The 144179-nt window shown below is 38.3% G+C and overlaps 4 protein-coding genes, 1 long non-coding RNA gene and 2 pseudogenes across 13 annotated transcripts in view; 3 read left to right on the top strand and 4 right to left on the bottom strand.

Annotated features, from left to right (window-relative positions):
- The window catches only part of LOC308646151, a 50105-nt gene extending 12349 nt beyond the window's left edge, over positions 1-37756 (top strand). Inside the window, exon 3 of one of the 2 annotated variants that reach the window (XR_014021328.1) lies at positions 37117-37756. This is a non-coding gene — a long non-coding RNA (uncharacterized lncRNA). Of the gene's footprint in view, positions 1-1019; positions 1143-37116 lie in introns of those variants that run through there. The other variant, XR_014021329.1, reaches the window with a different exon arrangement.
- SPG11 (SPG11 vesicle trafficking associated, spatacsin) overlaps positions 1-55738 on the bottom strand; it is a 79218-nt gene extending 23480 nt beyond the window's left edge. For 3 of the 6 annotated variants that reach the window (XM_081288797.1, XM_081288792.1, XM_081288794.1), the window contains exons 1-26: positions 55140-55734; positions 51940-52121; positions 50464-50688; positions 49311-49512; positions 43360-43497; positions 42735-43183; positions 41294-41439; positions 31253-31385; positions 28113-28268; positions 27587-27762; positions 26017-26193; positions 22978-23049; positions 22396-22523; positions 21944-22119; positions 20520-20733; positions 19317-19520; positions 17589-17695; positions 16816-16961; positions 15189-15350; positions 11431-11497; positions 6007-6172; positions 2971-3176; positions 2415-2523; positions 1843-2002; positions 1050-1322; positions 309-509 (exon numbers count right to left, since the gene is read on the bottom strand). In XM_081288797.1, coding sequence (XP_081144923.1) covers positions 309-509; positions 1050-1322; positions 1843-2002; positions 2415-2523; positions 2971-3176; positions 6007-6172; positions 11431-11497; positions 15189-15350; positions 16816-16961; positions 17589-17695; positions 19317-19520; positions 20520-20733; positions 21944-22119; positions 22396-22523; positions 22978-23049; positions 26017-26193; positions 27587-27762; positions 28113-28268; positions 31253-31385; positions 41294-41439; positions 42735-43183; positions 43360-43497; positions 49311-49512; positions 50464-50688; positions 51940-52121; positions 55140-55396 — 4632 coding nt within the window. In that variant the 5' untranslated portion in view covers positions 55397-55734. Of the gene's footprint in view, positions 1-308; positions 510-1049; positions 1323-1842; positions 2003-2414; positions 2524-2970; positions 3177-6006; positions 6173-11430; positions 11498-15188; positions 15351-16815; positions 16962-17588; positions 17696-19316; positions 19521-20519; positions 20734-21943; positions 22120-22395; positions 22524-22977; positions 23050-26016; positions 26194-27586; positions 27763-28112; positions 28269-31252; positions 31386-41293; positions 41440-42734; positions 43184-43359; positions 43498-49310; positions 49513-50463; positions 50689-50820; positions 50958-51939; positions 52122-55139 lie in introns of those variants that run through there. The other 3 variants (XM_081288796.1, XM_081288793.1, XM_081288795.1) reach the window with 3 other exon arrangements.
- Positions 55739-57575: 1837 nt separating this feature from the next.
- PATL2 (PAT1 homolog 2) lies at positions 57576-63707 on the bottom strand (the record flags this gene model as incomplete). Its single annotated transcript, XM_081292772.1, has 9 exons — positions 63371-63707; positions 61731-61851; positions 61547-61644; positions 61153-61206; positions 60916-61049; positions 60606-60765; positions 59971-60111; positions 58485-58582; positions 57576-57729 (listed from the first exon to the last, which is right to left on the bottom strand). Exons 1-9 carry the CDS (start codon positions 63458-63460, stop codon positions 57576-57578), a joined length of 1050 nt encoding a protein of 349 aa, XP_081148898.1. The 5' UTR covers positions 63461-63707.
- A 20483-nt stretch (positions 63708-84190) lies between these two features.
- B2M (beta-2-microglobulin) lies at positions 84191-93719 on the top strand. Its single transcript, XM_081293606.1, has 4 exons — positions 84191-84347; positions 90296-90574; positions 91076-91121; positions 92273-93719. Exons 1-3 carry the CDS (start codon positions 84263-84265, stop codon positions 91087-91089), a joined length of 378 nt encoding a protein of 125 aa, XP_081149732.1. The 5' UTR covers positions 84191-84262; the 3' UTR covers positions 91090-91121; positions 92273-93719.
- A 9794-nt stretch (positions 93720-103513) lies between these two features.
- TRIM69 (tripartite motif containing 69) lies at positions 103514-139950 on the top strand (the record flags this gene model as incomplete). Its single annotated transcript, XM_081292870.1, has 7 exons — positions 103514-103824; positions 122629-123105; positions 123875-123970; positions 126394-126627; positions 128050-128072; positions 128157-128281; positions 139406-139950. The coding sequence occupies exons 1-7, from the start codon at positions 103819-103821 to the stop codon at positions 139948-139950; spliced, it is 1506 nt and encodes a 501-aa protein (XP_081148996.1). The 5' UTR covers positions 103514-103818.
- On the bottom strand, positions 107928-108501 carry LOC308648356 (large ribosomal subunit protein eL18-like; annotated as a pseudogene). The gene has a single exon. The product of its transcript is annotated as a large ribosomal subunit protein eL18-like (transcript).
- Positions 115300-115852, bottom strand: LOC308647437 (myelin-associated neurite-outgrowth inhibitor-like; annotated as a pseudogene). Its single transcript has one exon. The product of its transcript is annotated as a myelin-associated neurite-outgrowth inhibitor-like (transcript).
- Positions 139951-144179: the final 4229 nt, after the last annotated feature.

Genomic DNA, 144179 nt, shown 5'->3' with positions numbered 1-144179 from the left:
GTTTGAACTATGATTATGCCACATATTAAGGTATTATAAATTCTTGGATAGGTTACTTAGGTTCTATGAGCATTAGTTTACTAGTCTGTAAAATGAGGACGCTACCACTTCATAATATCCTCACATATTATCTTTGTATTGAAATGTATAGTACTAAGAAAATGTATATAAAGCACTGTGCTAAATCAATGATAGGACTGGGGGTGCAGCTCAGTGGTAAAGTGCTTGCCTAGCATATGCAGGGACCTGGATTCAATCCCTAATACCACACAGAAAAAATAATAAAACAATAAAGTAACTCTTACTACCTTAAAGAAAAGCTGGAAAGCTCTGATGAGAATTTTGCTCTTCTGCCTTGTTAATAATGTTCTCCAGATGAAGGAAAGGTCCTCAAGGTCCCAGGTATGGTCCTCTATTGAGCCCTGAATGTGTCCCACTGCTTCATCTGCAACACTGTCCTCCACAGAAGTAATGATCCAAACACAGAGACAAGGAATAGCACTGGCATCCTGCCATTGGAAAGAAATTTTCAAAATAAAATAACGGGGCCTGCATTACCTAACATGTACAAATGCTACAGATGGATATTTCCTATTTAGCAAAAGTCACCAAATTAGTTTGAAAGATTTACAAATGTAACAAACTCTAATGAACAATTAAATAACTATTAATAAAATATCATGCAAAATGAGGAAGATCAAAAGGCCAAGAAGACAGAAAAAGAGTTAGAATGCTCTTCACTGATATGCCAATTACTATGAATCATGTCCCCCTTCTTTGCTACACAAGGTGCTAAAGAAGCAGTGGTAGTCTGTCTACCAAAGTGTCTGCTAGAAAATCAATGCTGCCAGTTCACTGAATGTCAAGGTACAAGGAAGTGAACAAATGTCCCAAAGCCCGAGCTGCAGAAGCACAAAAAAATTTCAGTGATCTTGGAAACATGCTGGAGACTGTCATCATCACAAAACTCTGATTACCAGTGTTCCTTGTCCCATGTTACTTTTTCTATTGTTCTCTAGGTGTTAATTTAAGCTTCTCATAATCTTCACCTGAATACATGAAGCTAGGACACTGAGGATAGGAGCCTGCTGTTTCAATGCTTCAGCTAAGAGCCAGCGCCAGGAATCTGGCTCCTCTGAGCACTGGAGCAGAGTTTCAAAGAAATTAGTCATCTCTTCTTTATTTCTCTGGAGTTCCTGGGGGCACTCATTGCAGACTTGATCACTGTCCACTATAGAACTGGACACTGATGGAAAATTCTCAAAAGCCAACTTTAAGTGGTCTTGAAGAATTGGGCTGAAGTACTGGAGAAGGGACTTCACCTGGAAAGCATATTAGATGATTAAAACAAGAAAACCAACTTTCAGGGGCTGGGGTTGTGGCTCAGTGGTTGAGCGCTCACCTCACACTTGCAAGACCCGGGTTCGATACTCAGCACCACATAAAAATACATAAGTAAAATAAAGGTATTGTGTCCAACTACAACTAAAAAATTTAAAAAAGGAAAAAAAAAGAAAACCAACTTTCAGTTTCAGGTAAAGCTGAACAACTTATATAAAAGTGTATGCAAAATTATTCTCTCTCACCCTACACTCTATCAGAGGTAATCATATAATTTTACAAAGCTGTCTGTTGCCTTTTGAGTAAAATTTCATATTCGATCTGGAGTAAACACTCTTTAGCATTAATGACTAGTCCATTCTCTGATGCCAACCCACTGAACTCTTAGTAAAAACCAATGTCATATCAAACAAAAGCCAATATCTACACAATAAAAGAATACCATCTTCTAAGAAGCGTTCCAATTTCCTCTTGAGTTAATAGCCAACAATCATGACTTACCTCCTCTGGTTGGAAGTTATGGAGTTGGCTGTGAATAATAAACTGCAGCCAATCATTTGCTTGGGCACATTCTTGAAGGTAAGATGTGCTCAGTCTCATATTATGGAGCCTGCAGAATTGTATCACTAATGCCCACTGGCTGCTAGATTCACTGGATAATCTATAATCAGAATTAGGAATGGGATGGTAGAGGAAAAAAAATCTTATTAAAATCTAGCATTAGTCTGAAACTGGAAAATTAGTAAAAAATAAAATAAATGCAATCACAGTGTACTTTCTAAAAAGTTTTTAGAACTGGAGATGTAGCTCATGTTTAGCATGTGTGCATCCCTGGGTTCAATCCCTAATGCTACAAAAAAAGAAATACCAATATTTATTGGGTATGAAGCACCTCTTCATCTCTAAAGAGGAAATCACCATTGGCAAGTTAAATCCATTCTCCATTTATTTAGTGTACGCTGCGTGCCGAATGAGTAAAAAATCAGGTATAGGGGGATTTTAGTGAAAATACCAAATGATTAGGTCAACAAAGGTTGGCACAGTTTATTAGAAAAGAGGTTGCAAACACAAACCTCTTCATTTCATGCTGCTGAATGTTATTCCATGTACCTTCTTCTAAGAGAACAAGCAATTCTTCTAAGGTGGCCTTTTCATCATCTGCCAGTTTAGGTAGTTTTTCAGCTATAAGAAATATACACACAAAAAAAGTATGAGCTAGGCATGGTGGCACATGCCTGTAATCCCAATTGTTCAGGAGGCTGAAGCAGGAGGATCATTTGGGCCCAGAAGTTTCAAGCCAGCCTGGGCAAAACACACCCACACACATACACACCACACACCCATATATTTATATAAAATAACATTTATTTATATATTTTATTTATATGTGTATGTGTAGATATATATACCTGCATATCTAAATATATATATATGAAATACAGGCAGCTCCTATTGAAGGTATGTGAAAGGACGATATATATACACACACCCTGACTCAAAAAAAAAATAGAAAAACAGCTGAGGATGTGGCTCAGTGCTAAAAATGTCTGTGGGTTGAATCCCTGGTACCAATAAATAAACAAGCCAACAAATAAATAAAATCAGCCCCATAAAGAAAAAGAGCTATACCTAAAGACTCTCTGATAAAGCAGTACTGAGCATCTTCATTTCTATACTTGTAGCTTAAAATTATATTGGCTACTTTCATATCAACTCTGAGCTTGAGGCTGTCAAGGCCAAGCAATTCCAAGAAACACACACAGGCAGCTCCTATTGAAGGTATGTGGAAGGACGAGAGCCCCAAGACATAGGCCTCCTTGCCTACTTGCTGGATCCTGAAAAAGAAAGGAACTGAAATTACTTAAGCACATAAAATCTATCTCACCAGGAAAAGCAAATGGAATTACACTGGTAACACTACAATGCCAGACATGTGATTTTTTGACCCCCACCTTTCCCTTTTTGCACCCCTTGTGCACATTCATTTGGGTTTTAGGTAACTTTTTAGTTGTCTTCTTTCTTCATAACTCCCATACCCTTCGGTATCTTTCCCTACTCAGTTCACACTACTCTTGCTTCCAACTTCACCCAGAAAACAGCAGAACTTCAAAAACCTATCAACTTGTGATCTTATTGATTATGAGTATGTACCCAAACTACCAAAAAAAATTAATAGCACTTGAAGTTTGACATTTTGAAGCACATTTCAGAAGACTCAAATAAATGCACTGTGTGTGTGGAAAATGTTCTGGAAAGATGCACATGACATTATCAACCATGTTTACTATTGGAATGGGAGATTTGAGGGACTTCTTTCATTTTCATTTTTCTGAACTACTTAACTTGCCGTAAAAAATGTATTCCTTGCCAGGTGCTGTGGCGCACACCTGTAATCCTAGTAGCTCCAGAGGCTAAGGCATGAGGATTGCTATTCAAAGCCAGCTTCAGCAAAAGCAAGGTGCTAAGCAACTCAGTGAGACCCTGTCTAAATAAAACGAAAAATACGGCTGGGGATGTGGGTCAGTGGTCGAGTGCCCCCAAGTTCAATTCTAGTACTGAAAAAAAAAAAAAAAGCATTTGTTAAGTATCAAACCAAAAAAAAAAAAAATCTATATTTAGCTGATTATATTGAATACATTGTCCAATTCTTTTTTGGCGGGGTTGGGGTGGTACTGAGGATTGAACTCAGGGGCACTTGACCACTGAGCCACATCCCCAGCCCTATTTTGTATTTTATTTAGAGATGGGGTGTCACTGAGTTGCTTAGCGCCTCACTGTCGCTGAGGCTGGCATTGAACTTTCCATCCTCCTGCCTCAGCCTCTCAAGCCACTGGGATTACAGGTATGCACCACTGCACCCGGCACATCACCCAATTCTGTACTTAATAAAAGTGAATTATATTGGGCTGGGGCTCAGTGACAGAGCACTTGCCTAGTATGTGTGAAGCACTGAGTTCAATCCTTAGCACCACATAAAAATAAAGGAATTCTGTTCATCTACAAGTTCAAAAAATATTTTTAAAAAGTGAATAACATAAGATCTTAATATACAAACTTCATATCTCATATTAGAATTCTTCCAGAGTAACTGCTAACACTCAACAAGCTCCCATATAATTTTAAAATAAATCTACCTTTTAAGATATATTTTTATCTTTTTCCCCATTAACAAAAATCAGACACTAAATGCCAAAAACTTGGTACACCAAGAAAAGCACAGTGAGCCAGGCACAACGATGCAAACCTGTAGGAGGCTGATGCAGGAGGATCACAAGATTAAAAAAATTACCCTTTATTTGGCTTTTAGGGAGCAACATAATGAGACCCTGTACCAAAATTAAAATTTTAAGAAAATAATAAAAAAAAGGGCTGGCAATGTAGCTCAGTGATAAAGCACCATCCCTGGGGTTAAATCCCCAGTAAATGCAAAAACACACACACACAACAAAGCAAATCATTGTCCAAAAACAAACATTGTTGTCAGATGCAGTGGCACATGCCTGTAATCCCAATAATTTGGGAGGCTGAAACAGGAGGACTGCAAGTTTGAGACCATCCTCAGCAATTTAGACCCTGTCTCAAAAAGTGCTGGGGATGTGGCTCAGTGGTTAAACACACCTGGGTATCACTGGTAACAAAACAAAACAAAAAAAGTAATCATTGTTGGTACAGTGGTGCACTCCTGTAATCCCAGGGGCTCAGGAGGCTGAGGCAGGAGGATCTCGAGTTCAAAGCCAAGCCTCAGCAAAAGCAAGGTGCTAAGCAACTCAGAGAGACCCTGTCACTAAATACAATACACAACAGGGCTGGAGATGTGGCTCCATGGCCACATGCCTATCGAGTTTAATCCTCAGTACCTCCCGTCCCCCCCAAAAACACAATGTTAACTGTGGTATGTTTCTAGTATTTTTTAAAAATAATTTGTTATTTGTAGATGGACAGAATACCTTTATTTTATTTATTTTTATGTGGTGCTGAGGATTTATGTGGTGCCTCACACATGCTAGGCGAGCGCTGTACCCGAGCCACAACCCCAACCCAGTTTCTAGTACTTTTAAAAATGTATTTGTAAAATACATAGATGTGCCTCTTTTTGTTTGTTTTTACAGTATTGGGGATAGAAACCAGGTGTGCTCAACCACAAAGCTACATCCCAGACTTTTTTTTTTTTAATTTTTAATTGTAGATGGACAGAGTACCTTTTATTTATTTATGTGGTGCTGAGGCTTGAACTCTGTGCCCCACACATGCAAGACAAGTGCTCTACCACTGAACCACAACCAAAGCCCCCCCCCAGTCCATTTTTTTTTTGGTGGGGGACGGGGTCCTGGGGATTGAACTCAGGGGCACTCAGCCACTGAATGACATCCCCAGCCCTGTTTTCTATTTTATTTAGAGATGGGGGTCTCACCAAATTGCTTAGAACCTTGCAATTGCTGAGGATGGGTTTGAACTCATGATTCTCCACTGGGATTACAAGTGAGCGCCACTACATCTGGCCCTCCAGTCCTTTGGGGACAGGGTCTCACCAGGTTGCTAAAGTTGGCATTGAACGTGGTTATCATCTTGCCTCAGCCTCCTCCTGAATCACTGGGATTATAAGCGTGGGCTGCTGCATATGGCAAATATGTGTTTTAGAGTACAAATTAAGTTTTAAATACTCACAGCTGTTTGGGATTCTTGCTCTTGATTAACTCTTGGACCAGAAAGGTACCAAATGCAAAAGATGGGCGTCCGTGAAGTAAGTAGTAAGTAAAATTCAGATGTTCCACTATAGCATATTTATTCACCAGGTCAGGGCTAGAAAAATGCGGGAGATGACTTGATGCATCTGGGGGAGAAAGTGATGCAATATTAATTCTTTGCACTTCATCATGTTTAATTTCAGATTTGCATATGGAAAGCTTAATTCTCTTTTTGTAGATACTGGGAATTGAACCCAGGGCCTCACACACGCTACATAAGTGTACTACCACTGAGCAACATCCCAGTTCCATTTATTTATTTATTCATTCATTCATATATACATATATACATACATACATCAATTAACCCACTTATTATAAGCTAGAGATGTCTCATGGCAGAGCTTTTACTGGTCTTTCAATTCCTTAAGCCTTCTGATGGCAGACTTGACTATGACCGCAGAAGTAGTATTGTAGATCCAGGTGCCACGATTCACAGTTTTCATGCAGAAATCATAGTGCCAGAACCCACAGTCTGTCTTTTCATTGTGGTTTTGACACAAAAGGAGCAGTGTACTTGTGTGCTATAATATACATTATATCTCTACACATATTCACCCTACAAAACTGCAACTGTGTACCTTTTGACCCACATCTTTCCATTCCCCACTACCAGTAACCATACTGTTTTTATACATTCAGTGTTTTCCTTCTCTTCAGATGCTACACACAAGTGAGATCATGCAATATTTATCTTTCTGTGTCTGGCTTATTTCACTTAGCATAATGTCCTCTAGGTTTACCCATGTTGTCGGAAATTTTAGGATCTCTTTATTCAAGACCAAATAATGTGTGCACGTGGGTCTGTATGCTGCAATTACTTTCATCATTCATCTACGAATAGACATTTCAATTTTGTTTCTAGAAGTTGACCATTACGAATAACACTGCAATGAAAATGGAAGTGTATATATCTTTATGAGGTGGTAATTTAATTTCTTTTGGGTACATACCTAGAAGGGGAATTGCTGGGACATGTCAAGTTTTATTTTAACTTCTTTAAGAAAACCTCAAAACTGGGCACTGTGGCCCATGCAACTCAAGAGGTTGAGGCAGGAGGGTCACAGGTTCATCAGCAATTTAGCCAGAACTTCAGCAACTCAGTGAGACCCTATCTCAAAATATAAAAAGGACTGGGGATATAACTTAGTAGTAAAGCACCCCAGATTCAATCCCCAGTACAAAACAAAACAAACAACAACAACAACAAAAAAAAAAAAACGGGGAAAAACAAATAAACAAAAAAACCTCTCCAAACTGTTTTACACAGTGGATGCCATCAACATATAGCTCCATCAACAGGGGACAAGGGTTCCCTTTTCTTTACTCCATTGTTAATACTTGTAATCTCTCATGTTTTTGATTAAAAAAAAAAATCCTAACAGGTGTGATACTGTATCTCACTGTAGCTTTAAATTGCATTTCCCTGATGATTAGTGATGGTGAGAACCTTTTCATATACATTTGACCCATTATGTTTTCTTCAGAATAATGTCTGTTCTCATCTTTTGTCCATTTTTTCTTTTTGTGGGGGTGGGGGGACCAGGGAATAAACTCGGGGCACTCAGCCACTGAGCCACATCCCCAGTCCTGTTTTTTATTTAGAGAGAGGGTCTCACTGAGTGGCTTAATGCTTCAATTTTGGGGAGGTTGGCTTTGAACTCATGATCTTCCTGTCTGAGCCTCCTGAACCGCTGAGGTTACAGGCATGCACCAGCACACCCAGCCTGCTTATTTTTAATTGATTTATTGTTTTGCTATTGGGTTGTGTGAGCTTCTTATGTATTTTGGGTATTAACCCCTTATTAGATATATTAGGACTGGAAGCAAATATTTTCTTCCAATCTGTAGGATGACATATCATTTTACTGATTGTTTCTTTGGCTGTGCAGAAGATTTTTTTTTTTTTTGGTACCAGTGAATGAACTCAGGGGCACTTAACCACTGAGCCACATCCACTCAGGGGTACTTAACCACTGAGCTATATCCCCAGTCCTTTTTATGATTTATTTTGAGACAGGGTCTTGCTTAGTTGCTGAGGTTGGCTTTGAACTTTGCAATCCTCCTGCCTCAGCCTCCTGAGCCACCAGGATTACAGGCGTGTGCCACTGCACCCAGCTTTGTTTCAGGTCTTAATATGTAGATCTTTAATCCACTTTGAGTTTATTTTGTATATGGTTGAAGACAAGGATCCAGTTTCATTTCTTTGCATGTGCATACCCAGCATTTCCAACACCATTTATTGAAGAGACAATCCTTTCCTCAGGGTGTTTTTCTTAGTGTCCTTGTCAATACTTAGTTATCATATACCCTTATTTATGGGCTTTCTATTCTGTCCCATTTTCCTATGTGTCTTTTTTTTAACACTTATTTTTTAGTTCTAGGTGGACACAATGCCTTTATCTTATTTTATGTGGTGCTGAGTGCCTCGTGCATGCTAGGTGGGCGCTCTACCTCTAAGCCCCAGCCCCAGGCCTTTATGTGTCTGTTTTTAAGGCCAACAGTATACTGTTTTGATTTCTACAGCTTTGTAGATTTTGAGATCAGGTATAGTGATGCTCCAGCTTTGTTCTTTTTGTTTAAGCTTGCTACAGCTCTTCAGAGGTCTTCTGAGGTTCCATATGACTCACAAGATTTTTTTTTTTCCATTTCTGTGAAAAATGTCACTGGAATTTGGGTAAGAATTTCAGTGAATCTACAGATTGCTTTGGGTAGTCTGAACATTTTTTTTAAACTTTATTTATTTATTTATTTTTGAGAGAGAGAGAGAGAGAGAGAATTTTGTAATATTTATTTATTTTTTAGTTTTCGGTGGACACAACATCTTTGTATGTGGTGCTGAGGATAGAACCCAGGCTGCACACATGCCAGGCGAGCGCGCTACCGCTTAAGCCATATCCCCAGCCCTAGTGTGAACATTTTAATAATAATCTTTCAATCCATGAACACAGGATACCTCTACTTACTTGCATCTTCAATTTGTTTCACCAATGTTATAATCTAATATGTGCAGATCTTCCACCTCTTTGGTTGAGCTTAGTCCTAAGCTGTTGCTGTTTTTAATGTTTTGTAAATGGGACCCTTGCATTTCTTTTTCAGATAGTTTGTCATTAGTGTATCAAAATACTACTGTTTTTGTACACTGATTTTGTATTCTGCACCTTTACTGAACTTGTTTATTAGCTCTAACATTTTTGGTGGAATATTTAGGGTTTTCTACATACAAAAGCATGTCCTCTACAAAAACACTGACAATTTATTTCCTTCTTTTTTTTTTTTTTGAGTGGTCCTAGTGCAAGGGCACTCTATAAATGAGCTATACTCCAGCCAATTATTATTGAGACAGTATCTTGCTGAATTGTTGAGGCTGGCCTCAAATTTGTAATCCTCCTATCTCTACTACCCAAGTCATGGGATTATAGGTGTGTGCCACTGCACCTGACCTAACTTCTTCTTTTCTGCTTTGGGTACCTCTCATTCTTTTCTTTGCTCTAGATAAGATTTCTAGTACTATGTTGAACAGAGATGATGAGAGCAAGCATCCTTGTTTTCTTCATGATCTTAGATGAAAAGCTTTCGACTGTGGCTATTGGCTTCTCTTATGTAGCATTTATTACATCATATATGGCCTTACTTCTAGGCTTAATTTGTTGATAATTTTTATCATGAAAAGATGTTGAATATTATCAAATTATTTTTCTGCATTTATTGATAATCATATAATTTTTATTCTTCAGTCTATTCATGTAGTCTATCACATTTATTGATTTGCGTATGTTAAGCCATCTTTGTAGCTGCTTTAATTCTCTATTTGATGATCCTTTAGTTTCACAATGGCAATTCCTTTACCTTCTCTGTTCTGCTCTGGTACTGAGTACAATATCAATATCCCAGAGGAGGTCAAGATACCAGCTATGTAACAGAGTTAACATCATTAAAATAGGACAGGGGATTTCACCTCTCTCTAGAATATTAGGGTACCTTCATTTCATAACACAGCAATTGCTACTTTTATGGGCACCCAACGAATAATTATTGAGCATCTACTATAGGCCTAGAACTTCACTGGGCTTAAGCACAGATAAATTAAATATATCAAAATTTGAATTTATAAAACAAGATACCTTAGAAAATTCATTTTTATGTACGTAAATACCTTGACATATATCTGAGCTATGTCAAATATTTATAAGGTGCTTCCATGTGCAAAACACTAATCTAAGAGTATACAGAGGCATCACATATTAAAAGTTAGCCCTACAGGCTAGAGTCATGGCTCAGTGGTAGAGTGCTTGCCTAGCATGTGTGAGGCGCTGGTTTCGATGCTCAGCAGCACATAAAAATAAATAAAGGTATTGTGTCCACCTACAACTAAAAAAAAAAATTAAAGTTATCCTAAATGCAAAAGTAAAAGAAATAGAAAAAAACTGTGTTTAAGAACAGCACACATGCCTGGAGCAGTGGTGCATACCTATAATCCCAGTGGCTTGGGAGGCTGGGGCAGGAGGATCATGAGTTCAAAGCCAGCCTCCGCAAAAAGTGAGGCACTAAGCAACTCAGAAGACCCTGTCTCTAAATAAAATACAAAATAGGACAGGGGTTGTGACTCAGTAGTTGAGTGCCTGAGTTCAAACCCCAGTACCAAAAAAAAAAACAATACACAGCATACAGGTATGATTATTGTACTGGTGCGACTCTGCACCCTGTACTGCCAAAGGAATGAGAAGTTGTGCTCCATTTCTGTGCATTCTACTGTCATGGATAATTAATTGGAACATATTAATTAATCAGAACAAATTAATAATAATAATTTTAAAAGAACACCACAAAATTCAAATTCTCATGGATTACAGAGGATGGCAGTGTGATACAACTGGTACTTACTATGTGACACCTTTATAAATGCTTTGTCTCCCTTAATTCTGACAGTAACATTAAGTGGGTGTTGTTATTAGCTTTATTTCATGGGGATGAAGAAAGGTTAAATCATTTGCTCAAGGTCATATAGCTATTATAGAGCTAGAATTTACTTACTGCTAGAACCAAGAGTACTTATGTTTATGATACTATATTGCAAACAAAGAGGGATTTTTGGAAATGGAGAAATATATACAGATAGGTGCATATTACATTTCCCAACAAGTACAGCCCTAGTAGCCTAACAAATTAACTTTTAACTCACAATATATTATCAATTAGTCTACTGGAAAGGGTTTTCTAATGAAATGTGCCTTTGTTTTTTAAAACAAAGCAGTACAAAAATGGTTTGGCTTTACATATATTAACTTCTACCATCAATACTGCTAAAATGCTTCTAAAGGAAGAAGTATTCATGATGACTTACCTCCTATGGCTAGTGTGTTAGCAGACTGCCAGCCAAACAATCTGCTAGGATCAAAGGGTGACAATGACTGAAAAAGGAAAAAAAATAATTCAAGTTAGAAGGTCACTGATTATAAAATAAGTAAGACATGATGGTGCACACCTGTAATCCCAGCAACTCGAGAGGTTGAGACAGGAGGATTGCAAGTTCAAGACTGGCCTCAGCAACTTATTGAGAGCCTATCTCAAAATAAAAAGTGCTGGCAATGCAGCTCAGTGGTAAAGCACCCCTGGATTCAATCCCCAGTACCAAAATAAATAAATAAATAAAATAAGTAATCACAATGATATATGCAAGGCTTTCAGAGGCAATCTGCTTCCCTTCTCCAGGGAAATTTAAAAACTTATAACTCAATGGTAAAGCACTTGTCCTGCGTTTGATCCCCAGTACCAAAGGAAAAAGAAAGAAAGAAAAAACTATCTGTACATAAATTGTTTGGAAATAGCTAAAAAGAATGAGACAGCTTTCTATTTTAATAAAAATAATATGTTCCTTTTAAAGATTCCTCTTAGTTCAAGAGACATTTCCAAAGTCTACTCTCTTGGCAGAAGCAGCATCAATTATAATATAACATGGACATTAGAAATGTTTTTGGAATCAAAAGGCAAGAGGCTGGGCTTGGTGGTTTGGGAGGCTAGGACAGGAGGATCTGTGTTCCAGGCCAGCCTCTGCAACTTGGCAAGACCCTGTCTCAAAATAAAAAATGAAAAGGACTGGGAATGTAGCTCAGTAGTAAAGCACTCCTAAGTTAAATCCTCAAAACAAGGCAAGAGGACTTCAGGCTAGAAAATATTACCACATAAACATGATGAGATATATTAAGGGTAGGGAAGGAAAGGAAAAAGTAAGATGACTAGGATGGTTGAAGGAATATGAAGACCAACATCATCAACAAAGAAAAAGTGGTGGACTAAGGTCAAGACGGTTAGAAAGGGGTTGGCAAAAGGGAGTAGTGGGTGGAATCTGTCAGGCCAAAGATTTAGTAGTCTATGAATAGATGGTGGAAAGGATCAGGAAAAAATAAGCTAATGATCAGAATTTGATAACTAAGGAAAGAGCAACTTTAAATGAAGGAAGGAATAAGTTAACACACTGTACCACCTAAGTGACCTAGATGAATTTCTACCCACTATAATCTGGTTATCTTCAAGAACAGGATGCCTGTAGGACAGAAGTTCCTCTTTTTTTTTCTAAAATTTTTTTCAGGTGTAGATAGCCACAATATCTTTATTTATTTTTATGTGGTGTTGAGAATCAAACCCAGTGCCTCACATGTGTGAGGCGGGCGCTCTACCACTGAGCTACAGCCCCAGCCCCAGCCCCAGCCGTTCCTCTTTAACCTAGCCAGATGAAACTAAATGGACCTAAGATGGCTGCCAGAGTAATTGCCAGTCAACCTCTGACTTCATTATAATCCATCTGCATGCTAAATATTTAGCACATTCCCTAAGAAAGTTGACAATTGCCATGATGATGACCAGAAAGGATTATAAAAGGAGTGAAAAGAGGGCTGGGATTGTGGCTCAGCGGTAGAGCACTTGCCTAGCACGTGCGAGGCCCTGGGTTCAATTCTCAGTACCACATATAAATAAATAAAATAAAGGTATTGTGTCTAGCTACAACTAAAAAAAAATAAATATTAAAAAAATAAATAAAAGGAATGAAAAGAGGAAAATTTTCACTCATTTCCCTTTGTTAGCCCATCCCTCCCCTCATTTCATTTACCCCATTATCTTTAACCTTCAGACCCCCAATGAGTTGAGAAGCCAATCAGTGAGACTCTCTGCTTCTCTTATTACAGGCTAAGAATAAGTCTTTCTTTACCACTCAATGGCATTCAGTCTTGTTATTGGTTCCACAATTCCAAGAGGAAAAAAGGACCCAGAGTTTGGGGTCAAAATTGGTAACCATAATTTTTCTAAAATAGCACTAAAGAATTCTCTCAGTCTAGCCAGACATGGTGGTGCATGCCTGTAATCCCAGCAGCTCACAAAGCTGAGGCAGGAGGATCATAAGTTCAAAGTCAGCCTCAGCAATTTAGAGGCCCTAAGGAACTTCGCAAGATGCTGTCTCAATAAATAGATAGATAGATAGATAGATAGATAGATAGATAGATAGATAAATAAATAGGGCTGGGGATGTGACTCAGTGGTTAAGCACTACTGGGTTCAATTCCTAGTATCCCCCTCAAAAAAATCTTCAATTTAACAACAAAGAACCACGTGAAATCATTTATGTTTTAACTGACTCAAACCACTTTATGTAGTGAAACTATGCTTTCATATAATCCATTTGTAGTGCTACTCAAAAGTGCTGGTCTGCAATAAGACCCTTGCACCAGAATGTAAATCCGGCATACTGCTTCTTTCTTCAGGAAAGTCTGGCTACAGCTTACAATTAGACATTAGACAAGTGTTGGTGATAACAGACTTATGTTCTGACACAGGATCCAAATTTTGTCACAATCCAACAACAAGCAGATCTCTTGGACTAGCACCAGTCTAAGAACCACACTTTAAAAAAAAAAATATATTCTTAAGTTTTAGGTGGACACAATATCTTTATTTTACATTTATGTGGTGCTGAGGATCGAACCCAGTGCCTCATGCATGCTGAACTACACACTTTTGATAAACACCAGTCCATCTCCTAAGAATTCTTCATATTAGAGTAAGAGAGATTTTGTACCTTTATAGAATTATAAAGCTTATGTTGGACTGAAGACCAACATATTTGAGAATATGAATATCAGAGGGAAAAAAAAGGAAAAACCTTTTGAACTGAGCTAGAGCAGATGTTCTTAATTGAGATCCCAGTATGTGAATCCTTTTTAAATATAAACAAAACTATAGGCCTTATGTGTAATTTTTCTGGGTATAGGGTTCATAGCTCTCTCACATTCTGAAAAATGTTAAGAAGCTCAAAGAGCTCTGATTCATTGAGAAGAAAATGTTAGATAGTTTTCACTGTTAAAACCTCCGGGGTGGTTTCTGCCCTTCTAGTACTGAGAATTGAACCCAGGGGCGACCTACCACTAAACTGCACTCTCAGCCCTTTTACTTTTTGAGACAGGGTCTCAATTGCTAATGCTGGCCTTGAATTTATGGAACCTCCTATCTCAGGTTTCCACGTAGCTTGGGATTAAAAGCTTGAGCTACCATGCAAGGTTAATGGAGCAGCTTTCTATGAAAGCAGTGGATGGGTATTCTAGTCAATTGTTTGCTCTCTGCCACCTCTCCTGCTCTTCTTTATATTGCAAGAAATATGCATTTCCCAAGCATTATCATTTGGCTACCAAGGTAAGTATAGCCAGAAGAGATACTGTGGGAGACTGAAGGTAAGAAGAGAGATGAAACCAAAATGTTTTTACCCTGCTTTTTTTTTCTATGAGCATCTCCAAGTTTCTAGTTTTATCCTCTATGTTCCCAGCTCCCATTAGGTAGTCTAGTTGTGAGTTTAGATCTGAGAGATAGCTTCAGATTCTTAGTTCTGACAAAACCACTTTCTTGCACTGTTCTATCAGCCTCAGAGATGCTGACTGCTTCCTCACTTGCTGATTTTTGAGTTGCCTTAACTGTCACATTTGGTTTCTCCCTTCTGCTTCATCTTGTGTAAGTTTGTTTTTATGCTGAATGCCATTCACCTGAAAGTAGTGTTTTCTGTTTTCCTGGCTGAACCCTGACTGATACATGTAAACACCGGCTCCCTAAATACCATACCTGAATGAGGTGGTAGAGTGTAATATCGGCTGGCAGGACACTAGGAGAAATGCATTGCGGGAAGAGAGCAGTTTTTAGCTTTGGATAAGGAGTTAAGGCCATCTTTAGTAGCTGGGGATCCACTTTCTTCAAACTGTTTTCATTTTCTTCATTCTGAACAACCTAAATAAAAAGATGGCAGTTACATTCCTTTCTCAAAACTTTAATCTCTTTTTTCACAAGAACCCTATAAAACACAACTAGCTTGAGAAGATTTGTGGTAGTGAAAAATAACTTTGGTAAACAAGTCACATAGATTAACAGTTCTAGTTCTGGTTCCAAGACAAACTAGCTGTATGACATTGGACCAGATATTTAATATAAGGCCTTAGTTTCCTCATCTGCAAAATTATGAAGCTGAGCTAAATTAGTTATTTTCAAACTATATGTTGTTTAAAATATTTAAATTCAGCCAGGTATGGAGGTATACACCTGTAATCCCTGGAACAAAGAAGGTTGGGGGTAGGAGGATTGCAAATTCAATGCCAGCCTGAGCAACTTAGTGAGATCCTGTCTCAAAATGAAAAAGAGCTGGCAGTGTAGCTCAGTGGGGTTCAAGCACCCTTAGGTTTAATCAATCCCAGCACAACACACACAAAAATTAAATATTTAAATTCAATATTCAGTAGTAAACACTAAAAAAAATTGTAGTTGTAGATTGTCAGCATGCCTTTATTTTATTTATTTTTGTATGCAGTGCTAAGGATTGAACCCAGTGCCTCATACATGCTAGGCAAGTGCTCTGCCACTGAGCCCAAGTCCCAGCCCCAGCCCTGAGTAGTAAATATTTTTAAAGTCTTAGACTACTAGAATAGATGATTCCCAGGTCCTTCCTCCTCAGCTCTAAAGTTATTTATGATTAATTTTGACAGGTTATTAAAAACAGGCATAAATAACTTAGCCATATAACCACAATCTAAGAGAGGTTGTATTAAATTAAACCAGTATCAGTAAGAAACTTCTAAAGATAAGATGTTTGACAGCATTCTTAAGTTCTCCCTAATCAGGCACACTTTAATGTTAAAAAGGAAAAGATAAGCAAGTTCTTCTGGGTACCATAAAAGAGTTTATATGGGTACCTAAAGATTATGATTTTTTTACTTTGCTAAAAGGGCAAATAGAGAATAATTTCCAAGCCACAAATCAACATCATACTTATTCCCAGAGAAGCAATCAGACCCTGATTCTATTCTGAAAATAATCTCAGAGTTATACAAAACATATTAAATGGAGGCTAGAGATGTAGCTCAGTGGTAGAGTGCTTGCCTAGCATATTCAAGGCCCGAGGTTCAATCCCTGGTACCACTATACACACACACACACACACACACACACACACACACACACACACAAGCCACTAAAGGAGGAAAAAAAAAATCTCTACAACACATTAATTCCATTAATTCCAAGATATTTTAAGCTATTATACAAAATTTTTAAATTCACCCATTTTATGCTCTTTAATGAAACATCTGAAAGTGTTTATATTTCAATGTCAACTGAGATCAAGACAATCCATAGATATTTCTGAATTTCAAATCAGTACAATTTTGTCATAATAGGCAAACAATAAGCTGTCCATCCATACCTGGCTGACCCCCCCAGGAGCATACATCATAGTAGCAAGGGCCAGGAGAGTATGTCCTTCCAATAGCATACTGCTTACACCTGCCCGATTGGTGGGAATCAAAATTTGAGCATTTGCAAGGCTAGCCTGGAAGATCAGTTTGGGATCTGAAAAATAAAAGGGTTTCTTGTTATATCCTTAGCACTATCATAAAGTTAGGTACTCAACAAATATTTTTCAGATGAATGAAATACAATATAGACTGGGTATGAAAAAAAAGTGCAAAGAAAACACCTGGAATAAAATACATTAAAATACTATCAGTACTTACCTATGTGTGATTACCTTTTTACATACTTAGGCCACCTACCCATGGAGGAGGTGTTAATTGTCTGTATCTCACAATTTATTTATTTTTTTATTTTGGTACTGGGGATTAAACCCTGGGATGCTTAACTACTGAGCCCTTTTTATTTTTTGAGACGGGGTCTTGCTAAATTGCTGAGGCTGACTTTGAACTTGTGATCCTCCTGCCTCCCGAACTGCCTGGATTATAGGTGTGCACCACCATGTCTTTTTTTGTTGTTGTTGTTATATATGACAGCAGAATGCATTACAATTCATAATACACATATAGAGCACAATTTTTCATATCTCTGGTTGTACACTTTTTTTTTAAACAATGAACACATATATTACTTTATAATAAAGCTGCACCCAAACCCAAAACCAAAAATCTACAATAGACCAGTTATTTATCTAAAGAAAATTTTTGTAATACAGTGTACACACACCTGTTAAATTACTGGAAACTTGTCGACACTGAACTAAAAATTCAAACCAAGGGTGAGCTTCATATAATTCTTTCTTTTCCAAATAAGAACAATTTTCAGGACTAAGTCTGCATTAAGGGGGGAAAAACAACTCTGGTTAGCATGCAGCATAAGACAGTTATAACCATGTTTGCTCAAGAGATAACCAATATTAGAAAAAAGAATCCTAGAATTACAAAGTTAGTATACTACAAAATAAATACTTCCACTCTTGCCTTGTATTTTATATACTTTTTATGATCTAAAAGTAGAGAATATTTTAGAGACAATATTCACTACCTTGATCAAATTTTACCAACTCTGCAAAAAACCTGAGATCTTACACTTTAAAATACTTAACATTTTACTGGTTTTTACTAAGAAAACTTTTAAAAACTTTTCCCCTTGCCACCCCCCTCCGCACTCCCCCCCTGGGGATGAAGCAGGGGCACTTTACCTCTAAACCACATCCGCAGTCCATTTTATTTACTTATTTTAAAATTTTGAGACAGGGTCTCAACAAAGTCTATAAGGCTGGCCTCTGAGACTTTGCATCCTGGGCAGAGAGGTGCATACCTATAATTTTCCTGCCTCAACTTCCCAAGGTGCTAGGATTATAGGCATGCACAACTGTGCCCAGCCTTTTTGTCATTTTTAAAACAAAAAGTTTTCAAAAACCTTTACATAAATACAGAGATGCTAAAACTGAGGAGTTAAAGTTCAGAATATGTATTTTGAAAATATGGCTCTTAGCAAAGCACAGGGGCGCATGCCTGTAATCCCAGTGATTCAGAGGTTGATGCCAGCCCCAGCAACTTAATGAGACCCTGTCTCAAAATAAAAAATAAAAAGCACTGGGGATGTGGTGGAGCACCCCTGGGATCAATTCCCAGGCCACACAAAAAAAAAAAGAAAGAAAATATGACTCTCAAATTTGTTCTTTTTTCATAGCAGTTTTGGAGAATCACTTCAGTGTGTGAGTAAGCCTCCATGATACAAACCTGGACTACATTCTCTGTTCAAACTTCTAGTGTTTATTACATAAAGTTTAAGAAAAACAACAAACCAACAAGTCTCTATTAGAGTAGAAGTGTGGACTCTAGAATCAAAGTAAACAGAATTAAATCTGGGTCTGCCCTTACTAGTTATGTGTCTTAGGTAAAAAATACTTAAGTTTCAAAGCCTCCGTATTTCCTTACTTGTAAAATGGAGATGGGGGTAACCACCACAGAGTTTTTGTGAAGATGAAATGAGTTAATGCATGTAAAGCACTTAGCCTAATGCCAAGAACATTGTAAGCACTTGTATTACAAACTACTTTCACTGCTGTTATTCTTACTGACCCAATAACACTGGCCACCGATACAATTTTGCAGGTTGATCTTAGGTAAATATATACTGATATGCAACAATTTATATAAGTTTTAGAGTTTATGTAATATGCCTTGCAGAGGCTATGAAATCAAAGTTGCTTAGCATTCTCCTGGCAATGAAAGTATCAAAGAATTACAGTGAAACTTTAGAATCTTCCTTTCTTTTTTTATGTATCTAGTTGAATGTGGCACTAAACTAAACTATGTACCAAGTGTTGGGATGGGAGAAACTACTTCAAACAGATTAATATCTCTCATGTAAATGCTTACTGTTTTCCTAAAAGTCCAGAAGTAGTATGAGAAGAGGAAATATGAAAAGGCAATTCTCAATACTTACTTGTAATAGTCGAGAAAGACATAAAGAAGATACTGTAGACCATGTTCCAAGCAGTAGAGAATGAAATGAGAATGAAAATCCCAACCTTCTTTGGTCCTATAGTTTTGGACAGGGAGAGTGTCTTGCATCACACCCCCAATACGGCTGAGTCTTAGAAGGAAGAGTTCAAAATCTTCTAGTTCAGACCCAAGAAAAATTCCATTCCTGCCGGTTTAAGGTGTAAGAAAATAAAAAGTTGATATATTCAAAGCAGACCAAATCACCTCCACTGTTTAAGTATCAACTACTTAAAACAATAAGCATTTATAGGGGCTAGGGTTGTGTCTCAATAGAGACAGCTTGCCTAGCATGTATGAGCTACTGGGTTTGATACTCAGCACCACATATAAATGAATGAATAAAGAGAAAGGTCCATCAACAACTAAAAAAAAATTAATATATATATAATTAAAAAAACAATAAGCATTTATAATATAAGGGTAACAGTTCTTACTCCATAAATATATTCTAAGGCACACATTTTGCCAGTTTCCTATGTAGGTTTCTGTAATATTACAGCATTTAAAGGTATACTAATTAAAGTCTCAAGTTATCTTTGATAATTTGAAAACCTAACTAAACTATCTCTCCATTTTTTAAATATTTGGTTGGAACTATACAAACCAATGTGACAACAGTGGCAAGCTCTTGAAGTGGATGCTCTGTGCACTAAGAAAAATATCTCACTAAGAGGCTAAAATAATAAATAGACTACTAAATCAGAGAAACTTGCATTTCTGTATTACTTTTAACAAATTTACTGTTAAACACATTACATCTACCAAAGTAGTACAGAAAAATAGACATGGAGTTTAAAGCAGCACCATGTAACCACCACCCATATTATACAACATTGTATCTTGAGATATTTAGTATATTCCTCCCCAGTGCATGCACTTTGCTATCTCCAGAGCTTAAAAAAAAAAAAACCAAAAAAAAAAAAAAAACCACAAGTACTGAGGAAAGAACCCAGTGATACTTTACCATGAAGCTACATCCCTTTTTACTCTTTGAGACAGGGTCACGCCAAACTGCTGAGGATCTGCCTCAGCCTCCCTAACTGCTGGGATTACAGGTGGGCCACTATGCCTGGCCCTCACCATTTTTTCTTATTGCTCTTCCTTTTATTTTTCCCAAGGGGGATTAATTCAACAGTTATAATACCTGGCCAATTTATCTAAAACTTCATTCCTCATGTAGTTGTTGCAGCAAGTATTCTGATCAATAACATCAACAGTCAGAGGGGGCCATTTGCTCTGCTGAAGTGAAAGGTAACCTTCCTGGGTCTGAAACTCTCCAATCCACAAGACAATGTTTAACCAATCATGGTGAGCTGTGAGGTATCTCCACAGGGCTTCCGGGGAATACAGTTTATATTCTACACAAAGAACAAAACACATTTTAAAGTGCAATGAATTATGATGGTTAACATGTAACTCAATACTGAATTAAATATTCAGTAAATATAATCTGAACATGAATATTCATATAATGTATGAATTATTCAGATTATTTGCTTCTTTTACAGTTTTCCTCTTGTATTGTTCATTTTACAATCAATAACATCTAGAAGAGTTAAATGTTTCTCATCACTAGTGGTTAAAATGAAATAGGTATGTTAAACTGCCCATTTCACAGGCGTTCTATCATTGAACTACACAACCAAAGCCTCTTTTTAATTTTATTTTGAGATCCTGACTCACTAAGTTGCTGAGGCCGGCTCAACTTTACAATCCTCCTGCCTCAGCCTCCAAAGTCCCTGGGATGTACAGATGTGTGCAACAATTCCTGGCCTCTTTCCTTTATTATAAAAAGCTTTGCTGGATGCAGTGGTGCCTGTAATCCCAGCGACTCAGGAGAACGAGGAGGATCACAAGTTCTAAGCCAGCCTCTACAACTTAGCAAGGCCCTAAGCAACTTAGCGAGACCCCATTTCAAAATAAATAAGAAGGGCTGGAGATATGGTTCAGTGGTAGTTCAATCCCTGATACCAAAAACAAACAAACATTGGCTATAATAGTAAAAATAAATTTGATTCTCTGATATACCACTTTTCATCACTGTTATCCTCTAGAGCCCTGAGGTGACATGGATCCTTAACTTACACAAGAAACTCAAAAACTATTTGGAAAAGCAAAGAATGTCACTCTGAAGCTGGAATAAAAACTTGGTCTTGACTCTCAATTCATTAAATCATATGACTTTATTTTCACTATCACATTGTAAATCCATCACAAAAATGTTGGGATAAGAGGTCTTAACCCATTTTGTCCCATTGTTCCAGATGTGGAACATCTATGAAAACTTAAATACAGTATATAATTGGAATGTAATTCTAACAATAAATCATAAGCTCTGGATTGATTTCCAACCTATTTTAATGCACCCATGTCAATTCTGTTGAAATATTCACCGAATGCAAAACTTGAGACTCAATGGATTAATACAATGTCTTGCATTTTAGAGAAACTTAATATCTACCCCCTCTCAAAAGAATTCTAAAATAGAGACACAAAAAAAATTAAAATGCCAGTACCTAATTTAACCCTTGTTTAATTTGCATATATTTAGCACTCTCTCATACTTGCCTTCTGGACTTATCCTGGGGAGAAGGATATATTCTTGCATTGGTTGATCCCACCACTGAGCCCAATTTAATGCAATTGTATGGTCCAGTTTGTTAAATTCATCTTTACAATCATATTGGAGGAATGAGTCCAAAATAGATTTGTGCTTGAAAAAATCTTGTTCCTTTATCCAATACCTAAAAACAGTATCATATATATATATATATATTTTTTTAACTTTGGAAGAAAAAGCATCCTTTTTATCTACAAGAACACCTATTCTTTGGGGGGTATACAATTCTGATTATGCAAATATTAAAATGATGGGAAATCCCTTCTATATGATACAAATTTTTGTTTCTGAGAAGGTTGACTCAGTTCCATGTTAAGAAACTTGTGCTCATAATTATTACAAACTAAATATTATCTATAATATTCTTCCAATGTTATCAAAAGGAGACTGATGAGACTACCTGGGAAAGGAATGTATCTGCATATTTCCTTGGAGACGTCCCGAATAAAATTTTTCAACTTGATGCACACAATCTATAGTTCTTTTTTCTTTTTCAGAAAAATAATTTTTTTCTTTCAAAATTTCAACCTTGAATAAAAGATAATTAAAACAGTGACCTCACAAAACTCAAGCACATATGCAAAACAAAAATCATGAGATTAAATGCCATCTAAAAATTGTGTTTTTAATTCTTGAATTTACATTCACAAAAATTTTCCTTGACCATAAGTGTAATAATTTAAAAAGAAAGAATTGTCATATATTTACTTATTAGATATTAGTTGAATATTAAAATTATTTTTTAAAGTTTTTCTTCCATATTTTTCTAAAAAAAAATGTAAACTACACAGTCTCATCTTTAAATGGGACAGAAAATTTAAAGGCAAGGCTACCATACATCTAAGATAGGCTATACAACAGCCTGCCATGATGATTCCCTTGTATACAAAGGTCAATGTAAACAATTACACTCTAAAGCTGGGGTTTCTTAAAAAAAAAAAAAAAAAAAAAAGGTAAACTACACAGTTTCATCTTTACCTACCAAATAATCCCGTATATTTCTATTTGTTGTATAGAAGCATATCTTGAGCAAGTGGTCCTTTACATCAAAACCCTATAATAGACATAGAAAATCAAAAAACCTTACATTTAGTAATGAAATTATTTGGAACACAAACGTGTTAGATATAGAAGTATTCTATTATAGACATGCATTCTATTAGAATACCACATCTTGGGCTGGGGATGTGGCTCAAGCGGTAGCACGCTCGCCTGGCATGCATGCGGCCCGGGTTCAATCCTCAGCACCACATACAAACAAAAATGTTGTGTCCGCCAAATACTAAAAAATAAATATTAAAATATTCTCTCTCTCTCACTCTCTCTCATTCTCTCTTTAAAAAAAAATTTTAAAAAAAAGAATACCACATCTTTTCTTCTCTTGCAAATATTTATTTTCCGAATACATATTTACTGCATATTCCTAAAGTCCTTAAACACTTTGTCAGAGCAAAGATAACATGTAGAACAATTTAAGTAAGGCCAGGCTACCATACATCTAAGACAAACTATACAACAACCTGATATGATGATTCATTTAAAAGATCAATGTAAACAATTACCCCTTACATAGTTTCACTCCTCTGCACTTCCAGGAAGTTACCATGGACAAGACCCCACCAATGCAGATTAGGGCTAGATCTCAGTTTAGTCTGGGAACACTACTTCTAGGATTTCCCTTCTCAGATGAAGTAAACTCATGAAACATGAAGCCCTAAGCAAAGGCATATTCCACTAGAAAGCACAAAAAAAGATGTAAGGGGTCACATGAACAATCATAAGTCCTATCATCAGGGAGATGATGAAAACTCCATTTATTTTTATCTATCTATATATCTACCTATTTATTATTATTTTTTATGCCAGAATTAAACTGAGAGGCCCTTAACCACTACACTATATCCTCAGTCCTTTCTTTTTTTATTTTTATTTTTTTTTTAAAGAGAGTGAGAGAGAGAATTTTTAATATATATATATATATATATATATATATATATATATTTTTTTTTTTTTTTTTTTTTTTTTTTTTTTTTTAGTTCTCGGCAGGCACAACATCTTTGTTTGTATGTGGTGCTAAGGATCGAACTCGGGCCGCACGCATGGTAGCCCAGTCCTTTCTATTTTTATTTATTTACTTTTGTGGTGCTGGGGATTGAACCCAGGGACTTATGCATGTAAGGCAAGCACTCTACCAACTGAGCTATATCCCCAGCCCAACCCAGGAAGTTACCATGGACAAGGACCCACTAAGTTAGTTAGGGCCTCACTAAATCGCTGAGGCCAGCTTTGAACTTGCTATCCTCCTGCCTCATTCTCCAGAGTGGCTGGGAATACTGGCATGTGCCACCGTGCCCAGCAGGAACTCCATTTAAAAAAACTGGGCACAGTGGTGCACACCTGTAATCCCAGCAACTCAGGAGGCTAAGGCAGGAGGATTGCAAATTCAAAGCCAGCCTCAGCAATTTAGAAAGACCTTGTTTCCAAATAAAATTTTAAAAAGGGGATGAAGCTCAGTGGGTTCACCCCTGGGTTCAATTCCCAGTACCAAAATACATACATACATACACACACACACACACACACACACACACACACACACACAATCTTCAAGAAGCCAGACACAGTGGTGCATGTCTGTAATCCCAGTGGTTTGGGAGGCTAAGGCAAGAGGATCACAAGTTCAAAACCAGCCGCAGCAACTAAGCAAGGCCCTAAGCAACCTAGTAAGAACCTGTCTCTAAATGAAATATTTTAAAAGGGCTAAGACAATCCCAAAGAACCAAAGGTGTTTACTCTGATATCCAGACACTAATTCACAATGGCAGGGAGAAGAAGAGAGGGACTTTGGATTAGACAGAGGGGAGTGAAGGGAGGCGAGAGGGAATAGGGATAGAAATGATAGTAGAATGAATCAGACATTATTGCCCCATGTGCATATATAATTACACAACCTGTATAACTCTACATCATGTACAACCAGAAGAATGAGAAGTTATACTCCATTTTTGTATGATGTGTCAAAATGCATTCTACTGTCATATATAACTAATTAGAACAAATTTTTAAAAATAAATAAATAAAAAGGGCTGGGGATGTTGCTCAGTTGTTAAGCACCCTGCATTCAATCCCCAGTATCAGAGAGAGAGAGAGAGAAAGGAAATGTGTGTGTGTGCGTAAAAGCAAGAGATTGAGAGAGTGTGTGTGTGTATGTGTGTGTGTGTGTGTGAGAGAGAGAGAGAGAGAAAGAGAGAGAGAGAGAGAGAATGATATCAACTTATTGTCCATCAATAGCTGTATGGATAAAGAAAATGTGGAGTGTATATATCTAATGGTACATTATTCAGACTAAGAAAGAAGGGAACCATGCCATTTATAAGCCAGACACAGAAAGACAAATGTTACATGATTCCATCTACATGTGCAATCTTAAAAAGAAAATTTAACTTGTAGTAACAGAATAGACTGGAAGTCACCAGTGGGCAGCAAGTACGGGAAAGGAAGAGATTGGCTAAAGGGTACAAATTTTCAGTTATAAGACAAATAAGTCCTGGACTTATATATAGCATAAGCTAAAAATATATGTTATACATGATATTTGTTAGGAGGATAATAATATCTTATAGACTTGAAATTTGCTAAGAGTTTTCAAGTGTTCTCACCACAGACACACAACTATATAAGGTAACATTAATTAGTTTGTGGTAATCTTTTTCACAATGTATACACACATCAAAGCATCACATTTTACACATTAAATATGTATAATTTTTTTCATTAATCATACCTCAATAAAGATGGGGGGGGGGGAAATCTCTTCAGGAAAGTTCTCAGTCCCAAAAAACATTTCTCAATATAATTAATGTCACTTTTTTTCTAGTAAGGACTATATAAATTTCTTCACTTGTAATAAAACAATGAAAAAACTCAGTTTTTACAGTAACCAGAAATCATATTAAGTGACTGGAGATCTTCTCTTACATCAGGGACTTTAAGATCTGACAAATGCGATTATACCACTCACCATGTTCTTCAGAAGTTCAGAGGCTTCCTTTATATTGTTCTTCCTTAAATTGTCAAAGACCAAACCTAGGCCTATCCTAATCAGTTCCTCAAGTTTTTGAGCAGAATGACTGTTACTCCTAAAGAAGGTTTGTGCTTCTGGTATTTTGTTGTTTAAAATGGCATTGGCAATAACTTCCTAGGAGAAGGAAGAAAAAACATTTACCTTTAGGTTCTTTTTAATTTTCTTATTATGATTATCAACATAGGATTTATACATTCACTAAATACCTACTAAGGGACCTTTATTGAAAATCTACTACTACTATCTGCAGCTAGGCATAGGGAATATGAAGCTGACTAAAATAGACCCTGCTCTCCAAGAGCTCTGTGTCTAGTGATAGTCAGTGTCAGTAACACAAATAGAGTACTGTCTGTGATAAAAAGTATCCCAGGATGTTACAGACCAGGGTTCAGAACAGGTGTTACCAAATAAAAAACACAAAAGGCACAGGGCTTCTTAGTAGAAGTAACTAATGAGTAAAAAAAAATCAAAGATCAATAACTGTTCCACACATATATTAAGAAAAGATGACAGGTGCTCCAAAAAGTGAGACTATCAAGTATAGAGGAAAAAGAAAAAAACTGCATCAAGTCTTCAGGGACTTGACAATACTTCAAATCCCAGCAGCACCAAGAAAAAAAAAAAAAAGTTTGAGAAACTGGCAGCATCTTAACCTTATCGTTTCATTCCCCGTTGATTTTTTTTTTTTTTTTGGTAGTGCTAGGGATTAAACCTTGCATGTGCTAGGCAAGCTCTCTACCACTCAGCTACATCCCTGGCTCTTTTTATTTTTTATTTTGAAATAAGGTGTCCCTAAATTACTCAGGCTGGCCTCGAACTTGGGATCCTCTTGCATCAGTTTCCCAACCAGCTGGGATTATAGGCAGATGCCACTATGCCTGGCCCTACTCATCTAAATCATTCTGGCTTTTGTCTTTCCAATACCAGTACTCTTCATGTGAATAGAGGAATCCTTCCAGTCTCTAAGTAATACAGAGGGCAGCACGTTTTGGCTATATTCACATCTACTGTGTAAAGAAAGGCGAAAGGATGGAATCAAGAAATGTAACTCACAAAAAGTGTTAATTAGAATTACAGACATGACTCAAATTGAGTACATTCCAAATAATGATGCTATAAAGTAAAATTTTCCTAGATCCAATTATCAGTAGATCTAATAACTCAATTTATTCAGAGGTCAGGCAGAACGCACGAGTCTGAAGTGCCAGGCCCAAGACAGTGAAAAGTATTACTTGGGGAAGGGCTGCTTCAAATGGCCCTGGGGTCAGGTGCTGGATACAAGTGGGCAAGATTGGCATTAAGAGGGAGCCTGTGTTCTGAATTAAATAAACAAATCTCTTGTAGACATAAATTTGAAGTCATATCCAGAGATCCCAAAACCTATGAAACCTAAAACCCTTTCCGAAGATTCTGAATCACAGGTGTATAGATTCTAAATTCTATTTATTTTATTGTTTTCAGGTCCTCTGAATCTAGCACATAAAATACAATAATTATTCATATTTACCTCAGAGCTGAGTTTCTCCCATATAGCACTCTCTTTCACAGTGCTGACACTTTCACTGACATTATATTCATCTATAGTATCTGTTGGCTTCCAAGGAAACTTTATCATGAAAGTTCTAAGTTCATTAATATAGTTGGTCAAAATATCCACTGCTTTCTGTAGATGTTCATCTATCTCTGTGGAAAATATCAATGTACCAATTCACATACATGTACATATTATGGCAGCAGAAGGAAGAGGACATGACTAGTTAGAAAGAGTTCTAGAGAATGCCAAAATTGAAAATTGCTATCTTCAAATTTTCAAAATATATTTGAGGACTGTTTTCTATTTACAAGCATCTGTGTTTTAATAATAGTCCTTTTTACATTCTTCACAATGATTAGTCCTAGGTCTTTTTGCCAACTTTCTCAGTATCAAAACTCATTTCATTTAATTACATGTCAACTTTATTCAGCTTTAGCAAATGGAACTTCACTGTCCTGTCACACAGGAATGCGTTCCCTTTCTTTGCTGCTATTCTTACCTTCAGTGTGAATACAAAGTTCCTTCATCTGTTTGTTAAGGAAAGACAATGTAAGACTAAGCAATTGCTCTGAAAAGTGTTTGCTTTGGGTTTCAGAATCACTTTCTCTAATTGCTGAGCAAAGTAAATCCAATGCTGGTATCAGCTCTTCCACATCTGAGAAAGAAGCAAAGAAATTAGTATGAAGGACACTAGACTACTCCCAATAAAATTAACAAATCCAAAAATTCCATGTTGCAATATTTAAAGTACATACAAGGACCAATGTGCTATTTTCACAAAACTTTTATGAAGGCTTCTTACCTGCAATTTTAATGATTTTCATTACTACTAATAATTATTTACTGGTATTACCATTTGCTGAGGGCCATTGCCAAGTAGGAATGACGCATCAAAATTTCCTTGCTAGCGTACCCCATGTTAAATGGATTTCACTGTTGACATTGCATGTAAGGTGACCTTGCTCAAGGACCAAGGCGGATCCGGGTTTAGAGCTGATCAGGTTTGAGGAAGTATCCCGGTCCTTGGGTTTAGGGCGTTCCCGGTTTAAGACAATAGGGGTTTTAGGGAAGTTGGAGGTTGAAGATTATTACTGCCGGGATTAGGGTGTTCCTGCTGCTTGTTCCCGTTGAGTTCTCGTGAGATTAAAATGGGATTTTGGAAAAAAGCCTCGTGGAGTAGGTGAATGGGGCGGCAACAGAACTGGGATTTCCCCAAAACATGTGTAGAGGCCGGTGTGAGTTCGGGAATAAAGAATTGCTGTTTGAATCTACAAGGTGTGTGGTGGCTCGTGATCTTGTGCCCAGCCAAGACATTGGCAACCATTAACTACCATTTTGCTGATTTACTACATCTTAAGTACTAAACTTAGTATTTGTAAATTCTTTCTTATTCCAATAGCTTAAGAGGTAGATGTTCCTTTTTCCATAGATGAGGAAACAAGTACAGAGAGGATAAGTAATTTGTCTAAGCTAAAAATGGCACAGGCAAAATTTGAACCTATGCCTGTGTGATTCCAAAGCTACTCTCTTCAACACACAGAAATGTAAGCCCTTGAATTCTCTACTTGTTGCTGAAGGCCCTAATGAAGTGATTCCTGTTATGACTGCTTATGTGAGAATGATAGGAACCATGGGCAGTCCTCCCAGGAAGTAGGTAAAACATTTCTATGCTTTTCTTCTTCTTCTTCTTCTTATTATTATTATTATTGGTACTGGGAATTGAACCCAGGGTCTCACACATATTGGGCAAGCACTCTACTACTGAGCTACATCCCAGCCCTTGCCATGCTTATTATTCCACGTTCACTGTTGCCCTTTAGAGCAGAGCACTTCAAGTGAGAGTAGAGGAGAAATCATTGACCACCAAACAGGGGAAGTGAACAATGACCACATACTTTCAGATGGAGCATCACTCAGTATCACAAACCAGGAATTTTTCTATAAATTCAAGTGGATTAAAAAGGGGGGGGCATCTTAAAAAGTCAGCAAGTTGGGAGATAGAAGACCAAACTCTGCAATCAAAATGAAAGAGGACTGGGAATATAAGCTCAGTAGTATAGTGCTTGCCCAGCATATCCAAGGCCTCCAGGTTTGACCCCTAGCACCAACCAACCAACCAACCCCCCTCTCAGCACCAAAAAAAAGAAAAGAAAATTTCTAATTCATATTCTCAGTGAGACTAACACTGAGCAGATTGTCATTTTCTCTATATGCAACTAAGGTAGAAATTGGTAGAAGTTCTTTGGAGGAAAATTTATCAAGGCAATTAAGAATGTGCATTATGTACACTCACTGGCCTGAAAATTTCATGTCTAGAATTTATTCCAAGTATATTTATTCCAATTATACATACATAAAATTACACATAGCATTTATGGTATATTGCCAATATTTAAAAACTGGAATCAATCTAAATGTCTAATAGTTGGATGAGTAAATTATGACATAGTCCATACAATGAAATTCATGCCATCATAATATCTATCTATGTACAGAAATATGTCTAAAATATATTATTCAAGCAGGGAAAAAAAGCAGATGATACTATCACATGTATAGGGGTGAGGTAATCAGGGACCACCACAGGGACATTAAAAGTATGGTATGTATTCTTTCCCACCCTCCTCAATCTTCCAATCCACCTTCTCAATCACAAAAACCAGATGCATCATAAAAGCTAGAATGCCTTCAGGGGCTGGGGTTGTGGCTCAGCGGTAGAATGCTCAACTAGTGCATGCGGGGCCCTGGGTTTGGACCTCAGCACCACATATAACTAGGTTAATAGAGGTGTTGTGTCTATCTACAACTAAAAAATTAAAAAAAAAAAAAAAGCCTAGGATGCCTTCAACATAATGTCTCCAAGAATAAACCAGATGAGAGAATGAGACTGTTGGAAATCACCACAAAATTTGTACAGGATGGTGATAATGATTAAAAAATACAGGATTTCAGCACCCCCCTCCCAATAAAAGTAAAAACGTACATCTCCCTTTGTTCGGGGAACAGCCTGATCCACTTCTCCATCAGTGTTTTCTCTCTGCAGGTGCCCAATTAAAACTTTGCCTGTATGTTAATGCTCCCTTGATTCAATTTAATTTCAACTGTCATATCAAGTCAGAGCTTCCACCTCAGGTTTTACCCGTCCCTCTAAACAGAGGATTGACATGATTATCTGTTCTAAGAATAAAAGTTAGGCTTCCTATTTTTTAAGGAAGAATAGCCAAAATCTTAAGAAGAATTGATAAAGTAGCAAAAAACGAGTCAGTGTGAAAATTCTTATAACAAAATCTAATCCGCAACTCCACAACTCAGAAAGCAATCAGTATTGTCCATATACATCTCAGACAGTTGCAAGTATCAGCAATGAATTTTATTCTTTCTTGTATAAAATTTTCATGAATTTGAAAGATCATCTTCTCCTTGCATATTAAAAATATTAAACAGCACAGAATATGAATAATGTCCCACTTAGAATGACAACATCTACAGATTCTGAAAACTCTCAAGTTTCCACAATGTATATAAATCCCATACATTAGTTCTGGTAAGTAGAGAAGTCAACAAGTCATCAGAATACACGATAATTTCAAAGTAATTAAAAATGATCAGTACAAATGGAGAAGTCTTTATTTTACTTACTTCTTAAATATAAATGAGATGGCAAGTGATCAAACTGATCAGGTACAGAAGATTTTGAAGACAGGGTAAAAAGATTTTCCTTGCTCTTCAAGAAGAAATCTACTGTGTCCAGCTGACGATTTTCTATTCCAGCCTAAAATGGGGGGAAGGAGGAATCAGGAAAAAAAAAAAAATCAGGATTCAGATTTTTTTTTTTTTTTAAACTTTAGAACTTAATGTGCAAAGACTGATGGAGATGTTACTGGGTGGCTCTAATAACCCACCCGGGAGGAAAGAGATTAGGCCACGACACTCAATGCTCCAGAAATATTCAGAGCCAAACTGGTAGGAGAATAGGTTTTATCAGCTTTGAAGGTAGATAAAGCTTTTGAAATAAGATAAAGATGCTCACCCTTACTTCTGGATATTATACTGAAGGTCCTAACAGCAAAACAGGACAAAAAGAATAAAAATATAAGTATTTTTTAAAATATTCTTTTAGTTGCAGAGGAACACAATATCTTTATTTATTTTTATGTGGTACTGAGGATCAAACCCAGTGTCTCACACGTTCAATACAAGCACTCTACCACTGAGCTATAGCCCTAGCCCCCAAAAAGTTTAAGTATTCAAAGAGAAGAAACAAAGTTATATTATTCTGATGTTAAACGCAGATTAACTATATAAAGACTTCCATAGAATAGATCCATTATTAGGATGAGTTAACAGATCAGCTAAATACAAAAATCAAGATATAAAAAGTTAACTATTTTTTTAATATTTATTTTTTAGTTATAGATGGACACATATTTTTATTTTATTTTTATGTGGTGCTGAGGGTCGAACTCAGTGCCTCACGCGTGCTAGGCGAGCACTCTACCTCTAAGCCACAATCCCAGCCCCAACTGTATTTCTTTACACTGGAAAGGTATGATGTAATTTATAACGTACCACTTATAACAAATAATAGGTAAAACAAGATGGCAGTAAAGTAAGACCTTCTAGAAATGATTGTCTCTTCACAGAAATATCAATTTGAACAGCTATTAACACATGAAATTACCAAGAAATAAAGAAAAGGTGAAAGATCACAGTATCTGGTTTTGACACACACATACACACACAAAACAAACGATTAAGGAAGGCAGCAAAGAGTTGCCTACGTCACCTCTTGTCCAACTCAAAGCAAATGATGTGGAGAGAGATGCCTTCTACTTGGGGGAAAGAGAGGGAATTAAGTCCTAATAGTTAGAACTCAGTACTAGGACTACCACAATGAAACCCAGTGCTACCAACAGCCTATTTCCACCGCCCCTCCCCAAACCTAAGGCAGCACACTGTGGGGAAAGATTCCATCTACTAGAAGTAGATATGCCCAGTGTCTGCTAAAAGTCTATGATTGGTGTGTTGTCACTATTTCAGCACTAAAGGGCAGAAAAATACTCTGCTGGGCCAGTAAAACCCAACCCTGAGCAGATTCTAATGGCTCCTGTTCTTGTGCTACTGCCACTGGACAAGGCCTCTGGACCTGCCCTACGCCAGATGAAAACCTGAGGCCCTGGTGGACACACTTGTATTTCAGTCAGCATCATGTCTAGCTAGCAATACATGAGTACACAGCAGCAGACAGGTGACAGGAGCATGAACCTTGATCCTGCCCATGCTGTGCTAATTTCAGCAGCCTGTAGGCTCCAGGTGCAACCCAGCATTGAAGCATTAGTAGTCACAAGACTGCCCACTCTACCCCAATCCAAACCCCAAGTAACATAGCTCAAAGAGTCAATATCCACTTGGGAAGAGTGAGGAAAGCGTGAAGTCACTGCTGAGAACCCCAGGGCCACTCCTTCCACGGTAAGACCCTGTGATAGGCAGAAGCCTGAAGTGACTATACACGGTGACTATAGACAAGGTGTTTGGGCCGAATCTGGTCCCAAACAGAGACTTCCAAAGACTGACTACATTTTTTAGACACTTCCCAATCCATCCTAAAGAATTGACCATTGTGGATTTGTGACAAATTTGGGATTGGGGTGCCCTCTCATGCTGAAACAGTGACAACATATCAATCATGGTCTTGAAAATCTGAGCTCAGGATACCATTCAGTCTGAAATATCAGCAGTGACCATAGGTTCTGAGAAAATAAGCAGCCAACTTAGAATTTATGCAAGGACAGGTACAAACAAAGCCAGATTATGAAGAATGGAATAAATACCCAATCCTCAAGGTGCACATGTTGTCATATACCAACAAACATCAAGAACTTCCAGAAAACCTTGACTTCACCTAATAAAGGCAAAATAAGGCACCAGAAACTGACCATAAAGCAACAACGTGTATGAATTCTCACACAATTTTTTTTGGTACCAGGGATTGAACCCAGGGGCACTTAACCACTGAGCCACATCCCTGCCCCCTTTTTAAATTTAGAGACAGGGTCTCACTGAGTTGCTGAGGCTGGCTTTGTACTTGTGATCATTCTGCTTCAGCCTCCTAAATTGCTGGGATTACAGGTTGTGTGAAACCATACCCGGCGCTTGGACAAAGAATTTAACATAGGTATTTAAAGAAAACTAATGTCTCTTCCCCAGTATTGCCTACAGAGATGACAGCCATTTTCTATTTAGTGAATCTTAATCATCGGCCTCTCATACATCTACAGTCTACCTGTCCCTACTGCCCCTGGATTAGGTTTGCTTTCAGACCTCTTGTGAAGCCCAATATCAAAAAGAAGATGAAGGGACTGGTATTGTGGCTCAGTGGCAGAGCACTTGGCTCCCACATGTGAGGCCCTGGGTTCAATCTTCAGCACCACATATAAACAAACAAATAAAATAAAGGTATTGTGTTCCATCTATAAATAAAAAATATTTTTAAAAAAGAAGATAAAGAAATTCATCCAGCAACGGGCAGATTGATACATCAGAATTAAGATAAGCAGCAGCGACCAGATGTTTGGACAAGGTGTGGAGAAAATTCAAGGGCCAATCTTGATTCTCAACATTAGTTATGGAAGTACTAAGAAAACTGAACATGCTGCCCAGTGGCTTTTAGATGTTCCTGGTCCACAATGTTAAGGATCAGGAAATCCTCCTGATATACCTCTTTTTTTTTTTTTTTAATACTGGGGATTGAACCCAGGGAGTACTAAGCCACTTAATGAGACAGGTCTCAATAAGTTGCTTAGGGTCTTGCTAAATTGCTGAAGCTCGCCTTACACTTTCAATCCTCTTGAGTTACTGGGATTAGGGTTGGGGATTGTGCCAACACACTTGGCTCAATAAATCTTATGCAGAGATTGTTCACAATGTTTTCCTAAGAACTGGAAAGCTCAGCTAGCCATCACAATCACCAATTCCAGTGCCAGGCTGTGCAGCAAAGAAAATAGATGGTTTGAGTTCACTTTATTTGTGTTTAAGTAGAACCATAAAAACTGCCAAAAAGGACTGGGGTTGTGGCTCAGAGATGGAGCACTCACCTATGCATGGGGCACTGGGTTCAATCCTCAGCACCACATAAAAATGTAATGTGTCCACCTACAACTAAAAATTAAATATTTAAAAAATACTGCCCAAAATTGAACCACTAAAGCTCAAAAAATAATGCCAAGTTAATAATGGGATGGTATCAAATTAAAAAGAGTCTACACAGCAAAGGAAACAATTAGGAATATGAAGACAGAATCTACATAATGGGAGAAAATCTTTGTTCACTACTCTTCTGACAGAGGACTATTATCTAGAATATATAAAGAACTCAAAAAACTTAACACCAAAAAACCAGATAAACCTGATTAATAAATGGGCAAATGAATTAAGAGACACTTCTCAAAAGAAGAAATACAAATGGTCAACAAATATATGGAAAAATATTCCATATATTAGTATAATTAGAGAAGTTACTAATTAGATCAGTAATTAGATCAGTAATTAGAGAAACGCAAATCAAAACCACATTGAGATTTCCTCTCACACCGTCAAATGGCAGTCATCAAGAATACAAACAATAATAAATTCTGGAATGTGGAGAAAAAGCAACATTTTTACATTGTTGGTGGGATTGTAAATTACCATACCCACTATGGAAGTCAGTATGGAGCTTCCTCAAAAGACTAGGCATGGGCCAGGTGGAGTGGCCCACGTCTGTAATCCCAGTGGCTTGAGAGGCTGAAGCAGGAGGATTGAGAGTTCAAAGCAGCCTCAGCAAAAGCAAGGCTCTAAGCAACTCAGTGAGGCCCTGTCTTTAAGTAAAACATAAAAAAGAGCTGGGGATGTGGCTCAGTGGTTAAGTGCTCTTGGGTTCAAACCCTGGTACCAAAAAAAAAAAAAAGACTAGGCATGGAAACCACTATATAACCCAGCCATACCACTCTTCAGTATTTATCCTAAACAATTAAAGTCATCATACTATAATGATACATGTATACACATGTTTATAGCAACACAATTCACAACAAACTATGGAACCAACCTAGGTGTCCATCAACCAAAGAATGGATAAAGAAAATGTGGTGTATATACAGACAATGGCATTTTATTTAGCCATAAAGAAAAATAAAATTATGTCATTTGATGGAAAATGGATAGAACTTGAGACCATTATGTTAAGGGAAATAAGACAAACTCAGAAGGCCAAGGGTCATATGTTTTCTCTCATATGTGGAAGCTAGAGAGGAAAAAGGAAAAGAGGACTGGGGCTGTAGCTCAGGGGTAGAGCACTTGCCTCGCACGTGTGAGGCACCAGGTTCAATCCTCAGCACCACATAAAAATAAATAAAGATATTGTGTCCATCCACAACTAAAAAAATATTAAAAAGAAAAAGAAGGCAGGGGAGAGGTGGGAGATCTAATGAATATCAAAGGAAGATCAGTGGAGGAAATAGATGGGGGTTGGGGGTGGGAGGAGGAGGAGGAGAGGTGAAGTGTTGGGGAGCTATATTGGCCAAATTATATTGTTATATTGTGTGCATGCATGTATGAATATTTACATCACTATGTACTACTATAAGGCACCAGTAAAAAATGTGGAGAAAAAACTGTCAAAATTTATTTATAAAAAAGGAAACTCAAAAAACTTTAAGGAAACAAGTAATTCAGTAATTTATCAGAGAAAGTTAAAGGACTGAAGTAATTAAAAAAAAAAACCAGAAATCCTTGAGCTGACAAATACACTAAATGAAATGAAAAAAATGTAACAGAAGGGATCAAACAGAAGAATCATTGAACTTAAAGAAAAGGTATTTGAAAATACACAGGGAAGAGAAAGAAAAGAGAAATGAAAAAAAGCTCTCGAGTCAGCTTTTAAAAGAGCAAATATTTAGCGTTTAAGAGGAACTTGAGAATATAGCTTATACAAAGGAATAATAATAGAAAACTTCTTAAACCTAGAGAAGAATACAAATATCCAGGTATAGGAAAGTCTAAGGTCACAAGTCAGATTCAACTCAACCAAATCTACTCCAAGATGTATAATCAAAATCTCAAAGATTAAAGACAAAGAGAAGGGGTTGGGGTTGTGGCTCAGTGATAGAACCCTTGCCTAGGGTACATGAGGCACTGGGTTTGATCCCCAACACCACAAAAAAAAAAGCTAAATAAACAAAATAAAGGTATTGTGTTCATCTACAACATTATACACACACACACATAATGTTTAGTGTGTGTGTGTGTGTATATGTGTGTGTGTGTGTGTATATATATATAGATAGAGAGGGGGGGGGAGATTCTCAAGACAGCAAAAGAAATACATAAGGGTATTATGATTTATCTGACAGCAGACCTCTCAGCAAAACCTTTATAGGCCAGAGGGAAGATAATGAGGTATTCACAGCACTGAAGGAAAATAACTGGCAACCAAGAAAATTGTACCAAACAAAGCTAGCTTTTAGAAATGATGGAGACAGACAATCCCACAAAAGCTGAGAAACTTCATCACCACCAGATGTGTCCTATAAGAATTCTAAAAGGAGTTCTTCAAACTAAAAAAAAGAAATGCTAACAAGTAAGAAGAAAACATTCGAAGGTCTAAAACTCACTGGGAAGGGTGACAATACAAATACAGAATGCTTTAATTCTGTAAACAGTTTTGTAAACCACTTATATCTTTGGTATTGGAACATACAAAAAAATAATGACTACATATATATGTTAAGAGACAGGCAATATAAAAAGGTAGAAGATGGGACATCAAAAATTCAAAATGTGGAGAAGACGATTATCACTAAATAGGGAAGAGAGGTGGGAGGGAAAAAGAGGGAGAAGGGGAGTTGCACGGAAAATGGAAGGAGAACCTCATTGTTATACAGAATACATATATGATGTTGTGATGAGAAAAAGAAAAAAAAGTGTGTCACATTAGATTGGATAGAGAGAAAGGATAGGAGAGGAGGGGAGGAGTAGGGGGGATAGGAAGGGCAGCAGAATAGACAATATGATTGATGTATGTACATTCCATGTATGTATTATATGTCAAAATACATTCTGCTGTCATGTATGACTAAAAAAATAAAAATAAATTGTATGGTTAAAAAAAAAATTCAAAATGTGGACTCTGGACGTGGTTCAAGTGGTAGCGCACTTGCCTGGCATGCGTGGGGCACTGGGTTCGATCCTCAGCACCACATAAAAATAAAGATATTGTGTCCACCTAAAACTAAAAAATAAACATTAAAAAATTCAAAATGTGGGAGGAATGCAGTTTAAGTGCAGATTTTTTTTAAATTAGTATTTTTCCTCTTCCTATATTTATAATCAATGTTGAGTTACTATCATTTCAAAATAAGTGTGTTATAATCAAGTTTTTTGTAAGCCTAAAGGTAGCAACAAAGCAAAAACCTATAGTATGCCCAAAATAATAAGGAATAAAAATATACTATACAAAAACACTACAAGATAAAAATCACTAAACCACCAAGAAAGACCATAAGAGATAAAGAAACTAAAAATAAAAAAAAAACACTAGAAGCTGGATTATAGGAATACAACACCATGTTGTATTCCTATAATCCAGCTATACTAGGAAGGCTAAGGCAGAAGAATCAGAAGTTCAAGAATAATCATGGCAATTTAGTGAGACCCTGTCTCAAAAAAATAAAAATAAAAAGGACTAGGGATGTAGTTCAGAGTGGTAGTGCATCTCTAGGTTCAATCCCCAGTACTGAAAAGGGGGGGAAAAAACAAAAATAATTTTTAAAATGCCAGTGGTAAGACTTTACCTATTAATAATTACCTTAAATGTAAATGAATTAAATCCACCGATTAAAACAGTGAGTGAATGGATAAAAAAGAAGACCTAACTACATGCTGCTTACAACAAAATTCAGCCAAGTGTGGTGGCACATGCCTATAATCTCTGTAACTCAGAGGCTGAGGCAGAAGTATCATAAGCTCAAGGCCATCCTCAAAATAAAAAAACAAAAATAACTGAGAATGAATGCCACTAGGTTCAATACCCAATAGTGGGTGGAAATAACATGCAGGAACGTGTACAGACTAAAAATGAAGGTCTGGAAAAATATTCTATGTAAATGGAATCCAAAAGAAAGGAGAAGCCATACTTTTATCAGATAAAATAGACTTTATATTAAAGGCATTTGGGCTGGGGATGTGGCTCAAGCGGTAGCGCGCTCGCCTGGCATGCGTGCGGCCCGGGTTCGATCCTCAGCACCACATACCAACAAAGATGTTGTGTCCGCCGAGAACTAAAAAATATTAAAAATTAAAAAAAAAATTAAAGGCATTAAAAAGAAAAAAAAGATGATTATAAAGATAAAATGATCAATTCCGCAGAAGGAAATAACCTTTGTAAATACATATACATTGAATATTGGACCACTGAAATTCATAAAGCAAAAAACCCAAGTCCTCATGCATGCTAGGCAAGTGCTATACCACTGAACTACATTCCTAGTTCATTTTTCATTTTGAGAAAGGGTCTCATTAAGTTGCCCAGGCTGGCTTCAAACTTGGGAGCCTATGGCCTCAATCTCCAAAGTAACTGGGATTATAAGCATGCACCACTGTCCATAAAGCAAATATAAATAGACTTAAAAGGAGATACTACATATTAATGTAGTCATTTTTTTTAGTTTTCATATGAAAAGATATGATTTACACATCATGTTTACAATATGAGAATATTCTGAATTTGTCTATAAAATTAATCTTACCAGTGAGTTTTATACCTCCTGATGTTTTCTTCTTTCTTATTAGCCATTTTCTTTATAATAAAACAACAGGGGACTTTCATGCTTTTAGCAACAGATCATCCAGACAGAAAAGTCCACACACACACACACACACACACACACACACACACACCACACACACACAAAATAGAATTAAACTGAACCCTAGGACCAAATGAACCTATCAGATTTCTACAGGACATTCCATTCAACAGCTGCAGGATATACATTCTTCTCAACAGCACATGAAGACATCATATGGTAGGATACAAAACAAATCTCAATGCCCAAAAAACTGTAATTGGATCAAGTATCTTTTCCATCCACAGTGCAATAAAGTAAAAATCAATAATAAAAACACTTCAAAAACTATACAAAACACATGGAAATTAAACAATGTACTCTTGAACAACTGATGGATCAAGGAAGATTAAGAAATTGTAATCAGGCATAGTAGTGCATGCCAGTAATCACAGATACTTCACAGGATGAGGCTGAAGGGTTGTGAGATCAAGACCAGCCTGGACAACACAATGAGACTTGTCTCAAAAAAAGGGCGGAGGGGGGCGGGGGCACAGAAAAATCTCAAACTATCCTTTTGCCTCAAGGAATCAGAAAAATAAAAACAAACCAAACCCCAAATAAGCAGAAGAAATAATAAACACCATAAGTAAATGAAGCTGGGCAGATGTCTGTAATCCCTGCGGCTCATGAGCCAGGAGGATCACAAATTCAAAGCCAGCCTCAGCAACTTACCGAAGCAGTAAGCAACTCAGTGAGACCCTGTCTGTAAATAAAATATAAAAAAGGACTAAGGATGTGGCTCAGTAGTTAAGTGCCCCTGAGTTCAATCCTCGTTGCCAAAAAAAAAAAAAAAAAAAAAGTAGTAAATGAAATAGAAACAATATAAAAGATAACAGAAATGAAAAGGTGGATTTTCAAAATGGTAAACAAAATTGATAAACTATTTTCTAAAGCATTTTTCTATCCATAAAACAGAATAAAAACTACCTAATCCATCCATCTCATCTAACTGTTATAGAACAAAATTAAATAATGTATATAAGAGTAGGTAAACTGTAAAATGTTGTATAAATTCAGGATGTAGCCCCTAAAGCTGGATAGGAAGGGTAGAAAGTATAAGGTAGGAATAAAGATCATTCCTGTTCAAGCTTGACCATAGCTTGCTTCCACTTCATTTAATCTTTCTTCGTTTTCGCTACTGGAGATTGAATCCAGGGGTGCTTTACCACTGAGCTACATCCAAAGCCCTTTTTATACTTTGAGACAGGGCCTTGCTGAGTTGCTGAGGCTGGACTCTGACTTGCAATCTTCCTGCTCAACCTCCTGAGTCTCTGAGATAATAGGCATGTACTACCACCATCCAGTTCATTTAGTCTTACTAGCTTACTGTGGCCTCCATTTCCTATAACACTATCTGTCTGAAACAATATGTATTGTAATCTCACTTAAATCCAAAGGGGGTAAAGTGCTAAATAAATTAGGGCAATGAAAGAGACCTGAGCAAATAAATAGGTAAAGACTATAGTTCTATTGGCTTCTAAGTTCAATGAACTCTCGGAGATCCTCAGTCAAATAAGAGTACATGACAGTGCGCAGCATGGTGGCACACACCTATAATCCCAGTGATTTGGAAGGCTGAGGCAGGAGGATTGCAAGTGCAAGATCAGCCTCAGCAAATCAGTGAGGCCCTAAGGACTTAATGATTCCCTGTCTCAAAACAAAAATAAAAATAAAGGAGTGGGAATGTGGCTCAATGATTAAGTGACCATGGGTTCACTCCTCAGTAACAACAACAACATAAAAAAGGGTATGTAACAGCAAATAAAGTTCTACAGAAGACATTTAATTCTGTTACCTCCAGTGCATGTATGGGAATTGAGCACCTTCCCCAACCATTGAGATGACAAAGAGAGTCCACAGTGCTGGCACTTCCATGGATCATTAGTCTGTTTAAAAATTCCTCTTGAGTTAACCCAAACAAAATCAGAGAAAGTCCATTTTCTACAGGAAAAAATAAAAGTTTTAATAAATTACTAAGACATCTTATGTGAGTCCTACTTATGTTTTAGTAATAACAAATATTATAAATTACTGTAATTACAAATATTTATTAGATGCTATCTATTGCTTCCACTTCATTTCTATTATGATCTTTTTTTTTTTTTAAAGAGAGAGTGAGAGAGGGGAGAGAGAGAGAGATAATTTTTTTAATATTTATTTTTTAGTTCTCGGGGGACACAACATCTTTGTTTGTATGTGGTGCTGAGGATTGAACCCGGGCCGCACGCATGCCAGGCGAGCGCGCTACCGCTTGAGCCACATCCCCAGCCCCTCTATTATGATCTTAATACCTCATGGTTTTTCCAATTTTTTTTTAAAAGAGTTTTATTTTTAAAACATTTCCCACAAAGCAAATTCTGATAAGAACCCACGGCACTGAGACGTAGCCCAGTGGCAAAGGGCTTCCCTCTGAGGTATGCAACCCTAAGTTTAATACCCAGCACCACATACAAAAAAGTACATCCTATGAAATAGCACTAGACTTCGAATTTCTAGTCCCTACTCACTACTATGTTGCACAATCAATATTTGGAAATGGACAGGCATGCTGACTTGTGCCTGTAGTCCTAGCACTTGGAAGGCTAAAGCTGAAGGATCACTGGAGACCAAGAGTTCAAGATTAGCCCAGGCAACATAGCAAGACCCCATCTTAAAAGAAAACAAATACAAGGAGAACAATGGATTTAAAATAAAAAATCCTGAAGCCAGATATAGCAGCTGGAAAGGCCGAGGCAGGAGCATCACAAGTGCAAAGCCAGCTTCAGCAACTTAGCAAGGCCCTAAGAAACATAGAGAAACACTATCTAAAAAATTAAAAAAGGCTGGGGATGTGGTTCAGTGGCCCAGTACAAAAAAAAAAAAAAAAAAAAAAAAAGTCCCTTCTAAGAAAACTGAAACTTGACTCCAACTCTTCAGTTAGTATGCACGAATGCAGGTCTACCACTGCTAGATCAGTAATAACTAGAAATCTAGATGTTGTGTAAAATCCTCTAATATTTCATGTTTATAATAGATATCTTTCTCCTAGTATCTTAGAATTTAGCTAAACAGAAATGATGTTAATTAAAAATAAAATACATAAGACCAATGTTACCAAGAGCAATACCAAATTTCCTCTGTGAATGGTTACCACTACAAGGTGAGAGCAGTCACACCTAGACACAAGGGCAACAGAAGTAAAATACATCAAGAAAGCACACCTCTTGACAATGTATTTCAGTCTAAGACCTTCTTACCTGTTAAAAGAAGGCACAGTTGCTGGTCTCCACTATTGTCTATAGGAATACACTTCTGGCCAAGGGAAAAACACTGCATGCCCTGTGTCTCCAAATCCCAGAGGACAATGGTGCAGCCTGTCATTCCCACTACCCATGTAAACAGTGCAGAGAATCCTGTCACAGACATACATGTGAGCTCCACTGGTTCCTCTTGTTCACTGAGGTGCATTAACTTCCAAGCTTTTCCTCTATCACTGGTCTTCATATGAGCTTTCTGTGGAAAATTAAACTGGCCATGCATTATTGCCCGTGGAAGGAAAGCACAGCTTGGCACATCAGTACTATGGTTACCAGATTCAGGGGATTCCAAATGTAAAATATCCTGGAACCATGAAGTACAACAGGAAACCTCTGGTTTGGAGCTCTTTATTGTTTCCTTCAATGACGACAGCTGGGCATTCCAAGACCTAGAAGATAGGGTAGCATTTATACCAGTTACAGTGAAAGGCACTAAGACTAAACCAGAACAAAGATGCTCTTTAAAAAAATAAGTATCTACCAAGTAAAAACCTTTAGTGAAAAGTTAGTCAGCAAGATGAAAAAAATGGAAATGAACAAAAATCATAAAAGGAAGTTTCTGTACCTATCAACCTGGAAGGAAAACTTGGTCAGTTTCATGTTATGGACAGAGTTAACAGGATCATCTTCATCTATCCCCTTAGGTCCTTGAATAGGAAGGTCTTCTAGTGTTCTTTCGCATAGTAGGTGTCCTGGGTATTGCCTATATTTAAAAATAATGATAGCCAGAGTAAAAAGTAATGACCAAACCCAAATTTCTGTTATAATTGCTCTTGCAAAAATTGGGAGGGGAGGTCACAGAATGAACAATAAATTTCCTAGAAGGAAACTCCTTATCTCCCTGCCTTACAAAACAGTGAGTTAACTTCATCAATTTGACTCTTGGAGCATGCTTGTAATCCCAGCATCTTGGGAGGCTGAGGCGGGAGGATCTTGAGTTAAAAGCCAGTCTCAGCAAAAGCGAGGTGCTAAGCAACTCAGTGAGACCCTGTCTCTAAAAAAAATACAATATAGGACTGGGGATGTGACTCAGTGGTCAAGTGCCCCTGAGTTCAATCCCCAGTACTCCCCACAAAAAAAGAATTTGATTTCCAGCTGGGTGTAGTGGTATATGCCTGAAATCCCAGAAGCTCAAGAGGCCTAGGAGGATGGCAAGTTCAAGGCCAGCCTCAGCAACTTAGTGAGGCCCTAAGCAACTTAGCAAGACCCTGTTCTCAAAAAAAAAAAAAAAAAAAAAAAAAAAAAAAAAAAAAAAGGTGGGGGGCTGAGAATGTGGCTCAGAGGTTAAGCAACCTGGCTTCAATTCCCAGTACCAAAAATCAAAAATAAAAAAAAAAATAAAGCGGTAAGAGCATTTCTTGACTACTATATTGTAGATGTTTTACTCAACACTTTATGTAAGCTCTTATGTCTTTTAACAACCTTATAAAAATAAATAGTCTAACTTTATAGATATATAAATTAAGCTTCTGAGAAACTTTGAACCAGGTTAGTTTAACCATAAAGCCCAGAGTTTTAATTACTCACTATACTGCCAACACAAAGTAAGAGTTAGGCTGAGACCAGGCAAATGCATACAAATTAGAAGGCAAAGTATTATGTTTAAATATAGGCGGAAGAGTGTGTGTGGAAAGAGGGCTATCACACTGAAGAAACAAAAAAGAACCTAGTGGTGGCTAAAGGACAGTAAATGAGAAGGTGGAGAAGGACAGATGGCTCAGGGCCATGTGAGCTATTTAAGAATTTTTAACTTTTATATTGGGGTGGAGAGAAGTAGCTAAAGATTTTCAAGCAGAAATGAGAAATGATCAGATGCAGAAGACAGCTAGCAAAAGAAGGGAAAGCATATAATCCTCAAGAGCACTTGGTTAAGTAAATATTAACCCTTTCAATGACTTAAAGGTAATAAATTGGTACAATATTTGTTAAGGAGATGATGAAAAGTCAGAAAAGACAGGATAAAAATGAAAACAAAGAATATATGAAAAAGTAGTTCCCTAACAAGAAAAGATAGATCTCCTGCCCTCAGACATTAATACCTGGCTATAACTCTGATAAATTCATTTTAACAATGTCACTTTGTCTACTGTACAAAGGACAGATTTGAAGAGTAAGAGCAGACATGACACTAAGTGGTTGTTAAGGTAGTTCAGATAAAACAATGTAGTAACATGGATTAGGAGTTAAGAAGTGGACAGATTCAAGAAACATTCAGGAATAAAATAGCTAAAACTGGTGATTAGGGCTGGGGACGTGGCTCAAGCGGTAGCGCGCTCGCCTGGCATGCGTGCGGCCCGGGTTCGATCCTCAGCACCACATACCAACAAAGATGTTGTGTCCGCCGAGAACTAAAAAATAAATATTAAAAAAAAAATTCTCTCTCTCTCTCTCCCCCCTCCTCTCTCTTAAAAAAAAAAATAAATAAAACTGGTGATTAACTTGATGTGGATCCAGTACTGAAGAGACTGGAGACAGAAAAGAAAAAATGGAAAAGATCCCCAAGAAGAAGGGAAGGGCTGGGCCTTCATAGGAAAAAGGAAACTACTAAGAAACTGAGGAAGTCCCAGGAAATGCATTTTAATTCCTTTATAAAGGAGACAAGGTCAGGGCTGGGATTGTGGCTCAGCAGTAGAGCACCTGCCTAGCACATGCAGGGTTTGATCTTCAGCACCATATAAAAATAAGTAAATAAAATAAAGATGTTGTGTCCAACTACAACTAAAAATTAAATATTGAAAAAAATAAAGAAGACAAGGTCAGCCAAAAAAAAAAAAAAGGTTGATGTAAAGAGATAACTGGGTTTGAAAAAATAGAGGTTTAAAAACAATGTTGTAAAAATGAGTTCATGGGAAAAAATTGTAAAACTTCTAGGCAATACTGTGAAATCAACTATAATGAATGACGATAATGAATGCAAACTTAAGCACCAATTTTCCTTTGTTGATTTCTCACAAGTTCAAATTGCTTGAGTATAGACACTAAAAAGGCAGAATAAAAAGTTTAACTCAGACATTTTTCAGATCAAGTGTTATCATAGGGCAGGAGCAAGAGTTTAGAGAGCAAGCAGGAAATGACTAAAATGAGAAATCACAAAATCTACACTGGAAAGGAAGGGAAGTGAAGACAGAAGAGGGATAAAGACTATAAGGTCAATGAACTAGAAATTCCAGTGAAGTCAGATGACTGGTAAGGTGGGAATACTTGAGAAAGTAAGCCAGAAAATTTGGGAAGTTGTGGTCAGAGTGCAGTTATGTAGAGAAGTGATCTAGGGGAAAAGTAATTTCAAATATTAATAAAACTCAGGATTATGCATATGAGAACAGACAGCTAAGGTGGATTAGAAGAGAAAGACAATGAACTGAAAGAACAAACCCCAGCTACTGAGGAGGCTGAGGCAGGAGGATTGCTTGACCCCCACAAGCTCAAGACCAGCTTGTGCTGAGCTAGGATTGTAACTCAGTGGTAGAGTACTTGCTTAGCACATGTGAGGGACTAGGTTCAACCCTCAGCACCACATAAACAAAGGTATTGTGTCCATCTACACACACACACAAGAGACTGGCTTACCCCATCTTTAAAAAAAAAGAAAATCTCAAGGAACAAACATGAGTTTGGTTTCTCAAGGAGCTTACATGAACTCTATGGAGGGAAACATAGGATTATATAATTAAATGCTATACTCTAGTTCAAAGTAGAAGTGCTACAAAAGTTCAGAAAGGAAAGAAATTTTAATAAGTAAAAGGAGGGAGTTTTAATAAGTAAAAGGCTTCAAGAAAGGTGGATTTTGGGGGCTGGGGATGTGGCTCAAGCGGTAGCGCGCTCGCCTGGCATGCGTGCGGCCCGGGTTCGATCCTCAGCACCACATACCAACAAAGATGTTGTGTCCGCCAAGAACTAAAAAAAATAAATAAATAAATATTAAAAATTCTCTCTCTCCTCTCTCTCTCTCTCTCTCTCTCTCTCTCTCTCCTCTCACTCTCTCTTTAAAAAAAAAAAAAAAAAAAAAAAGAAAGGTGGATTTTAATTGGCTCTCAAAAGATGAACAGGGCTTGATCAAATGAGAAAGAGGCCTAATGTTCTTTATCAAGGAAAGAGGAATTTTTATCAGGAGGAAAAAAAAATAACAAAAACAACTTTAGACTTCAGAGCACACTCAGAAAATAAGGAGTCAACTCCAGGAAAATTACACTAATAGCTAGGTGTGGTGGGACAGGAGGCTGAAGAAGCAGGATCACCTAAGCTTAAGAGTTTAAGGCAAGCCTGGATAACAGAATGAGACCCTTTCCAAAAATAAATAAATACTAAAGGGTATTCATGTAAGTAATAAATACAGATCAGTCATTTAGTTGGATAGGATAGATCCTTAAATTTGGTGCAGGAAACAGAATAGTAATCCTGGTGTGTTGCCAGTGCATCCAAAGGAGAACCCTATACATAATGACTAGAGTAACTGAGTAAGCTTTCCTCCTTTTTTAACAAATTATTTTCCAAATGTATGATCAGATGATAATTCTACAAATATAAGGAAAGTGTGGTTAATCAGCAAAAATAGCCTTCTGATAAATAAAAGAAAACAATCTGAGAATAAACTAATCATCCCTGCTCAAGGATTGTAATAAATAAAAAGCTATTTAAAACAAGCGAGGGTCTGAGGGGTTGAGGATGTAGCTCAGTAACAAATACTGCAAAAAAAAATTCACACTTGTTAAAGACATCTGGTAGATAAGTGAAGATGAATTTATCCTTTCTTGTAATCCAAACAAATAGCAATAAAACTCATCAAAAAGCATTACCAGGGGCTGGGGCTCAGCAGCAGAGCACTTGATTAACACGTATAAGGCACTGGGTTCAATCCTCAGCACCACATTAAAAAAATAAATAAAATAAAGACATTCTGTCCAACATCTACCAAAAAAAAAAAAAAGCATCACCATTCGTCAGGTGCAAAGTGGTGCATACCCATAATCCCAGCAACTCGTGAGGCTGAGGCAGGAGGATCAAGAGTTCAAAGCCAGGGGCTGGGGATGTGGCTCAAGAGGTAGCGCGCTCGCCTGGCATGCGTGTGGCCAGGGTTCGATCCTCAGCACCACATACAAACAAAGATGTTGTGTCTGCCGAAAACTAAAAAATAAATATTAAAAACAAACACACTCTCTCTTAAAAAAAAAAAAAAAAAAAGAGAGTTCAAAGCCAGCCTCAGCAACTTAGTGAGGCACTCAGCAATTCAGTGAGACCCTGTCTCTAAATAAAATACAAAAAAAGGGCTGGGAATGTGGCTCAGTGGTTCAATCCCCAGTACCAAAAAAAAAAAAAAAAAAAAAAAAAAAGGCCTTACCATTCAAGGATTTGTTTATCTCATTCATATTAAGGTAGAACCAAGGTTCTAATGGTTTTAAATGACCCTAAATATTGGAAATGATAAATGTTGACTGGCCTATTTTTAGATAAAAAAGTTACAATAAATAGTCTGTTGTGTGGACACACACATACCCTTAAACATCAAAATTAGAAGCAACTAGAATACCTATATCAAAAAAACAGCACAAACTGGGTTTGTGGCGCATGCCTGTTAATTCCAGCAGCTTGGGAGGCTGAAGGAGGAGGATCACAAGTTCAAAGCCAGCCTCAGCAAAAGCAAGGTGCTAAGCAACTCAGTGAGACCCTGTCTCTAAAAAAAATTCAAAATAGGATTGGGGATGTGGCTCAGTGATTGAGTGCCTCTAAATTCAATCCCTGGTACCCAAAACAAAACAAAAAAACAGCACAAACAAGCACTCAGTTATTATTAATACATTTAGACAGTCACAAGTTTAGATCCTCCAAGATAAACATTTTGGAAATCCTCAGCTAGAAAAAACAAGAGGATTACATCTTGTCGAAGTCCTATAAGAGGAACAAGAACCCCAAGGTAATCAGGACCCCAAAACCACAAATGCAACTCTAACACATTAAGATATTCCATTTCTCTTCTGCTTTAATGTGGGGCAAGAAGTGAGTAGATAATATATAATAAGCAGGTGCTTTTAAAATTGTGCAATCTTGATTGCTTTTTTAAAATTTATGACAACCTATACACAATCAAACCATCTGTCAAAATCAAAACTGATGTGAATGCAAAAATCAAATATAAAAAGGAAGCCAGTAGTTATCTGTATACCTTAAACTATACACTAACAACTTTTCTGTGTTATAGCTAGAACTTATCTGACTGCATAGAAAAAGAAAACTTTTTTAAAAAGCTAATGAGTTTATTTTGTTGTTGTTGTTGATACTGGGGATTGAACCCAGGGGTGCTCTACCTCTGAGCTATATCTCCAGTCCTTTTGAATTATTATTCTGAGTTAGGGTCTAGCTAAATTGCATGGGCTGGCCTTGAATTTGCAATTCTCCCACCTCAGCCTTCTGTACTGCTGGGATTTTAGATCCATGCCACCGTGCTCACCTAATAAATACATTTTTAACCTTTTATTGGTTCTGATAATTTACCTCAAAGTAAAAATTGCAATATCTACATACCTGAAATATAAATTTAAGTCAACAGCAATTGCAGAGTTGGAAGAGCTGACAATCACTACAACATCTAGATCCTGAGATACTTTCAGTGAAGTGAAAGAAGAAATCTTGGCTGGTTCCTGTTGCTGCTTATTGTATACATTTTCTTGGTAAAGTGCTAATTCCACATGAGCTACATTTCTGCCATTCACAGTATCAAAAATATCTGAGTTAGAGTTAAAGAAAACATCGGTTTATAAGTATACCTAACCATTTAAAACACTGGATGGTACAGTGCTACAGATTCCATTGCTGCAATCTTGTAGACAACAGAAGACTGAAAACCAAGGCAGATCCTATGGTAGTATCGAAGGAAATATGAAGTTGGTGGCACAACATACAATCTGATACAGGATTCATTCAATAGTATTCACTAAATAACCACTCTGTGCCAGACCCTGAGACACTGCTAATATTTTCCACTAGAGTTCAACAATAGTGCTATATAAGAGATCAGATGAAGCTAATTTTAACATTTTACTTAAGCCAATTGATTCAAAATATCATTTCAACATGTAACCAATATTAAAAATTGAAATGTTTTGCATTCTTTTTCTTAGTAAAGTGCTTGCCCAGCATGCATGAAGCCCTGGGTTCAATCCCAGCAAGCATGTGTGGACAAAGAATTCAGATCCCAAGTTACTCCACCAATTTTGAATCTCAATAGCCACATATACCCAGTGCCTATGTTAGGTAGCACAGGTTCTATAATCCAATGGCAAAAATTAATTTAAATCTAATATTTTATGACATCTTTGCATGTCATAAAAAGTCATCTAAATCCTTCCTGGAACAAGCATGTACTAGGTACTCAAGAAGTATATTTTGAATAAACAGCTAATGCAGAGTATATACAATTTTAAAAGAACACAAGTATGGATAATTATGACTAAAAATACATCTATACCTTAGCAAATATTTCAATAGAATATATTCTATTGAAGTGATATGGTTTGAGTATTTTAAGTTTATGAGAATCTTTTTCTCTGAAAAGTTTTACTAAAAAACCAACCATTCTCCATATACTCAGTCCCCAAAACTACAAGCTTAAAAGGCTTGTCTTTCTAGACATTCTCCTTCTCTATATATGAATTAACATATTTATTGCCAAGGATACAGATCCAGCCTAAACTACTCAAAACAAAAAGAACTCCTCTGCAGAGCTGCATGTCAATAATCGTGTCCACTGTCTGTGTAGGCAAGGATAATGTGAAGCAGCTGAGTACTCTGATTTCAGAATCTCTTTCAGGAAACATGATATGGAGGATGATACATTTGTTGATGAACAATAATGATGTATTATTGTTAAATGAGAGAATCCTCAAAGACAGTAAGGAAATACCTATGAAATAAAAGGATGTTATTTCAAATTCATTGCTCACAATTGGTAATCTTGATCTTATAAACAAAAACAGGTAAAACAAAAAAAAACTAAACTTACTTCAAACTCAAGGTAGTTATTATTCATACTCACCTAAGCAAGTGGTCACTGGGAGGTGGGTAAAGGAACAAATAGAGATGCCCTACAATGTCCCTGGTTTCTTCTGTTTATGGCCACAGTCTGGCAGCACAACAGGAGGGAGATTTTAAAAAGCCAATTTGCCCACTGGACCCCACAGATCAGAAATCTTTTTTAAGGAAAAAATATGAAAACTTACAATCAAGGACAGGGAGTTTGTTACTGCTTTAAAAATAGAAACCTGCATGCTTTAATTTCTGCTCCTGTAACCATTTGGACAAAACATAGTCAATAGCTCTATAAGCAGTCTAGATTAGCACCATCCAATAAAAATGTGTGAATCACAATAAATGAGACACCGCCACATTGAAAAGAAGTGAAATTCATCTTAGTATGCATTATTTAGTCCATTATAGCCAAAATTATCATTTCAACATGTACTTAAAAAGTAAAATATTAGCTGGGCACATGGCACACACCTGTAATCCCAGCAGCTTGGGAAGCTCAGAAAGGAGGAATATAAATTCAAAGCCAGTCCCAGTGACTAAGCAACAACCTATCTCAAAATAAAAATTAGAAAGGGCTGGGGATGTGGCTCAGTGGTTAAGTGCCCCTGGGTACAATTCCTAGTGTGTGTGTGTGTGTGTGTGTGTGTGTGTATAAAAGTAAAATGTTAACAATTTTTTGTGTTAAGTACTAAATCTTCAGGGCTGGGGATGTGGCTCAGCGGTAGAGCACTCACCTTGCATGTGTGCAGCCCTGGGTTCGATCCTCAGCACCACATAAAAATACATAAATAAAATAAAGATATTGTGCCCAACTACAACTAAAAAATAAATAAATATTTAAAATAAATTAATTAATTAATTAAAGGTGTTGAGTCCAACTACAACTAAAAAATAAATATTAAAAAAGTACTAAATCTTAAAAATCTAGTACATAAATGACATTTAAAGTATATCTTTGTTTTAACCTCATTTCAGTGCTCAATACCCCAAGTAGTTAGTAGCTACTATAGTAGACAATGTAGACCTCCCTCCCTGATTTCACCTGAGACATTTTCATGAAATATCTAAGAATACAAGGTAATGTCACAAATTTAAACATGCTGGAAGACCACATATATGTACTTACTGACACCTTGCTCTTCAATAAGCTTTTGCAGTGTCTTCCCACTGCAGTTGTACAATATGGTTGCATCACATCTTCCATCTTTCAAGTTAAATTCATAAATTAACAGTTCATAATTTTCACAAAAAGCAAGCAGTTTGGGTTTGTCCGTTGAAGTGCCATTATGAGAGTCCTCCCATACAAAACTAAGGAAAAAGATCAGATTTATCATATTCTTTATCCAATCATATTTATCCAAAATAGTCTATATCCAATCATATTTATCCAAAATAGTAGGGATAGTTACTTCACTTGGTAGCATCAATTCTAGATTCAAACTTAGAGAATATAAATTGTTCCAGGATTTGCCACCCTCGCTCCCTCTTTGACTTCTTCCCCCTCTACTCCTTCATACTAACATAAGAATATGGAATTGGGTGATAAAAAATGGCCATGGAGCAAGAAATGCTGCCTCATTTTATTCTTTCATCTTAAATCCTGATGTTTAAAGAAACTGTTATGATCAAGAATAAGTATCAATAATTAAATATGTATATTATTTATGAGGTGGTGCTTAATAGACTTTTGCTGGGCTAAATATTTTTTTGGGTTTTTATCTTTTATTGATACTGAGGATTGAATCCAGGAGCACTTTACCATTGAGCCACACCCAGTCCTTTTTGAGACATGGTCTGCTAAATTGTTGAGGCTTCCCTTAAACTTATGATCCTATTGTCTGTCTCCCAACTCACTGGGATTACAGGTGTATGCCACCACATCCAGCAGGTAAATGTTTTTTAAAGATGTTAAAAACAGGGGCTGGGGATGTGGCTCAAGTGGTAGCGCGCTCGCCTGGCATGCGTGCGGCCCAGGTTCAATCCTCAGCACCACATACCAACAAAGATGTTGTGTCCGCCGAGAACTAAAAAATAAATATTAAAAATTCTCTCTCTCACTCTCTTTAAAAAAAAAAATTAAAAAAAGAAGATGTTAAAAACAAAAGTGATTCTTTGTATCCACAGACTTTAAAGACTCCAAAATGGCATATAACAATTGTTCAATACAATTTTGTGTGAAAACAGAATACAAACTGCTGCCTAAGATAGTAACCAATAACCAGAAATGGCTACAGTTCCCTTGAAATGTGGGGTAGTGCAACTGAGAAAATGAATTTTTAACAGCCACGTGTGGCTTATGGCTACCATACTAGACTGCACAGTTATAGAATTCTTAAAGTACTGTGACACGAAAATATCAGCACTGGTTAACAAGTTTAGAAAACTAATGATGCTATAGTTTCAAATATTAAATTACATTTAAAAAGTAAAAATAAAAGGGCCCAAGCTAGGTGCAGTGGCATGCACCTCTAGTCCTAGCTACTCAGAAGGCTGAGGCAGGAGGATCTCTTGAGCCTAGGAGTTGGAGGCCAATTTGGGCAACAAAGCAAGACCCTATTCTCAAAAAGATAGGAGCACCCAACACAAGGCAATAGAAAAGATAAGGCTACCAAGCTGATAGTTTCCTTTTTAAAAGCTTCCTTTTTCTACAAAAGTTTTATATCAAGTAGGAGTGGTGCTATTATGTCTTTACTAAATAAGATTAACAATGTTTCCATTTGTCTTTACAACCAAACTGATGGGTTTTTCACTAATGCTCAATTTGTTTACACTGAAAATATGAAAAATATCAATGAAAAAAGTTAATCAAATTTGTATTTTAAACAGATGATTCTGTAACATTAAAATTATTAGCACATAGAATGACTATACTGCCACTTGGAGAAAGGAAACTTTTGATGAAAATAAAATATAATTTCAATAATGCAAAAAAACTACATATTTAAAGTAGGAAGTAAACTTCACGACAAACTTGTCCTTGTTTTTACCTTAGAAAGTATCTCAACTGAATTAAAATTCAATTCAAATAAAGTTGAAAATCAGCCTTTTTGATCCTCATTTCTTAAATTCATGAGCCAGCATATGAATACCCAAATTATTCTTATCTCCTCTGATAGGCTCTCATAACACCTGTAGAGTTCTGTTTTTTTCTCCACCCCATTTCTTTACTCTGCTGCATTCACAGGTATTTGATACTGTTGAATAAATTAACTTCCCTTATGGAGAGATTATTCTTCCTAGCAACCAAAGGCAAAATAAGGCAGGCAAACAGAACAGGTTAAAACATTTACTGATTTCACAAACTAATCTCTAATTGTCAGGTGTTGTTACAGGATCTTGAGATTTCAAGGTGAGACATCTCTTTGCTACTCTAAATCTTTAAAAAACTTTTTTTAAACTGGGGATTTAGTCTAGGAGCGATGTTACCACTGGGGTACATCCCTAATCCTTTTTTAGACAGGGTCTAAATTGCTGAGGCTGGCCTTGAATTGCCATCCTCTTGTCTCAGCCTCCCTAGCCACTGGGATTATAGGCGTGTGCCACTGCACTGAGCATTAAAAGAGATCATTTCTAAGATATTTTCTATTATTAAAAAATGTAGTCAAATACTCAGAGGACACTCAAACTTTATGATGTAAACTGTAAATCCTGGACCAAAAATAAGTGGAAAGAATCCTTTTTTTTTTTTTTTTTTTTCCAAGTCGGCCTCCCCAGTCACGGGAGCATCTATCTCACAAGTAAGAATGGTGCCTTATGCAACTTTACATGCACTGCTTCTAAGTAACAGTAGCTATAGAACTCTTTAATAAATCAGTAAGTGAATGGACAAAGTAGGCTGTCTCTGAAAGTTAAGGGGACGGGGGAGAGTTGGTGGTGGTGGTGCAGGCGGGTATCTGTTAAGAAAACTGCTGCTTCAGTAAAAAAAAAAAAAAAAAAAAAAAAGGATGATTCAAATTAGAGATAATCCCTGGCTAGCATCTTGGCATTGTGACAAATAATCAACTTGTGTTGAATCAATGAAAGTAATCAGCGCCTAAACCAGGACCCATTCCGGGTTCCACAACTAGCAGAGGCGCTGGATACCCTCTCCGCCCACCCACAACCGGAAAGCCGCGTGTGGAGATGCAGGAAAGTGAGCTTTTCGCCTTGGGTCCGGGAAAATGTTTCGAGAGGAACAGTGCTCGCCTAAGGCGCTTCCCCCCGACAATCACCTCTCTTCCACCACCCCCATCCTGAGAGAGGGTTCTAGCTCTGACCCCGCGGGGTGCGGCCATCGGAGTTAAAGCTTCGGACTCCCACCCTGCCCAGCTTTGCCGCCGCACTTACTGGCCGAAAGGACCCTTAAGGCAGCAGCCACCCCAACCCGGGCCGCCGGGTGCCAAGGAAAGCACTTGGAGGCTGCCCGCGGCCGTCAAGCTCCCTAGAACCTCCTGCTCTCTGTGCATCTGCGCTCGGGATCCCAGCCGCTCGATCGCCTCGGAGCGGACCGGCACCAATAGCATAGGTAAGACTGGCTCCATGGACTCGGCGCGGCAGCTACCGCCGGCAAAAGCAGCACTTCCGGCCTCTTGCTTCGCGGCCATCTTCGTCAAACCATTCCTTCCGGTCACCTGTGTTCAGGAATTGACTGCGTCTCAGGCATGCGCAGTGTCCCGAGCCGCTCACGTGCTGCCTCGTGATTCTCTCCAGAAGCGCTGGGCTGTTTCTAGCCAGTTGACTTTCCTTGCTTTTTGCAGGCGGTGTCGAGCTCCAGTACGACCACAGCTGCCTTTCGCTCTTACGCTTAACCACAAAAATGCACGAAGGCCTGATTTAGCCGCCTAACGCAGGCTGTTGCAGGTGTTCTCACTGTGGTATTACCCTTAGTTACTTAGTCTAGTCGCCTCCTGTTCCTTCGGTCCTGACTTCTCCTCCTATGCCATTATTTGTTTACAGGCTCTGGGATGGTGCCATTTCCTTGGTAGCAATAACCAAGTCTTACAGTGCAAATCCATCATGAAAGGGTAGACCTGAATGTTGAGGTCAAATAATAACCATTGTAACTGGGAAACGGGTAAGTTTAAACGGTGGAGATGGTGGAGCTCCCATTTTCATTATTTATGCTTTACTGAGGAAGTATGGTACAAGATCCTTAGAAGAATGAGGGTTGAGGACATTTTAAGAAGGCGTCTGGGGATGGTCTCTTACTAGCAGTACTTTAACACATTAATTTTCATATTCAGAACATTTCACTTTTAACTTGTATCGAGAGATCTTTATGGACGGTTCAAACTAAAGGCTCCTTCATTCCACTTACTTTCTAATCATCGATTTTATTTCCCCATGATGCTTATTACTACTTGATATTTTGCATCAGTTCCTATCCAGCTAGTTATGTAAACTTTAAAAAAGCAGGAATGCTGTGTTGCTCACACTGTTACCCTCTGCCTAAAACAGTGCCTGGTTCATAAAAAGCTCTCCAGTGTTTGTTGATGAATGCATAATTTTGTCAAAATGAAACCAAAACAGTTTCTTAACCACTGAGCCAAATCCCAAGCCCTTTTTGAGAGGGTCTTGCTTAGTTGCTTAAGGCCTCACTAAATAGATGAGGCTGGTGGCTTGCTTTGAACTTGCATTCCTCCTGTCTCAGCCACCATGATGGACTCTGAAACCAAACATTTTTTATCCAAAAGGAAAATGCTTATATCCAATCCTTTTAGCTCCGTTTGAGCTATTTTCTTTAGCTAACAAGGGGCAACAATGAAGCAACTTCCCAGGTTATACCTTTGTTAGCTATAACAAGGACTGACTTGTAGTCAGGTCTTGGAACATTCACACATAATATGCCCTTCATCATAGCTCCTAACTTACAAACAATTAACACATCATTTGATTACCTCTTTAATTATATTTTAAGTCATGCCTTATTTTTAGGCACATCATTTAGATTCTAAGAAAGGATATGAAAATGTTTGGGGCAGGATCCTCCAATATATGAATGCATAAGAACTGCCTTAAGACTCTCTGGATCACTGATGATTAATTTCCCACATAAGTAGTCCAGAACAGATCAGTAGATCCAAGTGAGCCTACAAAGAGAACAGATGTTAACCATAAGCGCAATTCCATTTTACAATTATTTGTGTGATTTAATTAATACCTGACTTTCTAGCAGATGGCCATTCTGAGGACAAAGATAACCTCTATGTATCTCATGTTTATATCCTAGAATAGTTGTCCCTCATTTTTTTTTTAATTTTTTTTAAATTGTAGGTGGACACAATACCTTTATTTCTGTGTCGTGCTGAGGATCAAACCCAATGCCTCACACATGCTAGGCAAGCACTTTACCACTGAACCACAACTCCAGCCCCCTCATTTCTTTTTTAATATTTTTAGTTGTAGATGGACACAATACCTTTTTTTATTTACTTATTTTTATGTGATGCTAAAGAGAACCCAGTGCCTCACACATGCTAGGCAAGTGCTTTACCACTGAGCTACAACCCAGTCCCCGCCTCGTTTCTTGAATGAATTCACTTTTCAGATTAATTTCTGCCCTGTAAATAGCACTATAAATGACCCAACACCTAGGAATAATAAAATTTGGCAGAAGAAACAAGCTATAAGGCCCAAACTTGGGCCAGACTAGTTACTCAGTAAATGCCAGAATATCTGAAACTGCTTCTAAAGCACATTATCCTCCATGCTCATAGTTTATAAGAAAGTAGGGAAGGGAAAGAGAATGTGAGCAAGGGGCTATAACCTTGTTTCTGCTATCACTTACTCCATCCTGGCCTCTAGCTGCTGAACCAGTTGTTTGTCCACATGGTGACAGAATAGAGGAAGTAGATTGCTGGGGAAGGCCAGGGGTTCTGCCAGAGAGGCTGTAGGCATTTGGGCTATCTCCCAGGCAATCAGAACCACCATGTCTGTCCTGGAAGACAGAAGAAACACATCAGAGCTTTTATATTTATGCAGGAAACGGACTCTAGGACAAGGTTTCTTGTCTTTCCACCAGTACTTCATTACCCCTGCCCCCAGATAGCAATTTGGTATGTGGTATGCAATGCTTAAGGCTTATAAATCATTTTGGGGAGGAGGGTGTTACTAGGGGGAAAAATTGAACTCAGGGGCACTCAACCACTGAGCCACATCCCCATCCCTATTTTATATTTTATTTAGAGACAGGGTCTCACCGAGTTGCTTAGCACCTTGCCATTGCTGAGGCTAGCTTTGAACTCATGATCCTCCTGTCTCAGCCTTCCAAGCCACTGGGATTAACAGGTATTGGACCCCATACCCAGCTTCTTATTTAAACTTAATAGCTCTAAAGGATTAGAAACATCATCCTTAGTTTATAAATGAGGGAACAGATTAAGAAGTGAATAACTTGCCCCAAAGTTAAATTGCTGACAGGTGACATAATCAGGACTCGAACCTGGGTCTATTTAACTCAAAAGCTTGCCCTCTTAATTTCTACATTACACTGCCTTCCATGGAAAACCAACTCTAGGGCATTATAAGAAGGGGGGTAAAATGCAGAACAGCTACAACCCTGCTATTTTTCCTTTCTCTGCCCAGCCTCCTTTCAGAAATTCTTGAATATGCCACCTAGGAAATCTCTTATCTGGCTCAGCCTACACATCCCTAGGATACTGAACTAACATCCATGTGCCTTTATGATCTTACCAAGCCGTATGATCACTGTTGGGTTCTTCTAGAGAAGAGTCCAGAGATACCAGCTGTTCCCCATGACTCAGCAGGGCATAGAGCAAAGATATTCCAAACTGCAAGTGAATATACACAGTTGAGGGCAAAATGGGTTTGTGGTAGGCATTTAGTGCTTCTCTTGCTGTGCTTTCTTCCCAACTAAAGGGTAGGTTCACATTTACAGATAGAGACCAATACCCACAAGAACTGTCAAGTTTTATTCTGGTTAGCCAAGGATTCATGACTTTCCCAAGGAATCTGAGCTGCTCCGAACATTCCACAAGCCTCTATGAGCTGACTAAATGTACACTCCTAGGCTCCAACTCAGGAATCTTGTCTATTGATCAGGAATGGAGTCAGAAATCTGATACAGGTGGTTTGTGAACTCCACTTTAAGAAGCATTACTTTAAGCAAAGGTCTTTAGAGGGGAGTACACAAGATAATCCACTGGTATGTTGGAAGACAATATCAGAACTTTCACGTCTCAAGTCTCATCCTTTAAAACTTTCTATCTTATATTATTATAAACCTAATATTATAGTTTTACATGTGATTTTTAAACACACTTATAAATGACTTAGAAGGTCTTACTAAAAGGAACACAAGGCCAAATGTGGTGGTCCACACTTGAAATCCCAGCAAGGCAGGAGGATGGCAAGTTCAAAGCCAGCCTCAGCAACTTGGCAAGGCCCTGAGCAACTTAGCTAGATTCTGTCTTTTTTTTTTTTAAGAGAATTTTTTAATATTTATTTTTTAGTTTTCAGTGGACACAACATCTTTATTTTATTTTTATGTGGTGCTAAGGATCGAACCCAGCACCCCGTGCATGCCAGGCAAGCGCGCTACCGCTTGAGCCACATCCCCAGCCCTAAGACTCATCTTTAAATAAAGGAAAAAGGGCCGAGAATGTGGCTCAGTGTTAAGCACTGCTGGGGTTGATCCCTGGTACCAAAACAAAAGGCAAATAAGAGTTTAGAGATTGCTATAGAAGCTCACACCAGCAGTAACAGAGGGAGTCTGGTAGAGAAATAGATGCGTACCCATCCATCCATCCCTGAATTTCAGATGGATAGGACAAAGAAACTGGTGTTTTAGTAAGCTTCCCAGGTTAATCTGTGCTCAATAGAAGCTGAGAAGTGCTACAGAAAACAAGACATGTGGAGAGAGGAAAACATTCCCTCGATTATTCCTTACCAGCAGTACCACTTGGAAGGTATCAAACAGCAAAAAGAAACTTTTTGCTATTTGTATTGGGGTGTTTGTTTTTTGGTACCAGAGGTGCTTAACCACCGAGTCATATCCCCAACCCTTTTTTGAGACGGGGTCTTGCTAAGTTGCTGAGGCTGGCTTTGAACTTGGCAATCCTCCTGCCTTAGCCTCCCTAGCTGCTGGGATTACTGGTGTGCATCACTGCGCCCAATTGGGAAGCTGTTCATGGAAAGAAAAGACTCCCAGATGTGTTACCTGGTTCTGAAGTACTGCAGTGACTGGCCGTTCAGAGGAGCCAGGTGGTAGCAACATTAGCCCCTGAAGTCCTTGGAGGAGCTCAGGGAAGGTCATGTGACTGATACATTTGCCTAGAGGCTTGAATAACATGTGTAGGGCCTGCAAGAAGGTCAATAAGCACTTCTATCAAACTCCAGTACAACTTCACCTGGTCTTATCTTGCCTCCAGCCCCTTTGCCTTGCTGGCCTGCTCTTCGTACCTTCCCGGCTAGGTTACTTTCTAGACCTGTCACCATTTATTCATCTCCATCCCTAACACTGAGTCCTGTGGTACCACCTGTTCCCTGAGGGAAGAAAATATGGAGCTCAACACTTATCAGGGGGCCCCTATCTTCTTTCAAAACACCACAGCACACATCTATGGAACCGTACACACATTTTCTTTTGCACATCATACCTGAAAGATGATCTGCTATTCTTACAGTTTATTCTGTAATTTCCTTATCTGAGAATGGTAGGGACAGTCCCACCCCCACCCCTTTACTGCCCGGAACCCTGTTAGCATCTCTAGGGGCTGGTGCGGGAATGGAGGGGAGGAAGGATCACTAAATCATGCAGGAGACCATCCTATTCTCCACTGAATATCTTAGTACCTGGTCAGCTACATCCCTCCGGACCAGGAGGGGCAGATTGTGGGTGATGGTCAGAAGAAGGCTAACAGCTTGATTATGGGGCAGGAAGGGGAGCAGCCGGGCTACCAAGGTTTTCCCCTTCCTTACAGAGAGAACCTGCAGGAAGCTATCAGCTACTTCCCTGCAGGAAGAGGAGAGCATTTTCAGAGCTCAGCTCAGCACAAAAAAAAAAAAAAAAGGAACTACATGCCAGGAAGGAAGGGCAGCAGCAAGCCCCATGTCTTTGCTGGTCCTTTCCTTCTTGGGCTGCGGTGAGGCCTCCCACACTTACTCCAGATTGTTCTGCTCCTGGCTCTTTAAAGCTTGAAAGAGCTTCTCAACCTGGTTCCTCTCTTGTCTGGAGTAACAGGACAGTGGAAGCCCATCCTTATGACTTTCCTCTATTTTTAGTAACTGAAGGAACATCTGAAAAATTGTGGGTAGGGAAAGGAGAAAGAGGAAGTAACTGAGAAATATCCTGTTCTTGAAGGTAAATCAGGAACTCCTCCCCAAGGAACTGCTGTCTTACCTTCTCAATCCGGGATAATACCCGAAGCCTCTGACTGCTTGTATCTCCTGTATCCTAGAAGGAAGTCCCTGGCCATTAGCCACACACCACAGCTGCAGCCCAGGCCTCAGATTAGCTAGAAACTGAACTGGAAAGGCTGGACACAAAGTCTGAGCACACTGCCTTCTCCTTCTTAGGTCACAATCAGAATTCAAACATGAGGGTATTCTAGACCTTTCAAATGGAGATGAAAAAGGCTCTGGGAAGATAATGCTTTTTATTTAATATTTTTTACTTGTAGATGGACACAATACTTTTATTTATTTATTTTTACATGGTGCTGAGGATTGAACCCAGGGCCTCACATGTGCCAGGCAAGTGCTCTACCACTGAGCTACAACCCCAGCCCTCTTACCTGCTCTTGAGTTCCATGACATACAGCATCAATCGCTCGACGAGGGGTAAAACATGTTGATACAGCTACCTGACCCAGAGAACCTTCAATTCGAACCACTGCAAGAAAAGAGTCATGAGAGGCACATTCCACCCTCTCTCCATTCAGATGTCTAACCTAAGCCAGTCAGTCAGCCTGGTCTTACCTGACTCATAAACCTCTGCTTTCTGAATGTAAGGTGTTATCAGCTTAAGAGAGTCAATCTTTTTCCTTTGTCCAAGTAGCTCTTCATCTGCTTGCTTTTTCTCTAGTTTCTGATAATATTCCTGTGTGTCCAGGGAATAGGAAAAAAAAAACAACAACTCATAAGTGACTATCTTCTCAACTACTCTTCTACAGCAGTCTCTCATATAGGATTTTTTAAAAACCTTTATTTTTTGTTTATTTTTATGTGGTGTTGAGATCAAACCCAGCACCTCGCATGTGCTGAGCAAGCACTCTACTGCTGAGCCACAATCCCAGGTTTTCCCCTTCCTCACAGAGAACCTGCAGCTACCTGACCCAGAGAACCTTCAATTTGAACCACTGCAAGAAAGGAGTCATGAGAGGCACATACAGCATTTTTTCCCCTGCTGAAATGATTCTGGCACTAGCAGTTTTCTATTTTGAGGAAGGGTCTTGCTGAATTTTCAAGGCAAACCTCGAACTTGTGATCCTCCTGGCTTAACCTCTTCAGTAGCTGGGATTAAAGGTATGTGCCACCATGCGCACATTGCCTAGCAGTTATTCTAAAGTGCCTTAAGCCCCATGTCGCCTGTCTTGGAATTCTCATACCAAGCACTTAACAAAGCTAGCTAAAGCTACCAGATCTCACAACAAGGTGGAGAGCAAAGTGGAGCCAGAAAGCAAAATTGTTCCAGCATCTGACCATTCATACATTCTTCAATAAAGTACATGCATCACCTGTCCTTCCCCTCCCCATTTTAATCTTGTGACCCAACTTGTGCTGTCCTAAATCAGTTATCTGATGGTTAAGAAGTCCAGAACTGGCACTAGGAAGGTATTGTCAGCTTGTCTCTGGACCAGTTCTATACATCTGTGGATTTGTGCATCAGCTCTCACATCGTCTTAAAAGTGAGAAATCCTAAACTAAAAGCCACTAACTGTTAATGGGTGGAAAAAGTTTGAGTAAGGCTTTTTCATTTAGGTGCAATGCCAAAAAGGCAAGAAAACAAAACTTTCATGACAGGAAGGGGACGATTTTTGAAGCTCACTAAAAAAGAAAGGAAGAATCTGAAACTAATGTAAATGAAAAGGAAGTGAAGGTGGGAATGTTGGTAGGGAGCTCATGGATATTGAAAAAGTGAAAACAGCCCAGATAGCCCCAAAACCTGTGGACAAAGTGCACAAAAGTCTGCAGCACAAATAGAGGGGAGGTAAGAAGTAGGGGGAAACAAAGTGTCTGCAAGCATTTGTTCAACAAACTGAATTTCACCATTGATAAGATTCCTTCGCTTTTAGACCTAAAAAGAATAGATGTTTATAACAAGATTCACAAAAGAATGCAAAGGTAAGAAAGTACATATTTTCAGGTAAATAGGTGAAATTCTCAGCAAAAGATAGAAACAAAATCCAAGTGTGTTTGGACAGTTGTAAATAATCCTATTTGGCTGAAGTGTAGAATAGAAGGAAAAGAACTAGGTATGTCAACATGAGAAATATGACTCCTGTTCTTTAGTGATCATCTCTCCCATCTGAATGGCATGGTCTCCATGAGCTAAACCAGTGGAGTGAAGTCCTGGCTCACTTGGGCTCAAGGTCAAAAGCTGGGGCCCTGAGGCTCACCTGATAGTAATAATCATCCAGGCGGGGATTTTCACTCTGCAGCTGAACCATCTGCACTTTTATCACCCAGTCCTTTTCTTTTCTGGTCATGAGGTTAGCATACGGATCTGACTGCTGAGACCAAGGCTTCTTGACAGGGGAACTTCGAGCCAGGAGAAATGTACCTTCAGGCCTACCCACCCCTGCCAAAGTGAACTTCCCAGAGCATTTTACTGCTCACCACTCTTTGAAAAGGATGGGGCAGGGTGCAGTGGTAGGCACAATTCAAGAGTGCAGGGGCTTTGGGCGAAATACCTGGCCACAGGGGAATACCCATCATACAGATAGGCTTCCCTCAACCTTGTTTTGCATCTAGGTTTTACCTTGGCGTTTGACTCTGCTGCTGAAGCAAGATCCGTTGATGCTGAGGGTGGAGCTGGGTCAGATGACTGTGGAGACTTAAAAGGAAACTTGAGCTAGGTGGAAGTAAAGTCTCTACTTGCCCACCCCTTCCATTCATTCGGCCCAGGGTAGGTTCAGGTGAACATCAAAGAGAACCCTATTTATTCATGTGCCTTCCTCAAAAAAGCCAACATGAAACATCACAATCCTCACACCCCCAAGATGTATTTTCCTGCAATTTGGCTGCAGAAAAACCTTAGCACAGTAGGAAATCTTTTGCCCTGCTTGTCAGAATTGTCCTAACCTAGCCTTAGTTTTGCCATACTAGACGACCTCAAATTTTTACCTCATTGGGCCTCACTCCATTTCCTCCTCTGTGAGGAGGAGGTTGGACTATGCTTCAGACCTGTTATTAAATTTCTATCAGTAATTTTTTCTGTGGCAACTGGTAGAATGGCACCCACCCCTCCTCAGCCATCATCTCCTGATATTTCTAGGAGGAACTCTGCTTGTCCTGACACTGGGGGCCTGGGCACCATGAACCAGTACCTGAGCCGAGGTGGGCATGAAGTCTGTGGGCTGCAGGAGAGAGGTGGGTCTGGTAAGGGCTGTTCAGGTTCAAATTGCCGGGCTGGAGAGCTGGTGCTAGGAAATATAGGCTGGAAAGGAATTGGCAACAGATGGTCTGGGCACCAAGAGGAATTAGGAGATCTGGAAGAGGGACCTCTCCACCAAGAGAATGCTGCTCAGCCCCAGTTCCTCTTTCATCTCACCTGCTTTTTCCCCCTTGACCACATTTTTCTGTGTTAGGGATCTCTCAAGCCAAACTGGTTCCTGCCTTGTTTCAACAGAGTTCATTACCTCCTAAGAAGCTGCTTTCAGTCCCTAATGTGAGGAACATGTGCCTTTCAATGCCTCTTATTCTCTTAGTAACAGTCTTCTCAGGTTGTTTTCAGCCAGTGGAGCAGAGCTTATCTGTCTCTTTTTTTTCCACAACCTCATCAGAGCTATAATTCCATTCTAGTTCTCCCTGCAGTATTTCCTGATCTTTGGATTCCTCTCTCCCAAGCCATATTCCCAATGTTCAGTTAATTGAGGGCAGGACTCTTTCCAGCCCTAAACTCAGTGCTGCTTCTCTGCTAAGATGTTTCATAAAGTAGAAGTAGAGATCTAGTTTGTCCTTTCTTATTTGAATGCCTGGTTCATCTGTGCCCCTGACTGGGCATAGTTGCCATTTACCATGCTCCTCTACATGGAGCTGCTCCTACTTCCCATATGTACATCACTTGGGGTTTTTATCTTGAGATGGAGAAAGGTAGACTGAACATAATGAATGTGACAGTGTGCAGTGGTGGACACCAATGCAAGAGTCCCAGCTGTGCAGAGGGACACAACACACTCTGGGATGAAATACTCCTCAGCAGCCAGTGATGTGATGAACACGTGCCTTTCAATGCCTCTCTTCATAGGGTGGAGAAGACTCACCTGCCACAGAAAGTGCAAGGAACTGGGTGATATCCCCAAGGCCTTGACTCTAGGGGAGCTGAGCAGACCTCTCTGGAGCAAGGAGGAAAAACTTGGATTCAATAGGGCATTCGTGGCATCACGTCCTCTACATTTACTTGTGTCCATGGAGATGTGGGAGGGGACAGCAAAGCCAGCCATTTCAATATCCAACCTAGTCCTCCTCCATATTTGAATTCAACTGTGCCAAGTTCCTTCTTTCCATTAAGAAGGAAGACTATTATCTCAGAAGTAGTTGAAAGAGGGTCTGAGTTACCTCATTTTTATATGAGAGTCCTCGTCTATCTTCCCTGCTTATACGAACAAATATCAGGAATGGACTAGCAGGACAAAGGGATTCAGATAAAGGTGAATCAGCAGCAGCAGGGCCTTCACCTATGGTGATGCACAGCCCAGGTAAGACCTGGCTTCAAATTAAGGACAGCATCAGAAACTTTAGTAGCAGACAGGAGGAAAGAGGAAAGGAGAGAGTCCCTAAATCAGGTTCAAGGATGAAACAGAAAATGTTAATTCAGAACTTGTCTTAGGAATAGAGGAGAGGAGAGGTATATTTAATCACGGTCTGAGCTGCAAACTGTTCAGGACAACCCTTTCCCCTCCTGTTACTGCCATGGTACCTGTGTGTTATGGACAGCACTGAGTAAAGCTGGATCCCGAAGATTATTTTCTTCCTCCTCTGGATCTGCGGCCAGATCTGGATCTGGATCCAGACACTCCTCCTCCACCTCCTCTTCATTTTCTTCCTCTTTTTCCAATTGGGAGGCAGATATCAGCTCTTCCTCAGGAGCCAAGGGGTCACAGAACTTGCCAGGCCCTTGGGATAAGTGTGAATCTGTGGAAGATGGGGCCTCAGGTGTGAGAAGTCTTGTCTAAGGGGCTGCTATTCAATACCATTTCTGTTAAAAAGCCATCTCTGGAATTGCCTTCAACCAACATCTCTGTTCTATGGGTTCTCAGGGTGCCCCAAATATCCCCCACTAACGAAAACAGAACCTGGCAGGTGCCAGGCACCTTCACTTCCCACATCCCATCTTCAGTGGCCTCATTGAGTGCTTCTACAGGCTTCTTTCTCCACCTGTTCTCCCCCACCCAACAGCCCCTTCTGTTTCCTCTTTAACTGAAGTGCCAGCTGCTCCAACTCCCTGCAATTTAACCCTGACTGACAGATATTTTACATGTATATGTTCCTACAAGGTTGTCAATGAATCTGTTAATAAATTACTATGTAGATGGGAAAATAAGAGCCAGAAAAGTTATCTTAGGTGCCTGTGAGATGTGGCTAGCATGTGGAAGAGTTTGGAATTTCTTCCAGTTGTTCTGGATGCCCAAGCCTTTAGGAAGCAAATTAGCAAGTCTCTGTATGCCCGAACTTTTTATGTGGACACCATAGTCCATTTGGTGATACCTTCAAGGCATTTCATCTTGGCAGGCTGGGAGGCTTCCTGCATGTCTGTGTCCTCCACTGAGAGAGCATTGTCAGCCTCTGGAAGGTAAACCTGCGACAAGAAAGAGACCCAGAGACACCCCCCCGGTCAGTAAGGATGGCATGGTTCTCTAAAAAACCACTCTTCTCCTAGAAGGTGGTCAGAGAATTATTGACCTTAGGTATTACGGAGTGAGACCCTGGGTTCTCAGACTGCCATAAGCCGCCACCCTTAAATCTCACCATCCCAGCTCTGCAAAGGGAGAGAAATAAGGAATAGGGCCAGGAGTTGGAAGAGAAGCACTTCACACATGACCACCACCGGCTACCATTTGTGTATCATGACACCTTGTTGCTGACACTCACCGCCTGACTGTTGCTGTCCTTTCTGCTCAGGTTAGCCATGGCAGCCTGGGCCAGAGCCTGCTTGCTGTTCTTGGCTTTAAGAGCCCCAGCCCCTCCCCTGTTTACTTGTTAAAGGGCAAGCATCCCTCAATCCTGAGACTTATTAGAAGTGTGAGAACATAATCTAATGAGAAAGAAACCTCTTGATCAGGAAAGAGAAATAAACTGCACTTTTAACCATCCAAGTTTGTGATAGTTTATTGGAATCTTAGGGGCAGATATTTAAAAAGAGGGTCCCCGTTTCCCACATTCTTTATTGGACTTTGCAAGATCGAGGTCCATTTAATCCCACCCAGGTTTAGCTCCTAGAAAATTGGATAGACTAGCTCTGAGTGCACCCTGAGGAAGTTTCTTTAACAATCAAGTTCACAGAGCTTCAGGGCAGTGCCCTTGAGGCTCCATCAAGGCCACCTGGGGCTGCTTGCCTTTCCCTGGTCACAGGAGTTTAAGTCGGCTACACAGCTGTAATGAATGAAAGACTCCTGTGAATTTAGAAGCCAGATCTTTAAGGTAAAACACTTTTGCCTGAGGTAACACAAACTTTTATCTTCTTGGCTGCTCTAATAAAAAAAAAAAAAACTGGTCCAGAAACTCAGGAGAAAAAACAAATCAACAACAACAAAAAGTATGCCACTGGTGCTTGGAGGCAAAACTTAAGACATATCTAAACCTCATCTAACCCTTTAGTGTTCCTGGGTCTGTGCCCACATCCTGTGTTCAGCTGAAACCAAGACTCTGTAGAATATCTGAATGAAATAAAAACAAAGCTAATTTCTCTATACCACAAATGTGAGTTAGAGCCCTACTGTCATGGTTAGAAGACCAGTATTCTTGGTGCTTTTAAAGGAAAAAAAAAATTGTTTCAAATGTTCTGTAGCAGGTCAGAACCATATGGGTGGAGGAACACATTTAAGTAGCTTGATAATTGCTGAAAAATGTTTCAAATATCTGAATTGAATTCAGGCTCTTTGGGAAATGCTTATCTCCCAAGTTTTCTAATAGCTTACTTTGGCATTATTAACAAAAGAGCCAAAGGATGAATGTCAGTGTTTCAGAAGTAATTCATTTAGGTTGTTTGAAAGACAATGTCATAGGGAGAAACATTTTCTGCAAGCAGATTTTTATTCTAAAGGGTCTTAAGAAAATTGGCTAGTGCAAGTTTCATTTGTGCCAGGACTGTGCTAGGCTTGGGACAACAGTGAATTTTCATAGATACTTCCTGTGGCTTCTTAGAGCTTCCCACAGAATAAGAAGTACAAGCCAGGAGTGGTGTTGGAAATCTCAGCTACTTGGGAGACTGAGGAAAGAAGGAAGGAAGGAAGGAAGGAAGGAAGGAAGGAAGGAAGGAAGGAAGGAAGGAAGGGAGGGAGGGAGGGAGGGAGGGAGGGAGGGAGGGAGGGGGGAAAGAAAAGAAAAAAGCAATACAGGCAGGCAGATATGATGGTTGAATCTGATTTTTTAAAATACATTTAAAATGCTAAGAACTGTCCCACTTTCATGAGGAGAACTTTATTCCATTATTTCAGTGTCTTTAATGGTTGTAAATCTATTCTGTTTTTTAAATTTCTTTTTGAAGTATTGTGTGTTTGTGCTGGGAATTGAGCCTAGGGCCTTGGATGTGCTAAGTATTGGAACTACTATTGAGCTACACCTCCTGCCCTCCTCTTTTTAATAAAGTTACACATGATCAAAGGACAAAAATTGCAGCAATTTAAAGATCTTAACTGGCTTTGTTTTCTACCCTATATTTGGGCAACACTTTTTTAGAAAAGACTAAACATCCCAATGAGCCAAGCAGAGGAGATTGGTTTTACATACAGAGAAATGCTCAACAACAATAAAAACTGGTATCCATCTCTCCTTAGAAACTATTCTCAGTAGCTTTACCAGTGATTTCTGAACCATAATTGTAAAAGAAATGTTTTAATCTTGAATTTAGCTAAACTCTCTATGCCCTCCAATGCTGTTGATACACCCTCATTGAATCTTTATCCTCTCATAGCTTACTGACAGTTTAGGCTCAGGTTTCTCTCTCTCTCTCTCTCTCTCTCTCTCTCTCTCTCTCTCTCTCTCTCTCTGATGCTATTCGGAATTGAACCCAGGATTTCTATCACTGAGCTATATCCTCAGTGTTTTTAAATTTTTTTTAATTTTTAAATTTTATTTTTAGGTACCAGGAATTGAACCCAGGGATGCTTAACCACTGAGCCACACCTTCAGCTCTTTTTATTTTTTATTTTGACACAGGGTCTCTCTAGATTGCTTAAGCTTGCTAAATTGCTGAGGCTGGCTTTGAACCTGTGATCCTCCTGCCTCAGCCTCCCAAACTTCTGGGATTAAAAGCATGCACCACCAGTAATGCCCAGTCCTTTTTATTTTATTTTTATGTTTTTTTATGTGGTGCCAGGGATCAAACCTAGTGGGCCTCACACATGCTAGGCAAGTGCTCTACCACTGAGCCACAGTCCCAGCCCCTGGTCCTTTTTATTTTTTGAGACAGCCTCTCACTAAACCCCTGAGGCTGGCCTTGAATTTGGCAATCCTCCTGCCTCAGCCTCCTGAGTTGCTCTGGGACTATAGGCAAGCGCCACCTTGCCCGGTTGATTTTGTGTCTCTTGGGTCATCTTTCTTTCACTCCGTTCCTGCTGTTGTTATCTTCTTCCAATCCCTTAAATATCTTCTTCTTCAGTTTATTTCTCTTCCCCCTCTATATCAAAGATTCTTAATCTGAGGATTCCCTAAAAATTGTCTATATGTGATTTTTTTATGTGATTTTTTTAACATGCATTTTTCTGGAGAGTTATACCTTTCATCACATTTTCCTAGAGAACACAGATCCCTAAAAGGTTAAATTTTCTGCAACCTAAGATCCCTGAGCAATCTCATACACTCCCATTTTCTACTGCTCACATGCAGATGATTCCAAATCCTCTTGTCAGATCAGATATTTCCCAACTTAAAGTACCTCAGTGGACTCTCTTTTCCTGTCCTTTATGTGAAGCTTAGGGCACTTTAAGATCTGACCTTGACTGCTTCTTCAAACTTTTGTCTTAAACTTTCCAATCTTCTAGTTTGGGTTTCAGAAACAGCAATTTTTAGCCTTGTGGGGAGTTTGGGATTTTTTCGAAGGCCTCTCTTTTCATCATTTTGCACTACAGCGCTTCTTCCCTGGGGATCATTCCCTTGGTCTAGGACATTGTTGATTAAGGCAGCTTCCTGTCCCATTCTTTCTTTTCTTCCCTTTCCCTTCCTTCTTTCCAGTTACAGGGTTAGGGCCTTCCGGAAAAGTGAGGCAGTGTGAAGGCCTCCCTTCAAACCCAGATTCTTGTGATGAAGTCAGAAAGATTCCAGACATGTCACTCAGAGTAACAGGCATGAGTTTATTAGAAGGGATAGGAGCCAGACACAGTGGTGCAGAGAATTGCAAGTTCAAAACTAGCCTCAGCAACTTAGTGAGGCTCTGAGCAGCTGAGTGAAACCCTGTCTCAAAATTAAAAAATTAAAAGGGCTGGGAGTGTTGTGCAGTGGTTAAGTGCCCCTGAGTACCAATTAAAAAAAAAAAAGTTAAGGAGAAGAGGGGGCACTCTCAAGGGAGAGAGTGGGTCCTCTCAGAGAAGAGAGGGATGGCATGCCTCTCCTGCCCTCTGGGAAGTTTCCAGAGAGTCCAGCCCAGGTCCATTTCTTCACTTTTAACTGACAGCAGGATGACATCAGACCTTTAAGTCCATGACAACTCTAGATCACTTTGGCCCATGCTGACAAGTTTAATTGGAATCTGTTCTTACAGATGTTATGGTTAGGGGGAATTCTCCTATCTCCCTAAGTCCCAGGATCTGGTCTGTGTAAGGGTCACAGAAGTCTACCCCACCCTCCCTTCGGGGTAACTGTATTCTTATTAGCATTTCAGGGCCTGCTTTTCTTCAGGTAGTTTGCTGAGTAATTTAACATATTCTTTAAACTTAAGAGGCAGGGTTTCTGGTAAAATGCTTTTTAAAAGATAAACCATGGGGCTGGAGTTGTGGCTCAGCAGTAGAGCGCTTGCCTGCCAAGAGCAAGCTGCTGGGTTCGATCCTCAGCACCACATAAAAATAAATAAATAAAATAAAGGTATTGTGTCCAACTACAACTAAAAAAAATAATAATATGGGCTGGGGATGTGGCTCAAGCGGTAGCGCGCTTGCCTGGCATGCATGCAGCCCGGGTTCGATCCTCAGCACCACATACCAACAAAGATGTTGTGTCCGCCGAGAACTATAAATAAATAAATAAATAAATATTAAAAATTCTCTCTCTCTCTCTCTCTCTCTCTCTCTCTCTCTCTCTCTCTCTCTCTCTCTCCTCTCTCACTCTCTTTAAAAAAATAATAATAATAAAAAATATATATATAAACCATGTGGGGGTCAGCACAATGGGCCCATTTTATAGAATTATTTCCTTAACCTCATGTTTCCCCCACTCACATCTGTCTGTCCTCTGTCACTTTCTTCCTTCCATCTTTCCTTCCTTCCCTCCCTCCTTCCTTTTCTTTCTGAATGAGGTCTGGACATGTCGCCCAGTTTGGTTAGAGAGAACACCTAAGCTCAAGGGATCCTTCTACCTCAGCCTCCTGATTTCTGGGAGTAGGCAAAAGCCACTGTTCCTGGCTTTTCTTTCTTTTCAATGACATTAAAAGTATTTTAGTTGACTCGGCAGGGTGACACATCTGCCTATAATCCCAGCTATTCAGGAGTCTGAGGCAGAAGGTTGCAAGTTCAAGGCCAGCCTGGGCCACTTAGTGAGACCCTGTCTCAAAATAAATTTTTAAAAAAGGATTGGGACTGGGTGTGATAGTGCATGCCTGTAATCCCACCAGCTCAGAGGCTGAGGCAGGAGGATCCCAAATTCAAAGCTAGTTTTAGCAACTTAGTGAGGCCGTAGGTAATTTAGTGAGACCCTGTCTCTAAATAAAGTAAAAAAGATTGGGAATGTGATTCAGTGGTTAAGTGCCCCTGGGTTCAATCCATAGTACCAAAATAAATAAATTAATAATAATAATAATAATAAAGGGCTGGTATATAGGCCCAGTGGCCTAGCATACTTGAGGCTTTGAGTTTAATCTCTGAAACTACTACACCAAGAAAAAAAAGAAAAATCCAAAGTATTTTATCAGGTAATATGCTGTTCATTGTGTCAACAAGCAAAATTAAGTTACAAAGGAAGAGTAGTTTTTTTTTGTTTGTTTGTTTGTTTTTCCCTTGGGAGGGGTGGTATCAGGAATTGAACTTTTGTTTTTTGTTACTAGGGATTGAACCCAGGAGCACCGAGCTACATCCCTAGCCCCCCCCCCCTTTTTTAAATTTTATTTAGAGACAGGGTCTCACTGAGTTGCTTAGCTACTAAGTTGATGAGGCTGGCTTTGAACTCCTGATCCTCCTGTCTCAGCCTTGGAGCCACTGGGATTACAGGCATGAGCCACTGTGCCTGCAGAAGCTATAGTCTTTTCCCATGAAACCTATAGCTAAAGCTTATTTGAAGATTTTCGTGATGAAAATAGTATTGCAAAAATTCTTCATTTGGGCTGGGGATGTGGCTCAAGCGGTAGCGCGCTCGCCTGGCATGCGTGCGACCCGGGTTCGATCCCCAGCACCACATACAAAGATGTTGTGTCCACCGAAAACTAAAAAATAAATATTAAAATTTTTTAAAAAAATTCTTCATTAAAAAAACTCATTAGGGGTAGGGAGGGGAGGGGTTCTGGGGATAGGAAAGATGGTGGAATTGTAAAGGTAAAATTTCTAAGCTGATTCTAAGCTGCAAAAGCCTGAGTTAAAGTGTAAAAGACTGGGCATTGTAAAGTCTCTAAATTGCAAGGCCTGGGCTAAAGAGTAAAAGACCAGGTATTGTTAAAATTCCTCTGCTACCCGCCGGAACCTGTAATCCCTGTAGCTGTTAGGACAATACCTGAACTGCCCAGTAAATATTTCTCCTGGTTCCCTGGTTGTTTAATAGCTAAGGGCTCCAAGTAGCTCGGCACGTAAGCATCCAGGTCCCAAAACCAATCAGTTTAAATGTGTACCCCGCTTAGGAGTGACCAATCACCCCTGCCCAGACTGTTCCTGCCAATGAATGTACTAATCCTGTCTCAGAGTTGTTGTTCAATTTTCCCGAGCCTCATGATGATTTGTTCTGATGTATGCAAAACCCCCCGCCCTCTCCAAAACGTGTACTTAAGCTCTGCTTGACCTCTGCTCTGGGCTCTGGGCTGCTCTATCTTCCTGAGTGAGCCTGGAACCTCAGCATGCTGAATTAATAAATCCCCTTTTGCCAATTTCATGGAGCCAGTCTCTTGTGTGGTCTCTTTCTCCAATGCTCCGCTGGACCCTTACAGAATGAGACAGACATCATTACCCTAGGTACATGTATGATTGCACTAATGGTGGGACCCCACATTATGTACAACCAGAATTGAAATGTTGTGCTCCATTTGTGTGTGATGAATTGAAATGCATTCTGCTGTCATGTACAATTAAGTAGAACAAAGAAAATAATAACAAATTTTAAAAACTCATTAGACTATCAGGTTCAGTGTAAGTCATATATATATATATATTATATATAACAAAATAACAATTATGATATTTGTAAATGAATAGGCCACTCTCCGAAATGACACATTCTTACTATCTGTTTAAAAAAAATCAAAGTTAGTTACAAAATTATATTTTGAGAGCAGGAAAACAACTTGTTCCATGTCACTTAAAGTATCAAAGCACTTCAAGATCAAATTGCTTCAAAGTCAATCATCAGCTAGGTACAGTGACACAGGCCTATAATCCCAGTGGTTTCAGAGGTGGAGGCAGGAGTATTGAGAGTTCAAAGCCTGCCTCAGCAATTTAGTGAGGCCCTAAACAGCTCTGTGAGATCCTGTCTCTAAATAGCATATAAAAAATGGGCTGGGATGTGGCTCAGTAGTTAAGTGTCCCTGGTACCAAAAAAAAAAAAAAAAAAAAAAAAAAAAAAAAGCTAATCATCTCATAGCAGTAATATACTATAAGGGGGGCATTCCACTATGGTTACAAATAGACCATACAGTGTGAAGCTAAAGGGTTGAAGGAGTCAGTAGCAATACTGTTGCCAATTTTAAGACATAAGGGTTGTTTAAAAATGCTTACGGGGAAGGTCCAGCTGCAACAAGCTAAACAATAGCACCGCCTTCCTTCACAGTGCTTTTTGCCAGAAAATAGTGCCTCCATCCCTAATGGTGACTTTCTTGTCCAGTGGCAGCCAGCTGGATAAGTAGCACTTATCCTGCCACAGTGTCTTCAATTCCTTACCAGTTACCACAGAGAGAAGGATTCTAAAAGGTAGGCTACACAAGCAGTGACATCTCAGTTTGCTCTGTACCTTGTATGGCCAACATTCCAAAGTGCAGCTGTCCTGGCATGTGTGCAAGAAAGCAGCTCCCTACAGATAACACTAGTTGACCTTAGTTGCAATACACATAAGAAAGAGAGCGACAAGGGCTTTCAGTATAATATTTATCTGGACATTCTGATCTGGGCCCACTCTTACTGTTCCCTTAACCTGGCTAGGCTCTTGGGAATGGAGATTTGGTGTTTCACTGCTCTTTACTTCAAGGATGATACATATACTGCATTTCTCCTTCTCTTTTTTTTCCAAGTTAAATAGATCCATTTTTAAAGACCTATTTTTATACTTATCCTCAAAAGGATGGTTTAGCCTAAAACCTGAATGGTTGACACCATGACTATGTCCATGAAATTTGATTCTATCAATGTTGGTTCCTTAAATATTTTGATCATGAACTTCAAATGCTCTAAGCAGAGCTTGAATATGACCACATTTGCTTAGTGGAGATTTGATGCTAATGATGGGTTCCACAATCTCTTCCAGTTAAATATCCAATACAACTGTACCTCTAACATATTCCTTCCTATTCTTGCTCTTTTTCTCCCCTATTATTCAGGATAAATCTAAGGAAAGTCATCTTTCAGAAGTGATATTGAATTTATTATCAAAGCAGAACATGCAGCCACCAATTTCAGACTCCACTGTGTGTACTCCTCCTGATTTTCTGTTTAAAAACTGAGTTTTCTTCCAGCTAAGGTCAATGTTTTCAAGTTAACTGTTCTTCCACTGTATCAAGACCTCCAATCCATTGGCCTCTGGCAAATTAAAAATGACCATGAAACTTTTGTTTCTACACCTATTGAGAGGTAAAGCCTAATCCTTCCTTTCCTTTGTCGATGCTGACTTTAGTTCAATACTCAACTAGGTGTTCTGGTGTTTCCAAGGCTTAGGTCTTCTTAGATCGTAAGAATCCCTGTAGCTTCTATTCCAGCTTTTTGAAACATACTCTTGCAATCTATCTGCAGTGTCATGAGGAAGCCTAAGCAGATCTGTGGACAGAAAAAAATCTAGAAAAATCTCAAATGCAGGATTGGGTGAAAAAGTATGGTATATTCATGTCATGTAATGAAATACTATGAAATTATGAATAAACAATATAGATCTCTATTGTTCTAGAAATAGATACATTGTCCATGATATATGGTTAAATAAAAACCCAGTTTGCAGAGAAACATATGCAGGAAGATTGTATCTGTGTGTGTGTGTATAAGCTATATATATATATATATATATATATATATATATATATATATATATGCCAAATATAGGTAAATCTCCATATTTACATCTGTATATAAATAGGCAAAGTCTGGGTATAAACATTCCAATGCACTTGCAATGGTTATCTTGGGAGGTAGAATAACAGATAATCTAGATAACCTTAATTCTTATCTTTATTCTTATCTGAACTTGGCATTATGGCCATGAATTTTATACTTAGAAAAAGGCAAAGCTAGTTGGAAAAGCTTTCTAAAATGTTCAACAAAAAATACCCAAAGAGGCCAGTGGTGTAGTCAGTAGCAGAATGCTTGCCTAGTAAGCATGACGCCCTGGGTTCCATCACCAAAACAAAACAAAACAAAAAACACCAAAGAATGTCCAGCTTTGCTGGCACTGCATCACAGTATAATGGACAAAGTTCACATTCTATCCCTTGGTGCCAAGGTCCACTGTTGGCTCCTCCTTAATGCCTCCAGGTAGCATTAGCTGCAGTCCTGTTATCATGATTTATTTACAGGTCTATAAACTACAGACTTTGTGTTCCTCAGGGGAGGAACTTCCCTGTGCTATCCAGTGCCTAGCAGCTAGTGGGCTCTCAATAATAAGTTGTCAAATGATTGAATGATCCTTGTGAGCCCTGAGACCAGATGAACAGTTTGGAGACCAGACTTTGAAAGCATTTAGGCCAGGCTAAGAGTGAAGCCAAAGCTTTGGGGCACCTTTATCCTGGGCCCCTCTTTTACTCTAACTTCCTTTTTGACACTGGCAATAGCAGGTAGGGAACTAGTGGTCTGGCTTGTTTGGAGTATATTATCTGTGAATCAGCCCATATATGGCAATGCCAGCGGGGCTGAGGCCTACCATTCTTACGTGATATGGTGGGCCCACATCACCAGGGCTGACCTAGCACCATTGCAGACAGAAAGAGGAAGGGAGGACTTGGCTCCTGACCAAGCCAAACTGAGTAGTTACAAAGCAGAGAAGTGTGTCCAGATTCTCTGTGAGGCTGAGATTCTCTGGATTAGCTGAGAGATAAACTAAATTTTAGAAAGGCAAATTTTTATACTAAACTAGGCTCTTGGCAACCAAACCCAAATGTGCAAGGTTCTGGGAAAGGGGAAGGAGGTGAATTAGTTCTCTATTGTTGCTATAACAAATCTCCGCAAACTCAGTGGCTTAACACCACACAATTTTGTCATCTTATGTTTCTTAGATCCAAAGTCCAAGTTTCATGGAGCTACAGTTAAGGAATTCGCAGAATGACCTTCTCTTCTGGAGATTCTAGAGGAATCTGTCCTTGCTTTTTTTTCAGCTTCTAGAGGCCAGCCTCATTCCTTGATTCATGGCCTCTTCATAGCTAGTAAACTGCATCTCTCTGACCATTCTTCTGTAACCATATTGCCCTCTGACCAGAGTCATAAAGTCTGCAGATTTTAAGGACCCATATAATTACATAAGATTTACTTGAATAATCCCTGATAATCTCATCCCCAAATCCTTAGGCTTAATTATATCTGCAATCCCTTATGCCATGAAAGGTAATTAATTTACAGATTCTAGGGATGAGGACCTGGACATCTTTGAAGGAGGGCATTATTCTGCCTATTCCCAAGTATGACACAGAGAAAAATCTAAAATGTTGATAATTAGAAGTCAATTCTATATATAATGACACAGAAATATCTATATTTTATTAAATGAAGATAACCAAATGCAACGAATATCCCAATTTTGTGGAACCTTCTATTCCCCCGTTAGTCTCTGAGTACATGGTCACTGAGCCCACTTCCCAATGGCCATGGCCTGGCTTCTGAGGATAGATGGTGGAACTCATCTCACCCACACCTGCAGAGCATTGAATGTGCAGAGAAGGCAGTCCCATCTCAAGTTTTACCGTCATTGGTCATTAGAATAATGGATTTTTGGCTAATTTGACTTATGATAAATTATCTTTAAGAAAACTCATTTGTGGCAAGTTGATTTACAGTTTAAACAGCAATAGTAATTAAGATAATAATAAATAATGAAATAAAGAACCACCAACTTTATGTTTACTGGCTATCTCCTTCATACCTTGACTGGTCCTTCTGAGTATAAGAGTGGATTTTGAGGACATCCCTTATCATTTTGTGCTGTTTATTTTGTTTCGAATTTTTGATCCTTTACTAAATAATTATTCCCGATTTCTTCATAGTTCTCTTTTAATGGAAGAGTTTAGAGCTGGGTACAGTGTTACATATCTGCAATCCCACTGACTCAGGAGGCTGAGGAAGGAGGATAGTAAGTTTGAGGTCAGCCCAGGCAACTCAAAATAAAAATGAAAAAGACTGAATATAGCTCAGTAGCAAAGGACCCCGGGTTCAATTCTCAGTACCAAAAAATTTTTTAAATGAAAAAGATAATAGTTTGGAGGAGAGTCATTTTTGTGTGTGTGTATGTAGTACTAGGGATTGAATCCAGGGCCCAGTGCATGCTAGGCAAAGGCTCTACCACTTAGCTACATACCCGGCCCTTTTTATTTTGATACAGGGTCTCAATAAGTTGCCTTGAACTTGCATCAGCCTCCTGAGTTACTGGAAGTACAGGTATATGCCACAGCACCCAGCTGATTCTTGATTTTTTATTAGTGCTATACAGAATCCAAAGCAATCTAGAAAATATCCAAGTTAGAATTTTACAGTTTTAGGTAGGAACTGAGATGAAGACCCAAGTACAAGAGAGAGGTTGTGCCAGTTATTTAGAAACTGGGTAAGATTTCCCCAGAGACTGTTCCCAATTCTTGGCATCTGGGGCAGTCCTGTTGTCCCCATGCAGTTAAGGGGGTTGGCTTCAGCATTTATTTCCTCTCTCTATGCAAGGTGACAACTGATGCTACCTCTGATCACTTTTGTCCTATTCTTTTTTTTAATTAAGTTATTTATTTATTTATTCTAATTTGTTATATATGATGGCAGAATACAATTCATTTCATATTACACAAATAGAGCACAAACTTTTGTGCTATTATTCTAATGACCGAACCATAGTAATAATCTTTGTAATTATAAATTTAAAATTCTAGAACTAAAGGCATAGCTTACTAGTAGAATGCCTGCTTAGCATGTATGAGGCTCTGGGTTTATCCCCAGCCTCATCAAAAATAGAAATAAAATTCCTCATCTTCCATATTATATACAATGTACATTCATGGATGGATATGGGAAGAGCTGAAGGCAAATTTCATTTTAAAAAAATATTTTTTAGTTGTGAATGGATACAATATATTTATTTATTTATTTTTATGTGGTGCTGAGGATTGAACCCAATGCCCCAGACGTGGGAAACAGGTGCTCTACCACTGAGCTATATAGCCCCAGCCCAGCAAATCTCACTTTTACTGGGTAGACCTCTAATAGAATGCATTTTTACAATGGTAAAATATACTCATGTGTCAGGCTTATAATTAAAAAATGAAAAATACTTTAAAACTGGTTATTATTGAGAGGATTTGGGGGAATTAAGGATTTTATACTTTTGTACTGCTTGATTTTTTTTTTAAACCAGGGATTGAACCCAGGGACACTTAACCACTGAGCCACATCCCTAGCCCTTTTTATGTTTTATTTCTTTCATTTTGAGACAGGGTCTTGCTAAGTGACCTAGGGCCTCACTAAGTTGCTGAGACTGGTTTTGAACTTGCAATCCTCCTGCCTCAGCCTCCTGAGTTGATGGGAAAAAGGCATGGGCAGCACCTAGTGATTTTTTTTTTTTTTAACAGCAAGTTTGAGTGATTTTTCTAGTGGAAAACATTAAACTTTGCAATCAGATGGGCTAGCATTTGAATCCCAGCTCAGTGCCAGTTTGGGCAAGTATCTTATCTACCTGAGTTTTTATCTTATCTGTAAATGTAAATGTAGAAATATAGATTTTTTGAGTAGTTTGGGCCAGCAGCTTCACACAATTTAGTGTGTACATGAATCACCAGGGATGTTGTTGAAAGGTGATTCTGATTTAGTGGGTCTGGGATGGACCTAAGATTCTGCATTTCTAAAAGATCCAAGGTGTTATTGATGCTCTTGATACTTGGATCACACTTTGAATAGTAAGACTTTAATGACATAAAATTTGAAAGAGACCACCATAAATTTCCTAAGAATACTTGTACTTTTGTCTTAGTGGGCCTGCTTTTCTGTCTCAGAAAACTTCTGATAGAACTGGACGGGGTGGCACATGCCTGTAATCTCAGTGGCTTGGGTGGTTGAAGCAGGAGGATCATAAAGTTCAAAGCCAGCCTCAGCAACTTAGTGAGACCCTGACTCAAACTAAACATTTACAAAGGACTGAGGATGTGACTCAGTGGCTAAGCACTTCTGGGTTCAATCCCCAGTACCAAAAACAACAAGACAAACCTGCTGACAGAGATCCATTCAGGGTTTTTTTGTTTTGTTTTGTTTTAAACCTAACACAATATAGGTATCAGTGCTTTCAGGGTTTGTCTTTTTGTGTGTGTGCCTGTGTGGTGGGGGTAGGAGTGGGTACTGGGGATTGAACCCAGAGGTGCTTTACCACTGAGCTGTATCCCCAGCCATTTTTTATTTTTTATTTTGGAACAGGATCTTGCTAAATTGCAGTGGCTGATCTTAAACTGAAATTGAAATCCCCCTCTCTCAGCCTCCAGTATTGAGATTACAGATGTGCACCATGGTGCCACCAGGGGTTGACATTTTAAACAATTCTAATTGACATGCAATAAATCAAAATATAAAGTGAGCAGGGCATGGTCATGCATGTCTTTAATCCCAGCTACTCATTAGACTGAGGCAGGAGGATTGAAAGTTTGAGGCCATCCTGAGCAACTTAGTGAGACCCTGTCTCAAAAAAATTAAAAACAAAACAAAAACAAAACAAAACAAAAATAGCTGGTAATGTAGCTTTGTGGTAGAGCACTTGTGTACTATGATTCAATTTGAAACACTGCAAAAAAAAAAGAGTATGCAATAAATTATAACATATGTACACACTTCTGAAACCATTATCACACATAACATAATGAACAAATCCATCATCCTGAAAATTTCTTCCTGGTTTTTCTGCTCCCTCCTTGCCCATTGGAAACCACTTAACTGCTTTCTGTCATTATTAGATTAGCTTATCTTTTCTAGAGTTTCATTTAAACAGAATCATACAGTGGTGCTCTTGTTTCTTTTACTCAGCATAATTTCATTCATGTTGTTGTCTCAATGGTTCAATTTTTGTTTATTGCTGGTAGAATTCCATTGTATAGATGTACATTACAATGTGTTTATCCATTCACCTGTTTTTGATACCTGTTTGGATTGCTTCTAGTTTATGGCTATTAAAAATAAAGCTGCTATGAACATGCATGTGCAAGTCATTGTACAGACATATGCTTTCATTTTCAGTTTGGCACATGCCTTAAATGGAGTGACAGGGTCTAAAGGCCAGTGTATGTTTAACTTTTTAAAAAATTATCAAATTGCTTTCCAAGTGTTTATACCATTTTACCTTCTTACTAGAAGTGCATGAATATTCTGATTCTTCTGCATTCTTGCCAACACTTATTTTTTTCATTTTGAGACAGGGTCTTGCTATGTGACATAGGGCCTCACTAAGTTGCTGAGGCTGGCTTTGAACTTGCAATCCTCCTGCCTCAGCCTCCTAAGTTGATGGGAATACGGGCATGGGCAGCACCTGGTGATTTTTTTTTTTTTTTTGTATAAATGTTCACTGCAAAAAGTTTTAAAGAAATTCATACAGGCAACACACACACACACACACACACACACACACACACGCTATCTGTTAGTCTCCCAGGTAATAACACTCTTCAATTGTCATGTTTGTACATTTCCAAAGTTTGCTCCCCACTAAGAAAACAGTGCTCTTGTTTTTAAAAAAATAGTTTTATTCTCTTTTCATCCTCACTATTTGAAGAATGTCATAAATGAAAATCCAAGAAAAATACAGAGGTTTCCCACATTCAGAAGATTGAGAAACAAAAATTTCTCTGTCTTTCCTATGGCTCTTTGTTTTTGTTTTAAGACAGGGTCTCACTTGGTTGCCCAGATCCACTTTAAACTCCTGGGCTCAAGTGACCTCAGCCTCCCATATAGCTATGACTATAGGCATGTTCCTTAGTGCCAGTCTTTTTTTTTAAATATTTATTTCTTAGTTGTAGGACACAATACCTTTATTTTATTTATTTTTATGTGGTGCTGAGGATCAAACCCAGGGCCTTGCACATGCTAGGCAAACGCTTTACTGCTGAGCCACAATCCCAGCCCCTGTTGTTGTTTTTAAATTGACTTTTAAATTGGCTTCCTAAGTGAAATATACCAGAATCTATCTTTAATGAATTTTAAGTTTGGTATTTTTCTGTGACATAGTAAAAAGAAACTGGAGGCAAGAAAACAAACAAAACCCTGTCCTTTTCTATATTCCTAAAGCATTTTTCTAGTACAATTCAACACTACAGTTTTCCAGTACAATTCAACACTAACATTTTAGTTTTTAAGCATCTTAAATGAGATTTTTAAAGGGTGATGTTGGGAGGGTGGTGTGTTAACTCATAACTTCATACATTACAATTATTCTTGTATTTCAAAAAAAGCTGATAGGAAAACTAGTGAAATAACATTAATAATTATAGTTCTTATTAAACATTACCGAACACTACTATATGGTAGGCCACTGTTAAAGGATCTCTCTGTGCATTAATTATCTCATTACCTTAAATCTGTGGAGAGTATTCCACTTTCTCTAGTTTAGACATGACCTTGACAATAGGGATTATTTAAAGTTAAAAAAATAGATAAAAGAAATCCAGAAGTTATTTGTTCTTCTCCTTGGGAAAGCCCAGTGCAATTCCCTTTAAACTGACACTATGGGGATTTCCAAGATATGGGCTACTCTTGGTGTCCATGGTCCACTTCCTCCTTTCAATGTTCTACTCTGTAAAGACTAGTATGGACTTGGCCTCTGTGTAATGGCATCACCTTATTTATTTTATTTCATTTTAGTTTTTGGTACTGGGAATTGAACCCAGGGGTACTTAACCACTGAGTCACATCCCCATTGTTGTTATTTTTTATTTTCAGACGGGGTATCACCAAGTTAATGAGAGCCTCCCTAAATTGCTGAGGCTGGCCTTGAATTTGATATCCTCCTGCTTCAGCTTCCTGAGTCACTGAGATTACAGGTGTGTGACACCACTCCTTGCTCACTTATTCATACTATCTTAGAGTATAGGTTTTCTTAGTTTGCTCATCATTGTTATGCTCTTACTGTCAGGGGTGAACTTTCTTCTTGGACCTAAGGCAGATGCAATTCAAAGTTTCACGAAAATTGCCCCGGCTCTGGTCTTCTAAGTGAATAAAACATGAATGCCAAGGGAATCTGGACATCCTCTTAGCCTTTATTTTCCCTGTCCATAAAATGAATAGGGATGATTCTATGACCTAAAGTTTATTAATGGATTCACTCATTCAGTTTACAGAATACCTACTATGGCCCAAGCACTGTTGTGTAGGTTGTTAATGCCAAGGTAATGAAATACCTGAAGAGATCTGGAAACTCTCCAGCTCTAAGTAGTTATTACTTTTACTGTCAGTGGTCATCACCCCAACCCCAACCCCCACCCCTATACACACAAATCAACTGAACAAAGAAAGTTACCTAAACAATAGTGAAGATTCAAGAAGGAAGTTCTCTGCGCAGAACTTTTCCCAGCGGGGTGTGGTGGTTCACCTGTAATCCTATGGATTAGAAATACTGAGGCAGAAGGGTCTCAAATTCAAGGCCAACCTTAGCAATTAGTGAGGCCTTAAGCAATTCAGTGAAATCCTGTCTCAATTTAAAAAATAAAAAGGGCTGGGAATGTGACTCAGTGGTAAAGATCCCCTGGGTTCAATCCCCAATAAAAAAACAAACAAAACCTCTTCCCTAAACCTTTTCAAGAAGCAAGAAAAGTCCTAGATCTGAACAGTTCTCTGGTTCCTGATTTTTTTTTTTTTTTTTTTTTTTACCCCTTGAGCAAAGAATCCTGAAACCTCCCAATGTATTCCTGGGCTGTAATTATCAACCAAAGTTTGAGTTCTGTCGGTCACTGCTTAGCGCTCTTAATCTTTCTGGACATTATTTTCCAAGAATGAAAACATCAGGTTCTAGGTTTTTCACTGACGGGGCACAGTTAGCAAATCTTTTAACATCTCTGGAAGGGCCCTGGATAAAGGTACTTCCAGCCAGAATCTAGGATGGGTGGCCTGATACCCCAAACCGAGGCGCGTACCCCAGATCAGAGGACGTCTATGTACAGTCCAACCTATTGCCATTCTAAACATCACGAGACTTTATGAGAAAATGAAACTGAAAAGGGGAAAATCCCTCTCTCTAACCTGGCCCGGCGTCGCAAGCTAGGAGACTGGTGACGAGCCCCGCGGGCCGGGTCCCGATTGGCTGTGTGCTCAAGGAATTTAAGTGGACGCGCCCCGCGGGGCTGGCATTTTGCGTTTGACTTTGCTGGAGTCGCAATGTCTCGCTCCGTGGCGGTGGCGGTGACGGGGACGGTGGCCTTGCTCATGCTACTCTTTCTGACCGGCCTGGACGCTGACCCGCGTAAGTGTCTCTTCTTAACACCATCCTCTCTGACCCTTTGGCAGTCTCTTAACTCTAAGCCCAAGCTCTTCCCTGAGTGGGGACCAGGGCTCGGTCTCTGCGTGAATCGTGGGGTGGCGGGGGATTAGGAAGGGAGTGAAAGCCCAGAACGCCTACTTCTTGCTCCTTTGCTAGAGGATCGAGGGAGACCTCTGGCTGCTGGGACAAGGTGGATCTTGACCGAGTTTGCGGGTTTGGGTACGTTTTAGAGCCCCCCCCCCCCCCCCCCCGAGATGGAGAGGGTTTTCCTCCACACTTCGCTCCTCCTCTGGCTCCCGGAGCGCAGCGGTAGGATGGGGCTAATAGGCCAGTCCCAGAGACACGGAGTTGGGGGGCTGTGAATGAGTGGAAACCGGTGTCTGGGGTACGTGGAAGACACAACCCACGGGAAGACAAACCGCGACAACTCTGCTTCCTTCAGACTGGAAGCGCCCCGCTAGGTACACTTCCTTCTTCTCCTGATCCAGTGGCACCAAACCAAGGCGCGCAAACGCTGTTCTCATTACTTGTTGCTTTATTAATAATCCTAAAAGCTACCCGTTATTACAGTTTGCTGTATGCCAAGGACTGTACATAGTTTATATCAGCGTTGCTTTTTTTTTTTTTTTTTTTTTTCCCAACGGTGTTTGGGATTGTTACCCAGGGCATTGTGCATGCTTAGGAAAGTGCTCTACCACGGAGCCATACTCAGCCCTGTGTGTCTTAATTTTGAAAATGGATGTAAATACTATGATTACCCGAATCAAGCACATGAGAAAACTGGGGTACTAAGATTTATTGATTGATTGTACTGGAGATTGAAACTAAGAGCACTTTATCACTAACCTTATATCCCTAGACCTTTCTGTTTTTTTTTTTTTTTTTTTTTTTGTTTTTTTTAATTTAGAGACAGGGGCTTGCTAACTTGCTTAGGGCCTCACTAAGCTTCTGGGGTCGACCTCTGGGCACCAAAATTTTAAGCAACTTAAATCACAGGCGATAAATAACAATTAGGATTGAAATTGAGCCTGACCAGTGCCTTTGTGGTAGGTAGCTAGGCATTTTGGTTGTAACCCCATCTTTTTTTTTTTCTTTTTCTCCTTCTCTTCCCTCTTCTTCTCCACTTTCTTCTTTGGGGATTGAACCCAGAGGTGTTTTACCACTGAGTTACATACCCAGCCCTTTTTACTTTACTTTTTAAAGTCACAGTACTGCTAAATTGTTTAGGGCGTAGCCAAATTGCTGAGGCTGGTCTCCATTTTGCAATCCTCCTGCTTCAGCCTTCACGGGGCTGGGTGTGACCGTTTTTTTCAGAAACCTGCCTCCTCATCTTCCTGTGTTAAGTTCTCTGAAGCAAGATGGGTGATCAAGGGCCCTCCTTGCCTTTTCTTCATAGAGAGCTTCCTTTTTGGCAACTTGCCTGGTTCTTTCCAAGATATAGGAAGCCTCCACTTTCAGTTTTGAAAAAGTTACTATTGGTCAAAGTCAGGGAGGTAAGGGTAATTCAAGATGGTTACCAAGACTCATCCAGACACCCAGGATTTTGTGCACTTTTTAAATACTCGGTGACAAATTGGGACTTCTCAACTTTTTCCCTTACAAATCCCCTGTGAAACAGTGTTTTGATCATAAGAAAATGGTAATTAATTTGAATAAAATTTACTTACAAAATAAAGAATAATGTATCTAGTGATGATAGGTGTCATGTAAAAAAAATAGCAACCTGACATTTAAAAAATCTTATTCTGAATATATAAAGAACTCAAAAAACACCATAAAAAATAAGCAAGCTAATAGCCCAATTAATAAATGGGTAAATGATCTACATAGATATTTCTCAAAAGAACAAATACAAATGGCTAACATATGAAAAAATATTCAACATACTTAGCAATCAGGGAAATGCAAATCAAAAGTATACTGAGAGGGCTGGGGTTGTAACTCCGTGGTAGCACACTTGCCTAGCATGCATGAGGCACTGGGTTCGATCCTCAGTGCCACATAAAAATAAACAAAATAAGGTATGATGCCCATCTACAACTAAACAAACAAACAAACAACAACAACAACAACAACAACAAAAAACACTGAGAATTCGTCTCATCTCAGTTAGAATGGCAATCATCAAGAATACACAGAACAGCTGGGCATGGTGGCCCATGCCTATAATCCCAGTGACTCAGGAGGCTGAAGCAGGAAGATCAGAGGCCAGCCCCAGCAACTTTCCAAGGCCCTCAGAAACTTAAAAAGAGCTGGAGTGTAACTCATTGCTAAAGTGCCCTTGGGTTCTATCCCCAGTATTGAGAAATTTAAAAAAAGAAATAAAAATTGCTGTGAGGATGTGAGGGAAAATATACACTGATACATTGTTGGTGGGAATGCAAATTAGTACAATCACTTTAGAAAGCAGTATGGAGATTCCTTAAAAGACCAGGAATTAAAAAAAAAAAAAAGGACTATGAATAGAGCAGGGCAGATGGTTGATGCCTCAGCAATTTAGCAAGGCCTTAAGCAACTCAGTGAGATACACACACACACACCACATTTTCTGGTACACTATACCTACGTACATACACAATGGAGTTTTACTCAGACATTAAAAAAAGTGAAATTGTTATTTGTGGGGAAATGGATGGAATTTGGAGAACATCATGCTAACTGAAATAAGTTAGACTCAGAAAATTAAGGTTCAAATCTTTTCTCTCATATGCAGAGCAAGAATATGGAATCTCATGAAAATAGAGGGAAGAATGCCAGGCAGGGTGGCACATGCCTATAATCCCAGTCCCTTGGGAAGCTGAGGCAAGAGGATTGAAAGTACAAAGCCAACTTCAGCAATTTAGCAAGGCCCTAAGCAACTTAGTGAGAACCTGTCTCTAATACACACACACACACACATATACACACATATCATATATATATGATATACATATATTCAGAGGGAGGGAAAGAGAAGTTACTGGGGAATGAGATGGATCAAAAAAATTTTTTTTTGAGTATTGAAGAGTAGGATTTATTGAAGTGAGAAGAAAAGAGACATAGCTCCTACAGTCCGAGAGGGGACCCAATAGGGGTTGCCACTTAAGTGTGCTAGTCAAGGGGTAGGGGCATTGATCAATTTCTGTGCTAATCAGGAAAAGTGCTGAGGCTATTATTGGTTAGCCCTTAAGTCTGTAACCTTCACTCAGATCTGTCCCATCTCATTTTTCCCACTGTTCTGGAACAAAGGAGTTGGCTGGAATGTTTGGAATGTTCCTATATTTCATGGAGTAGCCTGTTCATGTAGAGAAACCTCTTTTTCAGGGGTCCATTTTCTTAACTGCCTGTTTTTCTTTCTATCTATCTATCCATCCACCCTATCTATCCTATTCTATCTTATTCATTTCCTCCCTCTGAAGAAGAGCCCCTAACTGCCATTAGGGATAGGGGTGATGACCACTCTGGTTACTTCCTATGGGAGCCTATCTAAGGGTCCCTGGTAGATGGGGAGTTCATCTTGGATTCCATCTGTATGGCCATTTGTAGCTTCCTATCTTGTGTATCAGGGATCCATGGTAGCCGTTGGTGGGTGATTGGTCAGGTATACATTAGACAGGGATCATGCCTTCCAAGAATCCTGGACAAACCCCCAAAAGATGAAATGAGATTTTCAGCCTCTACTGCTGTATGTAATGTTACAGCTGATCCCAGCTCCCTGCCAGAGACTTCAAGTTCTTGTCTCACGATTTTGAAGAATGAAATCCAGAGACAAGAGTGAATATAAAAGAGTAAGAGTTTTTTCAAGTGAGAAGAGACAGCTTACATAGGGTTTGAGAGGACCCAATAGGGATTGCCCTGGATTGATCAAATTATATTATGTGCTAGTACCAATATATAGCATAATGAATCTCACTGTTATGTATAATTATAAAGTACCAGTAAAAAAGTCTCATTTTGAAAAATTCCAAAGAAAATACCTAGTTCATTTCTGGAAAATACACAAGAAATATTCAATGTTGATTGCCTCTAAAGGTCTATTTTCCCCATGTTTGTATGTGAGTTTTTTTGTTTTACTGTAGGCATGGATTAATTTTTCAGTTAAGCTTTGGAAACTTTTTTTTTTTTTTAAGAGAGAGTGAGAGAGGAGAGAGAGAATTTTTAAAATATTTATTTATTTTTTTAGTTCTCGGCGGACACAACATCTTTGTTTGTATGTGGTGCTGAGGATCGAACCCGGGCTGCATGCATGCCAGGCAAGCGCGCTACCGCTTGAGCCACATCCCCAGCCCAAGCTTTGGAAACTTAAGTAATTCTCCCGAAGTCACAAGGCTAGTAAGTGACTGAGCCCACAGATCTTGGCCAAATTCAAACCTAGCTCGATATTGTCTTTATCCTAGAAGACATTATAGTGATATTCTTGCAAAATTCTGCCTGCTTCATTCAAAGAGAGAATTCTGGGCAGGATGAAGTTGTGTTCTGACCCCTGAACAAAATAAATACTTTTTTGCTTTTTTTCTGTTGTGTTCTGACCCCTGAACAAAATAAATGCTTTTTTGCTTTTTTTCTGTTTCTTTGGGGTGTGGGTATTGGGGATAAAACCAACTCCTGTAGGCATTTAATTTTTTTTTGTTGTTGTTGTTGTTTTGTTTTTTGATACTTGGGATTGAACCCAGGGATGCTTAACCACTGAGCCACATCCCCAGACCTTTTTAAAAATATATTTTATTTAGAGACAGGGTCTCTCTGAGTTGCTAAGTGCCTTGCTAAGTTGCTGAGGCTGGCTTTGAACTCACGATCCTCCTGTCTCAGCCTCCGGAGCCGCTGGGATTATAGGCAAGCTCGCCACTGCATCCGGCTAATTTTTTTTTTTTTTAACTGGGAATTGAACCCAGGCGAGCTTAACCACTGAGCTACATCACCAGTCCTTTATATTTTTTTTTAATTTTGAGACATGGTCTCGCAAATTTGCTTAGGGACTTAGTCATTTTTGTTTCTTTGTTTTCTAACTCATGTAATCAGAGATTTGACATATAAACACTGGGCAGGAATAAACAGGTTATGTTTGGTCTCAACATATGTTGGCTTGATTTGCATAGGAAGCTGAGCAAGGAGATAATAACTTCTGCTACTTACAGAGCAATTGCTGTGTGCTAGTTACTGCACTAGACACTTAATATACATTAGGAAGTCAGATGGGCATAGATGTAGGCAGAAGCAGGAACCAAAAAGGAAGTGGGTAAACATAGGAAAGAAAATGGAAGGGGTTGAAGCAGTGTACAACAGCGTGAATAATTTGATGTAGCTTCTATGTAGGGTGTATTAAATGAGAAATGAAGTTTGAAAAGTAGGTTGGGACCTTGAGTGATGTATTAAAAATTCAATGGGTGCTGAGAGGACATTAAATATTCTTGAGAGGGCTGGGGATGTGGCTCAAGCGGTAGCGCGCTCGCCTGGCATGCGTGCGGCCCGGGTTCGATCCTCAGCACCACATACCGACAAAGATGTTGTGTCCGCCGAGAACTAAAAAATAAATATTAAAAATTCTCTCTCTCTCTCTCTCTCTCTCTCTCTCTCTCTCTCTCCTCTCTCACTTTCTTAAAAAAAAAAAATATTCTTGAGAGCCGCCCGGAAAATTTCTTTAAAATAATTTCCAGTAACCAAAGATACTGGTAGAAATCAGCTAGAAAACAAAACCAGACCAAAACCAAACAAACCAACCAACAAAACCCCAAAGCATATAGAGAACAATTATGTGGGAAACATACTAAGTTCTACTCTATTTCATGAAATAGAGTAGCCTATTGGGAGAGTAGAAACTCATTTGGCCAGAGAGGAAATGGCATCCGGACAAATAGGTCAAATTTAACCTTTGGTGCCTAACTTGGGACTGAGTTAGCTCCAAGTAAAATACTCTTGACAGATTTATTTTGTCTTTCCCTGATGTTTCTCAGGTTCTCCGAGAATTCAAGTTTATACCCGGCACCCAGCTGAGAACGGAAAACCGAACTTCCTCAACTGCTATGTATCTGGATTTCATCCACCCCAGATTCAAATAGATCTGTTGAAAAATGGACAGAAGATAGAAAAAGTCGAGCAGTCGGACCTCTCTTTCAGCAAGGACTGGTCCTTCTATCTTCTGGTGCACAGTGAATTCACCCCCAATGATAAAGACGAATACGCATGCAGAGTTACACATGAAACTCTGAAGGTGCCCAAGATAGTGAAGTGGGGTAAGTTTTCAGGTTTTTTCCTTAACTGTTGAAAGTTATTCCTAAGTAGAGTCACAGCTTAAAGCTTTTTCTGTATTTAAAAAAAAAAAAATTGTATACTGGGATTGTCAGGGAGTGTTTCTAAAGCACTGATGTGTGACACCTTCTGAGAGACTTCTGTGTGGCATGTTCCCTGAGCCAGTGGGGTCCTCGTAGTGAGAGCAGGGAGTAGTAGCAGCACTCCCAGTGCTGCTTACCACGTTGGCTTCCTCTAGCTTTTCTGACAGCCTTATGGACACTTGGCACCAAGGAGCATCGCAGGGAGGCACAGGTCTTCGCCTATAAATCCCACTGTCCTGACACCTAGAAACCTGGACTCCTTTAATACTGGCTGGGTTTGGCTCTGAGGCCAGTAGGCAGGATTGGGTCTACAAGTGTTCAAAGCTACACAGTTTGGGACATTTGTTAGTACATGGTATCTTAAAAAGTAAAGCTTAATGTTTCCCATTTTCTTTTTCATAGACCGAGACAACTAACCAGCATCCTGGGACTAACCAACAGCACAGAGGTGGGTTTTTGACTTTAAGAAATGTTTTTGTTTATTATCCTAGGGACTATTGAGAGACAACTCTAACATGATAATCTTCACTGTATGGAGGCCATTAGCTAAGGTAGCATGTTAGCAGGTAAAGAATTCTTTGAGTCACATTCCTGGGTCATATTCCTTTCTCCTGTGGAATGGCATGAGGAAGGGCTGTGGTCCCAGGTGTGACTCTGTCAGCATCACTGACCCTGTAACAGGAAGACAGAGGAGCTGCCAGTGAGATGTGGCTGGATAGAGGCAGCTGATTACCCACACCACCTGCAAGGGTTTGATCTTTCTTCTGTCATTTTCATATCAGGCGTTTCTGCATAGAAAAAGACCTCAAAAATGAATTATTCTCACACTGGACATGGTGGTATATGCCTGTAATCTCTAGCTACCTAGGAGGCTAAGGCAAGAAGATGGCACGTTTGAGACTGGCCTCAGCAATTTAGTGAGAGACCTCATCTCAAAAGAAAAACAAAAAACAAAAACACATAGCAGTTGTTTTGTTCTTCATTCAGAAGAGAGGGGTGACACAGTTCTGAAGATGTCCTATTCTTTCAGTTTCTTGTTCAGTCTCAGTGTGTGGGTACTCTGTTTGCCTTGAAGAAGCTCCTAGCCACTTGAGGAAAGAAATGGAAACAGACTGGTTTATATTCCCTGTAAAAATCTATAATAGATGTAATTACAAGGAGCTCTAGAAGCATGAAAGAAGGAGAAACTTGGACTTCTTGGTATCTTCAGCTGCATTCCAGTGGTGGTAGAAAATTCAGCTTTTCAATGAAATTTTACTGCCCAGGATATCTTGATGCTGAAAACCCATTCAAATCTTTTATCTTTAGGACAGAAAAATTTACTTAAGAGAAGTTGGGTTATCTGCACAGTCATACAGTTATTAAAAGGCAAAGCCAGGACATAAACTCTAATATTAGAATTCTTTCCTCTAAGATTTTGGGAGCACCAATAGAATAAATTACTGGGATATGTTCTTTGTAATGGGTTTTGAAAATTTTCTGTAGCCACTTCTAAAAAGGTGACCTACATTGCAGAAGTTAGACAAATTGATGGTGAGATCTGTAATCCAAATAAAGTAAATGCATTCACAAAATTTTTTCCTTTTCTTTTTTCTTCAGGACTGAAGATGGCTTTATTTGGACTGGATTAATTTCGAATTATTTTCTTTCTTTCTCAAGTTGATATGCAAATACACTTTATGCACATAGGAAGTTGCAATGATGTAACAGTAGTCTTCTTAATAATTCTACTTTAGGAACTATCTTTGTGTTTGTCTCTCCCTGGTGTCTAGAAAAAAATTCAGAAATTATAGACTAACATTTGGGTAGTAGGTGTCTTATAAGAAATAATAAAGTATCTCTGACTACTTTGATTGGAAACCTTATGCATAAAAGCCATTTTTATATTTTGGAGTTCCACAAGAAGGGCTGATAGAAAAAACAAATGAACTAGTAAATATAATTGAAAGTAAGAGTTGATCATATATCAAGCCTTAATCCTGTAGGAAACTCCATATGTCTCATTAACTGGATGTAGTTATTCACCTTTAGTTCTCCACAATATAGATGATTAAAAAATATAACTGAGGATATATTTATATCTTGTTGGTGAAGCACAAGGGCACAATTGAAGCCTGCACATCACTGTGGTGCATTAAAAAAGGGCTTTTACGGGGGAAGAAAAGCAGTAAAGCAGTGGATGACGAAGGACAGAAGCCAAGTGAGGGTGTGATATTAGAAGTTTCCACACAGCCTTTTCCCACAGGGACCTCTGTATAATAAAGAACACACCTTAGAATTTGTCCTGCCTAAAGCAAAGGATCTGGCTTTTGGTAATCATGGGATGGCATGAAACTTAAAATTTCCAGTTCTCTCCAGTATCCTCAAGCAATGTACAGGTGCTAATTGTTGGCACAATAGGCAAAAGCTGGGAACTGGCTCACTGGGGCAGATCTGAATGGGGCATCAGTTGCTACTGTGAGTTTCCTATTAAATTCCTCTGGTGGGCCCCTAACACATGTAATCCCAAACTCCCATTACAACTTCAAAGTTGCTAAGGGGTTAGCATTAGAATTTGAATACCAGTAGGCTCAGAACTAAGTTTGAATCCTAATTTCACAAAGGGAACTGGAAAATTCCTGACCCAATTTTAGGTTTGGATATGGCTTAATTGTGTCCTCAAAAGTCTATTGTGGTTAGAGTCTTGATTTCCAGGGTGGCAGTTTGGGGAGGTGGTGGAACCTTTGAGAGGTGGGGCCTAGAGTAATGTCTTTAGGTCACTGGGTGTATGCTCCTAGAAGGCAGTTCCCATGAGACCTCTTGGGTTCTTCTGAGAGGTTTACTATGAAAAGAGGATACCTAGCCCCTCCTATGCTATCTGCTTTTGGCTTGAGATCAATCACTTGTTTTCTCCTGCATGCACTCCTTTCATTGCTATTGGCACCAGGAGAATTACTGTATTCAAATTCACCATGTGGTGATGCAGACAAAGAGTCAGCCTTCATCACAGAGCCTGTGCTATGCTTTTTAGAAAAACAATAAACTAAATAAACCTTTTTATTAAGTAGACTGTGTCAGGTGTTTTGTTATGATACAAAGCTGACTAATAGAGTTATCATATCCACAAAATGGAACAATTATTCCTATGTCACAATTCATTTATTCATTCAATTTTTTTGTTCAATTAAAAAAAACTCACCTGGCAGCGTTCCCAGGGTTGTTCTGAGAAGGTGATAGTGATGAGAATGTCTCTGTAAGATGTAAAGCTCTAGGTGATGCCATTTACTTTCAGTGGTTCTTTATTTGCACAGCTAATTAGAACAAATTATCTAAAACTACAGCCGGGAAATATAGGAAAATTTCTTAGCACTGAACTGCTGAATCCCTTTTCCTAATAGGCTTTAGACAACAAGATGGTCCTCACTAACTCTTCATTTATTTATTTATTTATTTATTTATTTATTTAAAAAGTTTTTTAGTTGTACATGGTCACAATACCTTTGCTTTATTTATTTACTTTTATGTGGTGCTGAGGATCAAACCCAGGGCCTCGCATGTGCTAGGCGAGCGCTCTACCGCTGAGCCACAACCCAAGCCCCTCTTTATTTTTTAAAAAATATTTTTAGTTGTACATGGACACAATACTTTTATTTATTTCATTTTTATGTAATGCTGAGGATCAAACCCAGGTCCTCACTGGTATAGTTAGGCAAGTGTTCTACCACTGAGCTATAACCCCACCCCTTACTTTTAACAGTTCCTCCAAGGATGAACCTGCAGGCAAAACTTCCTTTTGTCAGCATCAGGAATTTTGAGAATAACCTTTTTACATAGGGAATTCATGAAGTCTAATCGCATTTTCAGGAGATTCTAGTTCTGCCTGTCAAAGTTCATCCTCTTTCTGGGTGTCCTGGCGCATGCCTATAATCTCAGTGGCTCGGGAGGCTGGGGCAGGAGGATCACCAGTTCAAAGTCAGCCTCACAACTTAGTGAGGTGCTAAGCAACTCAGTGAGACCCTGTCTCTAAATAAAATACAAAATAGGGTTGGGGATGTGGCTCAGTGGTCAAGTGCCCCTGAGTTCAATCCCCAGTACCAAGAAAAACAAAAAACAAAAAAACAAAACAAAAAAGTCACCTTCTTTTATCTCTGTTAACTCCTCAGTTTTCTTACCTGTAAATAAAAATAAAGGATTCTTACTGGTGATGGTGCTACAGCCACTTGTGTAGCAGTTTTATCTGCTAGATTTATAGGATAGAAACTCAGTACCAACTCAAGTTTGGCAGAACGAGGTAGGTAAAGTCTCCAGGATGCCTACACTAGAGTTTTCAACTCAATCAGACTCAACACTCCTCTCTTTCAAGTTTCAATTAGTTAATTAATTTTGAGACATCTTCTTGCTATGTTCCCCAAGTGGACTACAAATTTTAGATCCTCTTGCCTTCATACTTCCGGGATTATAGGCATGCACCCCTCACCCAACTTCCTCCCCTCCCACTTTTAAAACACTTCTTTTTAACTGGCCCAGGATCTCTGTGAACAGTGGCATTTAAGACTGAAAGGTAGACTGCATTGGTGGTGTAGGAGCAGAAAAGGGAGTGATCCCTTTGCTGCACATCACAAAGATTCATGGCTGACAGCTTTACAACAAAAGTAAGGTTAATAAGAGCAAAGCCTAACAAATTTATTAACATGCAAATGTAGATGGGAGCTATACAAAATATGAAAACAAAGAAAAGTCACATGGCTGCTGCTTACTTGCCTTCTTCATAGGGGAGAGGGAAACAGGGAAGATGTAAGTGATTTAGAATAGTAAATGATTTCAAGGTGAGATGAACAAAAGACCAGGCCTAGGACAAAATTCTTGGGGCCCTAGTATAGTGTTTAATCTTTTCATCTGTGAAATGAGTTTAATCTTCCTTAATTAGTAAAGTTTCAGTAAGAAGATTGAAGACAATTGTGTTCCTTTCTGGTGAACAGGAGAACTTCAGGGAAACCCCTTCTTTTAAGAGAAAGATCAACAGAAGAGAAGGGAGAAGGTTTGAGAGACCTTGAAACTACTTCTTTTCTTCAATATGTCAAAGCCCCAACAGTGGTTCAGATTCAGATATGGTATTGATGGTTCTGGCATAATTCTCTGGAATGGTGATAATTTTTAGGTAAAATTTCCCCAAACAACATCTTTGAGTTGCCTGGTAGTTACATTCCTGAAAAACTCGAGTAGTAGATGGTCAGTGTATGTTCAAGAAATAAAAAATAAGACACATTTTTACATGTGATTTTGAGCCCAGATTATAAACAGATTTTTAATATATTTTGCGCGTGTGTGGACGTGCTTGTGCACACACAAAGTAGGCTGGAACTTCTGGCCCTCAGCCCCTAAATACTCCTCATAATTGGAACAACCAAATATTGCTCTATTAATTTCCAAAATGCCCCATACGTATTGCCCCTTTGAGAATCACTCGTGTACAGAGTGTGGAAGTTACTGATGTAATCACGCGGGGGAGAGGAGCAGGAGGTACTAATCCCTCCCTTGCCTTTTCTCGGAAAGCACTGGCCTTTTGAGAAAAAGGAAACTAAGTGCGGGGAAAGTCCCGTTCTCTAATCTGAACCAGCTCTTTTTGCCCAGAGGTTGATGACGAGCCATCCTGGCCTGTGTTTCAATTGGTCAATTGAGAAACAATAAAAGTAGATAGAAAGTGGAGGAGGGCAAAGTTTTTCGCTATGCAGTTGTTGCACCACACCACCTGCTTGGTGACTGGCTCAGCTCTTTGGGCGTATCCACCCTGACTACGCTATTCCGCCCCGCCCCCTTCCTTTGCGTGTCCCTTTCTGTTCAACTGTTCCCCTTGGCCTCTGGCCCCAACAACCCAGCACCGTCCTCTTTCTGTGCCCTTTGTAGTCTGCACCTAGGTTCTTCTTGGTCGTGTACCGAGAAGTAGCTGAGCGGGCAAAGTAAGCCCCATGCTGCAGGGCATGGTTTTTGTTCTCTTATTGCTGAATTGCTGCGGACTGGGCTGGGCAGGGTAAAATATCTGGGTCATTGACCCGCCCTTGGGTGCATGGATGCAAACAGGGGTGGTAGGTAGTGCTCTTGGAGGCTGACCAGCCTCCTCCCAAGGGCTCTTTTTCTGGGAAGAGTGGGAAGGAGGAGGGGCTAGAGATGGGTGTTGATCCACTCAGGATATACATTATATTTCCCCGGTAAATAGGTTGGTGCTGGGTTTCTGTTCTCGCCACTAAAAGGCTCAGGGGTCACTCCAGTTAAATTGGGCTAATTGGTGAAATAACCACACAAAAGACACAAATACCTTTTTCTTTGGGGTCGCTGTGATGGCTCCTCTGACCTTAAGAGTCCTCAGACAGACAGAGGGAGAGCACACACTGACCCCTTTTATTGAGGAGAAGCTATTCAAATGAGACAAGGGGTCAGGTTTCAGGGGGCTGAGTCTATCTTCATGATGTCCACTGTCAGCAGGTTGACTGACACCTGGATAGGCCACACCCAAGGGCACAGTAAGAGAAGGGGACACACACAAGGCACTTCCATGGAAGATTCTATCCTAAATAGGGCAAGGGTTATATTACAAAGGAACAGGTGAGCCTAGCTTCACCCATGGGGCTGTAGCAAGACACACCCATGCGCGAGACACCGACCCTTGAACCCAAGAAGGGTGGGGAAAGCTCTGCCACATTTCTGGGACTGAGCGACTCAGCACCTAGCTGGGGAGTGTGACTCAGTCACGTGTAAGGTTGGTCTCCCACAGGTCGATACTTATGATGCACAACCTACCTCTGGGTTCCATCCATTTTTGTCTTGGGTTTTCACTTCCCCCTCTAGGTTTCAGGGCTTGGTCTAAATCCAGATGGTGTGACGGTACTGTGTAACATTTCTGTTAACTTACATGTTTACTGAGACATAATTAATAAACTGTAGTGGCACCCCATTTTCCACAGAAAAGTCTCCAGAAATCTTCACCATGGCTGATTTTAGGACTGTCAGCAAAAGAGTCTCTACCAAAGAGTTCAATGTAGATAAACTTCCTCTTTTCGTGCTGCCCTGTTTTACTTGGCCACTGGCCAGGAAGATCAGCACTCCAGGTGCTGGACACCCCCTTACTAGTTTTTCACAAATATATCCAGCATAGTAGTTTGTAGAAATGTGCAAACAAGGCCTCTGGCCTTAAACTGGGCTTCACAGTGATGTCTACATTTTTAAGATAAGAGAAGTTACCAACTGGGCTCCATGGTAACAGCTGGCCCCTGCTGGAGAAGGGGAGAAGAAGCTCTCCTCTTCTCAGGTGTTGTCCTTGAAGAGTTAACTTGCCCAAAACAGTGGGGGGGGGGGAAAAAAAAAGCTGCCTTTATGTGAACTTCTGCAGACTGTGAACTTCTGAGCCCTTCCCCTTACATGCTGGGTATAAAATTCTGAAACTACCTGAACTTGGGGTTCAGGGGACTTATTGATTACAGCAAAAGCTGTGCTGTCTGGACATGGCTACAGCCAAATAAAATTGTTTCCTGCTATCTTCAGTGCCTGGCCTCTTTTGTCCCTACAACAAAACCATGCAATTAACACATTTAAAGTATACATACAATTCAGTCTAGCAGCAGGGCACCCAGCTATTCCAGAGGTTGAGGCAAATCTCAGATTCTAGGCCAGCATGGGCAATTTAGCAAGACTGTCTTGAATAAAATTAAAAGAGCTGGGTGCCATGGCACATGTCTGTAATTCCAACCTCAATCCCAGTCTGTAATTCCTACTTGGGAGACTAAGGCAGGATTGCAAGTTAGAGGCCAGCATTGGCAATTTAATGAAACACTTTCTCAAAATAAAAATAAAAAAGGGCTGGGAATGTAGCTCAGTAGTTGAGCACCTCTGGGGTAAATTCCTAGTACAAATAATAATAATAATATTTATGCAGACAACCCTGAAAATTCCCTACAGCTGAAGGGGGCTACACTGGAGACTGAGGCAGGAGGACCAGAAGTTCAAGGCCAGCCTCAGCAACTTAATAAGATCCTCAGCAACTTATTGAGATCCTGAAAAATAAAATTGCTGGGGACATAGTTAAAAGCTCCCCTGGGTTCAATCTACATTACAAAAAAAGGAGGTTAACTCCTGACATGGATGTGAATAGAACTTGGGGAAAATGAAGTAGTTGATCTCACCTGTGAACCTCTAGAACCTGTAGTGATTGAACGTGTTAGTTCATGACTTTGTTGTGATTATTAAATAAAAGGGAAATTTCAAGTCCAAACTGGCAGCTTATGTGTGGAGCAGTGACAAGGGACAAAGAGACATGTTTGTAACTAACAGTGCCCATCATAATTCCCTGGGAGAAGAAGTCACATAGTACCTGGTTATATCCAGTGTTGAATTTGCATGAATGGGTACTCAGAGATTGAAGTGAGCAGACAACCCAACTACTCTATGGAGTGTGACCATAGTGCTGAGGGAAGTAACTCAGTGCTGAAACATTTGCCAGCATTGGCCAAGACCCTGGGTTTGATTTTTGGCACATACAACAACAGCAGCAACCACAAAACCACATTGATTCCTGTGTATGTCCCTTTAATATACTAAAATCTGCCAGTTTGTTTGAAAAAAATTATCCCCTATCAGTACCACTTTATTTGTATATGATATGTGCTTTGTTGCTCAGTACAGACAGATCTTCTGGCTAGATTTTCCATGACACTGTGCAGAAACTATAGGTTGTTAGTATCCATGCTGTTTTAGTTAGTTAATTAATTAATTAATTGGTACTGGGGATTGAACTCAGGAGTGCTTTACGACTGAGCTACAGCCTCAGTCTTTTTATTTATTTATTTATTTATTTATTTATTTATTTTTGAGACAGGGTCTCACTAAATTGCTCAGGTCCTTGCTAAATTGCTGAGGCTGGCCTTGAACTTTTCATCCTCCTGTCTCAGCCTTCTGAGTCACTGGTGTTTATACCAAAGTGCCTGCCTCTATTTTTGCAATTTAAAAAATTACTATCTGGAGTATATAAAAGACATCTAATTTTTTTGTATGCTCTGAGACTTTTTGTTTCCTTTGGTTTAATACTTCAGAACTGGACTTTGGTTTTCATAGTGTGCTAGATGCTGATGGTTGTCCTCAAAGCAGTATTCTAGTTTTCTATGGTTTGCATGTCATCCAAGGCTTCATATGTCGAAATTTAATCCCTACTTCGAGGTATTAAGAGGATGGAAATTTAATCCAACAACTATGGTGTTTGAAGATAGGACTTTTGCAAAGTGATTAGGATTAGATAAAGTCATTGGGATTAGCAAGATGATGACTGAATCCTGATGGCTTTATCAGAGGGAGAGATACTAGCCAAACACGTATACACATGCATGCATGCATGCTACCTATCTCTTGCCATGTGAAACCCTGCACTACACTGGGGCTCTGCCAGTAAGATGATCATTATTAAGTGTGGTCCCCTTCACTGGGCATCTCCAGAACTGTCATCTGAGCCAAAATAAACTCTTTTTTGTGTATTGGGGATTGAACCAGGTCTTGAGCATGCTAAGAACAAACAGTACCACAGAGCTACACACCCAGCCCTAAACCTCTTTTCTTTATAATGTAGTCACTCTAGGATATTAGTAACGGAAAATGGACTAATGCATCTTGTTTTATCATAATCATCAATTTTTAGTTGGCCACATGGGGCCTATGGTGCCACATGAATGCAACATCCTAGAGATGGTGGAACAAGTAGACAAGATAGCATTTGGGAGACCAACAACATTGCAAACCAGAGACACAATACAATTTTTGCCTTTTGCTTAAGAGAGAAATAAATTTCACTGTTGCTTAAGCACTATTATACTGGGTTTATTAGGTTGACACATAAAATTAAGCATCACAATGGCTCTTATGCAGAGCAATGGACTCTTCTTTCTTTTTAAATATTTTTATTTTTTAGTTGTAGTTGGATACAACACTTTTATTTTATTTATTTATTATTATGTGGTGCTAAGGATTGAACCCAGGGTCTTGCACATGCTAGATGAGTGCTCCACCGCTGAGCCACAACCACAGCCCAGGAAGTCAGTTCTTTCTAATCACCTCTCAGCACATTGAAGGGAATATGCAGATAGGGTGCTGAGTGGCCTGCAAGGCCAGACTGCTAGAATCTAGAATTGTGGTTCATGCTCTCTGACCTGCCAGGACTACCTCTTTCACCTTGGCTATGCAGGCATGCTTACCTTCCAACACATTTTTCAGCTAATCAAATTTGCATGCTTCTCTGTAAACAAAACAATATCCAAGGGTCACAGGCCTTGGAAAGCACCCTGCTCATTTTTCTTTTGCAGAGAATCACATAGCACTCAAAAATCAGCCTGTATTTTAGAGTGAGAAGGGATGAAACTTCTGTAGTGCTTTCACCCTCTGCCTCAGAATGATATGTACAGTAAAACTTGTTCCTTCCTTCCAGTGATTGCAGGGGCATTATCTACCCTGTGGAGGCACAGTTGTACCTGAAGCAGTGCCCATCCCTGTATCATGTCTGTCTATCCACTGCATTCTTTGGAATATTGCTCATACCCTAGACCTCAGTTGCTTGACTTGGTGCAGATACACAAGATAAATATAGTATATGCATTTATTTATTTATTTATTGGCACTGGGGATTGAACTCAGGGCTTTACACATGCTACATAAGTGCTCTACCATTGAATTATATCCCCAGCTTGAGTGGTTTCAAAATGAAATGAGAAATAAAAATAATATGAGAATGAAAAAAACCTCAAAACATTTCTAAATATTATTTTCTCACTTTAATAGATTATCTTGTGTATGCCATTTTGGAGACTATTAATTGCTGACATAGCACAGTGTGTCATAAACATGACTATTGATCAAAATACCTGAGGTGTCTATTAAATATAGGTTTTGCTTTTGCATGTATTATCCATGTGATTTCCCCCCCAAAACTGGGGATTGAATTCAGGGACATTTTGCCACTGTGCTACATCCCCAGTCTTTTTTTTTTTTTTTTTTTGGTACTTGGGATTCAACTCAGGGACACTCAACCATTGAGCCATATCCCTAGCCCTATGTTGTATTTTATTTAGAGACAGGGTCTCACTCAGTTGCTTAGTGCCTGGCTTTTGCTGAGGTTGGCTTTGAACCCGTGATCCTCCTGCCTCAGCCTCCCAAGCCACTGGGATTATAGGCATGGGCCACTTCTGGCTAAAAGTGGTTTTTATGACATATTAAACAGGATTAACCTTGGTCTGAGGAATTTGGTACTGCCCTGGTGCTCTCTAGTCACTTGTATGGATGTTCCAACAGTTTTGTTTCAGCCCGTCTGAAAACCTTTTGAGCTATGGCAACTTTGGGGAAGCTTTTGGTCTGAAGTGGCAACACTAAAAGTAGAAGTAAAACTTACACATTCTTTTTCTTCCATTTTCAGTTTCATGATATCATGCAGGGGGATTTTTGTTCATGGGCTATGTACAGATAGCTTTGACATGATAAATCTAATTTTATGGGGACATTAATCAGGGTGGCATTTAAGATGAGCTCTTCCATTCCCCTTTAGCTTTCAGAAGACCAAAAAAAAAAAAAAAATCCTACAACTTATGTTTTCTTCTCCTGGGGAATGGTATGAAGAAGGTGTGGAGCCTTAGATAAGGCTCTTCCAGCATCACTGACCCTCTAAAAGGAGGGCAAAGGGGTAGTCACTGTGGTGTGGTGTGACAGGGAAGAAACAGCCAATTATCCAAACAAAATGGCTTGTCTTCCTTTCTTATGGATAAGCACAAGCCACAGAAACAGCAGTTACTCTATTATCCAACCTAAAAAGAGAGCTGGGGATGTAGCTCAGTGGTAGAGCATTTGCCTAGTATGTGCAAGGCCCTGGGTACAGTCCCTAGCACTGAAGGAAAAAAAAAATTGCAGTGTGTTGCTGGGTGCTGCCTTTCATTCATTAATTCACTCACTCATTCAGCTAGCATTTATTAAATTTTTTTAAAAATATTTTTTAGTTGTTGATGGACCTTTATTTTATTTGCTTATTTATATGTGGTGCTGGAAATCGAACCCAGTGCCTCATACGTTATGAGGCAAGCACTCTACTGCCGAGCTACAACTCCAGCTCTGCATATATTAAATTTTGATAGAGTACTGGCTGTTTTAGCTATGATGAATAAAATGGTCCTTTCTTCTAAGAAATGCACTTTCTTGGAGAAGAGATAAGAAAATAGTTCTAATGAAAGAAATAATGAAGTGTAATAAAAGTTATGATAGAAATATCTGCAGGGTGCTGCTGAAACATAAAAGAGGAAATAATTCTGACTTCTCAATAACTTTCTTGGTGAAGGAGGAGCCCCCTGGAAGAAGGGACAGAATGTGCAAAACCACAGAAGTATAGCACAAAATCCAGGGCAAAAGTTGTGAGTATTAAGGCTGGACAGTTAGATAGGAGATAAACATTTAAGAAAATATTGACTTAAAATAATTACTACTAAAAAAACTTGTTAACTCTGTAATGGCTCCTTATAGGTCACACAGATCACAGCAGTCAAGGTGTGAATCTCTGTGAGGTAAAACTGCTGAAAAAACTGTATGAAATGCTTTTTGAGGGCAAAAAGCTTTTTTTTTTTTTTTTTGTTTTTGGTCTTCCTTGGCCTTTGCTACTTTCTCAGGGCTATTTCAACAGAATGTCAGAGGTGAAACAACTGTCAGTTAAAGCCTCTTGGTTGGTACCTTGATGCTGTCTGTGATGATCAAGAGCAGGGTGTTAGATTTATAGGCTGCTGCTGCTGTATCTTCTCTTATAAAATAGCCTTATTCAGAAATGGGGATCTATGAACCTTAATATTAGACTATCACTTCAAATCACAAACATCAAAAAGAGAAAAGAAAAAAGAAAGAAAGAAAAAAGGGTGAGTTGATAAGTCATTCCAATCAGGGTTTCTCTTTCTTTTAAGCAACTGACAAACTGTCACGGAATCTGCCAGACCCCACACTGGCCTTGTGCCTTCTCTCCAGCTCCTGAACTTTTCCTCTTCCCCTCATGGGCTCTGAGCCTATTCCTAGCATACAGGTCCTAGGCTCCTGGTCTGCAGCCATCCTGGTCCTACTGAGCTGATCCAAGTGTCCTGCTTCTGCTCCTGGTGACCTGATGATCAAGCTTCATGGAGGTGAGTTAGTCTTCCAATGCAGCTGGTTTTCTGGATATGATGTGGAAAATAAGATCACAGAATGGGATATGAATTTTAGACCATGAAAGAAAATACATGGAAATATTTAACTTCGTACAGGTTGTAGCTTCTATATTCTCTGAAAACCTCAAAATAACTGAGAATTTAGAGAGGCTGGTAAGAAAGTAATGAAATCCACCATAGCTTTTTGAAAAAAATTAAATGCTATATAAAACTACCCTCTTTATTAATGTAATCACCTTGTTAGTTTTTGATTAAAATTATTAAGTATAACTTGCTCTTCTTATTATACTATCACTCTTGATAATTTTTTTTATTTGATGCAGAGCCTACTCTCCCAGGAGCTAAACATTTTTTAAATTGAATTCCTTATCTTAAGATCCCTTCCAAAGAATTAAAGTCATCATACTGCAGTGATACATGCATACTCATATTTATAGTGGCACAATTTAATAGCCAAACTATGGAACCAACCTGGGTATTCATCAAATTTTGAAGAGTAAATAAAATGTGTGTGTGTGTGTGTGTGTGTGTGTGTGTATATATATATATATATATATATATATATATATATTATATGATGAAGTTTTATTCAGACATAAAGAAAAATGAAATATGTCATTTGCAGGAAAATGCATAGAGACCATCATGTTAAGCAAAATATGTCAAATTCAGAAGGTCAAGGATCATATATTTTCTCCTTTTTTCTTTTTTACCTCCAGTGTGGAAGCTGGAGGTAAAAAAAAAAAAAAAAAAGTGGAGGTGGATCTCATGAAAACCAAAGGGAGATGAGTAAAAGGAAAGGGACAAGGGATGGGAGGTGGGAAGAGACAGGGAAGTCCTGGGAGTGATATTGGTCAAATTATATCGTTAAATTTTGTGATTGTACAATTATCTAACAAAAAATCCCATCAGTGTGTACAATTATAATGCACCAATAAAAATGTGGGAAAAATCCTTTCAGAGCTAAAATAAAAGAAATTATATTCTTCTGAACTTAGTGTTCTTTTCATTGTGAGACAGACAAAAGAGAAAGTATATTTGCCACAAGAAAGCTGAAAAAACTCACTAAAATTAATTGACAAAATCTCAACATATGAGCCCTCCTGTTCTGAGTTATCATTTCCACCAGTTTCCTCTTCTTATGATGTTTAAGTTCATTATATGTGCATTAATTATTAAGACCAGGTTCTTTCTGGTGCAGTGGCATATTCCTGTAATCCCAGCAACTTGAGAGACTGAGGCAGAAGGATCAAAATTTCAAGGCCAGCCTTGCAATTTAGTGATACCCTCAGCAACTTAGTGAGACTCTGTCTCAAAATAAAAAATAAAAAGTACTGGGGATATAGCTCAGTGGTAAAGCACCCCTGAATTTGATCCCCAGTACCAATAAATAAATAAATAAGATCAGGTTCTAATTTCCTCTATCACAGGACCTTTAGGTTTGTTTTTACTCTTCTTTGCCCTTAGCTGTTGAAGGAAACAGGGGCTATAAACATTGTGTTTATAATTTTTAGAGGAAAAAAATAAACACTATTGTCTCTACCTATTATACTCTTATCCCTTTCAAGGCCAAGTCAGGAAAAATAGATACTTTTCTACAATAGTAAGAAAAATTGGTCCTGTGATAGTAAGCATTTCATTTCAAATATTCAGTGAGAGGCTGAAAAGTTGTCAACTAAATGATCTAACATCTCTTTAAACTGTAAGAAACTCTAAAAACTCAACAAGTTCAGAATCTTTCTTTCCTTCTTATGTGAAAAAGGCAAAACTTATGAAGCAAGGGTGCGTTTTGCTCTTGAGTATGAGTTGGCTGTGCCATATGGCTTCTCTCTAGATGGATTGTATTTCTCTGCTCTTAGGTTAATTCTTCAAAATCTGCCCATCTGGGCTGGGGATGTGGCTCAAGCAGTAGCACACTCGCCTGGCTTGCGTGCGGCCTGGGTTCGATCCTCAGCACCACGTACAAAGATGTAGTGTCCGCCGAAAACTAAAAAATAAATATTAAAAATTCTCCCCCCCCCCCTCTCTCTCTCTCTTTAAAAAAAAAACAAAACAAAATCTGCCCATCAAAGTTTTAAAAACTTACTTTGGAGGACTAAAGCCTGGAAAGCAACAAATGAATGCCCCTTATATGTTTTATTAACCTTGATTTCAAAAATTTGCAATCTAAATCTTCTCAGGAAAATAAAATCTTTAGGATAACAAATTTTCCTACAAATTTCTTCTTGTTTTTTAAATAATTATTTTTTTATTTGTTCTTTTCAGTTATTCGTTACCGTAGAATATATTCTGACATACAAGCATGGAGTATAACTTCCCATTCTTGTGCTTTGTACATGATGTGGAGTTACATTGGCTGTGTATTCATATATGAACATAGGAAAGTTATGACTGAATCATTCTACTGTTTTTCCCATTCCCATCCTCCCTCTCTTCCCCCTAGCCTTTGGTTTTTGGGATTGGCTTATTTCACTTAGCATGATAGCCTCCAGTTCCATCCATTTACTGCAAATGACATAATTTCATTTTTCTTTATGGCTGAGTAATATTATATTGTGTATATGTTCCACTTTTTAAATAATCTATTCATCTATTGAAGGGCACCTAGGTAGGTTTTTTCCATAGCTTAACTATTGTGAATTGAGCTGCTATGAACATTGATGTAGTCATGTCACTATAGTATGCTCATTTTAAGTCCTTAGGGTATATGCTAAAGAGTGGGATAACTGGGTCAAATGGTGGTTCCATTCCAGGTTTTTTGAGCAATCTCCATATTGCTTTCCAGAGTGTTGCACCAATTGCAGTCTCACCAGCAATGTATGAATGGACCTTTTCTCCCATATCCTTGCCAACATTTATTGTTACTTATATTCTTGATAATTGCCATTCAGACTGGAGTGAGATGAAATCTCAGTGTAATTTTAATTTGCATTTCTCTAATTGTTAGTGATGTTAAACATTTTTTTTCATATATTTGTTGACCATTCATATTTCTTCTGTGAAGTGTCTGTTCAGTTCCTTTGCCCATTTATTGATTGAGTTATTTGTTATTTTGGTATTATTTTTTGAGTTATTTATATATCCTGGAGATTAATGCTCTATCTGAGGTTCTTCTATGAACATTGATGTAGCTATGTCACTAGAGTATGCTCATTTTAAGTCCTTTGGGTATATGCTGAAGAGTGGGACAACTGGGTATATATGGCAAGTTACTTAAAACAAATTTCTAATGACATCATAGCTCTCCTTGCCTTTTTTCTGTTCTGAGAATGTTTGCAGTAAGTGGAAGAAGGAGGATGCACTTTCTTAGAAAGTGATTCCTACCAGCCACAGCTTTGTAAAGACAAGATATCCTAAAAGATTTCCAGGTACTGGGCTGGGGATGTGGCTCAGGCGGTAGCAAGCTCACCTGGCATGCATGCATCCTGGGTTCGATCCTCAGCACCACATACAAACAAAGATGTTGTGTCCACCTAAAAAATAAATAAATAAATATTAAAATTCTCTCTCTTAAAAAAAAAGTGAATAAACCTTAAAAAATAACAAACAAAAAAAAAAAAAAAAACAAGATTTCCAGGTACTGAAATTTAGAATCTCCTTTGGTTTCTTTTTTTCTTTCTTTCTTTCTTTTTTTTTTTTTTTTTCAAATTCAAAGCCTCTTTATTAACAGTAAATCCGGGGTTACTTTTTTTTTCTTTTTTTTTATTGGTTGTTCAAAACATTACATAGTTCTTGATACATCATATTTCACAGTTTGATTCAAGTGGGTTATGAACTCCCATTTTTACCCCGTATACAGATTGCAGAGTCACATCAGTTACACTTCCATTGATTTACATATTGACATACTAGTGTCTGTTGTATTCTGCTGCCTTTCCTATCCTCTACTATCCCCCTCCCCTCCCCTCCCCTCCCCTCTCTCTACCCCCTCTACTGTAATTCATTTTTCCCCCTTGTATTATTTTTCCCTTTCCCCTCACTTCCTCTTGTATGTAATTTTGTATAACCCTAAGGGTCTCCTTCCATTTCCAAACAATTTCCCTTCTCTCTCCCTGTCCCTCCCACCTCTCATCCCGGGGTTACTTTTTGTACCCACGGCTGGCCCTCCGGCCTCTGGCGCGCTGGAATTTCCTGCTCTTGGAGCGGACATAGGGTTTGGTGTGGCTCTGTGGGATCCCAGGAGCCTTGCCAAAATGCAGGTACAGGGTACACTCTCGGCCCTTGCGAGGACCAGAGAAGAGGACAGTGCCACGGCTCTTGGGGGAGTCCAGGGCCAGTTGGTCAAAGGTGAGGATCTTGCCCCCAGCCTTGAGGATGCGGCTGGGGCTTGGCTGCTCACACGAGGTGCGCACACCTTCAGTTTAGGCACCTCCTGAAAACGAACGTCATCTGTTATAGTCCCCAAGACCACATCGGTTTTGTTTTCTCGGCCAGGAAGCTTCATCTTCCGGATCATCCCAGAGAGGGAGAGAGGTGGCCTATTGGTGGGACTCATGAACAACCTCTTCAGTACCACTTGGTTGAAAGTAGAATTGGTTCCTCTAGCCAGAAACCTGTACAACTTGACCAACAGCCTTAGTAGACTTCCTGGCTCTTCCTGGGCTGCTTGCGTTGAACCTTTCGGTCCTTGTTGTGGCCTATGTCGACTCCCATGATGGCGCCTAGAGCTCGGCCTAGTCTGGAAAGAGAGAGCCTGGTTTCAATTTTTTACTTCTCTCCAGTGCAGTAAAAAGTTATTCCAGGTATTTTGCCTCATTCATTTGATCTTCTTAATAAATCCAGTTTCATAAAGCATATTGATTGGCCTCTTGCTGATTTAATGATTAAGATAAAAGGCTTTGGAGGCAGATAAGGAATTCAAATATGGGCTCCAATACTTAATAACTGTGATCTTGGCAAGTTACTTAACCTCTCTAAGCTTCAGTTTCCTTAAAATTGGGGTAATAATACCTATCTCATAGGGTTTTTATAAAGATTAAATGAGATAATATGCATAAAGCATTTTGCATAGTGGATGCTTACTAAATATTACATGATCAATGTCTTGTTATTATAGCAGAAGATGTGTTTTTTCTTTTTTTCTTTTTGGCGGGGGCGGGTACCGGGGATTGAACCCATGCATGCTTAACCACTTGAGCCCACATCTCCAGCCCTTTTTAATTTTTTTCTTTTTAATTTTGAGACAAGTTTTGCTAAGTTTCTAAGGTTGGCTTTGAACTTGTAATCCTTCTGCCTCAGACTCCTTAGTTGCTGGGATTACAGGTGTGTGCCACCATGCTTGGCTAAAGGATTTATTCTTGAGAGACAGGCTAACTGGAAGAACCTCAACTGGCAAGATGAATTAACCATAAAATCCCCAATCAATCATATTGTATGAACAACCAATATCATTAAATATATTTTTCATATCATAATTAAAATGTACAATTCAGTGGTTCTTGGCATATTCTCAAAATTGTACAACCATCACCACTATCTTAATTCCAGAACATTTTCATTATCCCCCAAAGAAATCCCAAGGCCATTATCAGTCACCTCCAAACCCCTTTGACCCAGTCTTGGCAACTACTACCTACTTCAAATATATTTTAAAAACACATTGAATAAAATTCCTAAATGACATCCACTTTCAAAAGAAGCTGGAGTTGTCGCTCAGTGGTAGAGCTCTTGCCTAGCACGTGTGAGGCACTGGGTTTGATCTTCATCATCACATAAAAATAAATAAATAAAATTAAGGTATTGTATTCATCTGCAACTAAAAAATATTTTTTAAAAATATTTATTTTTTAGGCATAGATAGACACAACACAATGTTTTTACTTTTTATGTGGTGCTGAGGATCCAACCTGGGTCCCTCCCACGCTAGGTAAACGCTCTACCGCTAAACCACAATCCCAGCCCTAAAAAAATATTTTTTTAAAAAAGAAGAAGAAGGGGCTGGGGTTGTGGTTCAGTGGTAGACCACTTTCCTAATGTGTGAGGCACTGGGTTCAATTCTCAGCACCTCATATAAATAAAAAAAATAATAAAAGAATTAAAGCAGCAGCAGCAGCAGCAGCAGCAGTGGCTGGATTTACCAGCACAAACCAGCTCTGGTAGGTAAGGTACCCTTTCTCCTAGATCATCCTCTGTTGGCTGGGTTCTCCTACAAGTTTTGTTTTATTCAGAAAGCATCTGTTTTTAAAGTTTTCAAGACAATCCTGGCTGGCTTGAAATGCATTTTTTTTCCCCTGTACTGGGAATTCTACCCAGGGCTTCTTGCATGCTAGACAAGTGCTCCTTTGCTGAGCCACAACCCCATCCTTTTTTTTTTTTTTTTTTTTTTTTTTGAGTCGGGGTCTAACTAAGTTGCCCAGGCTGGCCTTGAATTTGTGATCCTCCTACCTTAGCCTCCCAAGTAAAAATGCAAATTTTTTGTACTTGAATTTTTTTTCTGGGTTTGGTCTTTTAGCACATTGAAAGGATGGAGAATAAACAGATTTTGTTCTCTTCACTTTCACATAATTTCTCACTCAGTCTGGAACAAAAAATGAAGTACTCTGTTTTTGAATATTTTGTTATCTTTTGGCTAATGAAATTTAAATGAATTATTAACATGTAAAAGGACAGTAAATTAAAGTTTTTCAATGTATATCAGAACCATGGAAAAGAAGACTAGAAATATGAATTTTCAACATATTGAAGAGAATTCTGAATTCTGGCCTTTAAAAAACTCACAAAAACTTATCTTGGTAGGCTACAAAGAACAACAGAAGATTTTGGAGGGTTAATAATCATTATTAACTAGAGCTTGCAAATTATTAGATGATAGGGCATGAAGAAGATAATAAAATATCTAAAGATAATTCAGATTTAAAAACTGGAAGACTTGTGATGCAATTAATAGATATAGGGAAGTCAAAAGAAGGAACGAGAGCTGGGTGTGGTGGCACACGCCTATAGTCCCAACTACTTGAGAGTCTGGGAGTGGAAGATCTCTTGAGCCCACACATTCAAGACCAGTCTGGGCAACATAGACGATGTTTAAAAAAAAAAAGGCAAAGAAATAATAAAAAGAAGAAGAACAACAGAAGGAACTGATTTGGGAAAAAATGATTTCTGTTCTAGTAATATTGGTTTTGAAGGACCCAGTCATAGGCTCAGAGATTCAGATTTGATAGTTACTCATATAGAGGTTGTATATGAAATCATATAATGAATGACTAATTTGGTAAGAAGAATATAGAGTGGAGCTAGAAGAGAGCTGAAGACAGACCATGCCATTGTCCACACTTAGAATGAGAAGAGTAAGAGAAACTAACCAAGGCAGAGGAGGGGCCAAAGGAAGGAGAACTAGGACAGTACCACATCACAGGGGCCAAAGGATAAATAAGTCAAGAAAGATGAAGGTTGAGATTGTCATTAAATGAGTGTTTAGCAAACTCTACCAAATGAGTATCTAGCTGAGGTAAAGGGTCTATTAAAAGGGCAGAGATTCAGATAAGCTACCTTAAGCAAAGAGAAAACCTCACTTATTATGAGGATAAATGTTTATTACTCCAACACATGTTTTGGGCCCCTACAATGACAAAGCATCTTGCTAGGAAGAATCAAAGGACAGTGTAGTGGTTAATATAACACAGCCACTGTCCACATTGCTTCTTTTTTAAAAAATATTTATTTTTTGGGCTGGCGATGTGGCTCAAGCGGTAGCGTGCTCGCCTAGCGTGCGTGCTGCCCGGGTTCGATCCTCAGCACCACATACAAACGAATATGTTGTGTCAGCCGAGAACTAAGAAAAAATAAATAAATGTTAAAATTCTCTCTCTCTCTCTCTGTCCCCCTCTCTCTCACTCTCTCTTTAAAAAAATATTTATTTTTTAGCTTTAGGTGGATACGATATCTTTATTTTACATTTATGTGGTGCTGAGGATTGAACCCAGTGCCTCATGCATGCCAGGCAAGCACTCTACCACTGAGCCTCAACCCCAGTCCTTCCACATTGTTTCTATAATTTTTGTCTCTACCCAATAGCTGACTTCACCCTACATCTCTGCATGTTTTTCTGCCTTCTGTTTAAACTTCATCTCCAAGATTGTTTCTTTATGACTCTCCATCCCATAATCTTTCCTTTCCTGAACTCTACTTCATGATGATCCTTCAAGCTACTGCTCTTACTTTCAGTTTCCTGATTCTGTTTCCAGATTCTTCTTTTTGCATTAGATCAGATCTAGGGTTGCTGGACAGTCTATGGAATAGGTCAGAAGCCCATCTGTGGCTTGGGAAAGGGAGTGGAAGCCACATGGTATGTGGAGTGCTGATGTTTAGCATGGGCTATGGGATGGCAGATATTTCTGGTAGGCACTGGGAATTAATCTTAGTCTAAAAAAAATTAAACATGCAAAAACCTCACAGTATTTTCTATAAAACTCTTAAATATTGACTTTGAGTCCCTATTTCCATGGGCTGGAGAGAAATTCAACTTGTATTATTTGAGGAATGGCATCCACACTGATTACTGCTAAAAGTCTATTACTCAATCTGGTTGGTGGTGTATTGAAGACATCTTGAAATATGGCTATCCCCTTCATGCACACATACACACCCTTGTCTAGATAGCTAGAAATACTAAAGTTTCAGTGACAATTTAAGCTTTAGTTTTAAAGTGGTAAAATAAAAGCACTGATTTCCTCCTCTTAGAAACTAATCCTTCTTTAAGTCAAAACTATAAGGACAATGAAAAATAGATAAACTCTTTACAATGAAACTAGATACATCAAGTAGCTTGGAATACAACCTATGAAGGAGTGCAGATCTAACATAAAGAAAGAAATACAGCTGGATATGGTGGTGCACACTTGTAATCCCAGTAACCCTGGAGGCTGAGGCAGGAAGATCCACATTTGAAGCAAGCCTCAGTAATTTAGCAGGCCCTAAGCAACTTAGTGAAACCCTGTCTCAAAATAAAAAAGGGCTGGAGATGCAGCACAGTGGCAAATTGCCCAGTATCCCCCCCCAAAAAAAAAAAATTACATAGAAAAGTGCCTTATCATGTGGACCAAGACCCACATGTACCTTGTAGAGAACAATGAGAACAGATGGATACAGCAGGCTGAAGGAAAAACTTCAGAGCTCTTATCTTTGAGATACAGGTAAAGTGAAGTTGAATAAGGACAAATAAGCTATATTTACAGGAAACAATCTGTTCATGAGGTAGTGTGGAGGAGCAAGACTGCACAGTAAGCACCCCTGAGTGCTGTCACGGGGAAAAAAAGAACTTGTGCACATATTGTTTCCTAAAGAAAATATCCTCAAATATGGCTTTGCTTCCACCTTCACCCAAGTCTCTTGCAAAAATAGAAACAAAAAATAAATTGCATCTATAAGAATTGAAGAAAATGTCCAGAGTAAAGCAAGATACTATGACATTAGGAAATATAAAAGAGAAATTACGAAAAATTGAGACTGGAGTGAGAAACTCTGATGTCTGTTTGATAGGAGTTTCAGAAAAAGAAACTGGAGAGGTAATATTGAAAGAGAAAAAAGGCTACATTATGGGGCTGGGGATATAGCTCAGTTGGTAGAGTGCTTGCCTCCCATGCAGAAGGTCCTGGGTTCAATCCCCAGCACCACAAAGGAAAAAAAAATAGCTATATTCCATTTGGAAAAGTAAAGGTGAGACTCTAGATATGAAATGAAGACAAAATAAGCAATCATCAATGAGGTTGGAATTTGATTATGAGGCAAAGGATTTAACCATGTTCCCTTCTAGATTAAATCTGAATATGAGAGCAACTAAGCCCATAAGTAGAGGCAAACATAAACTCCAACTGGGAATATAGAGTTAGGAATGAGAAGTTAGAGTTCTGGTTAAATTTTCAAGGGGATGTATAGCAGCTCTGGCCTTCAGGCTTGAATTCCCTTGATTCTACCACTGAGAAGTTTATCCTTCTTTGAGCTCCAGGTTCCCTCAGGAGAAAAGGAATAACCCCTACACCAATCCTCAGGGATTTTACCCCAGAATAAATTTTCTGTTTGTACTTTTCATCCTGTAAATGGAGATTATAACACAAATTAAAAATTAGTTTATGTACATTTAACATTTTTTTCCCTCTGTTTTAATGTTCCTTGATTTTGCCTGCACAAGATTTGATCTTCAAGTCCCCTTTTAGTTCTCCCTTCTAGATGTTTTTCTTGACCATAACCCCCTGGTTAAAAGAAACACTTAATTTTTTTTTTGTCCATTCATCAGTTGATAGACATTTGGATTGTTTGCACTTGTGGCTATTGTAAATAGTGATATTAACATTTGCATAGAGGTTTTTGTTTGAATGTCTATTTTCAACTCTTTTGGGTGTATACCTAGGAGTGGAACTGTTAGGTCATATGGTAATTCTATGTTTAACTTTTTGAAGAACTACCAAACTTTTCCACAGCAGCGGCATCATTTTACATTCTCATCAGCAACATATGACAGTTCCAATTTCTTTTTATCCTCAACAACACTGGTTATTTTCCAATTTTAAAAATTATAACAGTGAAATTGTATCTCACAGTGGCTTTGATTTAGATTTTCCTAATGACTAATGATATTGAGCATCTTTTCTTTTCTTTCTTTTTTAAAAAATTTTTTTAGTTGTAGATGGACACAATACCTTTATTATTTATCTATTTATTTTTATGTGGTGCTGAGGATCAAACCCAGTACCTCACACATTCGAGCAAGCATTCTGCCACTGAGCCACAATCCCAGCCCTTGAGCATCTTTTCAATTATATGTTGACCAATTGTTTTATCTTCTTTAGATAAAATATCTATTCAAGTACTTTGTCTATTTTTCAAAATTTTTATCCCATTTCTTTCATGACTCTTTTAAAAAAGAAAATTCATATCTTAATAATGAGGAGTCTCCTTGCTTACAGCACTTTCCACAGATTATTCAAATGCATTTATTTGAAATAGTTTTATTCTAGTCCATTTGTATTTTTTATTTATTTGGGGGGCAAAAGGGATTTAACCCAGGGGCAATTTACCACTGAACTACATCCTAGCCTTTTTTTTTTTTTTTGACTTTGCACACAACAGTGCATTAGTAATACAGTTGTACAATATTTCCTTTCCTTTGGGTTTTGCATAAGATGGTTTTGCAGATAGAGTGAGCAAGCTTTGTTTTTGCGTTTGTTTTTTCTTTTTAAACATGTATTCAACTAGAAACAATTCAGAATAGATTAATACTGCCTTTTTATCACTACAGTTAGCTAAAAAATTGCCAGGCAGTCCACAAAACAGGATTTGCTTTAAGACCAACCCTTGGAGTTAGCTAGAGACTAACAACATTGGGAGCTGCTGGGCCAGGACAACTTAGCTTATCCCTAGCATTAAGAAGAAAGTCCTGGTTGGAGGCACAAGATCTGCAGCACCAGCAGTGACGTGACTGCACAGCTCCATCGCAAATATTTATTTGCAGAGTGATCACCACTGAGGGGGCATATAGCTGTAGGTGGGTATTCCTGGGACCTGGTATGTGGGCACAGTGACTGGGCGAGGAGCAACAGGAGTTGGGTAGTGAACAGTCAGCGGGGTACCTGCTGACATGGTCATCATGATCCCAGGAACCATGCCCATGTGACCCCATTGCCTCTAGGAGGAGGGATGGGATCAGGGTACACTACAGCTGCATTCCGTTGGGCTGCACCACCAGGGTGTGAAGGATGACATGAGTAGGTGTTGCATAAGTGGCTGTGTGTAGTACATGCCTTGCTGTGCAAGGGTTCTGCTGGGGGTGGGCACTTCCCACAGGGTCAGAAGAAGAAGACTGTGGTGGCACGGCCCAGCTGTTGGGGGACAGGACACTTTGTAAGGTGTGCCAGGAGTGTAACCTGTTTGGAAGGTAGGATTCCCTCCAAGGTAGAGAATAGGCAGGGGCTGCAGCTGCATAGCCCATGGGGAAACCAGTTGGATAAACAATTTCTTTGGCATTTGCATAGATAACCCCAGATAATCCAGGGCTATAAACAGGATTCATGATTTCAAGAACTCTCAGAGTCTGTCTGATAGGTGTCTCTTTTTTGGATTCAGCCCTTGGGGAGACATTCAGCAGGGCAGGACCACCTACCTGTGGCCACTGCCCTGCCCCCTTCTTCCATCCCCAGTCCTTTTTAGTTTTTGAGACAAGTTATCACTGAGTTGCTTAGGTCCCCACTAAGTTTCTGACGCTTGCCTTAAACTAGCAATCCTCCTGTTTCACCCTCCTGAGTCCCTGGGATTATAGGTGTGTGCCACCATGCCTGATCATTTGTGTTTTTTTTTTTTTTTTATTTGAGATGGACACAGGGCGCTGTGGTGCATGCCTGTAATTCCAGCAGCTTGGGAGACAGTAGGATCACGAGTTCAAAGCCAGTCTCAGCAATGAAGATATGAGATTCTGTCTCTGAATAAAATACAAAATAGGCTGGGGATGTGGCTTAGTGGTTGAGTGCCCCTGGATTCAATCCCTGTACCCCCAAAAAAATTTTGAGAGGGGGGTCTTGCTGTGTTACCCAGGCTAGTCTCAAACTTGTGACTCTCCAGTCTCAGCCTCTGAGCTGCACTCCCTTCTGTATCTCTAATCCAATCTCACTGCATATAATCTTCTCTGTGCCTACTTCAACAGCATTCTACTAGGGCCACACTAGGTTACAAGGTAGACATCAACAGAGACATCATGGCAATATTTTTTAAAATTAATTAATTTATTTTAACTAGGTATATATGACAGAAGAATTTATTTTGATTTATTGTACACAATTGCAGCACAACTTTACATTTCTATGGTTGTACATGATATAGCATCATACCATATGTGCAGTCATACATGTACCTAGGGTAATAATGTCCATCTCATTCCACCGTCTTTCCTGCTCCCATGCACCCTCCTTACACTCCCTCACCTTTGCCCAATTAAAGTTCCTCCATTTTTCCCATGCCTGCCTGCTCCCTGTTGTGGATCAGGATCCACTTATCCAAGAGAACATTCGGCCTTTGGTTTTTTGGGATTGGCTTATTCTCCAGCTCCATCCATTTACCTGCAAATGCCATAATTTTATTCTCTTTTAATGCCACATAATATTCCATTGTGTATATTTACCACAGTTTCCTTATACATTCATCTATTGAAGGGCATCTAGGTTGCTTCCACAGTTTAGCTATTGTGAATTGAGCTGCTATGAATATTGATATGGCTGCATTACTACAGTATGCTGATTTTAAGTCCTCTGGGTATAGACTGAGGAGTGGGATAGCTGGGTCAAATGGTGGTTCCATTCCAAGTTCTTTAAGGAATCTCCATACTGCTTTCCAGATTGGTTGCACCAATTTGCAGTCCCACCAGCAATATATGAGTGTGCCTTTTCCCCTATATCCTTGCCAACATTTATTATTGTCTGTATTCCTTTTTTTAAAAAAAAAATTCTTATTGTTGTCTGTATTCTTGATAGCTGCCATTCTCACTGGTGTGAGTTGAAATCTTAGAGTAGTTTTGATTTGTATTTCTCTAATTACTAGAGATGTTGAACATTTTTTTCATATATTTGTTGATTAAGTATATTTATTTTTTGAGAAGTGTCTGTTCAGTTCCTTAGTCCATTTGTTGGTTGGGTTGTTCGTTTGGTTTTTTGGTATTAAGTTTTTTGAGTTCTTTATATATCCTGGAGATTAGTGCTCTATCTGACATGTGTGTGGCAAAAATTTGCTCCAAAAATGTAGGCTGTCTGTTCACTTCATTAACTGTTTCTTTTGCTGAGAAGAAGCTTTTTAGTTTGAGTTTGTACCATTTATTAATTCTTGATTTTATTTCTTGAGCTTTAGGAGTCTTGTTAAGGAAGTTGGGACCCAATACAACATGATGGGGCCTACTTTTTCCTCTATTAGGCTCAGGGTCTCTGGACTAATTCCTAGGTCCTTGATCCACTTTGATTTGAGTTTTGTGCATGATGAGAGATATGGGTTTGTTTTCACTTTGCTGCATATGTATTTCCAATTCTTCCAGCACCATTTGTTGAAGAGGCTATCTTTTCTCCAATGTATGTTTTTGGTGCCTTTGTCTAGTATGAGATAACTGTATTTATGTGGGTTTGTCTCTGTGTCTTCTATTCTGTACCATTGGTCTACAAGTCTATTTTGGTGCCAATACCATGCCGTTTTTTTGTTATTATAGCTTTGTAGTATAGTTTAACGTCTAGTATTGTGATGACTCCTGTTTCACTCTTCTTGATAAGGATTGCTTTTCTGGGTCTTTTATTTTTCCAAATGAATTTCATGATTGCTTTTTCTATTTCTATAAGGAATGACATTGGGATTTTAATTGGAATCATATTGAATCTGTATAGCGCTTTTGATAGTATGGCCATTTTGACAATATTAATTTTGCCTATCCAAGAGCATGGGAGATCTTGCCATCTTCTGAGGTCTTTTTTTCAATTTCTTTCTTTAGTGTTCTGTAGTTTTCATCGTACAGGTCTTCATCTCTTTTATTAAGTTGATTCCCAAGTATTTTATTTTTTTTGAGGCTATTGTGAATGGGGAGAGTTTTCCTAATTTCTCTTTCAGAGAATTCATCTGTGATATATAGAAATGCATTTGATTTATGGATATTGCTTTTATATCCTGCTACTTTGCTGAATTCATTAATTAATTCTAGAAGTTTTCTGGTGGAGTTTTTTGGATCCTCTAAGTATGGAATCATGTCATCAGCAAATAATGATAGTTCGAATTCTTCTTTTCCTATTTGTATCGCTTTAATTTTTTAAAATCTGTCTAATTGCTCTGGGTTTCAAGGACTATGTTGAATAGAAGTGATGAAAGAGGGCTTCTCTGTCTTGTTCCAGTTTTTAGAGGGAATGCTTCCAATTTTTCTCCATTTAGAATGATGTGATGAAAAAGAAAATATCATGACAGACGCTATTGAAATAAAAAAGACAATTAGAAACTATTTTGAAATTTTTTTTTTAAAGAGAGGGGGGAGAGAGAGAGAGAGAGCGAGAGAGCGAGAGAGAGAGCGAGAGAGAGAGAGAGAGAGAGAGAGAGAGAGAGAATTTTTAATATTTATTTTTAGTTCTCGGCGGACACAACATCTTTGTTGGTATGTGGTGCTGAGGATCCAACCCTGGCCGCACGTATGCCAGGCGAGCGCGCTACCGCTTGAGCCACATCCCCAGCCCCTATTTTGAAAATTTATACTGCAGTGAAATAGAAAACCTCAAAGACACTGACAAATTTCTAGAGGCATATGATCAACCCAAACTGAGTCAAGAGGACATCCACAATTTAAACAGATCAATTTCAAGCAAGGAAATAGAAGACACCATGAAAAGCCTACCAACCAAGAAAAATCCTGAGTTCTACAGCTGAGTTCTACAAAACCTACAAAGAAGAATTAATACCAATACTCCTCAAATTATTCCATGAAATAGAAAAGGAAGGAACCCTTCCAAATTCATTCTATGAAGCTAGTATCATCCTGATACCAAAATCAGGTAGAGACACCTCAAGGAAAGAAAATTTCAGACCAATATTCCTGATGAACATTGATGCAAAAATTCTCATAAAAATTCTGGCAAATCTCATACAAAAACATATTTAAAAAATAGTGCACCAGGATCAAGTGGGGTTCATTCCAGGGATGCAAGGATGGCTCAACATACGGAAATCAATAAATATGAAGAATCATATGATTATATCAATTGATGCAGAGAAAGCATCTGACAAAATACAGAAGCCTTTCATGTTCAAAACACTAGAAATACTAGGGATAGTAGGAACATATGTCATCATTATAAAAGCTATCTAAGTATGACAATATTTGAGGCAATATCTAGGATTCCTAAGGCAACAAATTCAGGCATGACTTCAGCAAAATGGCTCCCTGTGCACAGCTCTCTCTGCTTATAAATTGAGAAATGCAGAACACTTCTCAAGCAACATCCTGCCAAGCTGCTCCTGGATCAGTTAAGTTCAGATTGCCTTTCTGTTCTACAACTATTTCCATGCCTAATTTGTGCACAATGTCTCTTTCTCATTCCTTTTGTGTTACCTCTCCCTCTGTTGTGCTTTGGTGCTGCTACCACCACTAGATTCAGCACTGCTCCAAAGACTAGAATTTCTGGGTCTCTCCAAGTCTCTGTCTAATAATAAACTTCAGTGAATTTGCTCATCCATCTCACTGAATAGCTGTTTTCTAGCTGCCTTGATTCTGAACTTTCTTTGTCATTTAAAATAAATGCTCTCTCCTATTTTTTGGAAGAGTTTGAGATGGATTGGTATTAAATTGTTAAATGTTTGGTGGGATTTATCAGTGAAGCCATCTGATCTGCTGAGATTTTCTCTCTTATTGAGTCAGTTCTGGTAGTTAGTTGTTGTGTTTCTAGAAACTTTTCCATTTCATCTAGGCTACTAAATTTGTTGGTATATCACTGTTCATAATAATCTCTGGTAAACCTTTTTTATTTCTTACAAAATCATTTCAGATTTTAGTGATTCAAGTATATATTTTTTCTTCATCAATCTAGTTCTTCAATTTTGTGGATCCCCTGCCAATCCTACAAAGAACCAACTTCTTCTTTTTTTTTTTTTTTTTTGGTACTGAGAAGTGAGCCCAGGGGCACTTTACTGAGCTATATCCCAGCCCTTTTAATTTTTATTTTGAGACAGGGTCTTGTGAAGTTGTGTAGGGCCCCACTAAATTGCTGAGGCTCCCAAGTTGCTGGGGTTATAAGCATACATCATCATGCTTGGCTCCTAGCCAGCAAGGTTCTTTCTCCTTTCGTATTTATCTATTATTAATTCATATATCTTTTATGTTGTATTTGTGTCATATTTAAAAATAAAGTTTAAGGAGAATTAAGAACTTTTGTTCAATAAAAGATATAATTAATAAAGCCAAAAAGCAACTGAGTGGAAATAGATATTTGCTATACATGCATTTGAGAAAAAATTCATATCTAGAACTATGAAGAATTTCTGTGAATAAATAAAAAGATAGCTCAACAATAAAATAGATTCCTTTAACAGGCACTTCATAAAAAGGGAAGAATCAAATAGACAATAAACATAGGAAAATAGATTCAATATACAGTTATCAGCAAAGAGATTAAAGCCACATTCATAGCTAAGATGAATATTATCTATAACAGTTTGTCAATATCTACTAAGCTGAACATATTCCAATCCTATAAATCACTCCCAGTAATATACTCAAGAGAAATATATACAGATAATCAGTAAAGTGCATGAACAAGATTGCTATTAACAACACTTTTTATATTAGCCTGAACTGGTAACTACCCCAAAGTCTTGTCAACAACAAAATGGAGAAGTAAATTATGGCATATTCATTGTAGTGGAATACTATATAGCAATGAGAATGAGGTAAAATTATATATAATGGGGTTAAATCTCACAAATGTAATGCTGAACAAAAGAATCCGGGAGGGAAAGGGAGAAAAAAAGGGAAATCACATGGAAATGGAGGGAGCCCCTCATTGTTATACAAAATTACATATAAGAGGTTATGGGGGGAATGGGATAACAAACATGGAGGGAAATGAATTACAGTAGATGGGGTAGAGAGAGAAGATGGGAGGGGAGGGGAAGGGGGATAGTAGAGGTTAGGAAAGGTAGCAGAATACAACAGTCACTAATATGGCAGTATGTAAAAATGTGATGTGTAACCGATGTGATTCTGCAATCTGTATTTGGGGTAAAAATGGGAGTTCATAACCCACTTGATTCTAATGTATGAAATATGATATGTCAAGAGCTTTGTAATGTTGTGAACAACGAATAAAAAAAAAAAGAATCCAGAAACAAAAAAGTACATAATCTGTGGTTGCATTTATGTAAAGTACAAAGACAGGCAAAATTAATGAATAGTGTTGGAAGTCTGGAAAGGTGTTAACCTTGGTAAGGAGGAGAAGGTGAATAGGAAGGTATATAGGAGCTCCTGGGATACTAATAATGTTCTATTTTTTAATCTGGGTAATGGTTATACAGATGTATTCATTTTGTGAAAAGTCAATGATCTATGCATTTATGATTTTGCATCTTTCTGTATTTATATTCGTGTAATATGTTTTTAAAAAGGAGTATGGGAGGGTCTGAACTGTTGATATCATGCCACTGATTGAGGAATCTAATTGGTCTTCCAATTCTTTCTATTTGATTTCTAGAAAACAAAAATAAGGGTAATAACTAATAGAATAGAAGTTGAAAGTAAAGCTTTCAACTGATAAGTGGGGAAAGTGAGTGGACAGAAGGATGTACAACAAAATACATTCCTTTAATTGAGTACTCTTTCTTCCTTTGCCTTGGTTCTCTATTAAAGCTTAACCCATTACATCCCAAGTAAATATATCAACAAAATTGATACAGGCACATTAAAATAAGTTGCAAATCAAATTCTAGAACTAATACATGTTATAATAATAGCATTATTTTATTATAATTATATTCTTTTTGTAATGATTATATTGTATATTATTTACTATATTTAAATCATGTTCTATAATTATATTGTACCTTATATATTCTGCTTAAATTTTCATAGTGTTCCATATATGAGGATGATGGCACAAAATGGATTAAACAGTGCCATGAACTATGTTAGAAAACACTGAGTTTATTAGATAATTTTTCAAAGGACAGATTATGGTGCCTTTACTCTAGTTGTATGAATTCTTAGTTCCTTTTGGAATGGAACCCACCACCCTGGAGTGCTCAAGTGAGCAATAAGAAAGAGTAACTCATTTAAGCTGTTTTTTCCTGAAGGTATCCTCCAGACCCTCTTCTAACATCGATCCAGGCAACTATGTTGAAGTGAATGATTCACTCACCCATCTACCCTCTAAAGTGGTGATACAAGACATTACTATGGAGCTACACTGTCCACTTTGTAACGACTGGTTCCGTGATCCACTGATGCTAAGCTGTGGTCACAACTTCTGCCAAATCTGTATCCAAAACTTTTGGAAGCTGCAAGCAAAGGAAACCTTCTGTCCTGAGTGTAAGATGCTATGTCAATATAGCAACTGTACATTTAACCTTGTGCTGGAGAAGCTGGTGGAAAAGATTAAGAAGCTTCCACTACTCAAAGGCCATCCACAGTGCCCAGAGCATGGAGAGAACCTGAAACTGTTCAGTAAGCCAGATGGGAAGTTGATCTGCTTTCAATGTAAGGATGCACGGTTATCTCCGGAGCAGTCTAAGGAATTCCTGAAAATCTCTGATGCTGTTCGTTTCTTTACGGTGTGTGAGCCTTGGCCTTGAGCAATCTCTTAGGAAAGCTAGGAAAAATTTTTTGTAGGACTGTTTCTTCTTTCTTCTTCCAACTTCATCTCTTCATTTAAATAATAATGAGAAAGCTCATGTCTTGCAAAGTTCTTTCTGTAAAGTTACTGCTTATGGGAAAGGAACAGTTGAGGAATTCTGGCTGACTCCCTCAGTCACATGCTGTATAGAATGTGAGTGTATAAGATATTACTCTTGTTATAGAAGGTTTGAAATTTGGTCAATTTTAAGATTAATATAATAACAGAAGAAATATAAGAAAGTCTACTATAGATAGTTAAATTTTGTCACAATTGTAATTCTTAAGTGTTTAGAATTTCTGAAGGGATTGGAGAAAGCTGATATAGGAGATGTATTGTAAAAGAAAAGGATATGACTTTAACTGGGAAATAATTTGGCTTTGGATGGGCAGAAGGAATAAACAAATGTTTTAACAATGTAAGTAAAAATATAGATGGTGAGAACAGTGCAAATAGAGTGAAAAATGTGGAGTTTTATTATCTACTTCAAATCTCCATGACTAGCTAATAAGAAAGCAAAACTAAGTTTTTCTTCTGCTTTTAATTTTATTCACAATTCTTGAAAGAGACAGGAACTATGCTATAGGTGAAGGGAAAGAGATTTGCAGCAAGAGCTTGCTTTTCCCCAGCCCACTAAGGCTTTGGGAATGTCCTTATGGCCTTTCATCTCTCAAGCTGGTTAGGTTAATTCTGTTTGGTGTTCCTAGGATGAGCTTGCAGTCCATCAGAGTCAACTGGAAACAACCCTGAAGGATCTTCAGTCTCTGAAGGCCATGCAGAAGGATGCTATTGCTGCTTACAAGGTGAGAAGCAGGGTAGAGGGTTATGAGATAGAACTAGAATACACCCTGGTAACTTCAGCTGCATAAGTAAAATGTATATATTTTATATATATAAAATCTATACACTAAATGGCACTTGGGGTATAGAACTGGAAAACTGACACTGTAGGATGAAAAGCAATATGTTGGTGAAATTTTTTTGCCAATAGATGAGCAACAGAGCAGATTGACTTTCCCCTAATATGCTGATCCTTTTGATGTTTTGGTAACTAGGTGATTACCGTGGGGTTATGCTCTGTGTGGTATCTTTATCCATAGTAAAATAAGGCATTTACTAGAAAAATCCACTAAAAATCCACTTCTTTCCTTTGGGTTTATAGCCAGGCACTTCTGAACCAAGGTCTCTCAGGTTACATGTGTTTCCCATCTGATTTGGTCTTTCTTGGCTGCCCACACTCAACCTCACAGGAGTTCTAGGATGAAATTAATGGTTAGAGATTTGGCAAATTAGTCCCTAGGTTAGGGAGCTAAATTGGGAGTTCTGCTTATTCACTAATTATTCTATGTAGGAGAATCTTCTGTGACATTTAGTGTCTGGAAGAAGAAAGTTATAGGAAGAGGAGAGAATGTATGGAAAACACTATAGGAAGGGAGTTGCTATGTTAAACAGAAAAAGGGGCAATAAAACTGGAATATTCTAGGGCTGTTGATGTAGTTCAGTGGTAGAGCACTTGCTTGGCATAGTCAAGGCCCTGGGTTAAATCCCCAGCTCTGGGGTATAAAAAAGAAATGCTGGAGCATGCTAAGCAAGATGATATTGAAGAGGCAGATATGAGCCCAATCATGTAGGTCATTGTGTAGATAATGTTAAGCATTTTAAACTTCATCTTCTGAATAATGAGAAAACATTAAAGGATTTTAAACAGGACATGATTTCATCTTATTTTGAAAATATTTCTGATAGTTGCATGAAGAATGGATTGGAAAGGGGCAATGACAAAGATAATAGTTAGAAGAAGGCGTGGTCCCGGAGAATGATGGAAGTGGCTTGGACTATAAAGGCAGTGAAGATGCAGAGAAATGAACAGCTTGAGCATGTTTATTTGGGGATAAAAGTACCTGTAGTGATTGATTAGATGTGAGGGGTGAATGGAGATATCAAATAGGCAGATGGATATAGGAATCTGGAGCTCAGAAGCTGGTTTATTTTGGAGATGTCAGCATTTAAGGCCACAGGTGGGAAAGGATATTGCCTAGAAAGAAAGTGTAGAATGGGAAGGTGAATGAACTTTGGACAGAATATCAAGTAATTCTAATATTAGACTTGGTTAGAGGAAGTGGAATCAATAAGACTGAAAAATGTTGATGAGAAAGATAAAAAGGAAACTGGAAAAGTGTGAGCTAGAAGAGAGAGGGAGTTAAGACTATTTTAAGAGTGCAATAATGATGGCCAGATGCAGTGGCATGCTCCTGTAATCCCTACTATTCAGGAGGTTGAAGCAGGAATCCAAGTTTGAGGCCAGTCTCAGCAACTTAGCAAGATTTATCTCAAAAATAAAAAGGGCTAGGGATATAGCTTGGTGGTAGAGTCCACCTGGGTTCAATTCCTAGTACCACAAAAAAGTGCAATAATGATAGACATAGAATCTAAGTTGGATAAGAGGGCACATGAAAATAGAAATTTATGAACAGTAATGGAGGTGTTGCTGAATACAAAGTTTTAATGAGATTCAATAGCTGTTGCAACAGGGGTACATGAGTAAGTGAGTTTGGAGTATAAAAAGTTATTTTGGAGATGGTGCAATTGCTGGGAATGAAAAGATTCTAGGAGTGACTATAGGAATAAATGGATAAAGCTATAAATCATTAGAAATGAAGAGGGTGAAGAACTGAGAAATCAGTATGTCAGATGGTTGGTACACCTGTGAAGAGGTTGAAATCACCCAAGAAAAGAAGTTCGAATGTGGTGGTTGTTAATTTCAGTACTTCACACATTGCTCATATCCTGTTTCTTCTACATTGTCTTGGCAGCAGGAGTGGCATCTCCTTGGTTCTGGTTTCTAGATAGAGAGTTCTTACGGGCCTCTAATGGTCTCGGTCTAATAGCACTACTTGGTAGATATTGGTTTACCAATAAAAAAGGTATTCTTATTCATTCTATAATGTTTGACTAATTCCCAAATACTCACCATCCCATCATTGCAATGAGAACCTAGAGACCACTTTTGGCTAGTTCATCCTGACCTATTAAACTGGCCAGGAAAAAAGGAGTAAGTCTCCTAAAAGGCTCCTTTGAGTAGGGCTGAAATGTTGATACTCAGCAGCTATTTATATGCATTTTTCTGCAGTGGTATTTCTCCATGTTGTGTTAGTGTTGGTGTGGGTCCCCATCCCCAAGTGCTAGTCTCAGTAATAACCATGGTGATGATAATGGAGGTTTCCAGGAAAACAAGATACATCTGCAGCAACACGTGTCCTTGGAGTTTCTAAAGCTGCATCAGTTCCTGCACAGCAAAGAAAAGGACCTTCTAAGTGACCTCCGGGAAGAGGGGAAAGCCTTGAATGAGGAGATGGAGATGAATCTGAACCAGCTTCAGGAGCAGTGTCTACTTGCCAAAGATATGTTGGTGAGCATTCAGACACGGCTGGAACAGCGGAACTCCTTCGATTTCCTCAAAGTGAGACTCCATAACAACCCCATTATGGGTACATTTAAGAGGGTGGAAGAGGGTTGTGAAGGTTGCAGTTGTGGCTTTTCATGATCAAGGGAAAACAAAATAAAACAGACTACTGTAGTGCTTTTAAGATTCTCTGAGAGAAAAGCAGGAGGCTACTTTTGCTTTATGCTCAGCAGGAAACTTTAGTTTCATGCTCCAAAACAAGGGAATAAAATCCAATTAATAGGGCTAGGGTTGTGATTCAGTGGTGGAGCGCGTGCCTAGCCTGCATGAGGCACTGGATTCAATTCTCAGCACTGCATATATATAATTAAAAATAGGGCTGGGGATGTGCTCAAGCGGTAGCGCGCTCGCCTGGCATGCGTACCACATAAAAATAAAATAAAGATGTTGTGTCCACCAAAAAACTAAAAAATAAATATTAAAAATCTCTCTCTCTCTCAAAAAAAATAAAGGTCCATTAACAACTAAATTATATACATATAAATGAAGTTACTTTTAGCTGTGCGCAATGGCGCACACCTGCAATCCCAGTAGCTCGGGAGGCTGAGTCAGGAGGATTATGAGTTCAAAGCAGCCTCAACAAAAGCCAGTACATCTATAGCACAAACTAAGAACATACTAAGCAACTCAGTGAGACTCTGTCTCTAAATAAAATAAAAATAGGGGACCAGTGGTTAAGTGCCCCCCCCACCAATAAGAAAAGAAGTTACTTTTAAAAAATCCAATTAATAACACTTCATGTTGATATCTTCCATCAAGAATTTTGATGCTTTATTTCTCAAAAATAAGAATGTTGCACCCTGTGTTCAATCTTTGGCTCTCAACAACAATAAAATAACCTATCTGCCAAACTTTTGCTACCTGAAATTATAACTCTAAAATGATATTGGTCATCACCTCAGTACTCAAAAGCTTAATTAGCCAGAGTAAGGAAAAGTGTCTTTAGGATTGAAATATCTACTGCATTTTTCTTTTGAGATTATTTGGAAATATGAACAAAAATAGCTTCACCTTAATTATTGTCTTATTGGTTTCTCTCTTATTCCCCATAAAAAAGAATTCTAGAAAATTAGAGCAAGGAAAGGGCAGTTTATCCTGGGTTAGATTGGGAATGCAGAACAGAAAAACGCATTGGAGGATGAAAGGAATCGTAGGAGCTGAGTTGGGGACCATCTGCACAGAACCCCAATTTTTTTAAATACTTTTATTTATTTGTTTATTTATTTATTTTTTTATGTGGTGCTCGGGAAACGAACCCAGTGCCTCGTGCATGCTAGGCAAGCGCTCTACCATTGAGCCACAATCACGGCCCAGGACCCCAATATTGATGATCAAATTTTGGTGATAGTCAGAATATTGCAGAAATTTTTGGAGGTGATAAATGAGCATTTGACTTCTCTTTCTCCTTTCTTCTTTTAGGACATCTCAAATCTCTTGGATAGGTAAGTGTTTCCCTATGGTACTCTTTCTACTTTTCTTTAGTCCTTAGAGAATGTCTAAGAATAAATGATTTATGTCTCTCACAGTTTGGAGCAAGGAACAAGGGCGCTGGCACCAAGAGAACTTATCTCCAGAAAGCTGAACCCAGGCCATTTCAAAGGTCCTCTCCAGTACATGATGTGGAGGGAAATGCAATCCACTCTCACTCCAGGTATCAGTGGTTAGGAACTATTGGTTCCTAGGGCTCCTAATGTATGGTTCAATTGTGGAACCTCTTTGGCTCTAATTAGTCTGAGGCAGGAGGAAGGGTGGAATTTAGCCAATAGAAAGCTAGCTGGTATTGACTGACTTTCTTCTGTTGCTATGATATAAGAATATATGATTTGGAACTGGTAAATAGATAAGTGGTCTATCAAATGTGGCGACAAAATTTTATCTTGTTTTGCTAAATCAGGGTTTCTTTGCCCTAAAGGAGGAGGTTTTCTTTGCATATTTGTTGTATTTACATAGGGTCTTTACAAGTCCTCTTGTGTTTGATGTTCATAATATAGAGTATAACATTTTAGAAGATTGTATAGAGATATTCAGTGCTTCAGAAGAAAACAGATAATTTTAATAAATGTGTCTGAAGGAGACTAGGTTTCTTTTATTCCTGAAGATATCAAAGGATTGAGCAGGATAGAAATACACAAATGGCATTTCAAGTACATTAAATAGTGTTCCAAATTAAAAAAAAAACTTTATAGAAATGAAGTTTTAATAGGATTCATATAGAGATATTATTATTATTGTTTTTAGTTATTAATTTCATTAAAATCACAAATCTATCCCTGTTAATTTTCCAGGTAATTGACATTGAAAAAAATCAACTTTATTGCAGTAAAATTAACACAGAGAAAATTCACCAATTTTACATACATTACACCCAGAGTACAATTTGATGAGTTTTGACAAACATATGCACTTTTATAAATATCACCATAATCAAAATATAGAAAATCTCTCTCACCTCAAAAAAGTTTCCTCATGCCATTTTGCAATCAATTTCTTCCTTATAACATCAACCCAATACTCACTTATCTGCTTTATTCACCTTAAATGTATCTTTTTCTAATTTTTCATATAAGTGAAATTACTTATGCATCTTATTTTTTGCACTTAGCATAATGCTTTCTGACATTTATGTTCTTGCATGTGTCAATAATTGTGTTTTTTATTTTGATATATCACAATTTGCTTAATTATTCATCAACCGATGGACATTTGGGTAGTTTCCAGTTTGGGGATACTATGAATAAAGTTGTGTGAATATGTTTACAAACATTTGTATTTTATTTTATTTGGGGTAAGTACCTTGTTGTGGGATTTCTGGGTGTGTGTTAAGTGTATGATTAATTTTATAAGAAACTACCAAATATTTTTTTTTTCTGAAATGGCAGCACCATTTCACACTCCCACCTGCAATAGATGATAGTTACAGTTTCTTTACATCTTTGCCAAAACTTTATATTGTCAATCTTTTTCATTTTAACTATTTTATTGGAAGTATAGTATCTCATTGTGTTTTTAATGTGTATATCTCTAATGAGCAATCCTATTGAGCATTTTTTTCTTTTTTCCTTTTTTTTAAAGAGAGAGAGAATTTTTTAATATTTACTTATTTTTTTTTTTAATTTTCGGCAGACACAACATCTTTGTTTGTATGTGGTGCTGAGGATCGAACCCGGGCTGCACGCATGCCAGGCGAGCGTGCTTGAGCCACATCCCAGCCCTGAGCAATTTTTTTCATGTGCTTCTTTGTCATTCATGTAAATGTAAATGTGTATATATATATATATATATATATATATATATATATACATATATACACACATACATTTAACAAGGGGTGCTTAACCAGTGAGCAACATCTCCAGCCTTTAAAAAAATTTATTTAGATTTATTTATTTTATTTCTTTTTCCATCCTTTTAACTCATTTCTGTTTTTTACATTCTTAAGTATGTTTTAGGTAGCTACATGCAGTTAAGTTTGCTTTTTAAAATCCAATTTGATAATCTCTCCCTTTTACTTTAAGTGTTTTGAGTATTTACATTTAACGTAATTCATATGATTTTTGTTTAAATCTACCACCTATCTTTTGTTCTTTAGACATGCCTTCTTTGGGATGGAGTGCCTTTTATTTTTCCTTTTCATCATCTTATTGGTTTATTATTTGTACTTCTTTGTTTTTTAATATATAAATTTCTTTAGAATTTTACAGTATACATCTTTAACTTATTCCATTGCACTTTTTGCATTCTACTTTTCCATTCTTCATTCTTTCTGCTATCATTTTTCACATATTTTTTATTTCTATAAGTTCCAGATTCCTCCTACATTGACTTTTTTTTCTATAAATAGTTAACTTTTTTTTTTTTTTTTTTTGTAGCACTGGGGATCAAACTCAGAACTTTGGGCATTCTGGGCGAGTACTTTAACTGGGCTTCATCTCCAATTATATTTTAAAAAGACAAAAAATGAAGAAATGTCTTCAAAAAATTTTTTTGTACTTGTAGATGGACAGAATGCCTTTATTTTATTTATTTTTATGTGGTGCTAAGAATCGAACCCAGTGCTTAACACATGCCAGACTAGTGCTCTGTCACTGAGCTATAGCCCTAGCCCTGAAGAAATGTTTTTTATATTTACATATTTATAATTTCTTCTTCATTTATTTGTGTAGAGACAAATTTCCATCTGCTACATCTTTCCTTCTACTTCCTTTAATAATTTTTATAATGCAAATATGCTGCATTGTAAAGCTGATGATGGATTTCTTTTTCAATACTTTAAGGATGTCACTCTATTTTCTGACTTGCATAGTTTCTGATGAGATGTCTAATTGTCATTCTTATCTTCATTTTGGGGTATGGGCTTTATTTAATTATTTATTTTTTACCTTTATGATTTTCTTTTTGTCACCTTCTTCCGCCAATTTGATTACTCAAGGTGTGATTTTCATTTTCTTTCTTTTTTTTCTTTTTCTTTTTTTTTTTTTTTGGTACCCGGGATTGAACCCAGGGGTACTTAACCACTGAGCCATATCCTCAGCCCTTTTTTGTATTTTATTTAGAGACTGAGTTGCTAAGTGCCTCACTAAGTTGCTGAGGCTGGCTTTGAACTTTCCATCTTCCTGCCTCAGTCTCCTGAGTCGCTGGGATTATAGGAGTGTGCCATCACACCCAGCTCAAGGTGTGATTTTTCTTTTATTTATTTTTCTTGTTGTTCATTGAGACTCTTGGATCTATGAGTTCATAGTTTTCATCAAATAATGAAATAATACCCACTATTTTTTTTTCTCTTCCTCCTCCTTTTTTGAAATGGGGATTCACTATGTTGCCTAAACTAGCCTCAAACTCCTGGGATCAAATGATTCTCCTGGCTCAGCCTCCCAAATAGCTGGGACTATAGGTGTATACCACTATGCCCAGCTTCTTCAAATATTTTTTTACCACACCCCTTTTTTCCTAAAGGAATTGTAATTTTACCTATATTAGAAATTTAATGTTGTCAAATTGCCTTATGTCATCAATGCTCATTATTTTTTAGGCCTTTTTCTTCTTATGCTTCATTTTCAATGCTTTTTTTTTTTTAATTCCTATTCAAATTCTTTTGTCCTTTTTTCTGCATGCCTAATTAGTTTATGCTGAACAGGATATTTCTTTTTTATATATATTTCATTTAATTTCTACAAATTTCATTTGGGTCTTTTAATACCTCTGTTTTCTCTCCTCATCATGTTCCTGCTTTCCTCTACATTCTCAGGCAAATAGAAGATATTTATAACATTTCAATGTCCTTGTCTACTAATTCTATATTGTCATTAGTTCTGGGCCTGTTTTTATTGCTTGATTTTTCTCCTAACTGTGGGTTATATTTTCCTGCTGATTTCCATGGCCACTAATTATTTTTATTTTTAATGGGGTTTAGTTTTAGAACACTTTTAGATGTGTAAATTTTATAGAAAAATTAAGATGGTAGTAGAGTTCTCACATACTCCTTCCCTCTTTCCTATATTATTACCCCCTTACATTTAATAATATGTATTTTATAACTAATGAACCAAAATCAATATGTTATTACTAACTAAAATCCACAGTTTCTTTAGACTTCCTTAGTTTTTTTTAAACATTTATTTTTTTAGTTGTACACAATACCTTTATTTTGTTTTATTTATTTTTATGTGGTGCTGAGGATCGAATCCAGGGCCTCGCACGTGCTAGGTAAGCTCTCTACTGCTGAGCCACAACCTCAGCCCGCAACTTCCTTAGTTTTTACCTAATGTTATTTTTTGTTTCAGGTTTCCATCTAAGATGCTACACTACATGTAGGTGTTATGTTTCTTTAGGCTTCTTTTGGAAGTGACAGTTTCTCAGACTTTTTTTTTTTGAGGAGTACTGGGTGTATGTTTTGTAGGATGCCACACTATTGCATTTACTTAATGGTTTTTTTCTTATGATAAATCAGACAGGTTCTGAGTTATTGCGAAAAAGACAACAGCAGTAAAAGTGTCATTTTCCTCACTTCATATCTAGCATACACACTGTCAATAGGATTTATGACTGCACATGGCTGAGTAAGTGTTTGGCAGGTTTCTTCACTGTAAAGTTACTTTCTTTTCTTCCTTCCATACTGTACACAATGGAAGGCAGTCACTATGTGTAGCCCACACTTAAAAGAGTGAATAATTATGCTTTCCCCTCCTTGAGGGTGAAGAATCTACATAAGTTATTTGGAATTATGCTGAATGGGAGTCTTGTCTCTTCTGGATGCTTTGGATGCCAAATATTATGAATTTTATATTGAAGTTTTGCTGTATTTTAAAGTAGTTCTTTAGGTTATATTGGATTTAATTCTGGCATATAGTCAAGTTACATGAAATCTTTTTGTTCCTTTTAAGGCTTTATTTAAACTTTGATAGAATGGTTCAAGAACAGTCTTTCATCTAGGGCTAATTTAGCTCATTTTCTATGGTAACTCCCCTCTGAGTATTCTTATTTTCCCATTCTGGCTTGCAAGACTGAAAACCATTCTCAATCTTGTGTGAGATTCAGAAATTGTTCAGCCTATTGATTTTGAGAGGTTCTTTTTACACCCTATACAAGTGCAGACCAGTACTCAGCTGTATCTTTGAGGGATATTCAAAGGTCTCTGTGTAGCTCCCTCTTCTATGTTACTCTGTCCAGCAAATTCTAGCTGCCTTGATATAACAGTGATTTCTTCTTGTACGCTTTGCCCTGCAAAGTCAGACCTCATTTTTAGCAATCGTTTAAAGTGAAAACTGATTTTTACTTTTTCATCTAAGAAAATAAAATGGGATATATTTAAAACATGACCATTTATTTACTTATTTATTTGGGATGGAACCCAGAGCCTTGCACATTCTAGGCAAGTGCTCTATTACTGAGTTACATCCTCAGCTCTTTTAAATTTTATTTTGAGATGGGAACTTACCAAATTGCTGAGACTGGCCTCAAACTTGGGATCCTCCTGCCTCAGCCTCCTGAGTGGCTGGGATTATTACAGCCCACCATGCCTGGCTTATTACAATCTTATTATAATGCTTTATTCATTTATATATTCTTCCCTTATACAGAGTGGGAGACTTTTTTCCCTATGGTAACTGTGGTCAGGCCTTGGTAAAATATAAACAAGGAAAGAAAGAACATATACATTTAAGAATGGAGCTCTTAATAGAAAACACCAACAGATAAAGGGCAATGAAATCCGTCAAAGAGGCTGAAGAGTTCTAGCAGGAGAAATAAAAGTTAAATCACAAAACAAGGTTAACATGGAATCTATGGAAAGAGTGTTAAGGAGAAGTGAGTGGTCATTATGCCAAATTCAGAGACAATAATTAAGAAAGTAACTGGAAAAATAAATGTTTGAATCAAATATCAGAGACTTAGATATGGACAATTTCAAGAGTGGAAATGGGTAGAAATTGTGTTATTAAGGAGTGAGCTGGAAACCAGGCAGTAGTGATCACTCATGAGAAGTTTGACTAAGAGAAGGTGAGTATAGCAGTGTAAAAGTTTTTTTTTTTGTGTGTGTGTGTGTGTATGGTGTGTAGTGGGGTGCTTGGGATTGATCCTAGGGTATCCACACATGCCTTGGAAGCATTCTATCACTGAGCTACATCCCCAGCTCCAAAGAGTATTTTAAAAACATGCTAAGGAAGAGTATCCTTGTAGAAAGACAAAAATCAAGGGTACAAGAAAGGACATAATCGGTGGAAATAGGGAATATTGAGTGAGAGTTAAGGCAGAGAGAGGTATTGACCTTCCTCAGTTTCTTCTGGGATAGAAGAGATAAAGTTGGTAGAGGCAGACAATTTTGTCAGGGACTTTTCTGTATGAATGGGAAAGACAGAGGGATTCTTAAAAAATGTACTTTACTCCTCTGTGAAGTAGAAGATGAAGACTTTGCCTGGGAGGGGATAAGTGGAAGAATAGAAGGTTTGAGGATGGAGTTAAAGATTTGAAATTGCTTTTGTAAAGAATCAGAGAGGAGGGGCTGGGATTGTGGCTCAGCGGTATAGTGCTGGCATAGCACGCGCAGAGCCCTGGGTTCGATCCTCAGCACCACATAAAAGTAAATAAATAAAACAAAGGAATTGTGTCTGACTACATAAAAAATATATATATATTTTAAAAAATCAGAGAGGATTTGATTTGGTAAATAAAGGGTTTCTAGGCAGTATTGATGGTCATGCTCTGAGTGAAGTAGTAGTTTCTGTATGCATACTCTTGTGATTTTTCTCCTGTAGTAGTCAGAAGCTGGGATGTGAATTTGAATGGCAGGATAGATCCAGGGTTGAAGAGTTGTATAGTGGGTGCTACAGGAGCAGAAGAAGATAAAAAGTATTAAGGTTATAGGCAACAAAGCAACCAAAGCTGAGCTGTTCAGAGAGGATTTTATGCCAGAAAGCATAGTTTAGGATGCCATGAGAAAAAAGGAACTAGAGATGTTCACGAAATTAAGTGATGGGTTATAAGGAGAGATGAGAGTGAGAAAGCTTAAGAAATAAAAGATTGGAATATCTGAATTTAAGATTTAGAGAAGGAATTGATCCCAATGACTACATGATGTGAAATTTGATCACTAATATGGATAGCTGAAGTAGAATGAAGTGAGTCCCCAGGAGTTAAGTCAAGAACTTTCAAAGATGGAAGAGTGGTGGCTATATCCAAGAGATATAGGCTGGATTTGGGGTAGAGAAGTAAAATTGACCCAAAGTTCAGGGAGTTCCAGGAAGTTTGTTTATAATAGCATCAAACAGAGGGTTGTAAAAATAGAATGACAATAATCTACAATGAAGAGTGATTTTTACATAAGGATGGACAATAAAGTAGTAGTCTAGAAGTGGCCATTGTGGCTACTGGATCTATGGCACCTGATTTAAAGAATGAATAGTGCTGTGAAAGCTGTATTTTTTGGGGGGAAGAACCATCAAGTTTCTGTTAAAGCAAAGAGATGATGAGAGAATTCTATAAATTGAGGTTTTAAGAAAGTTAGTTAAGGAAAGAGTTCCAAAGGGCAGAGCAGAAAGAGTTGGGTGAGAGCACTGAGAAGATATGTGAAAGGAGGGGAAGCAAAGCACAGCATAATAGGATAAGAGTCAGGAGAAGACAAATCATCAGAGGGGTGTTTACATTCTTCATGTTAGCTAAGGATAACATGATTACAAAGACATGATAGAATTAGTTGGTGTCAAGTTTCCAAAAGGAATTTTTTTTTGTGGGGGGGCGGGTACTGGGGATTGAATTCTGGGGCACTCGACCATTGAGCCATATCCTCAGTCCTATTTTGTATTATTTTTTTTTTATTTAGAGATAGGGTCTCACTGAATTGCTTAGCACCTCACATTTGCTGAAGCCGGTTTTGAACTCATGATCCTCCTGCCTCAGCCTCCCCAGCCACTGGGATTACAGGCTTGTGCTTCAAATGGAATTTTGATCAAAGTTCATTTATTCATTTAATAAACAGTTACTTGAACACCTAAGAACAGTGCCAAAATTTAAACATAAATGAGGAAGTAAAACAGATGAAGTCTCTGCCTTCCCAAAGATTACATTCTAGTGACAGAGATGGACAATGAGCTAGTAAATAATTTCACACAGTGATAACCACTGTGAAGAAAATAAACCAGGGTACACTCAATAAATAACTTTTTCATGAGAAAATAAAAAGCAGGATAAGTGCATAAACAATGATGGATAGATGAACATCCTGTTTCAGAACGAACAGAGAAAACATCTTTGAGAAGGTAGTTCCCTTCTCCCTACATTGTATTGGGAAAATTTCCAAATGTATAGAAAATTTATAAAATTTGCAAGGAACACCCTATATTTTTAAAATTGCTTTTATTTTTTAAATACATGACAGCAGAATGCGTCACAATTCTTATTTCACATATAGAATACAATTTTTCATATCTCTGTATATAAAGTATGTTCACACCAATTCATGTCTTCATACATGTACTTTGGATAATGATGTCCATCACATTCCACCATCATTGCTAACTCCTACCCCCTCCTTTCCCCTCCTACCCTTCTGCCCTATCTAGAGGAACACCTCTATCTTTACCTATAACACCTATGATAGATTATTATCAATGTTTTATTGCCTTTTTATGAATAGAGGCCTGAATAATGCGAAGTGAACCATATGGGGAGAAAGAGTATTCTGGGACAATAGAAGAAAGAAGGTGTAAAGATCCTAAAGTAGAAATGAGTTTGAAATATTCAAGGAACTGCCAAAAGGCAAGGGTGGATTTATCATAGTAAACAAGAGGAAACATGGTGGAGATGAAGTCAGAGATGTGGGTAAATCATGTGTCTTTTATCATCTTTGTAAGGACTATGGATTTCATCTTGGGTGTGACAGGAAGCCTAGGAGTATGTTGAATATAACTGCATTCATGTTGTGAGCAAAATAGGTTGCATATGGGCAAGAATAGAATTAGAGTAAAAAGCTATTGCAGTAGTTCTAGGCTAATGTGTTTATGGAAGTAGTCAGCCGTGTTTAGGCTCAAAATATATTTTGAAGGTGGAGATGACAGAACTTGCTATTAGAGTGAATATGGCATGAGAAGGAAAGAGGACATAGAGCTGACTCCCAGCAGTCTTCAGAGTCAATGCAGGCTGTGAACTAGCTGGAAGTGTCAGAGGCTTAGTGATGAACAGGGATTTTAAAAGGTTGGTAAGAGGTCTTTCTGGTAACTTCCAAAGAAATTCTAGTCTTCACATTAGAAAGATTAATAACCCAAAGTGCATGGGGATGTATGAGGGAAAGGGGAATCAGCCTATATGGAAAAATTCAGGATTTTTAACACTTCAAAGTCTCTCATTGGAAGGAGAAGTCCTTGGGATAATGGAAAAGACTCAGGCTTTTTTGGTAACGAGGAGTTGCACTTAACTGATCTCAACTTTTTTTTTTTCTTTTTGGTACTGGGGATTGAACTCAAAGACATTTTATCACTGAGCCAAATCCCTAGCCCTATTTTGTATTTTATTTGGAGACAGGGTCTCGAGTTGCTTAGCACCTTGCTTTTGCTGAGGCTGGCTTTGAAATCGCAATCCTCCTGCCTCAGCCTCCCAAGCTGCTGAGATTGTAGGCGTGCACCACTGCACCCAGCAACTGATCTCACTTTTAAGGACCAATAAATCCAACAACAAATATATATATATATATATATATATATATATATATATATATATATATCTATGTCTATTATGTTTCCTTTATCAAATTTCATGCCAAGGTCCAGTTGTCTTACATCTGCAATTTGTGTCATCTTCTTACTGATCTGCTTCCAACCCCTCTTCATTTAGAATTTTTTTTTAATAAAAACTGCTGTCCTGTGATTTGTCTAAACCAATACTTGTTAAGCCATTAGTATTGAAGAGCCAGCTTTTAAAAATTATTTTCAAAAATTTAATTGACATTTAATTTTTTATTTTATTTTTTAAAAATATTTATTTAGTTGTAGATGAACACACAGTATCTTTATTTATTTTTATGTGGTGCTGAGGATCAAACCCAATGCCTCACACATGCGAGGCAAGCGCTTTTACCACTGAGCTACAACTCCAGCCCCCTTGACATTTAATTTTTAATTGTACATATATAGTAGGTACAGTATAATTCAATACATGTATACAATGTTTATGATCAAATCAAGGTTAATTTATATATCTGTCTCCTCAGACATTTATACTTTCTGTGTCAGGAACCTTTAAACTCTTCTAGTTATTTTGAAATATATAAAAAATTGTTGTAGCTTATAGTTACCTTGATGTGCTATTCAACAGTAGGATGAATTCCTCCTATCTAATGGTTCTTTGGTACCTGTTATCCAGCCTCACTCTACCCATTATCTCCACTACCATTCCTAGTCTCTAGTGACCATTATTCAACTCTACTCCTATGAAATGAAATTTTTTTACCTTTCATGTATTTTTAAAATCTCCACTCTTATCATGGAGTGATATTTCTGTAGGATACAATATAAATTAATTACCTGAAACTGTAAAATTAAAAAAAGGGTAACAAAATACAAGATCAATTTTATAATAATTAGGTTCAAGTGACATAAAATTACTGTCAGATTGGCTAATGAAAGTTTCTTAAAATTCACTCTCAATATAGGTATTACCTTGTCCCAGACTGGTAACCACACAATTTGTGGACCACATTCAGAGTAGCCATGGCATAAACCATTCCAGATATCAGATGTTTCATATATGTTAAGTCAAATATAAAGTTTCTACCACTGACCTGTAACCTCATTTACAGCTCAGTTTTATCTGTCTCTCACTTACAGGTAAGCTCTTACTTCTCTGTTACATGAGCAACTATATTTAACTCCTTCTTTTTATCTGCCTTTGCTTACTCAAAATATCCTACATTTCGTACACATTATATCACAAGTAAAATACTTATTCTCCTTACAAAGCTTTCCTAGGACAACTATATCAAATTTTTACCCATTTGGCATTTGAATTTTTTGTATTTATCAGTATAAATTTACATTATTTGTATTATTTCCTATAGTAAAATATAAATTACTTGAGAGTAAAGCCTAATTTTTACTCTAAATATAAAAATGTATAGAAATAGCAACATGGATACCCAAACATTAAGGAGTATGTAAAATATTGCCTGCCTAGGAGTTCATGGACATGGGGAATAAAGTTCTGGTGTCTATGTAAATATGTCTTTTACTATGGGAATTTGCATTCACTCCCTTTTTCCCCTACACCCTGCTTTGTCTTATTTTCTTACTAGGCCTATCTCCATTAACTCTGGACCCTAAAACAGCTCACCCAAATCTGGTGCTATCCAAAAACCGGACGAGTGTGTGGCATGGTGACATTAAGCAGGTAATGCCTGATGATCCAGAGAGATTTGACTCAAGTGTGGCTGTACTTGGCTCAAAAGGCTTTACATCTGGAAAGTGGTACTGGGAAGTAGAAGTGGCAAAGAAGACAAAATGGACAGTTGGAGTTGCAAGAGAATCCATCATTCGGAAGGGCAGCTGTCCTCTAACTCCTGAGCAAGGATTCTGGCTTTTAAGACTAAGGAATCAAACTGATCTAAAGGCTTTGGATTTGCCTTCTTGCAGTCTGAAACTTACTGACAATCTCAACAAGGTGGGCATTTACCTAGATTATGAAGGAGGGCAGGTATCCTTCTACAATGCTAAGACCTTGACCCACATTTATACCTTCAGTTGCATTTTCACAGAGAAACTTTATCCCTACTTTTGTCCCTGCCTTAATGATGGTGGAGAGAATAAAGAACCATTACATATCTTACATCCACAGAATTAGTCATACTATTGTATAAATTCAGAGAATATTAAAGAAGTATTGAAATAGTTTACCAGTCTCACTGGATTCTCTTCCCAATTTATGGGGAACTCTGTAATAATGAAAAGTAGGGTTCTCAAACTGAATTCCATTCTCAGTGTCCTAAATGGATTTCACCAGAGCCTTTCAAGATGACCTTCTACTTCTCTGAAGTCTTCTACAACACAGAAGCCACTCTCCTCTAGTGACCATCATGTTCTTGGTACTGGAGCAAACTGCAACTTGAGTTTGTGGTGCTTGGTAACCCTTTAAAATATGCCCAGGTATACTATCATGATATCATTATTTTCCAGCATAGTGACTCTAGGTTGATTAATTTTCACAACGTGCCTCTTCTTCTTTCTGTTATCTTTTGATAATTTTCATTTCCTTTCGCTTCTAGAAATTTTTACTGTAATCTTAAAAACTTCCTCCAGAGACTTAAAGAAAAAAGAATGAAATTAGTTTATAATTTTGTATTAAATTTTCTCAGCATACTTTTTAGTCTAATGAATCTCAGACATGTTTTCTTCCTTTCTCAATCCCTTTTCCTGTTTATCTATGTTGAAGGACAGTTGTTTCTCTGTGTTGAAATATATTTTAGTATTTCCATCTACTTTTGATATATCCTTTTTCATCAGTCTTGCTTACAATTTTAATAGCAGCACTTTTTATCTTGATCTCCAATATACTCATCCTTCAGTTTGTTCCTTCCAAGTCTAAAGTTCTTAGTATCATTGATCTCAGCAGTACTCTCAATGAAATGTCCTTATTTTTCTTTCCTTAGAAATCCACATCTAAATTTGTTTTGTTTTCTACAGCTAGAAGTTTTGAGAGGACTTTTTAGGACCTGCATTGTTATCCTTCTAAAATTACAAAAAGATTTTTTTTTTTGCAAGGCAAAAGCTGGTGGTCCCATTTGTCTATTGGGAGAAATAATATTATAGATAATATTAATAAAGCATTGGCATATATGACATGCATATATTTAAAATTTTTTTTTAGTACTGTGGATTGAACCCAGAGGAGATTTACCACTGAGCCACTTTCCCAGCATATATATATATATATATATATATATATATATATATATATTTTTTTTTTTTTTTTAGACTAGGCCTTGCTAAGTTGCTAAAGCTGGCTTTCAACTTGCAATCCTCTTGTCTCAGCCTCTGAAGCTACTGGGATTACAGGCATGTGCCACCATACCCAGTGAGGCAGTTTTAGCTTCTAAAAGCTCTGAGGTGATTCTAATGTGTGGTTAGGGCAGAAAACCACTGAGCTAAGATAACACACTTTATTTTTAAAATCTTTTTATTTTAAAAATAATTCAAATTTAGGGCTGGGATATACCTTAGTGGTAGAGTACTTACCTAGCATGTGTGAAGCCCTGGTTTTAATTTCTAGCGCACTACACACACACACACACACACACACACACACACACACTCTCACACTCAAACTTACAAAAAAAGTTGTACATGTGAATGATAAATTCCCATATATTTTCCATCTAGACTCAGCAATTATTAAGATTTTGCCACATTTTCTTGGTCTCCCTCCTCCACACCCATCCCATATGATTTTGTGCATGTATATAGGTAAATATTATTCATTTATTTTTGCTGAACCACTTTATATTAAATTGCAGGCACTGTAATTCTTATTCCTTATACTAGCAAGTATCTCCTAAGAACCAGGTATTCTCTTACCTAAGCACAGCACTAAATTATGAAATTCAGAAAATTGATCATTGACACAATACTAGTAGCTAGCATATAGTCCATATTAAATAAGTATTTTTAATGGCAGAATTTTAGGCACTTGGTAAAGAATTTCAAGTACCATGACAAAAAAGAGGGTCTAGTGCTTTCTGTTAGAATTCTAAATAATTGGTATCTAAAGTCTGTTTTGAGGACAGACAAGTGCTAGAATTCAGAGAAAAATATACCACAGTGAATCTCACCATTATCTCACCCACAAGACACTAATTAAAAAAAAAACAAAAAACCTACAAGTAAAAAGCAGGAAAGATCGGTAGAGTAAAGGGAAGGGAAAAAGGGGGAGGAGGGCAGGGAAGGGGAAATACTGGGGGCTGAATTAGAACAATTTATATTCCATGTTTTTATAATTGTAATATATTCTATTGTCATACATAACTAAAAAGAACCAATTAAAAGTAATTAACAGAATAGGACAAAATTCTATGGAAAAGTTGAGTAAGTTGGAAATAGTGAAGGATGAATAGGTATGAAAATATTTTAATCTAAATTTGGAAAATAACTTCTTTAAAATGAATATTTATATAATAATGGTTGCATAATGATATTAATCAGAAATTAACAAACTGTATACTTACAGTGAGAAAATTTTACAGGATAGGAATTATACTGCAAAAATGCTTTTTTTTTTAAAGAAAAAAAAAAGAATTTTTTTTAAATGACCATGGGAATAACAACAGACTATAGGCATACACATATGTTCCACTATTTGTAGGTATTTACCTTAATATTTTCTCTGACATAATAATCTCAGCTCTCTAGTATTTTGTTTTCTAGAAAAAAAAACTTCAGACCAAAACCTCTAATAAACATAGAAGCAAAATTCTCAATAAAATTCTGGCAAATCAAATTCAGAAACATATCAAAAAGATAGTACACCACCACGATCAAGTGGGATTCATCCCAGGGATGCAAGATTGTTTCATCATACGGAAATCAATAAATGTAATTCATCACATCAATAGACTCAAAGATAAGAATCATATGATCATCTCAATAGACGCAGAAAAAGCAATTGAGAAAATACAGCACCCCTTCATGTTCAAAACACTAGAAAAATCAGGAATAACAGGAAAATATTTCAACATCATAAAAGCTATCTCTGCTAAGCCCCAGGTCAACAACATTCTAAATGGAGAAAAATTGAAGGCATTCCCTATAGAAACTGGAACAAGACAGGGATGCCCTCTTTCACCACTTCTACTTAACATAGTTCTTGAAACACTGGAGCAATTAGACTGATGAAAGAAATTACAGGGTTAGGAAAGGTAGCAGAATACAACAGACACTAATATGGCATTATGTAAAAATGTGAATATGTAACAGATGTGATTCTGCAATCTATATTTGGGGTGAAAATGGGAGTTCAAAACACAATTTGAGTCTAATGTATGAAAGATGATATATCATGAGCTATGTAATGCTTTAAATAATCAATAAAAAATTAAAAAAAAAGAAGTTACAGGGATATGCATAGGAAAAGAAGAACTTAAATTAGCACTATTTGCTGATGAAATGATTCTCTACCTAGAAGACCCAAAAAAGTTCCACTAGAAAACTTCTTGAATTAGTAAATGAATTCAGCAAAGTATCAAGATATAAAATCAACACCCACAAATCAAAGGCATTTCTGCATATCAGTGACAAATCCTCTGAAAGGGAAATGAGGGAAACTACTCCATTTACAGTAGCCTCAAAAAAAACCCCAAAAAAACAAAAACCAAAAACCAAACAACAACAACAACAACAACAACAACAACAAACCTTCAGAATGAACTTAACAAAAGAGGTAAAAGATCTAAACAATGAAAACTACAGAATGCTAAAGAATGAAATCAAAGAAGACTTTAGAAGATGGAAAAATCTACCTTGCTCTTAGATAGGCAGAATTAATATTATCAAAATGACCATACTACCAAAAGCACTATACAGATTTAATGCAATTCCAGTCAAAATCCCAATGGCATTCCTCATAGAAATAGAAAAAGCAATCATGAAATTCATCTGGAAAAATAAGAGACCCAGAATATCTAAAGAAATCCTTAGCAGGAAGAGTGAAGCAGGTGGCATCACTATACCAGACCTTAAGCTATACTACAGAGCAATAGTAACAAAAACAGCATGGTATTGGCACCAAAACAGACTGTTAGATCAATGGTACAGAATAGAGGACACAGAGACTAGCCCACAAAATTACAATTATATTAGACAAAGGTGCCAAAACATACATTGGAGAAAAGATAGCCTCTTCAACAAATGGTGCTAGGAAAACTGGAAATCCTTATGCAACAAAACTCAATTGAAAGTGGGATCAGGATTTAGGAATTAAACCAGAGACCCTGCGTCTAATAGAAGAAAAAGCAGGCCCTAATCTTCATCATGTTGGATATGGCCTCAACTTCCTTAATAAGACTCCTCTAGCGCAAGAAT

Source organism: Spermophilus citellus, assembly GCF_964194105.1.
Source record: "Spermophilus citellus genome assembly, chromosome: 4".
Classification (NCBI taxonomy): domain Eukaryota; kingdom Metazoa; phylum Chordata; class Mammalia; order Rodentia; family Sciuridae; genus Spermophilus; species Spermophilus citellus.
This window is presented reverse-complemented; position numbering and strand designations above follow the sequence as displayed.

Excerpts from the sequence above, each read along its gene's own strand:
- B2M (XM_081293606.1), top strand. The coding sequence starts at position 84,263 with ATGTCTCGCTCCGTGGCGGTGGCGGTGACGGGGACGGTGGCCTTGCTC. Across the intron at positions 84,348-90,295 it reads CGGCCTGGACGCTGACCCGC|GTTCTCCGAGAATTCAAGTT; the intron begins GTAAGTGTCTCT and ends GATGTTTCTCAG.